This window comes from Squalius cephalus, assembly GCF_949319135.1.
Source record: "Squalius cephalus genome assembly, chromosome: 1".
Classification (NCBI taxonomy): Eukaryota; Metazoa; Chordata; class Actinopteri; order Cypriniformes; family Leuciscidae; genus Squalius; species Squalius cephalus.
The window spans coordinates 58,612,138-58,756,316 of NC_137122.1; the positions used below are offsets into that span (position 1 = coordinate 58,612,138).

Below are 144,179 nucleotides of genomic sequence, written 5' to 3' on the forward strand. Positions count from 1 at the left end.
CTTACAGTTTCGCACACTGGCAGCCACCAGCGGCTGGAACGAGACTGCACTACTCACCGCTTTCCGTCAGCGACTCAATGCCAACATCTGCCAGCTCAATGGTGTATGACGATGCTATGGGAATAGAAAACTTCATCCAAAAGACCATCCGGGTTTCTCAACGTCTCACCGCCTGTTCTCTCCTAAATCCCGCTGCATATACTCCGCCCTCGGCACCATTAGTCGCCCTTCCAGCACCTGAACCTATGCAGGTGGATTCATATCATCTCACACATGCGTCAGTGACGAATCCAAAATCAACTGTGTTTATATTGTGGGAGAGAAGGTCATGTCATCACCGCCTGTCCTGTTCGACCACCACGCCCCACGGTGAGTACTATTCAACTTCCACCTCAAATAACCTCCTTGTCTCGTACCACTGTGCATATTCTAACCCCCCATATCTGTGTCTCCGCGCAAGCCCTCATCGACTCTGGCTCCGCGGGGAACTTAATCTCAGTCCAACTCCTCCAGAAATTGAATGTCCACAATAAATGCTGCTCTCAGGATCTAAGAGTCCACACCATCCAAGGAAAACCGCTGGGGTGTGTTAGAATCCGGCACCTCTCTCCCACACTGACGCTCTGCATCAGATGCCTGCATTCCGAAGAGACAATGTTCTTGGTGCTGGAAGGATCCACCGCTGACCTCATCCTGGGACGTCCTTGGATGACACAACACCAACCGCAGGTCAACTGGGATACCGGGGAGGTATTACAATGGAGTGATGCTTGTTTCCAATCCTGTCTTTCTTCTGTCCAAAAATAATCCAAGTCTCGCCATGTTCCATCCATCACTCCCACACTCTCCATTAACTCCACCACCGTTGAGAGTCCTGAGGTGGACCATAACTTCCACCACACTCGCCATTGGACTGTGCTATCGACCTGCTACCTGGGGCCACTCTACCCAAGGGTAGAGTGTATCCAATGTCCAATGGTTGGAGCGGTCCTCTCACAGCGGCAGGGTCATCCTCCCAAACTCCATCCATGTGCCTTCTATTCAAAGAAGCTTAGCAGAATTACGACATCGGAAACCAAGAGCTTCTCGCCATTAAACTAGCTCTCGAAGACACTGGCTGGAGGGAGCACATCACAAGTTCGAGGTCATCACTGACCTCGAGTACCTGAGAGAAGCTAAGAGACTCAATCCTCGCCAAGCCCGATGGGCTTTATTCTTCACCAGGTTCAATTTCACCATCTCATATCGACCTGGGGATAAGAACTGTAAGGCAGATGCCTTATCGCGTCTTTACTAACCTGCTCCTGATGACTCTGCTCCTGAAACCATCCTCCCTCCAGCTATGATCGTCAGTCCAGTAAAATGGGCCATCGATGAGCAAATCTCCCAAGTTAATTGCTCCAACCCTGCTCCACCGGGAGGTCCAGAAGAGCTCCTCTATGTTCCACCCATCTTTCGCCTGCCCCTTCTGGACTCAGCTCACACCTCTCCGGGCTCTGGACACCCAGGTAGCCAACGTACCCTCTCGCTCCTCCGTCAACGCTACTGGTGGCCAACTATGCCTCAGGATATCTCCCGGTTGCTCATTCTGTGCCATTACCAACACTCCTAGGAAACTCCCTGAAGGAAAGCTGGTACCTCTTCCCATTCCACATCGTCCATGGTCACATCTGGGTATTGACTTCATGACCGACCTACCACCTTCAAACAACCACACCTGTGTATTCATAATAGTAGACCGCTTCTCTTCTCCTGCAAGTTGATTCCCCTCAGAGGATTGCCCACTGCTTTCGAAACGGCCGATAATGGTGAATTAAAATTTGTGATTTTCTCCTCCAGTGATTCTGCTTGTTAACATCAGGTGTCTTCAATAATACTCAGTCATCACCCAATTAATCACTTAATTATCTAATTAATTTTAATACTGCTTCAGTGTTAATTTAACACTCTTGAGTGTGGGGTCAAACAAACTCCCAGGAGAGTTAATTTAACACTTGAGTTTTTGCTGTGTGTGTATATATATATATATGTATTGCTTCTGGACCCAACTTGGCCGTGGCATCCCAGTCCCTTTCCTCTGCAGTTGGAGTTAGCTCTGGGCGAGTGTGGGTCCTGGGGCCTTGGGATTGTGCATTCCCGCCGTCTGCCCATATTCTTTCGCCCTGGATTTCTTGCCTCTTGCTTCTTTAATGCATCACATATTAGATAAGATACATACACATTTATTGGGAGCTTAGGCCATGTCCACACTAATACGTTTTCGTTTAAAAACGTATGTTTTTCTCTCCGTTTTGGCCTTCCGTCCACACTGAGACGGCGTTTTTATTAATGAAAACGAAGCTTTTTTGGAAACACACTCCAAAGTATGAAGGACTAAAAATGACAGAACGAAAAATAAATAAATAAATAAATAAATAAAAGTAGAAATAAATAAATAAATGCAGAAATAATAGTAAAAATAAATACATTTTGGTAATATAAATGGCTATTTCTGTATTTTTACATGTATTTATTTATTTATTTATGCATTTCTATATGTATTTATATATTTATATATGTATTTATTTCTACATTTATTTATTTCTACATTTATTTATTTCTGTATTTCCACATTTCTACATCTATTTATTTCTGTATTTCCACATTTCTACATTTATTTATTTCTGTATTTCCACATTTATTTTTCCCTGCGCATGTATGCTGATTGACCAATGGCTAACCACGTCCCCTCCACTCACTCAGTCAACATTCGGTAACAGGCGCTTTGGCAGCTGTCACAGTAGGAAACATTTCACAGGAGGCAATTGATGATTTTTTGGAGACAGAAAGATTATATATCATCTCGATGTCACCAAAAGGGCCTTAAATATGCATTGGAGGGTTATATTAATAATTTTATTGTTGAGAAGGTCGATAAGCTTCAGCTCCAGAACAAAGATTTACAGTTCACAGTGTAAACGTTATAGTTTGGTCGGTGCTATTTCGCTTCAAACGCTCGCTTTATACGCGCGTCCTATTCGCTTTGGATTCAAAATGTTCAAGCGTCGAACTAGACGCGGATACGCGTGAATTTGACGCTCTATTCGCGTTTGGTGGGAGCGCAGAATAATGAACAGGCTGCGATGTCAAGATTGCATTGCTGGAATGTGTGTGTGTGTGTGTGTGTGTGTGTCAGAGAGCGGGCGCCGGGGCGCGATCGAAGAGTGGAAACATAAAAACATACTCCATTTTGTTCATACAGGACATAATTAAAACTGCAAAGTGTTTAGCCTACTTATATTTGTGTAAAACACAACATTGTGCTTTTGTCAAACTGTAAACTCTTGTCAAACTGTAACCTACAACTGTCACCCAACCAAAATCACACACACACGCTGTTTAAAAGCCAAAATGACAAGAAAAAACATAAAAACGAATGAAAACTGATAACCGCAATGCATTGCAATGGACGAGGAAACAGAGAATGTCCAAGTGTATTGGGTTAGCTATGCGTACTGTGATTGGCTCATCGCGTTTGGGGGCGTGGCTTAGCCATTGGTCAATTAGCATACATGCACAGGGAAAAATAAATGTAGAAATGTGGAAATACAGAAATAAATAAATGTAGAAATGTGGAAATACAGAAATAAATAAATGTAGAAATGTGGAAATACAGAAATGTATAAATGTAGGAATAAATAAATGTATAAATACATAAATAAATACATATAGAAATGCATAAATAAATAAATAAATAAATAAATACATGTAAAAATACAGAAATAGCCATTTATATTACCAAAATGTATTTATTTTTACTATTATTTCTGCATTTATTTATTTATTTCTACTTTTATTTATTTATTTATTTATTTTTCGTTCTGTCATTTTTAGTCCTTCATACCAAAGTGGATACATTTGAAAACGCCGTTTTCGCGTTGTAGTGTGGACTGTGAAACCTGTGGTATTTAAAAATGATGACGTAAATTTAGTCATGTGACGCATATTTTACCAATAGATATTCATGTTTATTACCAGTATTGTGCCTGTTATGTGCTATTCACTTTCACACTGCTGCTTAAAATATCCTACATTCCACACTCTTTATATCACAGTCCTGCAAAGATGACAGAATTTACTCACATTTGCTGTCCTGCGGCAATACATGAGAGCAGTCGCGTTTTAGACCAAACATGACTCCGTGCGACCTGGGGTGCGTTTCCCGAAAGCATCGTTGGCCAACTATGGTCGCAAGTTCATCGCAATGTCCATTGAACTCTATTGGTAACGACGGAACTTGCGACCATAGTTGGCCAACGATGCTTTCGGGAAACGCACCCCTGGACCGGTGAGATATTTTACTAAATAAAATTATCCTGTCAGAAGTATTGCGCGATAACTTCATTATTTATTTTTCCATCTGAATCATATCAGTGATCTTTTGTGGGGTTTTACGCATGCGCAGTAAAGGTGAATTTAGTGTTTTCATGCGTTTTTCAAAAGTTTCTCATCCACACGACTGAAAACACCCGAAAACGCTAGTGTGGTGGACAGAGAGCGTTTATAAACGAAAACAGCCCGGTCTCACCCCAAGACTGTGTTAACGAAAACGCCATTTTCAAATGTATCCGGATTAATGTAGGATTAATGCCTTAAACAGGAGGTAAAAAAATAGAATAAATAAATATATATATATATATATATACAGGGTGCGATTTGCCGGGGGGGATGCGTGGGATTTCCCCCTTTCTGGTCAATGTATCCCTGCCTCTGCTTACTTATTTTTATCCCCGGTGGGGATAAATTTATCCCCCCCTCAAAGTGATCAGTGCTACTACATAGTGGCGAGGCGGATCACAAAACTTATCACGGGTGACGGATCCGTGGTTTGATTAAAGTCCATTTTATTTAAAAATGCGCTACTTTGGCTGGCTCCGCAGCCTCTCTGTAATCACCACTCTGCAGACTTGCTCAATCTCAATGTCCCGCCCACGGCGCTGGTTACACCTCACGAGTAATAGCCTATCAACACTTGCGAGACGGTTGCAGGTCTTTTTTACGCCGCATATCAACATATTACTTAAGCGGGAATAAACATCACAATCTGATTATCTGTTTCTATGATGACGAGCAGAGTTAGTGTCCCAGTCACACCACTGAGAATGGCCGAAGTTACACACGGTGTTTTACTCAATTGAGGCTAAAGCAAAGTTTTTTTTTATTACTCACTCACTTCTGAGTGTCTGGCGCGAGTGATTTCAATCAATGTAAAGACGCGTTTACGCGAGTCTAGAGGTCCTGCGGCGCGAAGGCGTTTCGCGCGGCGCGGTATCGCGAAGCCCGAGTGAGGCGAATTGACTTTGTCGGTCCGGCCCGACACATTAACTGTAATCATGAGCCCGAGCCCGATTTAAACACGACCATTTTTTAAATACGTGGGCCGTTATAACCAGGGGTACGTGGCGCCAGGGAAGGAGAGATGAAGCAAAGATGAAGTTGACGATCGCCATCTCCGTGAATGCGCATATATGGAGAAATGCATGGATTACATCAGAGTGTTGCATATTTCTTTTCGTTTAGAATTGTTTCGTTTAAAGACATTTCAAGCTTTCTTTAGATATAGCCTATTTCTTAATATTCTCTGTTAATTTATGATGAGATGCACTCCAGTTAACGTGCAGTGCAAGTGACCGCGGCGCGCCTCCATGATTATAGCCTATTGTCTGCTATATTTGCTTCTTATTTATTAAATACATGCAATTCGTTGATGAAACATGTATTAAAATTAAGATACAATTTATACAAAACGAAATTCACTTTAAAGAAAGGCTTTCTGCAAAACAAAACTTAATGAAGTGGTCAAAATCATGTCTGACTAGTCTGACAAGTCTCCTGATATACTGCACATCTTATCTTACTCGTGCTGTTCACTTTTCATAAATCAACATAGATGGAAAAAAAAAACAACATTATAATATTTTAACAAATATTAAACTAAATTAGCTTATTTAATGGCTACAACACATAGGCCTACAGAATCTGAAAGGCAGAAGTTGAAAGGCAATTGTGCATAGTAAAACATATACATTTATCAAGTTCACGGGTAATTGAGCGTGCATTTATTAATTATTATCTTAATGAATAATGCAACCAGGACAAATCATGTAAACTGCCTTGTTTGTTTATTCAGAATGAAATGGATCGCAAATGGGTCCGAATGAAGAAACGTAAAAAAAAAAAAAAAAAAAAAAAAAAAAAAAAAAGTGAACAATGATGAACACAGAAAATGAACAAGAATGAACTTTGGATGGCCAAGTAGGCTACAACTCTAATTTAATTCAACAAGGTTTTAGAATATAGAATAATTTTTAAACAAAATAAATATTTTTAAAGTTTATAATCCCGGGCCGGTGTGATGCGTGCGAGTGGAGGAGACGCTCGCTGAGCATGACACGTGACGTGTTGCATTTTGTAACACAAGTGCTCGATCAAGGGCCAGGCCCGGGTGAAGTTCGGGCTCGGCCAGAGAATCTAAGCTCTGATTTATCTGATCCTGTCCATTAGCTTTGATCCATGTACGGCTTTTCAGAATGCCACCAAGTACAAATATTTATGTATTTTTTCAGCGCGAAAACTAGCTAGCTAGCTGGGAACAATGAAAAGGGTCCAGGGGTGCGTTTCCCGAAAGCATCATTAGCCAACTATGGTCGCAAGTTCCGTCGTTATCAGCATAGTTCAACGATTTGGTCTTTCCCGAAACCATCGTTCCAACGAACGTTCGCAAACAGCATCGCAAACTTGTGTGGTTGGAACGACAGCTCGTTAGAAGCATAGTTTCTAGTTTACATGAGATGTAGACTGAATAAATCCTTATCTTTAGCAAAATAAGCAAGCTGACATTCAGTAGGACCCGTGTTATTTATTTAGAATACATAAATGTAATTTACGTCTTTTAGTTTGTCAAGAGATTTAAAGCACCGTTTTTGAAGACTGCGCATGTGCGAACGTGCTCTACTATGTAAGAACGAGCCAAATATTGAGTCTGGTAATAAAGCAAAATAACAGAGAAAAATTAGAAATGGTCTTTAGATGCCATGTCTGTAACTTATATGACAAAATCTAGCGTTAATTCGATCTCAAACAGATGAATTAAAATAAGTTATTAGTCCACCACGTGCGAGACGTCATAAACCAACGTGGTTGAACGATACTTTGCGACAGACGGTTTCGGGAAACAGTCGTGACTGGCTAGTTGATTTCTCCAACGATGCATCGTACTATGGTAGTTAAGCAGCGAACTAGTTGTACGGGAAACGCACCCCAGAGAAGCAAATGCAGTGAATGAAGTTCATGTTCTCATGATTTATTTTTATAAATAATTTTTTTTTTTCGAAACATCCCCCCCTCTGTTTTTTTCACAAATCGCACCCTGTATATATATATATATATATATATATATATATATATATATATATATATATATATATATATATATATACAGTAGGCCTACTTTGCAAAAGTCTTAGGTCAAAAAGTCCAAAAAAAAAAAAAGGTTTTAAGTCAGTTATTTATATCTTTTGCTGTAGTGTGTCAGTAGGAAATATCAGTTTACATTTCCAAACATTCTTTTTGCCATTAATTGTAATAATCCAGTGAGATGTGTGTATGCACAAGGAGTCTGACAACAGCCGGTATGATCTGATCTCACCATCATCGAGTCCGTCTGTGATTACATGAAGAAACAGAAGAAACTGAGACAGACTAAATCCAGAAGAACTGCGGGAAGGTCTCCGAGACGCTTGAAGAAACCTTCCTGCAAAGATACCTGAAAAACTATGCGCAAGTGTACCTGGACAAAAGGCGTTTTAAACACAAAGGGTCGTTACACCATATATTGATTTGAATTAGTTAATAGAAGTTAAATCATAAATACTTTCAATTTGTGATTTTATTTTTGAAAGCATTCTCACTTTACAGCATTTTAACACAAGTGCCAGTACTTTTCACAGTACTGTAGCTTTGCAGGAAGGTTCAGATCATACCGGCTGTTGTCAGAGTCCTTGTGCATACAGAAATCTCACTGGATTATTACAATTAATGGCAAAAATAATGTTTGGAAATGTAAACTGATATTTCCTATTGACACACTACAGCAAAACATATAAATAACTGACTTAAAATCGTTTTTTTTTTTTTTTTGGTTTGGATTTTAACATGCCTAAGACTTTTGCACAGTACTGTATATATATATATATATATATAATAAAATATTAAATTACAGTGTATTATTAAGGAGGAAAGTCAACAAGAGACCAAACCCTGGAGAAAATACCTGTCAATATTCTGATAACTGAGTATTTACAATATGTGCATTAAATCCAAATGGATAAAAAGAGTTCCTATTTTAGAGCATCTATAAGTCTTTATAAAGTAGGAGTGATAAAAAAGGGAGAAAGTGTCTGGGAGCTTATTGGCAAAACTTATTGGAGTCCATTCTGCCTGAATATTCGCCTCCACAAATTCAGTGGTTCAATTTCATAAGAAAATTCAACATTGCACGTCTGGCAACTGCAGGAATAACAGTAGATTACCGATGCATGAACTCCATCTGCTGTTAGTCGGCTCACCAGCAGGAGATGCAAGCGGCTGTTGACGAAGACCAAAGCAACGGGTGAGAGAGTCATTCATTCATCATAACTGATTTACAGAAACGGAGCTAGTGGGAAGTAAATATGCTGATTATCAGGGCCAGTATATACACTGAACAAAATTATAAACGCAACACTTTTATTTTTGCCCCCATTTTTCATGAGCTGAACATTCCACAGTTCAGCTCATGAAATATCAGGTTGAAATAACCTATAAAGTCATTAGGGCAAAATTTGGCGTAAAAGTGTTTTAAATATGTTATAGCATGTTATATATGTCATATATGTTATATACATTTTCTGTTTGTTGCTACCCTCTTACGCTATAAACTAGAGTATAACCAAAACCTTTGAACAGCCAACCAGCCTGACAACTTGCTTAACACAACTCGCATTCATCCATTAATGGACATAATGTAAATATATTATTCATATTTTAAAGTTCTTTTAAAAGTAGCCTAATATTTTAGAGCTCATTATGTTCACATCAGCTCAGTGTGACCAAGACAGTTTCCTCACAGCAAGAATATTCCCAGTCTGAGAGCTGAAGCTTTGGTTTGCACCTAATTGTTTTGTCTAAATATTTATTCCAGCACCACTGGAGGTATTCAACATGTATGACAGTCTGATAGCCATGCTCTCGCGCACATGCTGTGAGTGACGTCATCTCATCTGTTGAGGAGGAGTCGGTCTGAGGCTGAACAGCAGCAGAGCTGCAGCAGAGAGAGAGAGAGAGAGAGAGAGAGAGAGAGAGAGAGACTGCATGGGCTAGACAGAGGAGAGTAGCTGGATCCCTCCACATTATTGTTGACGCTCCTTCACTGTTCCTGCGTCAGTGTCTGTCAGCTGAAGATGGATGAGGAGAGCTACGGTAGGACACACGCTTGAATATCTGCTTCATCATGCCTAAAGTGATAAAAATGGCATTGCACGTGCAAGGCTGTGATTTACATCATGGAGGAAATACTGTAGCCTACATGTTGCGTGTTTCTTGAAACATTTATTGAATCGCAGTCCTGTGATGTTGAGTCCACATGCATTGTTTGCGTGGTAAACACTGACATCTTGGGAGGATTCGAATGTTATGAGTTTTGGGCATGTCTCAAACAGGTCCTTTAGACTTACAGCGCGCAGCCGTCAGATCATTCTGCATCAGCTCGCGTTCCTTACCTTAATAATGTGAAGCGTAATTTTCAATGTGAACAGCAGGGTATAGAGTGATGTGCCTCAGTTTTATATTTAAAAGAGGTTCGTTCACCCAAAAATGAAGAATATCCCATAATGTACTCAACCCTCAAGCCATCCTAGGTGTATATGACTTTCTTCTTTCAGCCAAACACGTTCGGAGTTATATTAAAAAACAGCCTGGCTCTTCCCAGCTTTATAATGGGAGTGAAAAGTAACTGAGATTTTAAAGCCCAAAAAAAGCGCATCCATCCATCATAAAAGTAATCCATACAGCTTCAGATGGATTAATAAAGATTAATTAATAAAACATATCCATATTTATAACTTTTTAAACTAAAATCACTGGCTTCCGAAGTTCCAGCCAAAGAGCAAGAGAAGCCCTGACTCAACGCATGATGTATTGAGGAACGAGGAGGCACAGAAGATAGAGAAAAATAAAACACTGTTCACGAATTAGAAATGCAAATTTTTAAAGAGAAATGTGGGAGGAGCTTGAGTTTGTTGCCCAGCCCTATATGTTTGGTGAGGTGTCTACTCTCACCTAAGCTTATACGCTACTCCTACATCCTACGTCATGCGTCGGAACTCAACTTTCTCGTAATGCGCGGACGGACGTTACCGGAAGCTAGTGATTGCAGTTTCAAAAGTTATAAATATGGATATTTGTCTTACATAAACACATGGCTTCGCTTCAGAAAGCCTTTATTAAAACGAATTATGTGTGAGAGTTTAGCGTTCCATAAAGCTCATATTGCCCTATTTTGGATACAAATACAACAAAAATATTCCTCTCTAAATATACAGTATGAAATAAACAACAAGTTTTTATCCGAATGAGCACACTTTTTGACTAAAAGCCTCAAGGGATGAGAGGCGTCAGCAGTTGTCAGGTTAATGTGCCATTTCCCATTTCAGGACTTGCAAAATAATTGCAACTTACTCTCTATATAGTGGCGAAATCTGCAGGAAGATGGACGCGGAGGTGGGTGAACCAGTTGGTGGTTTTGACCCCTTTTCCGTGTACTTTTGATCGACGAGTCTAACGAGTCATATTCTCGCGCTGTGTCGTCTTCTGTTTTATGACAAATGGCAGCGTTATAATGCAATACCGCCACCTATTGTACTTTGAGATGTCAACCAGGTGCTGGCGCTGGATTATTTACGTGTCATATTATTGTCCTTTGTTTGGCATCTTGGCTTTACTACCTTTATAACATTAATTTAGAGCCTACGTGCAGACTTGTATCTGGAAATGTAACTAACAACTTTGCTGAGTAGGTTACTTGCCCTCTTGAACCATTTAAAAAATCTGCCAATGGTGAGCATACAAAACAAAAGCCAGAAGCAATAGCACGATAAAAACGTGTACTTAACTGTACAAAACAGTAACGAATCACACAAGTTTCCGTGTTTACATGCTATTTTTACACAGTATGCTACGCCAATATCAACGCTAATGCTTTATGGCAATGTTACATGAGACGTCACGTCGTTATAGGGGGATTATTCTATTTTCGTTTCCAGGTATTAATATTCATTGCTGTTTTGTACACATTGACATATTCATTATAATTCAAATGCATTTTTTGACCACAATATTGTTGTTGATAAATATTGAAAGGGGGGCAACTTTTAATTACTTCTGAAACTTTTTGGGGGGCACCCATTAGTAGAAATATGAAATAGGGGCAATTTCTAACACAGCTTTGGTTTCACTTATAAAAGTACAGTATACAATGTCAATCCTTAGTCTTGTACATCTTAGATTGCATCATCTCAGCATGTGTGTTTGGATCAGTTTAGATCTTCACTTCCATTCTTTCATCTTTCATCTGAAAACTCACAGTGAAACTTTGAGTAAACATAAAATACAATTTACTTTATAGTAGTTTTATAGAATTGTGGAATATTTTGGTAATGACGAAATTGACCAGCTTCAAAATGCTCTTCTTCAGGATAGTGTGTGCTGTTTTATGATGCTCAGTGAGATGGAAAGACTTTCTCTTCTCAATTATTCATTGTTCAGTTTGCTGAGAGCAGAATTCATCCCAGAATAGAAAAGTGTGGCAAGTGCCTGTTACAGGATATGATTTGCCTCTTAAAGGAAATCACATGGTTTATTGCAGTTAGCTTGATTGATAGTGAACTGAGAGAATCTTGCTAGTGTGATGAAACAATAGAAAAACTCCTATAGACTTATGTTGAAGGAGACAAATAAGAGAACCTCAAGCAACCGCCCTGAATAATTGGCAACCACATATCAACACCCACACACACACTGCTATGACAACTTATGCCTGCCTGTTCAGTCCTCTTCAGAAAATGTATAAATGTCTGTAAATTAAATCTGATTTATTCCGTTAATAACCCCTTTGTCCAGTCCCTTCAATAGGATCATGCTTTCTATAAGCTGAACTCACTAGAGCCAAATAGTGCACTTCATGCCAAATGTTGCGTGTTGAGTTTTCAATTTATGTTTATTTACATTTATTAATTTGCTTCTTTTGACTTACAAAACTTATTCAGAGTATGTGTGTGTCATTTCATAAATACTCAGAACATCAAAACCTGATGTGAACCACAAAATTAATGTGAGTCTATTAGTTGAAATGAATCAGTGTAAGGTTACTGATGAAAAGTGATTAAAAATCTGAAGCACGAGTGTGTTTCTGTCTGATCTGGTTTCTCATTGCACAACTGTTTACTCACTGACGTTGAGCAGTATACATATAGCTGTATATATGCCGTCGGGTCAGTGTTGTAACTCAATACTAGAGCTCAATACTACAATCTCAGATCACACTGACTCAGGATCAGCTCTTCTCTTGATCGCACAGGCTCTGGAAGATGTTTGAGCTTTAAATCCAGATGTTACATCTAAACCAGCATCAGTGAGAGTTTATGAGCTGCTTTTGTAGGTATTTGAACAGTTGTGGGCCGAAAGCGTGAAGCTCTGGCCACCCGAGAGCTCTCTTCCACCCACACGAACAGTTCAACATGACACCTGATAAACTCACAAACACATGCAGAACGAGTCAACATTTCACAGCCTTTATTTATAGTTTAATCCTGTCAGACTCTTCAGATGTGTGAAATACCAACTGAAACCAACATTTCCATAAAACAAATGAACATTCTCACACTTTCCATATATGAACAATTACTCACCATCAAGTTGCTCTAAACCTGTGTTAATTTTGTGCCTCTGCAGTGACGTTTCTGAACTCACATGATGCGCCAGGTCAGAGATCAGACACACATATACTTACTGCTTATTTATGAAAATATGAAAGTTCAATACAAAACATACAATTCTATAAGGCTATAATTGTCTTAAGGCATGTCAGAATGTGAGCTTGTGTGCAGTTTTCCGCTGCTCTCTCTGTGTTCACAGATCTGCGGAGAGGAGGACAGGAGGCGTAGGAGGTGCTTTAGCGCTGCATATCACATCTCTGCCTTTGACAGAAAGACTCGAGCTGATTCTTTTCCTGCCAGTTTTATGTGCCATAAATTCAGCCTGCCTTCGACAATACAATACAGATCCTGAATTTGAACTGAGGTAGAAAAAAACAGAATCAGAATTATAATTTCAATGTAAAGTAGAAAACTGAGACTGCAGTATAGATTTAATGGTTTATTTAATTTCTTTTGATATGAATTAATCACAAACATGTTGTCATATGACATATTGGCCATTTACAGCACCACTGCATTATATTAATAATCAAGATTAGAGATTAACTTTAATTTTATTGACCATTATGGAAGAATACAATTTACCAGAATGCTATAATTATTTTCATACTTTATCAATATTTATTTTATTTATTTATATTTTAATAAAGTCAACCCCAATTACAAATTAGCAACAACAACCACTACAGTGTTTTTGTAGACAGCTGCTTGTATGATTGATCTAACATTTAATCATTTAAAATTGTTTTTTGATTTATGTACAGTGCTGTGAAAAAATAAGTGCACCCCATGATATTTGTTGGCATTCTTAACACTGGAGCTTTATTTCAGTAGTATTGATGGGTGTTGAAATATTTTTAAAAAGTTTAAATTTCACTTATTTTATTCATCAAAAATATCAAGGAATTGGAAAGAGAAAGATACATTATGTCAAATGAGAGACACTAGGGGGCATACTTGGGAACCCCAAACACCTCTGATGTTTTCAGAAAATGCCATTGGAATTGGCGTGTGGAATTTGCATGCCTGGCCACGCCCTCAGACACATGGGTATATAAGGCGGCCAGTGTGCATCACACACTTCAGGTTTGTTCTGAGTAGCCAAGACGGCATCACAACCCCTCTGCGACATTTCAAGTTGTGGCAGGAGAGACACAACGTCTCATTCCCCTCCATCAGGGAATGGAAGTTACACCAGTAACCGAGATAACTTTCATAACATAACAGTAACTTTCTGTCGCTCACTTCAACGTTGTGTCGAATGAAAGACACCAGGAGTCCATATCCTAAATGTCAGTAGTACTGAACTGTGTCACGGTGCAGATGCGGGCAAGCCTCCTCGTGCTAACAGCAAGTGCAGCTATGCTAACTCGCAATCTTCCGACACTCAGGGTTAATGACCTCAGGTCTCCCTAAGAAGGGGTCCTCCTCCTCTACAGGGAGAGGTCACTCAGGCCACACTCTTCTGAGTTTTTTTTTTTATTATTATTTTTACGACATGAGTACACCTGGTTGTTAACGTTGAGAAGCGTTCTCCTTCTCATTGATAAAGAAACACTATGGAGACCTCATCCTACCCCAAGGGGGAAGTTATTATGTGGAAAATACATCCTATGGACTCACCAGTATGGAGTACTACATAGGGAGAGTCTCTGTGGTGGGCTCCACCTGACGAGCTTGAAGGCAATGCTGAAACAGTCTCATATGCATCAACCCCAAGGGTTCACAGCGGCTTGACAGCAACTGGTGACAGAGATAGGCGACGTGGCTGCGATACTCCTAGTGTAGTGAGCTCTCACTCCCAATGGGCACGATACACCTTGGTTGGTGTGATAAGCCCAGGGAATGACATCCACGATCGAGTGGGACAGTCTCTGTTTGGAGTCAGCCTTCCCCTTCTGCTGATCCTCGAAGCAGTCAGAGAGCTACTCAGAATTCCTGAAGCTCTGCATATGGTCCAGGTATATGCGTACAACAGACACAACAGGGACATCCCTCATCAGGAGGGATTGTTTGCAAGTTCACCACTTGGTCCCTGTAGGGAGTAGTGAGAACTTTGGACACATATCCAGGCCGGGGTCTCAGGACAACTTGACAGTATGCCGGCTAAATTACAGGCATGATTCACTAATGGAGAAGGCTTGTGCCCTCTCGCTTAATAGTCAACAATATTATTGATCTGACTGTACTGACGCTGTTGTATGAGAACTGAACTGAGCTGGATAATGACAATTTTTTGCAGAAATGCTTAATAGATTAAATAAACTAATTTATTTATTGATCTTTACAGTGGAACTGAATCAACAAAGCCAAAATACATAATTTTCCTGTTATCACTGTAAAGCTGCTCTGAAACTAACTGTATTCTATAAAGTGCTATATAAATAAAGGTGACTTGACTTGGCTTGTAGGTCGGCCCACCCTCTTGACAGAGGTGAGTGCAATCAGGAGGACCGTCTTTAAAGAGAGGCCACGAAGCTCAACTGATTGTAAGGGCTTACAGGTATATTTCTGTAAAGCCTGTGAGACCAGAGAAAGATCCCAAGAGGGTATGCATGCAGCGCTCCACCCTGTCCTGGAGGCATCTGTTGTGACAACAACACGACTGGACACTTGTTCTTGGGGTACTTGGCACTTGGGTCCGACAAAGGGCTGAATAAATGGTGACAAACCGGTGTGATGGCCACATGATGAGTGCTTTCAATGCTGAAGAGGTCTCATATGCATCAACCCCAGCTTTGTAACTGTGGTATTTCAGTGGTACGTTCTTAAACAGTCTCAAGCAATTCAGCACTGACTATGCACAGTCTTATGAAAGACATGCTTTCATGGTGATTGAGTCCAAATCTCAATCAACTCTCAACTCTCCCAACTCTCCAGGTCCCTGTGTGCACATAACAAATCTTGTGAGTGGGTTAGCATTAGCCAGTCTCCAAGGTAGTTGAGTATGCGAATGCCCTCTGCGACCTTTGTGAAGATGTGAGGAGAAAGGGACAAACCAAAAGGAGGGACCTAGAAGCGGTCTGTGCTAAGGAAGGATTAAAACATGAAATTATGCATACTATTGCCGCAAATCTTGGTGTTGAACACATGAGAGGATGTGTCTCTGTATGAGCAACTTGAACGGGAGCCTGTACAGGGCCAGACCCTTTCTTCATCTCAGCCGGAGGGACAGGCTCTATCACGTCCTTCACTAGGAGGGACAGCGATCTCCGCCCAGAGGACTGATGTGTTCTCGGCTCGTAATGAGGTAGAAAGCATTCTGTTGGACCTGGGCAGGCGCCTGAAAAACTGAATCGCACAGCCAAACTGGATCGTTCTGATGAGCCAGCATGAAGGACTGGGAAGCGCTTGTCCAGACTCTGTACTAGCGGCACCAATGGAATGATCCCCGGTGTACCCGAAGTGGGCAGTTTTTTCTGGCAGGGGAAGCCATGTTGGGAGGCTTTGCATCCCTTGTTACTCATGGCGAATTATTGGAAACCCCAGATCAACCTCATTGCTCGCCACTGAGGCCTCGTACCCGGAGGTAGAAGGACCAGGACGGGAAGCAGCTGAGGAGACTTTTGTAAAAGTACGAAAGTTGCGACTGCAATGTTCCCAATGTTCCCTCTCGCAGCGAGAGCAGGATACATCCACAAACGCTGTTTCATCATGAGAGCGGCCCATACAGTGAAGACAGAGCTATTGCCCATCTGAGGGAGAAAGAAGGGCATCTAGAAGGACACGGCCTTTAAAAAGACGTATCCGTCGTGAAGCTCTTTTAGAGGAATTCACTCCTCTAAGGAAATTTGCCTCTTTCAGAAAGCCACTGATGCACACAGGGGAACTCCCTTCACTTATCTGTGCCAACGCTGAGAGAGACCGCTGATGTGTGCTCTGGTTCCAGCAGCAGTTTCAAGGTGAATGGAAATAGCTTCTCATGAAGGCTCCGAAGAACAAAGCTGAAGTGTGTGATGCAGGGTGGCCGCCTTATATACCTGTATGTCCAGGGGCGTGGCCTGGCATGCAAACTCCACACGTCAATTCCAATGGCCTTTTACGAAAATGTCAGAGGTGTTTAAGGCTCCCAAGTAAGTGACACAAAGGGAACAATATTGTGTTCAGTATCTGGTATTGCTTCATTTGACAGAAATAACTTTTTTTTTTAACTTTTTTAATAATTATCCCATTTTTTCAGCACTGTGGCTAAAGAGAACACCTGAAATTATCTTTTTTTTTGGTGAGATAAAAGACTGGAAGGATAGTATTTGGGATAAAAATCATTGAAGGGGCCCATGAATGTCATCAGAAACAGTTTGACAAAGGAGGAAGATGAGAGATCAGGTCTGAATGTTTTGTATGATTGTGTTTATTAAAACAAATGGGACCTGGAAAGGCTCCAAGGAAAGGCTTCAGTATGAAATTGATCTGAGGAGATTACCAAAGAAAATTCCCTAACAATTGAATGACTCTCAGCAGTAGTTTTGACACTTCATGGCCTCTGAGGGGCAGCATTGTAGCATAATTTAAGTGTCTTCTGCTGCATTTCATCAGCATTTACAGAATACTGAAAGGAATATAGGAAAAATAAAGGAAAAATAAAGGAAAAATAGGGAGGGAGGGAGGGAGGGGGGGTAAATAAATAGAAACATTAATGCATAGATGATGTTGTGATTTAGCAACGAATTTGAGATGACCTGGGATAGAAAAAATTGAATGGGGTAGTGTATATCCAAAGTTCCCGCACTCTTGACTAACTTGGAAACATCAATTGTGGTTTGCAGTCTAATCATGGATCGGAATAAAAGCTTTAATAAAAGGGGGTTCTAGTTATGCCCAGTTGTGATTGTGAAATGATTTTGCAAATGCAAGTTTTTTCATAACTGTATTGGTAACTTCATCATAGTTTGAACTGAATCATAAAGAAAACATCTGTTGATAACTACTTTTACGACATAGAAAATCCAACATTTGTGTAAGATTTTGTGAAAGACCAAAATGGGAGAAAGGAAAATAGCAATGGATCATCATATATGTGTGACAGACATAGAGAGTGAGAGATTAACCTGCACTGTCTGCCAATAATAAGGAAAAACAGCTAAATATATTAGTCACTTTGGAATTATAACGTTCTATCTGACATTTTTTGTCTAAATTGAGTCAGCTCAGAGGGAGGTGAAGGTCGGATGTGAGCAGAGCTGCTGAGTTGACAGACAGTCTGTTGTGTTTGACGTGCAGCAGCAGCATTTCAGTTCCCTGACTTTGCAGCTCACGCAAGAGACTTTTGTCCCTCAGCGTCTTTCTTTTTCTCGCTGTACTCGTGATTTTTCACTCTCTTGACTGTGATTGACAGAAAGACAGTCTGAACGGTAATTGGCCGAGGCATGTAACGTGTTAGTTATGCGACATTGCGACTGCTGGGTGATTCGCAGTAATGCAGGCACAGTTGATTGAAGAGAAAGACATTAAAGGACAACAGTGTCTCTATCAGTGATCCAGCTGTTACATACAGAGTTGCACACTGCATTTCAGTGCATGTTCATATGCAGGCTATTGCTTTAATGAAAGGGGAAGAATAGTTGTGGTAGACAAGTTGTGAAAATAAGACATTTTATTTCACAACTTGTCTGTTCAGAACTATTCTTCCCCTTTCATTTCATAAAGCAATCTTTGGTTACACTTTATTTTAAGGTGTCATTGATACAGTGTAATTATATATTTAAGTACTGAGTAACAGTAATTAACTACATGTACTTACTATAGTGTTAGGGTAGGATTTGGTTTGGTTTAGTTGCATGTAATTATACATAATTTACTGAAAAAAAAATATTCGTTGAATTTAATAAAAAAAATTATCGTAAGTGGTTGCATTCAATTGATTTTACCTACATTTAAACAAATGCATTAAGTTGAACTAAAATTGATTAAGTTAAACTTAATGCATTTGTTTAAATGTAGGTAAAATCAGTTGAATGCAACCACTTACGATAAAAAAATTGATTAAATTTGATGAATCATTTTTTTCAGTGTATATGTAACATATGTAACAAGGACTCTGCAAAATATAATGTTACCCAATCTTTATATAGCGTACTTATTATAACATAATATTAGATCACAATGCCAACCTCAGACATGATATTAGTGGAACTGACAACATGTGCACAATTTAATAAGTTTTTACAGAAAGGAATTGAACATATCTGTAAAATAAAGGTGCTATTTCTACATGATCTGACCTTTTATTACTCTCTGACATTCTTTGGGATAGGTTGATTTTATGTCATCAAAATTAAATAATTAAATGTAAATTATGTAATAAAAAAAAAGATGAATTCTACTATATTAAAATTAAAGTCAACACAATGCATCTCATCTCATTTTACTTTCATAATATGATGTATTTCTAGGATATTCAGAATGAATAAGAATGTGACTGAGAAACGATTGGATGGGAAAAGTGGGCGGAGCCAGAACGGTTCCTAACTTCATCGGGAACTTCATCATAGATTTAATTTCATTGTAAAGAAAGCATCTGTTGAGTCTTATACCAGCTTTTACAACATGGAAAATCAAATGTTTGTCAAAGATTTTTACACATATGTGAAATATTCCTTGCTTTAAGCCAATGCAATGGAAGAAAGAAAAATAACAATAGATCATCAGATCATGTGACAGAGATAAAGTGAGAGATTTATGCCAATAATAAGGAAAAACAGTGAAATACTATTGAATGTCAAAAAGTGGGCGGTGCCAACCAGAATGCTGAAGCAAATGGCTAATTTGCTGTTGGGTTATGTTTTTATAATGGCCCACATGACCCGAGAACGTCATTTCATAGGAGAAACAAGTTATTACATTTTGATAAAACATTATGAAGTACAATCTTGCCTTTGTTTATTCGGGATAATGTGCATTAATATGTTGTTCACTTAGAAAGACTGGAACATGGGTCGAATTCATGTTAATTTTTGTTTGATTAATTTCATGTCTTTTAGAATAACAGACAAAATTTTCAGTGGTGTTTAATCTGTTTGCTGTTGTGTATTATATGTGTGTAGACTTCAGAATATCTCATAGTAAGTGTGTGTGTGTGAGAAAGAAGCAGATTAGGAGAGTAGAAGTGGAGCAAGACATTATTAGCAGCGAGAGGGGAAGCATTGCAGTTCTTGTGGCAGGTTAAGAAAGAGGAAACAAACACACAAATGAAATTGTGAGGTACTGAGTGTGCATGTCACAGAGACGCTGGGATTATCAAGCAAGGCAAAACACACTCACAAGCATGAGGACGAGTCCCATGCAAACGCTGTGAGATACTGAGACATGACAGGCACGCTGGTTTTGGCATGCGTTGCTTGACCCGGGCACTGAAGGGAGAAAAGCAGCAAAGAAAGACCAGACAAACATTCAATCTGAAGTCATGGGGAGTGTTAGTGAATTGTGTGTGTCCAGTTTTCAAGCTCTCTTGTGTCCAACGATACCAAGGACCCCTCCAGGTAAGAGCCGTCTAATCTTTCATCGTTATCATAACCAATTGTTCCTCAGGTTAATGCAACCATCATCATTATTATACTGTTCAACATTGTGCTGTAAGCAACCAGACTTACCATTTAATGACTGACAGATGATAAAGAGGACATAATACCATAAAGAGGACATAATAACAGAATATAATACAGACTTGGTGGGATCTTGAGCCAATATGGAGTATGTCATGGTATGTTTTGCATGTTCAATCACCAGTCCACTAGTTTATATCTCTTTGAGAGGGTAACAGCAATCTGCCTGTGGAGCGCAATAGTAGGGTACGCACTATAATCAACATGTGATGGAAAAGCAAACTGAAGGAATGAAGTAGTGGGAGTTTGTTTCCGTCTAATGAACCTGTAGATTGTTTGGTCAGCTTAAAGGATCTTTAGTCTCTCAGGCAGGAGCCGGGGGAAGAGATCAGTTAATGCCATTAAGGGCTATATAGGCAGACGTAATCCCTCAAACCCAATGGTCAAGAGATTTTGTGAGCATCTTTTCCAAAGTTGGTCTTAAAACCTCACAAGAACTCCTAAAAGTGGCCTTTGTTTAGGTCTCCTTACTTGGTATCCTTGTCTGGATCTCACAATTTACAGGAATAGTTAACCCAAAAACCGAACACAAAAGGAAATATTTCGAAGAATAATTGCTTTAATTCCAGTATGTTCCTCACACAAAGCTACTGACTGACTTTAGAAGACGTAGACGTCATATGGACTACTGCTATGGTGCCTTTGTGATGTGTATGGTGCTTTTGCTTTTCTTTTTAAAGGGGTCATAAACTGTGTAATGTCCGCAATATGATGCATGATAGAAAAACAAGATGAGGTGGAAATGCAAACACGTCATATTTTACTCAACAGTAGCTGGCCAAGCATACAGACATAACCAAACAAACCCAGAGCATACATTTGAAAACAGACCTTAACAATAGAACAAAGATGTCTGCTATGCTGATATACAACAAACTGCATTTTTTTTTAAATCATTTTATGTTTCCTGAGTTGCACTTATAATGTTTAGTTTAGAAATGAAAGGCATTTTTCCAACCCTGATTTTAGCCGTCTGATTTGAATGCACTGTTTGAAGGGGCGTGAGTCTTCAGTGTAAACGCCCACTGGTGTGATTGGCTTACATATTTGCATATTAAATAAGTATTACATGTTTTTATTATTACAGCTGTCAAGATTAACCAGCGATGAGCATTGTAGTTGATGACAGACATGTCTCGAGTGCATGAATGCAGTGATCTAGTAATTGAGTCGTGATGATGAGATCAGTGACATCGTCAACTTGATTTATGTACACTCACGAACGCTTTCATCATAAATAAGTGCAAACACAAAGTAAATAAGAGATTCATTGTGCAGTGTAGACAGCGTCATTGATTATAATTGGAGTTTTGGCGAGAGTCCAGAACTCAGTCACTGATAAACTCGTGCTGTTTGATTGACAGCTCCAGTGATTATAAAGGGAGCATTTTTGATAATTTTCTGTATATAATTTAATCTCAATTAAAATACGAGATTATTTTTATGCTACTAAGAGAAACAATGTGAAGTCAGTAAATCAAGCCTGTGGCTAAACAATCAATGTTTAGCCCCAGGCTTGATTTACTGACGTATAAACAGCAATAAATAATTTTGAGGTCAAAGAATGCTTACTGTACATGAATCATATCAGAAATCACTGATCACAGATTAGTCATTTGTACGGTTACTTACATGTTGTGGGATTACTGTCAGGTTCATATCTTCCATTAAAAGTCTACAAAGCCTGCGCCGAAATCGTGACTGATTTACCAAAGAACCTGCAGTGAAATATAGGCTACCGAACCAAACTAATACTGCTCTACTGAAATATTCACATAGTTGAAATAAGCACTTTCTAGCATTAGGACCATTTGGAAGGTAATGTTATTTTTAGTCCAGTTTTATTTTCTTTTTTTATTTCTCTTCTCATCTCACTAACGCGCCAGTGGGCAGGGCCAAAGATGCAATGATGTAGAAGCAGGCGTTGATAAGACTTAAAGACCGTCGCACTATTAAGCCATAATGTGACAAAATTCGAAACGAGTCGTTTTTGGAGCTTATATTCAATAAGCTGATTTCTGCACGGAGGTATGGAAATACATACACTGACAGGCAGAGCATCCTATCATTTGGTCCGAATTCTGCATTACATTTGCACCGGTTCTGGTCTTCAGCGGTCTCAAGCTCATCAATACCAATGCTAATGCTAGTCAACAAGATAGACACACCACTAGTTTCAGAAATAATATTCTCCTGTAGAATCCACAAGTCAGTGTGCTTGTAACTTTTTTTTTAATAGCCCACTTTATAGGTTGTCTTGATTCTGGAAATATGTTTTTCTACTAATTTTCTTCAAATAGGCAATATTCAGAAAACAGCTGCAAGCCATGAATCAAAACAATCAATCAGCTCCAAGATCACAGCATTAAAAAGCATATAATGACAAAGATGTAAGTGTGTACTTGTGAAGACTTAAAGACTGATTTCACTGAACCAGACTGGATTTTTAAGTTGCTTTAATTCATTTTATTATCGGAAAACACCAGTATTGGCTTTTCTGCTATAACATTAGGCAGGTATCTAAATAAGATTTACTAACGTGACCTAGCACACCTTGTGGTTCCCACGTCTCAGATTGGTTCTATGGTTGGTCACTTCAGGATTGTGCTGCATTTCACTATAAATGTGGTGATTTTTCACATATGGACTAAGTGAAAAAAGTGGTAAAGAAAACGGTGTTCTTCAAAACGTGCAAATGTACTGCATGCAAGATGTATTTGGTCGGGCAGACATTGCCCTATCACTTTCAATTAGCACATTCACCAGACTGCCAGATTGAGGAAATGCAGGAATTTGTCACCGTGTAGAGTCAGCATGTTGAGAGAGCGTGCTTATGGGGACAGAACCTGAATATTCCGGTTTGTAGATTAAGTTGGTGTGTGATGCACAGTATGTACGGAGGACAATAGGGAATTTGCTCCTGTTGTGCTGGGCAATGGAGCTTTGTTCAGAAATGCCGTCATACAATGTTGTTAGAGTTCATTTGAGTTCATGTTGCTGAACTCAGCGCCTCCCTCAGCTTCATCACACTCCCAACTTAAACAAAAAGCCTGCATGAGTTTGAACTAATGCATGAATGCCGTCGGAGAGTCTTGCATGACTCATCTAAAGGCTCACGATTTCATACACTCAGTCATAGCTAAATTGTCGATTTAACTGTTTGATATAAAGTGCTTCTTCCTTATCATGGCCAAACCGAACATACTAATCAATTTATAAGTTTTATCTTCAACTTGTATGGCATGGCCATTCGCAGAGTCTTAATTTCACCTCTCGTCCAGTCCAATGGTATTCTGTGAATGTTTCCCCCTAAAAACATGACAATCTTCAGCTAATTAGCACAATGGAAATGTGTAACAAATCCCAAGATAATGTTGCTTTAAATGCTCTCGATGATAATTAGGAGTCTGAACTAAATCCCTGTGTATGTCAGTTCAGAGCAGGTGCTTTGAAATTATAGCTGCCGTCCACTGTGTGACATGGAAATTGTTCCCTAGGTTTTGACTTTCGTTAGGCTACAGCTGGAGGCGGCGACGGGGAACAGATCAAGACAAGGGTTCATTACTCTGACCGCTGGAAAATCACAAGAGGCCGACATTTAAGACACAAGATTCAATACTTCATTGCTGTATTTACTTCACGTTTTGTCTGCTCTCACTAAATTTGGGTATTACCAGTTAACACATAAGTTAACACGTGAGAGACTCAGCATGTTTGTGAACTCTCTGATGAACTCTGATGAACTCAGACTCAAGGTTGAGTTAGAATCTATTTTGCAGAAGAGTTTAATTAATAAATGTAAACAATGGGCACAAACGGGGTCAGGCAGTGGTCAAATACCAGGCAAACAGTCCAACGGGTAATCAAGGCAGAAATGATAATCCAGAAATGTAAATCCAATAAACAGGCAGAAGATCATAACATGAGGCAAGACAATGATAGGGAAACACTCAGTGAGGCAGGTGAATGGGCAATACTTTGCATTGATACCCTTATGAAAATAAGTAAGCATACTTTTAAAAAAGAGCATTTATTACAGAAATAATATACTTTAAAATAATATATTTAAGTCCATAGTAAATGTAATGTTTTCAGACACTTTATTGCATGTTATTTATATAAATTTTTTTTATTATAGTTTAAACTCAATTAAATGAAATATTAAACTAATATTTAACTATATTAAATTAGTGTTGGATCTAAGTACATCTTTATCTGTATTTTCATATAATTACTTTTAATTTCTTTGAAATATGGTTAAAGTTACTGCTGAATGTTCTGACAAGCATTATGCTAAACTAAAATATAGTTTTATGTCATTTCTATTGAAACTTGCATGTTATGTATTTAAATATATTTGTAATTACACATTTGTAAAGGTGAAGTTGCAATTCAGTGCATTTAAAATATATTATCTAACGAATGATACACTACAGTTAAAAACTATAATCACGGACTTTGCATGTGCTTTAGTGAGTTAGTCAACACATCAAAATAAGTGTACTTTTTTAAATGACAAAGTATTATTAAATCACAATTATTTAAAATGTACTTTAAGGTAAAACTTTGGTAACACTTTATTTTAAGGTGTCTTTGTTACACTGTAATTATACATTTAAGTACGGAGTAATATTAAGTAACTACATGGATTTGGTCTGGTTTAGGGTTAGTTATGCACGTTACTATAGTTACTACTATAGTAACAACATGTATCGTGTAACAAGGACACTAAAATAAAGTGTTACCAAAACCTTTTGGTTTGACATCATTACAAGGTTAACTTTATAAAACTGTACTTAAGTGTGAAACATAGTCATGAAAGTGACTCTCTTTAAGTACACTTAAGTGGCATTTTATTTGATTCAAATTATATTATCTGCAAATACGGATAGTTCCGGTCCTTGAGTCATGTTCAAAGCTGTTGTTAGTTACTCTTCAATACATTTTATTGTGCCACTGCAATAAATATTAAAATAAATATTTTTTATGGACTAACCATTTTATAAAAGTAATAAGCCCCATGAAGCCATGGTTTACAGAGAATTTAGAACAACTCCTCTCCACGTCATGCCTAACATCAGTAGCCTGGAAATCCAGAGCTAAATCTGAAAGATTAATGGTCTGGCATCGACTAATGAAAATCAGCCAGCTCGAGGGGCGGCACCAAGCATGCATTTGAAAATTTCACTGCACGCAATTGGATAACACTACGACCAATCACAACAAGCTCCATACGCTTAGCTAACTGGTAGATTAGACTCTTGCCGTATCCGGTCGGCAAAACTGCAAAAACGTCCTTCTTGCAAAGGAACGATTCGAGCGCCGTCTACTGTTCCTCTTTTAGATAAAAAGCCAAGTCTAACTCGTTCATTGTAGCGGCCAAAGCCGTTTCAAACAACTGGTGTTCATCCATAGCCATCTTGCAATGTTTACTAATGACTTCGACGTCACAGCGCTGTCGTCATCTGTTTAGCTCGCCTCTGGCCCGCCTATATCAGATAACCCGATGTGATTGGTGCAGCTCAGATACAAGGGCATAGTTAATGAGCATCATTACTCGACACCAGAGTAAACTCGCTGAGCAAATTCAACTTGTATTCTCGCGAGAACTCTGGATTTCCAGGGTATAACATCGGCCCTTAGCTGTAATAAATTCACTGTAAACCACGGCTTCACAGTGCGTATTGCTTTAGTACACTACAAGTGCACATTCAATACAAGCACACTTCTTTTTCACTTGATAAATTGCAAATAGGCACTCTTCTAGTAATTTGGCTTGAAGTCATGAGCCTGTTCCCTTTAGATTCCTCATGTTACCGAGTCCAGTGATACACAGCGCTTGAAGATCAGCCATGTTGGCTCTCTGCCCCACTGAACACCTTTGGGATGAACTGGAGCAGTGAGCCAGACCCCATCAATAACAATTAACATCAGAGCCTCTTCTGTCTCACTGAGTGTTAGATTTCAAACGTTTGTGGGAGAGATCGCATTAACCTCTCCCTTTGCTGCAATAATAGCTTCCACTCTTCTGGGAAGGTTTTTCACAAGATGCTACATCCGTTTGCATGTGTGCAAACAAAGATCAACAATTAAAAAAAAAAATAGTGCAAGAATGTGTCCTGAATTATTTATCCGATCAGGTCAGACATGCAGGAAACTCTTTTGACATAGACGTGTGTGTGGAGCTCTTTGTCCTAATAGTGGGATATTGTGTCTCTCTGCTCTGAGGCGTTTGCCAGGAAATGCCCACTGCTTTAATCTTTCCAGCAAGGTCAGAAACGGAGCAGAAGCAGCTGGAGAGCCAAATCCAGGACTTAGTGGATTACTCAGGCTCTTATGGCCACAGAGTAACCTCCATTCCAATTGATTCCCTATGGGCCTCGAACATGAGATAAGAAATTGACTTTATGCTAACTGTTATTGTCTTTGTTACTTGTTCTCTTGTAATTTGGTTTTGTCTTGAGTCTTGAGTGCATATTCAAGTTTCTTTCTTTGGACACAGAGAGGTAGTGACGAAAATAACAATGCAGGTCTCTTTCGAGGCCCTGTAATTAAGGCCCTGTTTACAGACCTGGTATTAAGATGCGTTTTGGTCGATCGGATCACAAGTAGATAAAGGAGACACATTCCCATTTACACCTAGTGTTTAATTTTATTTTATAGTAGTCTCTTTTGTCCACTTTCAACCACTTCTGTCCTGATTTCTTCGAGGAGAGGGTCTGTGGGCGGGTAAAATTATGTTGTTGTTTTTTCCCAGATCTTTCGATCTAATGGACAAAATGAGTGTGTTAGAAATCAGGAATGGTGAGAGAACATTGTGCTTGATACGTTTTTCATCTTCAAACCAAACTTGGGTCTCCATCCGACAAAGTTTAAACCCCGTCTGGCTAGAGCTCTTCCCATAATGTTCATGCATTAGGTCAGTAGACGGAGAGTAGACAGTATTTTGCGGTGGATTGAACACATGAGCATTTACACCATGAAAGAAATCCAGTCAAATGTGTTTTCAACTACCTCTGGAAGTGGTGGAAAGTGGACAAGCACAAAAAAAGCTTTTAGCCCCCGTTTACACCTGTATTTAGCGTCGTCCACTTGTGATCCGATCCACCAAAACACTTCATTATACCAGCTGTAAACTGGGCATATGATAAAACTTAGTTTATGTTGGCTGTGGATCAAATGGGATCTGAAACACACACACACAAAAACAGACTACCAACACACATTCCTCCGTAACATTGGCCCAGATAATTGAATTATGTTCTATATACAAATGCACAATATAAAATTAACTACCACAAAGCAAAGCAATGGTAACATAGAGGATTTTTCTATGATACTCATACACAATTCTTTTTTCTTTTCTTTTTTTATCAAAAGGACATCTTGTAGCTCTTTTCCCAGTAAACAAGTTCATAATGAGCACTTCTGTGTAAGCTTCTGTAAAGGCATCTGTTATCCTGTGATGTGTGTTTCTCAGTCGGAGCCAGCAGGGGTCACTCACTGCATTTCTCTTCAAGTAGACTTTCAACTGTGATCATAGTGCCTTTGCAAGCTTTAATCTTAAATGGTGTCCAATGAAGTACTGAAAAGCAGCATGAAATCAAATTTAGCTCCAATTACTTTTTTCTTCTTCCAATTTTAAGATTTTTTGGCTATTTTGACATCATAAAATTCACAACATCTTTTTTTTCCTGACAGTTGTAAAGAAAATATCCCAAATACACACTTAAGTGTTTATCTTAATATACTTTATCTGAATCTGTAGAGTTCAATTACAATGCATAGGCTAGAGAAGATTATGTTCTCAAAATTAGTTTTTCATTTTTTAAATCTCCAGCACTGACTCAGTCCTCTCCACCACAGCAGCTTTACATGCACCAAACATTACAATTTTATTCCTATCAATACTCTGAAGGTTTTTACCAAGGGGTTTGTTCATATATCATCCACACTGATATAACATTTTATCCTAAAAACAGTCCTGTTGGCAGTATTTTCTGATTTATAAGAACCTTTAAATGCAATATGTCAACAACATAAAACCCTTTAGAACCTGGCTTTAACCAATGTTCAGATTTCTGTTCGAGAAATGCAAACTAGTGTGTATTTTAAAATATTTTTTTTCCGAAAACTTGTAATACACAACAAACTTATTAGTGTACTGTGATGAATCAAAGTATAGGTGATATTTTGTTAGATCAGCTGTGGTGGACGCTCAATATGTGTTCCTAGTTTCAGTGTGCAAGATTCATCAGTGCACGTTATTCCAAAAAATAAAATAAAAAAATGTTTTCTTAAACGTTCTTTATTCACCTAATAAATGACTTACCTCTTCTGCTTTTTGTTACTTTTCAACCACTCCAATCACATGACTCCATTCTGGTATGTTATTTAATGTTTTTTTCTTTAAAACATTACTGAGCAGTCCTAGATAACATTATTAGTACCAAGTATCTGCTCCTGGAAAACCTTCCCGCAGACTTCAGTTCCAGCACACCTGCCTGTGATCTTCAAGTAACCCTGAACACCTTGATTAGTTGGTTCAGGTGTGTTTGATTGAGGTTGGAGCTGAACTCTGCAGGACACAGAGTTAGGGGCCGTTTACTCAACACCATTTTCAACTAAAAACATAAACTTTTAATGCATTTTGGCCGTTAATTTACACGACAATTCAGGGGCCAACCCAACTCACGTCAACTTGGGGGCCTCAAAAATTTTTGAAAATTGGTTTCAAAGTGCAAGTTTTGGAAAACAATCCCATTATTGTCTACGTGTAAACTACAAAAACATGAATTCGTGAAAACGGTGACGTAATGTGCATTTAATGTGCGATTACTTGACAACCAAAACAACAATAGCGGACTACAGGACTGTGCTTTTGCTACTCAAGATACTGAGTTTATTAACGCTTCTCCTGCAAAGTATAGATTTACTGCAACCAGCGGAGACGCACAATTTGCATACGCCAAATTCTAACATCGCCAACTACTGGCCTGGCATAATGCAGCATTTTTAGTTGTTTTGCCAATCCATGTGAACGGGGATCATTTTGACAACGTTGTCGTCTGTACGTTAAACTGTTCAAAGACACAAATGAAAAACTTTTCTGATTTTAAGTACATTGTTGTCAGGTAAACGTGCCCTAACTCTCTTATAATATGATACTATAATACTATAAAATTGAATATCTTAAGAGAAGTGAATGGTGTGAACAACATTATAGTAGTACAGCCAAAAACAGATCTATTTGTTGTGGCACAAACTTTAAACCCTTTCGTAAGCCATTCCTGACACACCAGGTTCAACCTCGTCTGTTTATCTGTGTGGTTTGTAATGTTGATCTGAGTGGCAGATGCGGTAGGTAGATGCTGGATTTGGCCTGTGTGAGGGCGTTCATGACTGAGCTGGTCCTCGTTCCCACAGCCACATTCCAGTGTTCCCGGCACTGCCTTGAGAAACAATACAAGGAAAAACAACATTCCACAAATAGCCGCTATGATAACAAGGCAACAATCACATTCACAAGGCAGTTTGAGAGCATGCATTTGGTCGAGTACTGGAGGAATCCTGCAGCCTTCATAAGATGCAGACCTATTTTGTTCTTTTTATTTGTGTTTGCTAATGCAGGATTTGAACAAACCTTTAACCACAAGTATTAAACTGATGCGTAACACATCCTGTGCACAGTTTGAATGATATATTCCCGATTGTGACGTAGATCAGAGTGAAGCGGCTTCTGGAACAAGAACATATGTGGGGCGGGGCTTGATTTTGTTCGTGGGGATTTGATTTGGTTGGATGGTTGTAGTTTGCTATTGGTGGATCTCATGTGAGTGACAGATTGCCCCTAGATGAGCTGTAATCGAGGCACATGAAAAAAAAAAAAAAAAAAATTATATATATATATATATATATATATATATATATATATATATATATATATGTTCATGGTGCTTTCAAATGCACTATATTCACTTTGTGAGAGATAAAACCAATGAAAACATCTCACTGACTTTGAAGGAGGAACCCGAGACTAGAATATCATAGAGACTTGAGGAGCTTTGTCACCTAGCACTGACATAAGTGTACGTTGATTGACTGAAGTCATGCTATACGAAACACCAACACCTGGCATTTTTAAAAAGCTGCGTAAACACACATTTTACATATACTTACTCTATGAACTAACAGACAGAAAGAAAATGTTAACAGCACATAAACAAACAGAAAGCTAATGTTAACGGCAGAAACTTTTTTTTAACTTTTGTACTTTTGGAGCTACTTTTTTGTACTTTACTTTGTTTTTCCATGACTTCTTCAGTCTCCATGTTGAGAGAAACCGTGAGTAAGTGCAGAGGCGTTGTGTGTGAACATGACGACGGTTACTGTACATCTAGATGAGCATGCATTTACTCATCTCACTTGTACAAAAACATATTCACTATTCCTCAAAACTAATAAAAACAGTGAAATGCTAATATTATGCAAACCTGCAATACGTAAAAATGTAATAAGCATTGCTTGGTAATTGGTTGATCTAAATTGGTATTATCTAATTGTGTAGTTAAATTTAACAGCTGACAGCTAATCAAGAAACATCATTTACAATAAATTGGTATAGGACAGTATAATGTAAAAAGTATATTAGAATGTGGAAATGGTGAACAAGGGAGGAAATATCTGTTTTGTTATTACGGAAGACTGGACTGGAAAGATGAATATAAGTATGAAGTGACAAGCTAATAGGCAGCAGGTGGCAGTAATGCAACTTTTTAATGCAACACCAAGAATAAAGAAGAAGAAGAAGACGACAGCTATTCAACCTAATTCATTTGTGAGACAGTCTCATAGAAAGATGGGCAAAACCAGTGAAATATCAACTGAGTTGAGAGGAAAGCTAGTCAGATTCTACAACGAGGGCATTTCAATCAGGAATATAGCAAAAAGATTAGACATGCCTAGAGGGACAGTCTTTTCCATTGTGAAGAAATTTAGAGAGACTGGTGATGTGAAGAATTTGCCCGGTCGTGGGAGAAAGAAAAAGACAACACCCAGAACAGACAGACTTATAAGGCAGTTAGCAATGAAAAACAGAAAATGTTCTGCTAAACAAATTGCCGCTGAAGTCAAAAAGGCCACTGACACAGAGCTGTGTGCTCAAACCATTCGCAACAGGCTGAAGAATGACAACGGGCTGCATTCCCCGGAAGAAACCCTTGATCAGCAGGAGAAATTAAATAAAACGCCTCCAGTTTGCTAAAGAGCATATCAACAAGTCTGCAGAGTTTTGGAAATCGATCCTTTGGAGCGGTGAGAGCAAATTTAACATGTTTGGCAGTGATGGCAAAACTAAAGTGCGGAGAACCTCCTGCTGTAAAGCAAGGTTATGGTGTGGGGGTGTATGGCAGCTAGTGGACTAGGTAAACTACATTATATTGATGGAACTATGAACTCGGAAATGTATGTGGAAATCCTCCAGAGTCAGATGCTGCCATCAGCCAGGAAGCTCATGGGCCGTCGGGGATTAAAGTACTAAACTGGCCACCGCAAAGTCCAGATCTAAACCCGATTGAGCTTCTCTGGGAGGTGATGGACGTCTCCGCCTGGATGAAGTGCCAAAAAACCAACAGGAACTGAAGAACCTGGGGAATATTGAAGTTCAGGTTTGCATGAACCTGGTTGACCGCATGCCCTGGAGACTACAGGCTGTCACTGAGGCTAAGGGTGGCTCAACAAAGTATTGATATTTGTGTTAATATTGTCATACTAACAGTTGTCTGAATCATTTTTGATTGATTGTAATCCATTACATACCTTTCTATCAAAGTTTTCTGACATTAGCAGGATGAATTTGTTCTGACACAGTTATTACCATTTTCTAAACTATAAACTGTGATAATGTGAGAAATGTTGAAGGTGTCTGAATAAAGTTTGGTTTGACGTGCATTTGACAAAAATTGAATAACTTTTTTGTTATTCAAAAAGCCAGATGAGAAAAAGTAACGCAAAAATAATGTAATGCACTGCTTTCCATAAAAAGTAACTAAGTAACGCAAATAGTTACTTTTTAGGGGTTAACGTAATATTGTATTGTAATGGCTAACTTTAAAAAGTAACTTTCCTCAACACTGTATAACAGACTTTACTCAGCCTCAGTGTAATGTAGCACTGCAAGATGTTGTAGGAGATTTTGTCTCTTGGCTCTCCTTTTTGCTCTTCTACGTCTACATTCCATCTCCGTTATCACAAATCCCACAACACAACAAAAACACAGCTCCATTTACAGCGCCCTCCATCCTCCAGTTGTTGACACTGTTGAATGTCACGCTTATAGGGATAGTTCACCCAAAAATGAAAATTAGCCCATGATTTACTCACCCTCAAGTCATCCTAGGTGTATATGACTGACATTCTTCTTTCAGTCGAACAAAATCAGAGTTATATTAAAAAATGTCCTGGCTCTTCCAAGCTTTATGATGACAGTGAATGGCTGTTTCTGTTTTGAAGACCATAAAAGTGCATCTATCCGTGATAAAAGTGCATCTATCCATCATAAAAGTGCATCTATCCATGATAAAAGTGCATCTATCCATGATAAAAGTGCATCTATCCATCATAAAAGTGCATCTATCCATGATAAAAGTGCATCTATCCATCATGAAAGTGCATCTATCCATGATAAAAGTGCATCTATCCATGATAAAAGTGCTCCACATGACTCCGGGGGATTAAAAGTTAAGCGATGCGTTATGAAAAGTTATGAAAAATATTCATATTTAGCATGTAACAAAGTAAAATTCTAACTTCTGGCCAAACGCTGTCTACTTATGCCTAAAGCGCAATTTACGCAACTTATGATGTCAGAAGTAATGTAATACGTCAACGTGTAGTGTAAATATCAGCAGTACGTTGCATTACTCGTTGCACTTTAGACTTAAGTCAAATCCGTATGTTTGTTTGGAAGCTAGTTATTTTACTTTATAAAGTTTTAAATATGAATATTGTTCTGACACAAACGCATCGATTCACTTCAGAAGACCTTTATTAACCCCCCGGAGCAGTGTGGAGCACTTTTATCATGGATGGATGCACTTTTATGGACTTCAGAACAGAAACAGCCATTCACTGCCATTAGGTTGACTTGACCGTGAGTAAATAATGGGCTAATTTTCATTTTTGGGTGAACTTTCCCTTTAAATTACGTCACTGTTGGCCAGCTTACGCCACTTCAGAGCTCCTATACTGACAGCACGAATGCAACCAGGAAAATTACCCTGAGGGAAAATGTTGCTCTTGGGGGACCGTCTACTAGTTGGTGTTGGCTAATAGTTTAATATAACTGAGTTTCTATAACTACCCTTTAAATGTGGATTTATGGGATGGGCCACTTAGTATTACACAGAACACCCTACAAACCACCTAGTATTGTGGCAGCAAGATTTGCAAAATCAAGCACCACTCACACATTCTTGTAAAATATAGGTAGCATAATCAAGAATTGTACACATTAAGTAATATTTACTGTACAGTACATGCCTTTTACACAAAGGGCAATAGGCACTTTACAACAAATCATGTCACATTGACATTTACATAATATTTACATAAACATCAGATTTCCATCCCACACATCTAGGCATATAATTTGCATGTCGCATGGATTGCATAATTCTTTACTGCATTATAGTCTGAAAGTTCCCTGATTGTAAGATTGACCTGCTGTCCAAAAACAAGGGTTTCTTGTCTCAATATAATTGACGTATGTAGGTCAGCTGGCGCAGTCACGAGGCATTCTTCATATGCGGCTCAACAGAGGACACATTGTTAGACTAGGACACAGTGGTGAAATCTGTTAAACTAGGCAGGAATGCGCTCTAGCCCCTGTGAAAAAGAAGTGTGCTTAAATGTGCGCTTGTACTGTACTTCACATTCAATAAAAGATGTGAACACGTCACCATTTTCAGCAATACGGAAACCGTTTTGGCTGTTCATTTACACAACAACAGCATTTTGGGAGCCTGAAAACGCGAACTTTTGAAAACAGGGTGAAACTAGTTTTTGAAAATGATACGATTCAGTAAACTATGGGAACGCACATGCGTATTACGGGTTCACTCTATATTGTTTCTTTACGAAGTGACATCGCCACCTACTGGCCTGGCATGAATAATACAGCGTTTTTAATCATTTTCGTGGAAATGCGAATGGGGATCATTTTGATGACACTGCTGTCCGAAAAACATAAAGGAAAATGTTGCTGTATTTTAGTACATTGTTGTTGTGTAAACGTACCCTTAAGCACACACACTTGATTATAATTTACTGATTTAGATTATGCAGTGTGTTATTCAATATTACGTTTGAAGTTAAAATATTTAAGATGTTCTAAAATGCAACTTCATCAGGACAAGTTTAAAGTATTTTAGTGCTTGTTTAATGCTTGTCAAAATGGCAGTTTAACTATATTTCAAAGAATTATGAAATTACATATAAAGATGTGCTTGAGTCCCACTTAAGTGGGTCAAAGAAGCAGTTAAAAGTTCAGCTAATTGCATTTAATATAAATTTAAACCAGAATACATTTTAGTGTCTGAAATTAAGTTAAGTGAAGTGTCATTCAGTTCGCACTTAAGTATATTTGTCACGGCTGATCAGGCACGATCAAGAAGGAGATCTAATCGCAACACTTTTATTTTCGAAGAGGATCACAGGAAAACCATGTGGCAGCTTAAACAACAAGGACAAATAAGTGAACAAACTGGGGTGTATTCCAGCAGCCTGATCTCATGAAATGCATCTCTAAAGCACACATTTTATTTATGGTGCAATTTATATGCGAAAATTCGTTTTTAAGTGCATACAGTATGATACTCAGTTTCTGCGTGCATATGATATGCACTTTATGCCGAGTAATTTGCATGTACCCCACACCACTAATCCTACCCAAGGGGTTTACGGTCGGTGTGTATCATATGCACATAAAAACGAATTTTTGCGTATAAATTGCATGATAATTACAATGCGTGTGCTATAGAGACGCATTTCATGAGATCGGGTTGATTCCAGAAAGCAAGGATATCTTACCATCAATCATACCCTGAACTCTAGGTTGATTAACCCAAAGATTGCTTACTCGAGGTATGCTGGTTCCAATAACGCGTCCGGAGTAAGTTCATCCAACTCAGAGTATGTTCATGGTCAACACACCATACATTCTCAACAGAGCGACGAATCCACGAGTCACCATGGAAACTAAGAAAAAGCGCGCCATACTACTTCCTCTTTTAATGCCGATTTACATGGTGAACATCGCTACCTATTTGATGGTTGTGCAATCATTTTTCAATCTTTTCCTTTAATAATCTTTAAAGCTACAATATGTTGTTTTTTTTCACCGCTAGGAGTCGCTAACCTCTAATAATAACAAAGGCGTAGGTTGATGACGCATAAGCGGAATTATGGAACTTGACGTCATGCCAATGGATCTAATAATGTTTATGGATGAGTGAATACATTGATGTTTTTGCAAATGATTGCTAATGAGAGACAGATATCAGCGCCACACGCGAGTATAATATAAGGACATTTAAAGGAATAAGGACATTACATTCTATCAAACTAACTTACCTGCAAGTGCTGAATTACTACTCACACAGGTCAGTTTATTAGACGAATTAAACTTGTGAGGTTACGCAGCGCTGTTTCACTTGGTCTACACTTTCATACTAAACTGCATTTGAGTGTGTTGAAAGTTATAATGTTATTATATGTGTTCGTTTGTTGGCTATATGAGACGAGCAGTGAGCTAGATCAACATTGGAATAACATACTGATCATATTTTAACATTTCATCATGTTGAGCTATACAACATTGATTTGTTTTATGTACATTTGCTCACCTGTCTAATAAAGTAACAGCATCGTCTCTGTCAAGTTGAAGTTTGTCGCGGACATGGAGCTCAAAACGCCACGCTGATATTGATCCTCGTTTTAGTTCTCCTTTTGTCCCAAAGTCTGCTTGCCACGGTCCATAATGTTTGAATGAAACAACAACAGCGTGAGCGTGCCGCTAGACGTAGCGCAGTTGTCCATGTCTGTCGCATGGACATGGACGAGCCATTATTTAAAATTGGAATTTCTCTGAAATTAAAAATCTTTGGGATTTTTTGGGATATTGTGAGTACACAACTGCAGTAAATATATCACACTGTGCAAGTAATTTTTGGATATTTTATTACAAAAATCTTACATATTGTAACTTTAATCACTATGAATAACTACTAGGCTATGTTGTTTGTTTGATGCTAATTATATAATAAAAAGAAAGACTGATTGAACTAAATTACAGTCTATGCTTGCAAAGATGACATGGCTGTAAAAGTTTTGTCATTTTGCTTCCATATTGCTTGAAAGGTAAGATATATATCATATGTTTTTATTTTTATTATTGTTATGGAAATACATCATATAGCATAGAAAAGTTACTTACCTGAAAAACTTACCCTGAAAGTTACCTCAATTTGTGGAAATGAAAGTTGAGGTTATCTGCTTACAGAACCTTACTGATCTGGAAACAGTGCAACTACTTAACTAGCAGGATAACAACTCAAACAATGAACAATGACAGAGGCAAACCAACTCAAAGTCATACAGAAACACAGACCAAACTAAATGACCCTGACAATATTCTTTCCAAGTTTTTTTTTTTTTTACTCTTTTTAAAAGTATGCTTCCGAAGGCCATTTCTTTTTCACAACTAAGGGAGTACTTACCAAAACAAAGGCTTTTCCTTTTTTCCAGAGTTTCTGTTCCTGAAAGCACTTAGGGATAAAGAGTTCCCCTTCATCACTCCGCTTAGTCTTTGTTTATTTTGAAACGCAATACTTCTCTCATCTCATCATGCATGAGTGTCTGTCGACAAAGAAGACTTTAGATTTGATCTCAAATGGCTCATACCGACATGATTATTTAGTATGTTGGGTGCTCATCAAAATTGGCTAGAAGTATCTAGCTAAATCGCAATAAACATGAAATAAAAATTCACAAGTTTCCAATTACATGTTATATAATATGTGGTAACCAAAACTTAAACAGGTTCCACAACAGGTGTGGTGCGTTGCCTCACAACATTGTTTGGTGTTTGTGACAGAAATCTCTGATAATTCATCTATTGAACCTTCTAGTTTCAACACCCTTCTTTAATTAGCATGACTCATATTAATGATATATTTATTGTATTTAGCTTATATAAGTAAGTATGTGCAGTTGTATGGCCAAAGTACAAGTCTGTTACACTACATGAGAGAGATATAAAAATGTATCTTTCTGCACATTACACTTGTTTTATTGGCTGTTATCTCTCTTATGTCTCTCTTATATCGGCTCAGGGCCACACACACACACACACACACACACACAGACGCACACATACTCACACACACGTTCAGGGCCGTAGTCTGTCTGTGTTCGTCATTCGCTCTCCCTGCCCCCATCGACACACACACAAACACACTCACACACTCACAGCACAGGGTGTGGATGGTGAAACTCAATACTGAGGCTTTGTCCCAAACCCTACTGAGCTTCCTACCCAGACAGCATATAAGGGCACTGCATACATGATCCCAATGTGATCATTTACTGGCCATTTTAAAAGATGTTTGTGCTCATTAAGACATAGTTAGTTGCTGAAGTCAGAATCATAAGCCATAAGCTAATATACATTAGTGAAAAGTTGTCCTTCAGGAAGAGTTTATGAGTGTGATGTATGATGCAAATGAGTGGCTGTTAAAGTCAGCATGAAAGTAAGTTACGATAGTCTTTTCTTCCCTATTATGACATTAGTGAAATGGCTTTGGAGAGCTATAAGGCGGGGCTTGATTTTGTCCGTGGGGATTTGATTGGTTGGTTGGATGGTTGAGGTTTGCTATTGGTCGATCTCATGTGAGTGACAGGTTGCTCCGCCCTCGCGCCAGCAATCACATCATCAGATAAGAGAAGAGATGTAAAAGGGACGGATTATGTGATATATGATAAATCCTCCTGTAATGAGACCAAGTGTTTTTTAATAAAAATATAATATAAAAATTTAAATGTATGATGTTACAAAAAGTTGTCAGAGTAGGCTATATGAACTTATTCAGTTCATATTAAGTTTATTATTTTTCACCAGAATATGAGGTCAGTGTTAGGCTATGTGATTTAATGTTTTAATTAGGCTATTATGTTTTATATAACTTAATTATAGTTAATAATAACTTAATAAGTTATTTTGCTGCCCTGAAGTTTCTCGATGGCTATAGTTGTGGAAAGGTGGAAAACTTGTGAATTATTCAAGAATTACAATTATTCAAGCGTTACACTTTTGTGTCTGGGACATTTATAGGATCACACAGGCTGTTGGTGTACAAATAAGCCCTATTATGCCAAATTTATCTGTTTAAAAGATCCCACAAATGTGTCAGACTATTTACAAATAAAAAGCTTCAGATGTGTCCATAAAACGGGTTGCTCAGATTTTGGTTATCTAATAGTATTGCGCGCTTTATTATTCACTCGGCCGTCAACAGTAGGCAGTGATCAAGTGATCAAGTGATCGAGTGAGTGTGTGAGCTGAGTTTTGAGACACGGCCCGTGTGTTCCCGCATTCAGAATCACTGTACGTGCTCGCGGTCTCGGGTGCGCGCTCGGGATTGGCTCGTTACGGTTAGAGACACTCCCCCGATCACGGACGAACACCCTTCCTCAACCGCAAGCCTTCCGGTCTCGAGTGTTATGTAAAATACCCGACTCTGTTCTCGAAAGTTGACTCTCTAAAGTTGAGTTGTAGTTGTAAATCGAGCCATTTTGAACTTTTTGTTGATTTATTTTACGGTATCGAGCGACTAAAGAGCGCGCGATGGTGTTGAAATCTGAAGATGGAGTTGGTGAGTGACGATCATCGACAGATGTTACTTTTACCAAACTTATTTTTCATAAACAACACGCGCTTGTTTATCTAGATTGAGTGTGTGTGATATCTGAAATACATTAAAAATTCTATTGACATTCACCATTCAGCGCTTGACTCCTATAGAAGTTGATATCAATGTGTTTTTCCCGTAGTATAACGTCTAATTTTTTAACGGTGTATTTATTTAGATTTAGTGACACAAACTAGCTTAATATCAATAAATAAACTAATATTATGTTCGTGTTTCTACATGTACCTTACTTTGAGGATAATCATAATATTTGTAGGTTGTTATGGGGAATGAGTGTGATATAGTAATGCTGCATGACAACAATCCTCCCTCATGTGAGCTGTCCATCATCTCTTCTTTGTAGTGTAAGTTATGCAGTTTTGAATTATTCATCATGGCGAATGAAAGGCCTCTGGTTTTGACGAGAGATGAATGTGTTTTATTCTTCCATGATCCTCTTATGTGCAAACATCTCAGTTAATATGCTCTCTGTTATTTGAGCTGTGAAGAAATCCCTGTGTGTGTTTGCAGTTCAGTGTCTGACAACTGGTTTTGTCCTCACTTTAAGTCCTGCATGTTTGCCTGTTTAATTCGTTCACTTCCTAGTGTGACTCAAACAGGCTGCGACTTGTCTGAACCAACTCTTGATTTCAGAGCAAGAATACACAAAGTATTGCACATACCGTGAACAGAGTTTCTGAGGTTTCCTGGACGTTTTGCTGTAGTAACATGCTGTAGTCGTGTGTGTGTGTGTGTTTGAAACACTTGTTGTCTGTCGCTGAGGAATGTGGTTCAGCTGTCTGGGTTCGGTGAGGGGGTTGGGATGTTTTCTGTGGGAATGCTGAGATCTCAAGGTGACAGACTTTTGACCATATACAGGATCAACAACTTATTTTGGCCAAGAGCCACCTACAAAAGAAACCAATGTGAACAATTTTGGACACTTTTGGACACAGAACACGAAACAAAGCACAATATAGGCCTACATTTGTGCTGCTGGGGTGCTTCAATACATATTTGGGTCAAGTACGGACAAACCCAACTGTTGGGTTTAAAAATTAGCCTAAATTTACACTAGCAACCACATAGCAACACACTTTTCCATCCATCCATCCATCCATCCATCCATCCATCCATCCATCCATCCATCCATCCATCCATCCATCCATCCATCCATCCATCCATCCATCCATCCATCCATCCATCCATCCATCCATCCATCCATCCATCCATCCATCCATCCATCCATCCATCCGCACTTATTATGCCTACTTTCTAAATAAATACCCAAATGTAGCCTACATGAAATATCGATTGGTGTTTATATTAAACTGTTTGAAATACAATGCTTATGTTAACAGATCATCCGATTTTTCAAATTCCAAAATTTGCTTAACACGAATATTTCATGTTTGATTACTCCTAATTACATATTTTAACAGATGAAAAGTATGCCTGGGTTGCTCTTTCCCGTAGTAAGGGTGTGGGCCATCTAACAGCCTTCTGAGAAAGAGACTTGACAGGAAATGTCACCTTACATTGAACCCTGACAGGAAGAAGCATTCGTCTCAGCTGAGGATCTTGGGAAACGCAGTGCAGTTTAATATCATTAACGTGCCTGTGACCTGACTGTTGAGTTGAGCTGCTATGTAAATTAGGATGTGATTGATTTATTTTTTCTCTCTCAGCTCTGCTCGGTTTCCTGTCTGTGTGCTGTTGGTTATCTGTGTGTGACCGCCGTGGTCACGTGACTTCCTGTCTTGCGTTCTTCAGGCGCTGTGTTTATCAGGTGAAGGGCATGTGGGATGTTGACCGTGTGCCTGTTCACACCATCAGCCTAGATGAAGAGATAGAGGACAGAGTTTTTTTCTAGATGTAAGATACATCTGTGACATGCTGTTTACTATCACAGAAAATAATTTCATCCCTCAGTTTATATAATCAAGTAAAAGTGGTTTACAATTACAGTAGAAGTCTGTGGGCAAGACATTGCATCAGAAATTAAACATCTTGAACATTGTGCATTGAGCAATGTCCACCTGCAGGACTTACTCCTGTAATGCATGACTAGAAGTTCATCCACTTTTAGGCCTCATAGACTTCCATTGTAAGTGCATTACTACACAATTTGCTTGTTTTTATAAGCTGAAGTCACATCATGTTTTGGAAACAAATGTTGGTTTGGTTACATCAAATGTGTTGGGGTCAAATAGACGCCCATTGGTTTTCATGCAGTTTGCCAAAAACCAACACTTTGAAAAACCACAAAGAGTCAAGTAAAAAAAAAGAAAGAAAAAAAAAAAGGAAACCTTTACTGTAGCTTGTTTCAGACTAAAATATGAAATACATAAGAACACATGAGAAATACATGGAATTTAAGACTCAACGTTTACATTTAATGAACACTTTTTCTTCTCAATAATTCATGGAGAATTCACCTGTTCACTCCATGGTTTATTCATCTATTTAAGTTTCAAAGTGAAAAGATATATATTTTCTCGGATCTCAATAAGACTGAACATTGCAGAATTGAAAAGTGTGAGAAAGGGTTTGAAAACCAGACATAACAACATTACTTAATGCAATAAATACTACTTACAATAAGTACAAATAATTTGCACCATAGTGTGCATGCATATAGCCTAGTCACTGCATGTAACCATGACACACAAAAAATTTAAAATAACCTTTAATATATATAGCTGTAATAAATAGCCTATTCCGCACTCAAGATAAAGCTTGCACAAAGCACCGGCTTTATGAATATGTCAGAAAAATAGCAAGGAGACATTTTAATTATTTATTAATAAACTAGTGTTTTCTGAGTCAGTGTCGGCTGCAAAGATGACTGCTAATAAGCATTAAAGAGAAATGCACCTTTCATACGGATGACATAATCAGAGTATTTGTATTCTATTTGAGTTGGTTCATTTAAAAGTGGACATTTCAAGCTTTCTATAGATATATTTTTCATGTTTTTGAGTCAGGTTAATTTTTTGTGACGCACTCCAATTCCGGAGACTGAGGCGGCAGAGAGCGCATCCAGTTTGTTGTCTCTATTTTACTAAAGCACAATGGTTTATTGTTATTGTAAGTGTACACAAATAAAAGTAGACCCTTTCGAATGATGTCTCACTCTTATCTGTATGACCAAAAAGGACAGAGTAAGTTCTCTCCGCTCTTCGCATGAGCACTTGGATATGAGACGGATAATAGTGCACATTTATCTAGGTTAACTTTAGAGTAAACGGCCATGTAAAGTGGCTAACCACGGCTCGACATTAATGCTTGTCCGGGACAAGTGAATTTTTTGAAGCGACATGTGAAAGAATATTTTACATGCCCAACCAGACAAGTATCCCGATTAAAACGTCAATAACAAAAAATAACTAGGGAATCACAAAAACGCGAGATTGATTCTGCATTCATTTGGCGACTGATAGTGAATAATAATAATAATATAATAGGCCTATATGTACTGGCGGTAACAGGGTTGTGTTGTAGGAGAAATGGAAACAAATGAGCGGAAACAAATAGCCTAAACTCAGTTAACATACAAATAAGTTAAAACAAATTAATATTTATAACCTATGATACAGTTAAGCAACATCACACAACCAAGAGTGCTGAAGAATACCATCACGATTGGAAATGTGACACTGATTTCATATGACAGTTCAATAAACAAGTAATTAAAATGAAGTCACTTATATTTTAGATGTAATATTGACTCATTTTAATTATATTTCAGCAGCGAAAATAGTTCCAAACAAAGATCACAGCAGAGCCATAATGCATCTCAGGAACACTTAACCGTGTTTTGATTACTGAATGTTTCAGCATTATGAATGAATCGTTTGAGTCAAAGATTCAATGACCCATTCATAAACAACTTCCTCATTCCTGAACGAATCAGTCATTTGAGCGAATCGCTTAAACAAATGACTCAATGACTCACTCATTAAGACGGTCACCTGCCACCTCCTGCTTGTGGTTTAGTTTCGTGTTTAAAAGTATCATTCTTTCCAGAATTTCTTATTTGTATATTCCAAAAATATATAAAACAAACAAATCGCTTAAACAAATGACTCAATGACTCACTCATTAAGACGGTCACCTGCCGCCTCCTACTTGTGGTTTAGTTTCATGTTTAAAACTATCATTCTTTCAATTTCTATCAATTTCTATTTTGTATATTCCAAAAATATATAGGCCTAACAATCTCATGACATTGTTTAATGCACTTGTAATTTTTCAGTGTAAATTATTTAATTTGATCGGTAACAGCCCTATAGTGTCTTATTATTCTAATTTAATTTATTGATCAAATTTAAGTATTTAAAATGAAAAATGATGCATTAAAACGATTTGGGGAAAAATGCCCTTTATAAAGGTTAAAATATCATAAAGATGCAGATTTAAACATGTCAAAGCTGACTGATGAGAATATTGCTTCAGAATAAATTATTTTTACAACAGTATTTTTTTCTGGACAAGCTTATTTTTTACTTAGACAAGTGAAAGACCGATTTACTTGTCCAAAGGACAAGCACATGAAAAGGCTTAATGTCGAGCCCTGCTAACGTTACGTTGCATGTTTCAAATAAGCCAAATTTAAGGTCGGTGAATGATTTCCTGCCCGTTATACTGTAATAACCACAAGGACCCGATCTGTCCCTCACAGACTGTGTGGCTTCACATCTTCCTGTGGAGTTTATTTCTGCAATGACGCACCAAATATAATTTGGTAGACTAAGCCTCTTCTCATCGACTAACTTTTAGTTGATTGTTCGGGAGCAGCACTAAACCAAATGCCTCTTCATGAATGAAAGTTTTTAATATTAAATGTTTATGAATAACTCTAACATTTCCCACAGTAATTGTCATCAGAGGTAGGCCTAACTGTACATGGCGTGAACCTCTGCCTCAATCAGGATTTGTAGTCATATGTGGTGTTTACTCATCAGATTTCTCCCGTGCGCTTTGGTTTGCTCACATAAACGGCAGGATGTTTACTCTGCAGAGCTTCAGGATGTTTGCTCAGCACATCGGCCGTCAGCTCGGGCCTTCCCCTCACAGCTCGCACATCAGATCTGCAGAAAAATCCTCCGGTGCCTCATGATCCTTTAGCTGGGCTGATGATAAAAATAAACCGGTCTGCATTCCTCACGCAGGCCTTGAAACAATCTCTTATTGTTGCGCATGTTATTTTTGGCTGATGCCTTCTGCCTTGATTCCCTGGCTTTCGCTCAGACCCGTGAGTCGTGTGATATTGAAAGCGTGTGCGTGACACAGAACTGTGTCACCACCTCAGAGATCTGATTTAAGAGCCTCTCAGGACACACCGAGGCCGGCCGATTCCAGGAAAAGCATTTCAACGATGATCTCAGGCCTTGATCACTATGCTATTACAAGTTTATCGGATTAGATGAGCTTTATACGATGGGCTCAAAAATGTGGATAAATACATAGTAATACAGTAATACATTTGTGGGGACTTCAAAACCATGGCCTTGACATTGCTGTGCTTTGCTGTTTGAGCTTCGCCAATGTTATATTTCCGTTATACTCTGTGTTAGTGAAGTAATGATGAAACTGTGACTCATTGGCCAGAGTGAAACTGGTGACATTTCTGCTCTCCTTCGTCATATGAACACAACACTTCACACACCAGTATAATGTGGCTCTCAGATAATGTGGATTTACGAGTTTTACGATTGAGACTGAAAGGGAGAGTTCACCCAAAAATGAAAATTATGTCATCATTTACTCACCCTCATGTCATCCCAAACCGGTTTGCATTTCTTTCTTATATGGGGAATACAAAGGAATATATTTTGAAGAATGTTGGTAACTTGACCGTTTTGGTGACCATTGACTTCCATTGTCTCAAAATACCTTCTTTTATGTTCCACAGAAGAAAGAAAGTCAAACAGCTGAGTAAACAATGACAGACTTTTCATTTGTGGGTAAACTGTCCCTTTAATAGAAAGTGCATGCCTGAAATAAGCAAACCGGTTTAGTTTCAGTGGGATGATCTCTTCCTGAGATTTTTTTTTTTTTTTTTTTTACAGAATAATATGAAATGTGCATTGTGGACCAGATTGTAGAGGGAAAAAAACCTCATTGTTCTCATTGTCCTTTTGGTTGGTACTAATGCAACTTGGGCCAAGTCACGAGATCCCTCTTGGTGCCAGTGTATCCACTTGATCCATAAAAAAAGTGAAGAAATTAGAAGTAAATGTCTGCAAGAAAGAGCAGAGAATGACCACTAGATGGGGCAATCCTTGTTTATGATGGCATTAAGTCTGAGAGAAGGGAGGAGAGAGAGACGAGTGTGGGATGGAAAGGACCGTCTGCACATGGACTTCAGCAGTACGTGAAATGTGTCTTCCTCTTTCTCGGTCTGCCGTAACAAACGTCTGTATGTGTCATGCTTGACGTCTAATTCTTACCTGGATGAGTTTGGGTTTGAGTTTGATCTTTGGTTTTGCTGCTGCTTTGGATAATGAAGGAGAGAGTTTTGATGAGTGAACAGAAGTGGACTGATATCAGGACGACATATACATTTCACTAAAGATTGCAGAATCAGGTCAGTTCGCTGTGATATTGAAATGGCTACTTGGCAGGGTGTTGTTGAGACTTTCCATGTTAGTGTGCCTTTGTACAGTTTCTTTGCTTTAGAAGGAATGCAAGTGCCTGTAATGTGAACTGTCTCACATATTGAGTGGTTTGATTGCAAACAGAAAGAGATTTTGTGGACTGGATAAAACTCTCTGCAGTGTTGAGCTTTCATGGGACATGTGAGGATAGTGGTACATGGCTTCTGCCGTCCTTCACGCAGTCATTTGTGCCTTTTCTGCTGCATCTAACAGTCACTGGCTGACCATCAGCTTAAGAGATATTGCGTATCTAGGAGGAGCTTTAATTTTACTGGTTCTTGTTCAGAAGGACAGACAATATGTGGTTGGTTTGAGCCTAGAATGATTCTGTGATGCACTGTATTTGATTCCAGCCACTATAGGAATGTTTATTATTGTAGGTAAGTTCAAGTTTTTCATAGGATTTCTGAAACAATATTCAGTTTTAGCCAAACTCAGGCAGAAAAGCCCCATGAAGAAAGGCATTGTCTCATTTATCGAGAGCATAGTTGGATTGATTTATGGAGTTCAGTCATCAATTATCTGCCCACTGTCATATCAGTGTTCATTCGCCAAGAAGTCCCACGCTGCCCTTGGAAATGCGGCCTTTTTCAGCAGGTCAGACCTGGTGCCCAGTACATTAAAGTGAGTCTAGTACTTTGAACAATGGCGTAATACATCCAAGTGAATGCAGTTTCTCAGTATTTCTGTCGTGGGGTCAACCTTCCAGAGGTAAGGAATGTGTAATGTGTTACATTTGAGAAGTAAAGCCAAAGAGCTGAAAACAAGATACAAAGTATTTGCCACAATCTAAATCCTGAGGTGTTTCATTCTTACCATAGTAAACAGCTGCCGCCAGTGCTCACAGTGGTACTCGCATTGATGATGCAAATGTTTCACAGTGTAAAGCTACTGACAATAAGCGCATTAGTTCAGAACGGCGTAAAAAAAGGAAGAAATAACCAACATGGGAAACTTACGCCGGTTCTGAATTTCGGTTTTGATTACTTTTCGATTAATCGTCCTGCTCTAGATTGAGGTGGAACTCTGATTCGGATAAAGCACACACATGGCGAGACAGCCTAAGAGAAGTGTCTTTGACTGATGACCAGAGTTTTTTCATTGAGTAAATGTTTAATGTTTACAAGCTGGCAGGACAGATGTGGCTCCTTTACAGAGGCTTTGTGTTTTGCAAATCCTATTGAATGAGGAGAATCGGCTGTATTTGAAAGATAAGACTGTCTCGAGAGAAGGACATAAAGGTGGATAAAAGCAGAGACATTGGAAATGTTTTCTTAACAACAAAGAAGCAAGTTGAGGTGTAGTGGTTAAGGTTCAGCACTGGTTTCTGGTCCCCATAAAGAGCGAGCCTAGCCATCAAGTAGCCATTTACCACATTGCATCCATTCAAACTCTTGTAGGATTGCGGGGATCCGAGTGCCTGAAAGAAACTCCCGACAACCCAGCGAAAACCTGCAAACTCCATGTTCAGCCCGGGATCGAACCAGGGTTATTTACCTGTTGGGGCAGTCTACCTCCTAGAGTAGGGATCATGTCACGGTACCAAAATTCCAGTAGTCGGTACCAATACCATTAAAATTTTACGGTTCTCGGTACCAGTTTCAGTACCACAGCAAAATCTGTTGGAACTTTTTTTCTATTTTATTTAACTATTTGAAAAAAGTATTAAATTCAATTCAATTACTTTATGACGGTAATCATAAGTAAATAATACATATAAGCATTAAAGGCTACATGCTGTTTAAACGTAAATATTGCTTATAAAAAAAAATCCCATGGAGACATAGCTAAATGTACTGTACAGTAGCCTAATTATTTCTGTCAATTTCTTCAAGTTAAACCGAACTTTTATTTTGACAGGTTGCCGTGAAGACCTTTGAGTTTCTGTGTGTGTATGATATGACGATAGTTTTTTCTCAAAGTAAATGGTAAAATGCTCATGAAGTGACTCTCAGAGCGGCTCTGGAGATGAATTTCATCTTGTCATCATGTGAGGCAGCAGAGACTGAAAACAGCGCGAGCGTCACTCATGCTTCAGTGTGTGTGTGTGTGTGTGAGGTAAATGAAACCGCGCGTCTGCGCCATTCATTCACACAGTGACAAGCAGAACATGCAGGGTTAATATATAAATAGTCTTTTTGCAGTTTAATATACACAGACACTATATATCGTGGTATATATCGGCTACAGGCAGTGCTCCAAGTAAAAAAGTTAGTCTGGAGCCGCGCTTAGATAAAAACACGGAGGCGACTTAAAGCAGCTCCTATTAGCGGGTACCGAATGTACCCGGTACTACAGAAATGCTGGTATCGACACATTTTCAGCACCGACTTGGTACCGAAGTACCGGTACTTTGACCACACTATCCTAGAGTTAAGTGTTGAGGGTCTGACAGCTTGTGTCCTGTACTTTGGAGTCTTCTGGAACCTTCTACTTGTTTGGCCCTGAGCTGTAGTCACCATGGCACACCCAGGTTGGATCCAGTGGGATTGTCTGTAGCGTGCCCAAAGTGGCGTCTTTTTATGGTGGCATTGCAGGACTCTCTCCTTGCTCCTGTCCCTGAGATAAATGTCTGTCAGCATCTACTTTCAATATGCAGCAGCACTGTCTCCAGTTGTCTGTTGCCTTAGCAATGTAATTGTGTTACCGTTACTGATGGTCATATATTCCTACAATGATCCGGAATGAAATCAGAGCTCAGGTTCTGTTGGAGCTGATGCATTTCTTTGCAGCTCAGTCGTTGCATATTAAAGCTCTTGAGCTTTTGATAGAAGTGATGGTGTGGGCATATTATTTGCTCCCTGGCTCCCGTAGGCACATGTTAAACTGGGTTAAATCTGAAGGAGGAGATCCTCAAGTATTAATGTCCTGACTTTGCGAGGAGAGTTCTCCAAAGGTTCTGGACGGAAAATAAGAATGTGCCAATCCTGACAGCATTGGAGCTTGGGCTCAGTCCTCAAGGGTTCATGTCAAGAGGCTCTCTGTAATTGTGGTTTTTCTTTGCTGGGTTGCGGTGCCTGTGCCATTAGGAAGGCCTTCACCCTACCATTCAATCAGAGCGATTATAGAGCAGCTTTTGTGACTGATCAGAGCAAAACACTCTTCACTCTTTACGGCTTAAATAAGGACCACAGAAACAGGTCAGTAAAAACTCCTGCTGCTGTCAGAGGAGAGATGTGAGCATGCACACTAAATATGTCAGCGAAAAAGCACATGATAAACGAGGTCAATGAATAAGCTTGTTCTGGATAATACCCTGATCAAACCAGCTGAGCTGTGTTTTACAGATCCAGATCCATGGGCATTGCAAGACGCAAGTGGAGAGATGCTGGTTTCGGCTCTTTGAATCTTATCAGTCAGAGACATGTTGGTTTTCTTGGAATATGAACCTTTCATGTTTCATCCCAATACCAAAAATTATTCATCCCAATACCCAAAGACACACTTTTTTTTTTTTTACCTCAGAATAGTTTATATCTCACAATTCTGACTTTATAACACGCAATTGCGACTTTATTTCTCAGAATTGCGACTTTATATCTCGCAATTGCGACTTTATTTCTCAGAATTGCGACTTTATTTCTCTCAATTCTAACTTCATATCTCGCAATTGTGAGAAAAAAAAGAGTCAGAATTGTGAGATAAAAAGTCGCAATTATTATTATTTATTTATTATTCAGTGGTGGAAACAAGCTTCCATAGATAATGACTCTTTTTATGTGTTAAAAACAATCTAGGCTACTAAATAAAGACTACTTCATTATAAAGAAAAATTACCCAATGCCACTTGAAAAAATGTAGGCAAGACATCATGGCCCTTTGTCGGTTAATCTTCAACACTCGAAAATACTCAGTCAAGAATACATGACTGTAATGCTTCCAGTGTCTTGGAACTGGTGCATAACTGATTCTTTTAATTTATCACAATCATAGACATACTAGTTCACCTTAAGCGGATACTCAATCAGAAGTCTTGCACGTTCACAGAGACCCGCTTACTTCCAGGTTGCAAAATAAGGTGGACAGGGACAGAAAGAAGGGTTTTGTTTGTGACTTGTCTCTCTAGCTGTATGTGTGGGTTCATGCGTGGGATGTTGTAGCATTAGCATGTGTGGGTGATTCTGATTAGCAGCCCACTGACTATCTGTTGCACTGAAATTACTCAATTTCAGACCTGATCTGATCCTGCAGCCCTAACATTTTGAGATTGACCCATTTATCAGTATCGAGCTGCATCAGATAGCTTTTGATAGGTTGTGCTACTTCCGTCTTAATTCATATCAAGTGATTTGTATACATAGCGCTTTTTATAATTCATATTGTTTAAAGGCATGCGTTAATGATTCGTTATCGACAATGGGCATTGGGATGCCGGAATCAATAGTTTTATCTTGTATAGTGTGTCATAGTGGACGACAAGCGACATGACAGATACAGTACAGGCCAAAAGTTTGGAAACATTACTATTTTTAATGTTTTTGAAAGAAGTTTCTTCTGCTCATCAAGCCTGCATTTATTTGATCAAAAATACAGAAAAAAAGTAATAATATTGTGATATATTATTACAATTTAAAATAATTGGTTTTCAATTTATTATACTTTAAATGATCATTTATTTCTGTGATGCAAAGCTGAATTTTCAGGATCATTACTCCAGTCTTCAGTGTCACATGTGACATCCAGTCTATCACATGATCCTTTAGAAATCATTCTAATATTCTGATTTATTATGAGTGTTGGAAACAGTTCTGCTGCCTAATGTATTTGATGAATAAAAGGTTAAAAAGAACTGCATTTATTCAAAATAAAAAAATATTTTCTAATAATATAAATCTTCTTTTCTATCACTTTTTATCAATTTAACACATCCTTGCTGAATAAAAGTATTGATTTATTTCAAAAAAAGAAAGAAAAAAAATTACTGACCCCAAATTACTGACCAGTAGTGTATATTGTTGTTACAAAAGATTCATATTTTTAAAACATTTGCTGCTTCTTTTTTTTTTTTTTACTTTTTATTCATCAAAGTATCCTAAAAAAGTATCACAGGTTATGAAAAAATATTAAGCAGCAGAACTGTTTCCAACTTTGATAATGAATCCTCATATTAGAATGATTTCTAAAGGATCATGTGATAGACTGGAGTAATGATCCTGAAAATTCAGCTTTGCATCACCGAAATAAATGATAATTTAAAGTATAATAAATTGAAAACCAATTATTTTAAATTGTAATAATATATCACAATATTACATTTTTTTCTGTATTTTTGATCAAATAAATGCAGGCTTGATGAGCAGAAGAAACTTCTTTCAAAAACATTAAAAATAGTAATGTGTCCAAACTTTTGGCCTGTACTGTATCTGTCATGATTTATTTCGGTCCTCCATGACCGGGTCCCATCACATCTGTGATGCTGACCAATAGGAGCACAGAACCTCCTCCATACACCGCTTTCAAACATGGCAAAACGAAAGGGAGGCGATGGTATTGGTGCGGCTAGGTGGAATAATGCAATTGAAACAATACTCCTGCATTTATTATGTTCCCTCGAGGGACGACCACGGGATGAATTCAGGAGAATGATAGCAGAGGCGCTAAAGCAACCCAGAAAGTACTGGAATTAGTATTAGGTAGGCAAGATGCCAGTGGCATATTGGGACATTGGGCGGCTTCACTTTTCTAAAATGGAAGAGTGTGAAGGTGTTTCGTATAAATCTTTTTTTCCAGTCTACCCGCAACTCACAATAATTTCAGGAGTCATGATCTGACACAGTGACTTTCGAAACAAAAATATTGTGTTGTCTGAACCAGACATCACAGCCCCCAGTGAGCAAGTCTGAGGCAACTGTGGCAAGGAAAAACTCCATAAGATGTTTGGGCAGCGCCGGGAAAGAACCTGTGTGGGGAGCCCATCCTACTCTGGCATTGCAGTGAATTCATTTTCTTCATGTGGGTTTCTCGAGAAAAGCGAACACTGAGCTCTCTCTTCACCTCGTTTCATTGTTCATTGCTGGAGGAAGCAGAAAGTGTGTTTGCCACTTGCATGACTTCGAGGGGTTTTCCATCATCCAACTGCATGTGAAGTGGTTCACCATATCTTTCCCTCAGACTCTCAGAACTTACAAGGGTTTTTTACATTGTTCAATAAAGAGTTTCTTTTCAAATGAGCTTTTAGAGGTCTAAATTTCATTTTGCGCAGTATTACGTTTTTCTAAATAATTGGTGACTAAATTGCTTTAGCGTCATAAACTTTCCCTCTGATGTTGAGAAAATAGGCGTAATTCCAAGGTGGTTTTTTTAGAGTACAACTTTTTCTCATGGAAATATTTGGTTCCCATAAATCTGGATGTCTTGTCTCTGTTTCAGTAATTTTAAATTAATGCAAAAAATCTTGTTTAATTAATGCATAAAGGACTATATTCAACACATTTGTAGCATTTAGTTTTTCCCTGAAATCCACTTGTGTTATATAATGTAAAGTGTTATGTGGTCTCAAACAGGACCAGGGTTGAGAACCACTGTTTAGAGAAATATATGTAAATACCTGTAATGAATCCCTGACCTCCACGTATTGGCATAGTTCACACACTGTAATTTATCCAGGAGGGTCGCTGCTGAATACTAAATAGATGGCGATAATGTGGGCGGCCATATGTTAATAAGCTCACGGTTGTGACTTAAAACTATACAGTTTAGTTATATTCAATGATTTTGGTGGACTGGGGACTGTAAATGAGTTTTGAATGTTACAGTAGGAAAATAAAATTTCACTGTATTGAACCATTTAATTTCAAGTGTATATTTCAGAGGGATGCTGTGAGGTGATGAGTGTTTGTTCTCGGCACCCTCACAGATGGGGTTTGAAGCACTGATGGGTTGCCATGGCTACAGGAGGATGCTGTGGGTGAGATCTCACAGTCACATGGTGAATAAAAGTTTGTGCCTGTGATTGAGGCGTCTGGCTAGAGAGCACTAATGCTGAAGGCGTCGTTCAGGCTAGTGTGTCGGTCTACTGCGACTCAAAAAGGGTTTTCATTGATTTGTGCTTTATCTTTTGGATCAGTTTGAGGACATTTGCAAGTATTTACGGATATCTTTATTTCCTTGGTGTCTCTTGCACATTTGGAGTAGTTTTACTCATGATCCAATTACGATATCATAGTGCATTACAAGATTTGTGACAAGGAAATCAGGCCTGGTTATCGTTTCTTTTCAGTCATTTGTTGGTTATTGATGCGTGTATGCTTGTAAAGATGCTGCTGGGTAATATTGTGTCCTATCGTTTCTGTTCACAGTACTTTTGTTCACTAATCTGTCTTCATTTCACCATATCATCACTAAAATATGATCAGATCAATGTGTAATATTTCTTTAGTTCAAATTAAGCCTAGAACATGAACAAAACATATATATTTTTTTATCTCGTTCTCAGTGCCTGACGACCTCACGCCTGAGGAGCAAAAGGAACTGGAAAACATCCGCCGCCGAAAGCAGGAGCTGCTGGACGACATTCAGGTAATAATGAACTGCTGTGAATCATTTATTCAACTCGAACTCACTATTCAAAAGTCAGCCACGCTTTATATTATATTACAGTTCATGCAGGGATTTGACTGGCTTATTCATTTAATAATCTACAGTTCAAGGCTCCAGACTACAACCAAATGGTAGCATTTTGCTAACGACTGCATTTTTGTCAGAGGTCGTATTGGTGCCACCAGCACGTTGGCCAAATGATAATAGCTGCCTTTTATGTTGCATATGAGAAACATCAAATGGCAACCTAAACAAAAGTGAAACGAAACCGTTTACTTGCAGGCCGTTCTTGATCATTCTACACCGTAACTACACGTCGTTTTAATTCACCGAAGAATTAATAACATCGCAGCGAGATCTAGTGGGAAGCATTTAAATTCGGTGCAGAATTCTGTTATAAACCCTAGATATCAGATCAAACATTGTTAAAGGCTTTTCAATCCACAAATCATCAACATTCACCATCCAGCAATGTAGCGATGCTAACTGTAACCATGGTATTGTGGCAGAATGTTTGTTTTACATCATCTCAGGGTTCGTACAACCTTTTAAGAGTGAAATGTAAGCACTTTAAGGGATTTCAAGTGCTTTACACTTGTTCCAGCACTTCAAAGCTCAAAATATGATCCAATTTTAATAGTGTGATGATTTATAAAACTGAAAGTTTAAAGATGTTGGAAACTAAAACTTCATGACAATGAAACGCTTTTATTTAAAAAAAGAAAAACATGAAATTACCACTATAACCGGTAGATGGCGGCAGAGGAGCACCATTTCCACTCCCTATTAGAAGAAAAAAAATAGTAATTAACAAAGTCTCAAGAAAAACAAAAACTTTTCTTCAATTTTTGACTTATTTACTCATTTTATCTAATTTTACATTCATTTTATAATCACTGAAGCTGTCGGTCAGTTCAGTGTGATACTATACAAGAACAATAGTACATTTAATAAGAGTGGAATATTCACTGATGTTAATAATGATAGTTCATTTTAAGTGCTTTACTGTCAAATTTACAATAAACAAACAAGTATTATTAGTAACTGCAAAATACTCATTTTTTTTTGTAAATATAAAATTTATAGTAAAAATAAATATATAGTAACAGAGAAATATAAAAAAATAAACAGAAATAAACAAAATAATCAATACAAATAATAAAAATAAAATAAATAATTAGTTATATTATTATTGAATCTTATCCCACAGCTGCTATATAAGATGTGAAAATGTTTTATTCTGAAATAATTATAACAATTATAATTATAATAATTTCAGGAATCTACAAATATTTGTGGTATAAGAATTTGACTTGTCATTCACCAAGTATGAACACCGTTAGTCCAAAAAGGAAATGACTCAAGCTGACAGGAACAGGGTGGACTTGTTTAGAAAAGGACTCTCATACATGAGCCAAACACTGATCACTTTCAGCTCTACTACTATAACACAGTCAAATGGGTTTGATCTGTCAGGGCGCTGACCTCCAGTATACTATACACTTACTTAAAATTCCTTTAGTTTTCCACGGGAATGTATAAATTCCTAGCACACTCCGTTTACATTGTAAACAAATTTAAGAAAACTTCCCTCCCCTTTGCAAACCGAATTTCTACATCTTGAGGTCTTCTGACAAAAGTGGTTCTGTTCTTGAGGCAGCTTTCCTTTGGGAGGACAGACGTCTGAGGAATGTGTGTTTTCTCTGGTTTTGGGAAAACAAAAACAGGTTTTTCTTTGCTAGTGAATTACAAACAGGAAGAAATTACTTGAGCTTGACAAACACTTGAGAGCGAATTTCACCACCATACAGCTGAAAATGAATACGAGGAGGGAAAACTCTTCATTGTGTGACCTCAGGACCGGCCCGGCTCCAGGCCGTCACTAAACTCTTGGCAGAAGAGACAGGCCTGTTGCCCTAAAACCATTAATCTCCCCAAAGACATGGTAAAATAATCCAATTTTGATGTCTGTAGTCTTTACTTTGGGGCCATTCTCCAGTTGTCCTCCTTTAATGTCATGTATATGCCGTCTAGAGCAAACGATTCATCCGCTGGAATTAGATTTGAGCCGTTAATGTCAGGCCTCGTGAGCTGGGACAGGACACATGCAGAGAGTGCCACCATACTCTCTCTTGTAGTAGACCTTGGTTCTTTCTCATACCTAAAAAAAAAAGTGAAGATTATCCTACTGTTCATAAAACATTCACTACTAGGCTTAAAAGATATAACCAGTTTAGATGGAAAGGATCTCAAACTGACTAGCTGAAGATTTTACTGTAGCTAAACCCATTAATAGTAGGGCTGTCACTTTTGTGAAAAAAATCCTGTTCGATTTTTGAGACATAAGTGTTCATTGAATCGATTGCAAAATCAATTTTCCATGTCTAAAGACGTTTCCATTTTAAAACGCCAAATATAGGCAAATCCAATCCAAATCCTTGTGTTAGTTGGTCCGATCGATTGAGCAATCGATTTTCGAATGTAAAGTGACAGCCCTAATTAATAGACATAGTACTTCCTTAGGTTCACGGTACTCTCGCCATCTCTGAAAAGCCAAGCTTATGTTGATTCTTGTTTTATTACGAGATCTGTCGCGATCTCTTTTTACCAGCTGACTCTCCTCTGTTCAGCGTTTTTATTTAGTTTTTTTTTTTTTTTTAAGCGTGATTCCCGGAGGTTTGAGATTAAGCCATTCTCACTTATTGCCACTTCCACACTTGTAAAAGTAGCCGGATCAACTTTCCTCTATTTATGGATATGACGAGACTCGCGTATGCATACAGTTGTATGACGATTACTTGCTGCTGAAAAATTCAAATTTTAGGACACAGTGTTTCTTGTTTGGGTTAGTGTTTCACTCACAACACAACTCTAGACACGTGTGTGTTGTTGTTTCATTTCTCATCTGTATTGACCACTATGGTGTGGCGTAATTATCTCTGGAGTCTCGTTTGATTTGAACCCTCTCATTTCCTCATTTCTCCACAGCGTCTGAAGGATGAGATAGCCGAAGTGACCAGTGAGATTGAGAACCTGGGTTCCACCGAGGAGAGGTGAGTGGACGTCCCCTCACAGATTACTCATACACACTTCATCTCCATGTGTCACTTTATGAGTCATGCGTGAGGTCAAATCTGCCTAGCATCTTAGCATCTAGCTACACCATCTTCTTGAATGTCAACCCATCCTGTTTTATTCGAATCTGTTAAACTATTCAAGAAAATTTAAGTCACAGTATTTCCAGAGAACTGTCTTGTGTTGTTCAAAATGAGAACCAAATTGCAATTCCCAATCCCATTTGGATTCCACAAGACCTCTTTGTTCAAGGCAGTAGTTGTTTAAATGTTGGGTCCATCAGCCAGAGATTATGAAGCATATGACATAAACCTTATGACATCTTTTGTAAAAGGGTATAAAACAATAAACATCAGGAGTTATGTTTTATAATCTACTGATCATTGTCCCCGCAGGAAAAACATGCAAAGGAACAAACAAGTGGCAATGGGCCGTAAGAAATTCAACATGGACCCCAAAAAGGTGATTAAGCAGTCTATTAAAGCGTATTCACTGAATGAATTCTGTGTATCATATGTCTTAGAGGCTAAACACCTTGAATGTGTGTGTTTGCAGGGGATCCAGTTCCTCATTGAAAATGACCTTCTGAAGAACACCAGTGAAGACATCGCACGGTTCCTCTACAAGGGTGAAGGTCTTAACAAGACTGCAATAGGAGACTACCTAGGAGAGAGGTGTGTGTGATTATTAGTACAAATAGTGCAACCAGCACATGATTTGTTGGAGGCGATTGGGGTCACAGGCCTTTAAAATAGAAAATGACCTTACATAAAGTAGTCATAATAGTAATATTATTATTGTATTGCAGCAATTATGAATATATTTCATAATTTGTTAAATTCATGCCAATTTTTTCAGGATTTAGGGATATTTAAGTGCTTTGTAACTTTTGGTTCTTTAAGGCATGGTCACATTAGTGAAATTTCAGAGAATATCGCAGGTAAAAAGGTCTATCATCCACTGTCAATAGAGTAATGATGCACAAAGCACTACTTAAACAAGTCACTTTCAAACCAAGCACCTTTCTGTTGGTCAACGCGACGAGTTTGCATGAAAAACGGAAACAGGATGTGAAAAATGTGTGGAGAAATGCCATTACGGGAAATTCCAAATCGCAAAGACTTCTATTGAAATGACTGGATTTTCATAAGTTTTGCCGAGCATTGGTTTTAGATCCCAGAAGTGTCTCAAAAGTTTATGTCAAGTCCATTGCTTTGGTGTTGTATATTTGCATTGCTATCTAAATACTATCCAATTAAAATCCGAATCAATAAAATATTATAAATGTTGAATTCACCAAAATGCATATCGTGTAAAAATTCGGCTTCTGAGGATGGAAATGGTATTAGATCTCTTCTACACCTTTAAATGCACCTAATATCTGTCAACTGGCCCTTCTGGTTAATTCCTGGAAACCAGTGTCCTCTTCCCATTGTAATTTGCTGAGAGACAGGATAATGTGGATTGTTCTGTAAATCCCATCCGCATCTGTCTTTGATTACCCTTTTATCCGGACTCTAAGCTCATTAGACTCTTCATATTTAAGGAATGCTGACTCAAACAGGACTGAAATGCAGACATGTTATTCTAGTTCACTGGGCAACACCTAGTGACTTGGTTGCGTCCGCACAAGAATTCCTTCTTTTTTTTTTTCTTCTCTCTCTCGATCTCATCCTGAGTTCCGTTTCCTCCGCCTCCTTTTTTTCTGTTCTTCCTCGGTCTGGGTGTGGCTGCTGAAACGCTCAGGAAACGGAGAGCAGAGCTTTCTGTGACAGCAGATCAGATTGTCTCTGAGCACTTCAGCTCCTCTGTTAGGGAGGGGGTCTGCAGTGCTGTGTCCCGTGAGTGGACTGTCACCAGATCACCGGGAAAGGGTGTAGAGAGGACGAGATCGCCCTCATTCCCCATGTGGGATATCACATCCTCCGCTTGCAGAGGATAAATGTCATGGTTTCGAAAAATGATGCAGTGCTGAATGATCTCACATCCACTTTGTCTTGAGTAAATCTTAAGCTGCGTCCCAAATGACGCACTCATGCACTATGTACTCATCTATGTAGTCACACTATTTATACTTAAAAACATCATTGAATCGTCATTGGGACACAGCTATAGACAAGAGACCACATAAGTGACACATTTTATTATCCTTATTGCATGTAAAAGTGCAGTAATTATTCAAAATGTGTCATTTTGTGTTCCATGGAAGAGAGAAAGCCATACAATGACATGAGTGTGGCTAAAAAATTACAGAATATGTATTTGTTGGTGAATTATTCCTTAAAGTGACAGTGCACTAGTAAATTAAAATGGTCATCAATTACTCACCCTCATGTCGTTCCAAACCTTTCAGACTTTTGTTCATCTTCAAAACCCAAATGAAGATATTTTTAATGAAATATGAGAGCTTTCCGTTAATTGTACCAAAACTTTCAAGTTTTGAAATGTTCATTAAGACATTGAAAAAGTAATCAATATGAATCGAGTGTTTTAATGCAAAATTGTTGAAGAGGCATGATCTATATTTATGACGAACAGATTCAATTTAGGCTTTTATTCACATAAACATTCGTCAACACACATATACACAACCACACTATATATATATATATAAATGATGAACTAAGGTCTTAAGGGTTTGGAACGACTTGAGTAATTGATGGCAGCATTTTTTGAGTGAACTATCCCTTTAAACTTCTGTTACTCCAATAAAGGCCCATTCATAGCATTAGCGATAATGATAAAGAAAGTTCTAAAGATGTCAGATTTTTCCCCCCAGCTGATGAACAATAAAACATTGACAGCCAATCAGAATCCATCCTGCTTTAAAGAGCTCGAACATTTAAAGCGACAGTCGACAAAACTACAGCTTGCGCTTATGATAAACAGAACGTTATCGTCCGTTGGTGTGAATGCTATTATAGTTATTGTTGTAGTTATCTTTATAGTTATCATTCTTGGTGTGAACTGGCATTACGATGCTTTGGATGAAAGCGTCTGATACTTACCTCTTGCTCTCATTTCCACATTGTTCAACAGGGATGAATTGAATCTCCAGGTCCTTCATGCGTTTGTGGAGCTGCATGAGTTCACTGATTTGAACCTGGTCCAGGCTCTCAGGTAACACTTGTAGTTGTGAATAACTGTAAATAATATGTATACTGTGCATGTTTGAAATTTACAAAAGGTTTAAAACATTTGCCCCAGTGTTCAGTATTCAACCAACACAAACCGCATTGGGTACAATATCCTTCAACCCAGTGTTCTCCACTTGACCTTTCATTTCCAGCGTGATATCAGTTGAAATATCCTTCTTATGTTTGGTCAGACCTAATATCATTGATGTTCGTCTCCACACAGGCAGTTCCTCTGGAGTTTCAGGCTTCCTGGCGAGGCACAGAAGATTGACCGAATGATGGAGGCGTTTGCCCAGCGCTACTGCCAATGCAACCCGGGAGTCTTTCAGTCCACAGGTGGGTCTACTGTACATTGTAGTCTGTGTTCGGTGTTTAAAGGTGCTTGATGCAACCTTTTCACTCTACTAAAGCATAAAAATACCATAACATGTTTGCATATATTGAGGAAACATGCTAAGTTCATACTCGTTTCTCTGAAAAACACTTCTACTGTACATCCAGTTATTTTACTTTGAAATGTGCGTTTCCAGGCTGGAATGTTTGTTTTTGGTTCGGTTTGTGATACTCGTTGCCAATTTTCATTGTCCATTGCGCTCGTTCCTGTTGCTTGTGCTCAAACTTGCAACCCGTGTGAGCGCCGTCCAGTCTGAGGAGCAGGAGGCGGGAGAAACGACAATCTCCGATATTTTTTATTTGACTGCAGTACCTATTTCGACCACTAGCTGTTATTCTTACAGACTGCACCTTTATACCTGCGTTAATAACATTTCCAAGAAACATGAGCAGTGTTTCACCAATACTGCTTTCCATAGTAATACTCACAAATTGAGAGCTGGAAATATCGAATTATACACACTCAAACAATGCATTTATCTTTAAATAAATGCCATTGATATTTACAACACATGTAAATATAGTTAAATGAAAGTTTCCTGGCAAATGGCATCAACTTTTATTGTGTAATGCTAGCAGAATGTAAACATCCCGCACACATGCACACCCTTTAAGTTCTCTCTCTTCCTTCCAGGACGTTGTTCTTGTCATGATCACCCTCTGTAACTCCACAGTTCTCCTCATTAGCATTCATTCGAGTTATGAGAGTGAAATATTTAATAAATGGCCAGTGTGCCTCTGCTTCTGATTCAGCATTTTCAAACACTATCATTTTCAATGTCAGTGTGGATGTTTGTAACAAACTGCTTGTTTGTTTGTTTTGCAGACACATGCTATATCTTGTCCTTCGCCATCATCATGTTGAACACCAGCCTTCACAACCCAAACGTGAAGGACAAGCCCCCAGTGGAGCGCTTCATCTCCATGAACAGAGGCATTAATGAGGGAGGAGACCTGCCAGAGGACCTGCTCAGGGTTGGTCTCCTCTCACTTCTACTTGCGTCTGTAGATGTGTTTATATTCTTGTTTGTATTAGTGTTGTAGTGCTGTATGTTATCTTTGTCCCTTATCCCGATTCACTTTCAACAGCGCTTCGTAGAAATCACTTACTGCATGGTCCGTGTGACGCTTCACAATTCAGTTTTCAGACCGTACAATGCAAAATGCAAAAAAAACTTTTTTTTTTCCTTTGTAATTCATCAATAAATACTTTTTCTGAATTGTGAGTTCAGAAACAGACATTTGAATAAATGAAATCTTACCGCTTTTCTATTTTTCCATTTTTTGTCTTGCAAAATGAACAAGGTTATAAAGTATATTAATAAAATAAAGTAAGAAGGAAGGGGAACACCAGGCCACCGGGATTTCACTTTTCCCGGCTACTCCCGTTGGCCAGTCTTATAATTTAGCAGAGTTAGACTATTATTAATAAAATGATGGCACTTCAGGTGAAAAAGGTCGTCCTCTGTGTTCAGTCTTTTAAACTTCTCCTCAACGTGCATGCAGTGTAAATGCAGTTGCATCAATGAAATGATAGTAAAGTGAGTCCACGGCCACACCCCCGTGCTAATGGTATCGTCCACAGCGCAAATTACACGAAAAATAGAAAATCGTTTAGATTTCATTTATTCTAATGTTTGTTTCTGAACTCACAATTTAGCAAAAGTAAAATTGAAAAAAAGGGAGAAAAAGGCAAATATCCATTGATAATGTAACCAAAAAACAAGAAACGTCTGGTTTAAATTGTTCATTTTTTTATCTGCATTGTTTGGTCTGAAAGCTGAACTGTGAAGCTGTGCACGGACACTGCACCTTTAAGAAAACGATTCTCAGATTTACACTGTAACAGTCTGATATTCAAAGGGGTTATTGGTCTACATTTTCTGATTCGTCTCTCTTTGTTCACCCATCAGATATAATTGAGGACGTAAATGAAAATAAATGTACATGATTAAATTACTTAAATGCAGAGTAACAAATGGCAAGAATGAGCAGAACAGAATAGCAGGAAATGAAAGAAAACATGTTCAGAATTGAGCTTTAATTACTTTGTTTACAGGAAAAGTCCAATAGCGATGTGTAGATTGTGTGATTAATGAATGTTTCTAACTTGACATTTGAAATTATAAAATATATATATATATATATGGGCAGAAATTGGGAAATAGTAAGTTGCTCATGGCTGGACCCACTTTATAGACTAGATGATATTGTCCAACAATGAATAACTTTTTTGCATGCACTATATAGTGTTCTGTCTCTCCTTATGAGGATATTTGAGGCCGTCCTGTAGGTTCGTGTGTTCGTTCATCTTTTGAGCTTCATAGTCTTTTGCTTTGACTCCTACAGAACCTATATGACAGCATCAAGAACGAGCCCTTCAAAATCCCAGAGGATGACGGCAATGACTTGACACACACTTTCTTCAACCCGGACAGAGAGGGCTGGCTGCTCAAACTGGGTGAGTGGGACTACATGAGTAAATCTCACTTATGTGCATATTCTCTACACCTACATTTGAGTAAGAAGTGTCCTGAGAGTCACACACACACACTCACTTCTATAAGCTCATCTGATGATCCTCACACACTATACAGTAGCACATCTTTCCCTCTGCACTCTTGATGGATCAGTATCTCTTCTCACATCATATGAAGCTAATAACACTTCATGATCACAATGAATCAGCTGCACGACTTTAAGCACATCCTTTTAATTTGATTTGGACGTTGGGAATCAAATATCCCAAGCTGTCGCTGTCATGAGGCGTAAGAGAAAGTGCACTTTGAGATGGACACTCTCTATAGATAAAGAATTATAAGCCTGTTCATAAACTTGTTCGTAATACTCTAGTTTCCCTTAACAGGTTTCAGGAATTTCTGTATAATACTTAATATTCATGGTTACACCGCTAATGAGAATAATACATAATAACGTCTTGAATTATGACGAATTATACTCATTACAAGTAAATCCATGAATACTGTAAAATGCGATGAACACACAAAGTAGATTCTGTATTGATGTACTACATGCTTAATATTATAGCCCAGGCCTAAAAGGTTCTGAAAAGAGACATTGTCCTTTTCCGCATAAACGGACAGGAATTTTAATTGTGAATTGAATGTCTGCTGATTCCAGTGTACACTTGTACTTTGATTCCCTGTTTTGTTTTTGGAGCGTTCCTCTGTAACTCACAGTACTTTCTTTGATCAGAGAGGCAGCGTGTGGGGAGTATGATTTCCTATTTAATTTAATTATTTTGTTTCCTTTTCTTCCTCATTTGTTTGTTTGTTCCCATGATTTTGGCTGTTGTCTTTCCCTCAGGAGGTATGTACACCTGTTCTTCCCAAACAATCGCTCATCTCTCCGCTCTCGGGTGCTTTTTGGTGATCAAGCCTTGCTTCCTGTCCCCTGTTTCTGTTATTAGCCACTGTAGGGTCATTATTTCCCATGGGGTTCGTCCTTCCATGAGTTCACTCTAGTTTTTTTTTTACATGTTCCTTCATTTGTTTGTCTGATGGCTCGTTTTATCCATCGAATCAGCGATTCGTCCACGTGCCGCCCTGTCTCTGTATGGTGGCGGGTGCTTGGGTTTTGATTTTGTGGCCAGTGTATTGAAGAGCACCTCTCTCTGTTTGCTGTGGTGTTCGATCTCTCTCTCTCTCTCTCTCTCTCTCTCTCTCTCTCTCTCTCTCTCTCTCTCTCTAAAGTGTCGTTTGCACTTTGGGAGCTGCAGGATTTTCTGCTTCCTCTCAGTCTGAACGGAGCCCAACAAACACCAATGAAAACGGCAACAGAAGAAAATTAAACGCATAAGAGTAAAGGATAGTTCACCCAAAAATGAAAAAAAAAAATCCTTATTCAGATTCATTGGAAGTAGGGGCGGGCCATATTTTAGTAGACGGTAAAAATTTAATGTGAGCTTGCAGTGCTGTGCTGTCATGAAAGTTTTATTTTTATCAGCATGCATTTTTAAGCCTTGCCAGTTTTAAACATTCAAGCGATTTTACACCATTCAGCTCGTGTGCGTCTTATCGTTCTTAAACGGGCAGATACACAAAAAATCAAGTCAAAATGCCCGTATAGGTGAGTGTCCTTATAAACGCAGTCAGTTATTGATTGAATAAACATAAACTTATACTGTGTCAATTCTTTATATCTGTGCATTCGGTCTTAAAGTGACAGCAGCCTAATAAACCTGATTTAATCAAATATAATGTTAATTAAACAAAAAATACAAAGAGAAAATCACCCACTGTTCTCGACTGAATGACTTTTGTAGCTTTAATTCATACAGAAAATACTATGCAGGTTTATTTGATTTATTCATTATCGGTAATATTTCATATTTTTGATAGTCCTAAAAAACTTTAAGCACTATTTATTCCATTTGTATGTTTTTTTATTTATTTATATTTATATTAGTTTAACTTGTCTTCAATTAGCTTCTACTCACATTAGTTAGACTAGTATTATTTTGTGCGGTGAATTGGTGTCGAAAATTATGAAATTTCAATTATATCTAAAATTTTGATGTCGCAATCTTATTTCAGGCAAATATTATATTATATTATATTATATTATATTATATTATATTATATTATATTATATTATATTATAGTGAAATAAAATTACTAATATCGTGACACAGGTTTTTGCTTATATCGCCCACCCCCATTTCTATGGAAAAGAGCAGCTTGGACTTTCTTCAAAACGTCCTCTTTTGTGTTTTATGGAAGAAGGAACTCTTCTGTTTGGGGAAAATGACTTCATTTCTCTGTGAACTCTTCCTTTAAAAACAATGTTCAGTCATTTCACTGCTAATGGTTGTAATGGCTGGACTGGTGAACACCCGTCAAGTGGTGTTTGATCCGTTTAGACTGAGTCAGAAAACTGCACCTGGACCAAAGACTGCTATTCTTCATGCTCTACGTAATGTATGTGTGTGTGTATGTGTGTGTGCATATGTGTGATGCTGGACTCCAGCGCTGAGGAAAATGTGTGTGTGTCTATGTGGTCAGATCGGACTCACCACTATGATGCTGGGTGAGGGTGGGTTTCAATTGATGGATCAGACTGACTTCACTAAGGCTGATACCAAAATAAAACCAAAATCTAAAGTGTTTCATTTACATCAGCATTCATGTTATAGATTCAGTAGCACTTCAGTTTAGGGTCCAATTCTCACCATTAACAAGTTGCTTATTATCATGCATATTACTAGGATATTGGCTGTGTATTAGTACTTCTAAAGCACATATTAATGCCTTACTCTGCATGATCATATTCTACATCCCTTAATCTGAACCAATACCTAAACTTAACAACTACCTTACTAACTATTAATAAGAAGTAATTAGGAGTTTGTTGAGGCAAAAGTCGTAGTTAATAGTTGGTTAATAGTGAGAATTGCACCCTAAACTAAAGTGTGATTTTAATATAAGACGTGTGATTGCTGTAGCTTCCGGTTGTGTCGTGAGAGATGTGACTAGGAAGGCCCATCCATCGCCCAGCGCTGTATCCGTGTCAGTCCTCCTCACTCCCTCTGAGAGGTGTTTCTGGACCGACTTCTGCTCTACGGCCGTAATAACAGCCCATAACTCAGCCAATCAGCTTGCTCAGAAACTCTGATCCGTGTTCGTGTGTGTGCCGCTCATGCCAGGACTCGGATCAGGATCAGGATCAGGATCAGGAAAGCTTTAGGGTGGTCGACCTGCTTGTGTGCCGTGCCGGATCACATCTGAAACTACTTTAAATAACATTAGGCCTGTCACGATCATTAATTTTTCGCTGATGGTTGTTAAAATATTTTACTTGGAAACATTTATTTAAATAGGCCCATAAAAATGTATTTACTGCTGTGGAAACAATATTTTGAAAGTTAAAATATTTCTCAAAATATAATACGACTATATAATATAATATAATATAATATAATATAATATAATATAATATAATATAATATAATATAATAATGGTCAAACTTTTAAAATAATTGTTTTTTTTTTTTTTATGTTTTTGAAAGAAGTCTCTAATGTTCACCAAGGCTGTATTTATTTGATCAGAAATACAGTAAAATAATAAAATGTTAATATAATATAATATAATATAATATAATATAATATAATATAATATAATATAATATAATTATTGTAATTGATTCCTGTAACGGCAACGCTGAATTATCAGCAGCCGGTCACCTGATCCTTCAGAATAATATTTTGAATATTTTTTGCTAAAATGTAAATGATTTGAATTGCAAAATAGGACTGAAGTTTAAGCTGCACAATTATCTAAAACATTTGCAATAAGATCAAATAACCGCAATCAGACGATTAATCAATAATCGCGACAGGCCATTTTATAGTCATTATGAATGCAGATTTTATGAGCTCATGTTCATTGAGAACTTCATATGATATTTGTACAGTACTTTTACTGCAAAATCAGCTACATTATAAAGTGAAAATGAAATGCTGAATGGATGGGAATACACCTTCCCCTGTACATTCTTCTTTCCCCCCCCTTTTTTTATTTGAGTTATGATTGATAAATTATTTTAAAAATGCATATGGACATGTTATGCATCAACTACCCTGACACACAGTTAGTTAAACGTGTATTTGGTTGCACTACACTGTGTATTAATTGTGAAGGCATCTCCTTTGCCACTGATCAGGTTTCCCTGCAGAGGTCAGAGGTCATCCTCGGGTCACTGAGACCAGTGTTTACCTGGCAGTCCCTATAGAGAGGAACGTGGGAAAATGAGCTCAACCTGATAGCAGATTACTAACATCACCATATGTGACCCTGGACCACAAAACCAGTCTCGAGTCGCATGGGTATATCTGTGGCAATAGCCAACAATACATTGTATGGGTCAAAATTATAGATTTTTCTTTTATGCCAAAAATCATGAGGATATTAAGTAAAGATCATGTTCCATGAAGATATTTAGTAAATTTCCTACCGTAAATATATAAAACATGTATTTTTGTGAGTGAATGCAGCACAATCGCCAACAGAAATGGACAACTTTAAAGGAGATTTTCTCAATGTTTCGATTTTTTTGCTCCCTCAGATTCCAGATCTTCATAATAGTTGTATCTCGGTCAATGGAAAGCTTATTTATTCAGCTTTCAGGTGATGTATAAATCTCATTTTAAAAAAAGTTGGCCCATGTGACTGGTTTTGTGGTCCAGGGTCACACATAGAGCCCTGAAGTGATGTATTCTTGTAGTCCCACCCATACGTGTGCATCACACGGGTTCCCCTGGTCCCTCATCGGGGGTGTTTAGGAAGTGAAGGGATGTTTCAGAGGAAGAGCAGCTGTCAGGTGGTGTGTGATGGTGGTGGAGGGTCACTGATGGACTGGTTTGAGCATGGTGTGCTGCTGGTAAGGAATGCTGTGCTTGGGTCTCAGTGGACATGGAGTGGCTGTAGAAGAGCTCATTGTCTGTTCATCCGTCTGTCTGTCCGTCTGTCTGTCTGTCTGCTCCTCTGCCGCTCAACTCTTCAGCTGCTCGTCTGACGGCCCGGTGCGCTAAAGCTAACGCTCATCTCTTGTTCCTCAGGGGGACGCGTCAAAACCTGGAAAAGACGGTGGTTCATCCTCACTGATAACTGCCTTTACTACTTTGAGTACACTACTGTAAGTACTGAGAAACATGCCATGCTGCAGTAGGAGATTTATGTTCATTTGTCTTACATATTTGTCTTATTAGACATTATAGTCTCCCTATAAAAATATTATATATATATATATATATTTGGGCTGTCAAACGATTAATCGCATCCAAAATAAAAGTTTGTTTTTACATAATTTATGTCTGTGTATGGAGTATAATTATTTTCTATATATATAAATACACACACATGCATATATATATATATATATATATATATATATATATATATTTAAGAAAATTTGTTATTTATATATAAAATATTTATATATAATATAAATTATATATAATATAAATATATATACACAGTATATACATGCAAATATTTCTTAAATATATACATGCATGTGTGTGTATTTATATATAGAAAATAATTATACACCATACACACACATGTATTATGTAAAAACAAACTTTAATCGTTCATCGTTTGACAGCCCTAATATATATATTAGGGTATATATATATATATAATATATATATTATGTAAAATAACATTTATTTAGTCTCTTATGCTCACCAAGGCTGCATTTATTTGATTAAAAATACAAAGAAAACTGTAATATTGTTAAATATTATTACAATTTAAAATAACTGTTTTCTATGTGAATATATAGTAAAGTGTAATTTATTCCTGTGATCAAAGCTGAATGTTCAGCATCATTACTCCAGTCTTCAGTGTCACATGATCCTTCAGAAATCACTCTAATATGAGGATTTTCTGCTCAAGAAACATTTATTAATACAACATATATCAATGTTGAAAACAGTTATGTAAAAAAAAAAAAAATATTGATTCTTTGATGAATAGGAAGTTCAAAAGAACAGCATTTATTTGCAAAACTACGATTCATCCAGTCACTAAACAAGTGAAGTTTCTATGAGCGAGTCATTGAATAATCTTCAAATCAGTTAATCATTTTTAAATTGATTGCAGCAATTAACATTTTATCAGAACCTCCAGGAAATAACATGCAGAGAATCGTGATTTCTGTTTGAAACACACACACACACACACACACACACACACACACACACACACACACACACACACACACACACACACACACACACACACACACACACACACACACACAAAAAAAAAAAATCATGATTCTCAATTTATCCAGAATCGTGCAGGTCTAATATGAACACACACACACTATCGGTCAATTATTATTTATTTTTTTAAAGAAATTATGATAAACACAAACTAATGTGTCTCTTTTCATGTAGGATAAAGAACCAAGAGGCATCATCCCTCTGGAAAACCTCAGCATTCGTGAAGTGGAGGACAAGAAACCGGTAAAACGTCTTTTTCCACAGTTTAAACTCCATTTATCTGGAGACAATCAGATGAATTTACTCTGTTTGCATGATGATCTTTTACCTTGAGAGAATTCAACACTTGTCCTGCATCCCAATAACACATGCATACTATAGTGTGCTAGGAGTAGTGTGTCCTAAATCAGATTATATTGGGAATAGAGGGGCCAAAGGTGTCCGGATACAGAGACGCATTATTAAAAGTGATGGATTTAGCTTGACAGTGTCTCCCTCTAGTGGTCAGACGTGTGACGGTCTGCTTGTGTTCGCTTCTCAGAACTGCTTTGAGCTCTTCATCCCGGATAATAAGGACCAGGTGATCAAGGCGTGCAAGACCGAGGCTGACGGACGCGTGGTCGAGGGGAATCACACGTTCTACCGCATCTCTGCTCCCACCGTTGAGGAGAAGGACGAGTGGATGAACAGCATCAAGTGAGTGTTGCTCGTCTGAGTAAAGGCATATTCTGCTTTAAATACAGACACACAAACTGAGGGGCGAGTATTGAGTATAATCCAGAATATTTATTTTGGGTCAGGTCCAGATAATTGTTAAATATCCCTGTTTTATTACACAATTCACTGGAGACTCTCTTGTTTCTGATTGGTCAGTTACAACATTGTGGAGGCAAATATTTCTCTAGTCACAAAACATTCAAGTGATTTCCTACATAGCTGTGCTAGTTTCATGTTTATCATTTCACTCCACCATCTTTTCTGATATGATATGTCAATATTTAATGTCCATTTAAGTCGTAAAATGTAAGTTTATTTTGTAACTATGGTCATCTGGCGGTTCATTATTCCTGACTTGAACTATTCATTATGCCTTATTTCAAGACGCATTTATTTCTATAGTGCTTTATGCAATACAGATCAGTTCAGTTTAGTTTTGTTTGAATCTGTTAGTGAAGTCAAATCAATAGCATTATTGGATATTAACTGTCTTTTAAACTCCAACCTATTATTATGCTATTTTCAAGGTTCCTATTTTTGTTTTGGAGGTCTCCTACAAGAGGTTTACATGTTCTGATTGGTCAGATGACCCAGTCTGTTGTGATTGGTCTACTCTGCTCTGATTGGTCAGAAGGCCCAGTCTGTTGTGATTGGTCTACTCTGCTCTGATTGGTCAGATGGCCCAGTCTGTTGTGATTGGTCTACTCTGCTCTGATTGGTCAGATGGCCCAGTCTGTTGTGATTGGTCTACTCTGCTCTGATTGGTCAGATGGCCCAGTCTGTTGTGATTGGTCTACTCTGCTCTGATTGGTCAGATAGTCCAGTCTGTTTTGATTGGTCTACTCTGCCCTGATTGGTCAGATGGCCCAGTCTGTTGTGATTGGTCTACTCTGCTCTGATTGGTCAGATGGCCCAGTCTGTTGTGATTGGTCTACTCTGCTCTGATTGGTCAGATGGCCCAGTCTGTTGTGATTGGTCTACTCTGCTCTGATTGGTCAGATGGCCCAGTCTGTTGTTATTGGTCTACTCTGCTCTGATTGGTCAGATGGCCCAGTCTGTTGTGATTGGTCTACTCTGCTCTGATTGGTCAGATGGCCCAGTCTGTTGTGATTGGTCTACTCTACTCTGATTGGTCAGATGGCCCAGTCTGTTGTGATTGGTCTACTCTGCTCTGATTGGTCAGATGGCCCAGTCTGTTGTGATTGGCCTGGTGTGAACCAAAGTCCTTCAGGCCTCAGCTACATACAGTCTTTGAGGGTTAAAGTAGATGTTGTTCACCAGCAGCCAATGACGAACATCTATGGCTTTATGCTAATTTCTTACAAACCTGCGCAGGAAGTAAGACTGGAGTTACCGATGACTCTTTTCAGCAGTTCAGAATCGAATCTCTCTTTCAGGACACAATTTAATTTGTCATACAATTTGATCTTTAAAACTTTGCGGACCTTTTACATTCACTATATTACACACTGTATGAAAGGTGACATCTGGAAGAAAAAAAGCATAATGGAGCAGTTTTTCCTAATATTGTTCCTCTTCATCTCCAGAGCGGCCATCAGCAGAGATCCTTTCTACGAGATGCTGGCGGCGAGGAAGAAGAAGGTGTCGTCTGTGAAGAGACACTAGAGCTGCTCAGGTGTTACAGATTCAGGACTACTGGAGACAGTTGAGCTGTGAAGAGGCGAACACAACCCCCAACTTCACCGAGACCAGCGAGGTCAAACCTGGCTCCACTCTTTTTAAACGTCTTCTTGCTCAGCTCAAGCGCGTGTGTGTGTGTGTGTGTGTGTGTGTGTGTGTGCGTGTGTGTGTTGGAAGGAAGTCAGTGGGATTTTTAACTGGCTAATGCTTCCTTGAAACCCCCAAAGAGAACATTTTTCCTCACGCTTAACCAAAATACGCTCTTTCTGTTTCTCTCTCTCTCTCTTTCTCTCTATCCTCTCTCTATCCCTCTCGTCTCTCTTGCTCACGCGCGCACTTGCATTATCTGAAATCAGCAGGTCTGACAGAATGTGGAAAACCAAACGAAAGTTCCTACGTGCGTCAGAAAAAAAGGAAGATTTCCTTTGTGCTATGAAATGTACAGGCAATAAGTGTATTTTTACATTTTGTATCGTGTGCACAAAAAGCGGCTTAGTCCTCAGAGGTTTATTTGTGTATTTAAATGTAAAAACATGTTCAAAAGAAACGTCTATTATTTGCGACAGAAAAGGAAAGGGTGGTAAAAATCACCCTAGATGCGTTTCGGCCCCTGACGGGAAACGGCTCCGTGGGAATTAGTTTGTTTTCTTGGCGGAGGCCAGCGTTTCTTGAGATGCCACATGCGGATATAGTGTGTTGTGTGAAGCTGCTGCAGTGCTTTTGTATATCGGCAGCATTCACAGAATGAATGGTGGCCAGCTAAGGATTCTGGGATATCGTCATTACAAGGATATCAAGCATTGGTACTACCTCTCAGACAGACGGGACGGTAATGTTTTTATTTTCCACAAGGTCTTTTAACCCAGACCTCCCAATAAAACGCTTATCATAAAATGAGTAAATGTGCCTAACAACAGTTGAAAGTCCTCGGGATGCTCCAGTGCCTGCTCTCGCGTTTCTTTATCCGTCTAGCAGTTATTCTACACGCTAAATATTCAATCTAAGCAGTATTGGTTTAATTTATCAAAGATGTACATACTTTAGTGTATAGAGAATATTGGTTTCCATTTTATAAATGTGTGTACTGTGTGTAGCAGTATTGTACTAGTTGAGTGCCATTTTCTTTCTTTTGATTTTTTTATTATTATGATTTTTTTGGATTTTCTGGAGGTCGATACCATCGTTCTGGTAGCCAGATCATGCTGAAATAAAGATGTTATAGCAGATGTGCTTTTTGTCCTCGTCTGATTCAGTCACACACCCTCTGAGATCAGCTGTTTTGCAGATTGCACTCGCTCAATTAAAATATGAGCACAATTCATATGCAGTATATGAGAAACACCAGCAGGTGGCGTCATCATGACATCTATGCTACTTTTCCTGCCCTGAAGGATAGATGTGGGGTATTCAGTGAGTTTCGGTTACACTTTATTTGGTAACTCGGTGTCCTTGTTACATATGTTACATGTACTTACCGTAGTAATAACAGTAAATTATGCATAATTATATGCAACTAACCCTCAACCAAATCCTAATCCAAAGTACATGTAGTTGATTGTTAAAACTCAGTACTTAAATAATTACCCTGTAACAATGACACCTTAAAATAAAGTGTAACCCTTCGTCCTTTGTTACAATGTAATTATATATTTATTACAATTATACAAGTTCTGAGTAATGTTAAAAGGATTAGTTCACCTCAAAATGAAAATTTCCTGATAATTTACTCACCCCAACGCCGTCCAAGATGTTCATGTCTTTCTTTCTTCAGTGGAAAATAAATTAAGTTTTCTGAGGAAAACATTTCAGGATTTTTCTCCACACTTCAACGGAAACCAAATTGTTCAAGTCCAAATCAATGCTTAGATGTGCTTCAAAGGGCTCTGCATGATCCCAGCTGAGGAATGGGGTCTTTATTTAGCGAAACCATCAGTCATTTTCTAAAATGAGTCAATTATCTAGAAATTTTCATTTTGACTAAACTAATCCTTTAATTAACCCTAAACCAAACCCAGTACATGTTGTTAGTTGCATAACATCATGAATTATTTACTGTTATGGGGGGGAAATGTTGTTTTTGGGAAGAGCTATACATTTCCTTATCTTCTCTTACTTCCTGGTCACATCAGTCTCAAAACAGTTGCTACACAATTTACAGAAAACTGTGTCATATATATTTAAAGACTTTTATGGACTACTACTTATCAATACTCCCAACGGTCAGTCAGCCAGCTGAGATATTTCCTCATGACACACTCTTATTGTAAACACACACACACTCTGTTAGCTCTCCTGATAACACTCTCTCGGGGAACAGAGGGGCGTTTGACATTTTCCAGAAACAAAAGAGAGAGATAGAGAGAACACAGCATAGCAATGAAATGAAACCAGAAGGAATGCTTTTTGTTTTGGTAATTTTACGCCTAGTTTTGGGAAGCGTGAACACATGAGAACACAGTGTGTCTTCAGCCAAGGGCCTTTTAACAAACCGGACAAGCGAACAATAGATGTGCTGGAACACTCAGTCATTTTTCTGTTGTGTAACTGGATCTGCCATTCAGTATTGGACATCTCATATTATTTTAAGGCAAAAGAGTGCATTCTTAAAAAAGACTAGTCGTACGAAATGTTCTGATAATGATAATGTGTACAATAATTAGTTTTTATAAGTTTCAGAGGAAGGCAATTGCTGAATTCAGAATCACATACTACTCTTATGCCACATCTTTCTATGGCAGAAATAGTTAAGAGTAGTATGCTGTTTTTTTGCATCCCATGAGATCATTTGCTGAATTTGAAACCACATACTAGTATCTTACACTCTGAGGGAAAAAAATCACGGAGTACAAGTAGTCTGCGGTTCCTAATTCAGCAAGTGTCTCTTGCTTCCCTTCAGAGCATTAATAAATTGTGGTGTGAAACTGAGCCTCAGGTAACGAGTCACATGACAGGTTACTGTGCTGTGATTGGATGATCACTCTCAGTGGTTTATGTATATGGTCAAACTAGTAAATTAAACAACTGACCCACTGACAATCACTTATGGTCACTTCCAAATTGAAATGACTTGAAACATTGATCACCTGAATTTCATGGATTAAAAGCTTCAACTATAACTTCAAGCCACCATCACCAATATTCTTGCAGACAGTGATTTAATGACTAATCACATTCAGAAACATAATATATTCCTTTATATCTAGTGACACTGCTCTATGTCTTACCTATTCTCTGGAGATGTTATGAAGATGTGTTAATATTTATAACTAAAATACTCATGGGTTGCACTTTATTTTACAGTAGGCTACATGCACTTACAGTGTACTTACCTTAGAAAGTACAGGGTAACATAAGGTAACTAGGCTAAATGGGTTACGGTTAGTTTTAGGGGTAGGTTCAGGGTTAGTACCTGGTTATTACCCAATTAGTGTAATTACTGTAAGTACATCGTATGTACAGTACATCAGGAACAGGACTGTAAAATAAAGTGCAACCAAAATTTGCATACCAAACCAAGTTAATATGATTTTTTTATTTTTTTTTTGTAATATGAAATGTACCGACCATGCATGTTTACGCAAAACAACACACACAAAATGAAAAAGAAAAAAACTATGCATTTGTTCTCTTACTATTTTTAACATACATGCCAATTTTTGTTTATGTCTATAGTATCAACTAAAATTGACAGGTTTTAGAAATTAGAATGCATAAATACATTTTATATATAGCCTATAGACTACATACACACACACACACACACATTGATATAGCCTATATATATATATATATAATATATATATATATATATATATATATATATATATATATATATATATATATATATATATATATATATATATATATATATAAAATATATATATATATATATATAAGTAGCCTGCATTAATTAACAAATGAGACTTTACAGTCAGTAAAGTTACCATAATAGTGATGCTTGCTTGAACAAGCAGGACTAATGGAGGGTGTAAACAAGTACATGCGGTATATCCAGCTCACTTAAATATGCATCATCAGTGCCCGAACTCAGTGTGAGGGTTTCCTTGTCCTGGATGGGAAACTGGGCGGCAGCCAGCACACATTATTACTGTACGTGCCAGCATACTGGAAACACCGAGCAGTCGAGGCTCACTTACACTAGCGTGCGTTTGGTGTCTCATGCTGGAGTGAAGACAGATATCTCTGAGCTTGCGGGATTCCTCGTCCTCTCTCTTAAACGGATCCATGTGTAAACTCACAGACTGCCAGTTAAACAGCCCGTTTCCCAGAAGAGAGAGCTCCTCCCGGCCTCGCGCGCTCTCTCTCTCACACACACACACACTCGCACACACACTCCTGCCTGATTCAGCAACAACCAATCATACCACACGGAGAGAGAGAGAGAGAGAGAGACTGCTGTAGAGATATTATTGTAGGACTTGTAAGAAACACAGTGTTTCATTCTACACTGAATGTATTGTGGGAATAACAATAAAGATGCTGCCACAGCCATTTCTTGGAAACCCAGGACATAACAAGTTCACAGTGAGGAGGTCTATGATACCTGGCGAGAGCTAGCCGCTAGCCGTTAGCAATAGCATTAACATTAATCTCAATGGCAGTTGATATGCTCATATGGGCGCTCACCACTGGATTCATTTGATTTAAAGAAGTCACATCACTTGAAAAACATCTAATACAATGTAATAAAGTGTTTGAAATGTAGGCCAGGCTGTATTTTATTTGTGTGTGTATTTCATCAAAATATATAGGCTATTTATTTTTAATGGCATCAACAGAGATCGATGCTTTTTGGAGTTAAATGTAAAATTCATGAACGCTTCCTTATTGCAGCCTTAAGTTTACCAGAAATGCACCTGTACTTGTTTAAGATGAGAAATGACTTCTTGGCATATAAACCTATAAACCTATGATCGGAAGGTAATGTGGAGCCATTAAAACCCAATAAATCCATAATATAACGTATCATTATGTGACTTTGAACATCTAAGCCATATGTCTAATGACTTTAGAAATCCAATAAAAATCAATGCAATAGGTTGAAACAGTTGAGATCATTCAGCAGTAAAAATATCTGAATAAAACTTTTTTGTTAAACTATAGTGGATTAAATACAATTTATAGTAATGGTCCAGAAAGATTAAAAGCAGAAAGATACAGTTTGATTGATTTATTTTTTTTAAAGCATTTACTTTTGATTATTTGATTATTTTAAGTTAGGTTCTTTAAGTTGTAGATAAAATGGTTCTATTGCATCATGAAAAACTTACCAGGTTTACTGATATTTGATATTGATATAGGCTATCTGGAATCCTCAATGTCTGTCATCAACATTTAAATCCTGTAAACATGGTAAAAATATGTAAACAAATGTCAATGTTAGGCAGATCAATTTGTTGCATATCAAGTAACCAACTAAGCAAGCCAGAAGCCAGAGGTGAAAAAGGTGACAAAGGCAAAAAAAAACAAAAAAAACAAAACAAAGAAATGTAAACATGAGAATGAAATGCTTCTTTAAGACTGTAAAAGTAAACAAAAGCTTTTTCTCTCAACTCCAACAAAGGTGACCAAGAGTTGAAAAGGCCAAGCAGAGTTGGTTTCACTGGAACAGATTGTTCTGTGTTTCTCAACTGAGAGACTTGGCGTGCTTCCAGAGGAGTTTCCTCTTGGCCGATAGCTCTTTCATGTACAGGGAACAGGGAAGTGTCCCGAGATAGCAGGCCTCAGCCTGCTTCAGTTCTCTGGTATTTGAGCTCAAAAGATGTTCAGAGGAATAAAAGAGTTGCACATGCAGCCAGGCAGGGCAATATGAGTGAACTGGGTGTCAGATTCCTTCTTGTTGAACACTGCTGTACTGTTAATTCTCACTGGCTGAGAAGAGAAGCATTCTGGAGGACGTGCAAATAGAAACGATGAGAAGAAGTCCAACAGGGAACAGTCGCACCTCTGAGAGTTTCAGACCACCAGGGCATCTGTAGGGTCTGGCCGAAACCTGCTCTGTGCCATTCAAATACTGCGCCCTAAGGGGCTGTTTACACAACACCGTTTCCAACTAAAAACGGAAAACGTTTTATGCGTTTTGGCCGTTGGGCGCCTGAAAATGCAAACTTTTGAAAACCGGTTTCAAAGTGTACGTTTTTGAAAACGGTCTCCGTGTAAACGACAAAAACTTGAATCTCTGAAGACGATGACGTCATGCTCATGCGTATTACGTGTTCAGTCTATAGTGTTTCATCGCCATCTACTGGCCTGGCCACAGAATACAGCGTTTTTAGCCGTTTTCGCGGATCCGTGTGAATGGGGATCGTTTTGACAATGGCGTCTGTACGCAGAAAACTCAAAGGAAAAACTCAGTTTTAAGCTTATTGTTGTCATGTAAACGTACCCTAAGTCTCACAATGGATTGTTTAGTATTAGCATGTTGATAAGCTATATAGCAAATCTCATCTGCATGATTTGGTGTGTTCAAGTCCTCCTGGGAAGTTCGTACGTACGAGGTGGGAAGTCGTTTACGCCGGCAGGTTGCGTTCAAGTCACTTTCGTCGGAGTAAGATGGCGGTGTAAATTCTCTTAATTACAATTAATAAATGAAGCCACTGTAAACTTTATCGTAACATAGGAGAAAAATGTGTTTTCTTTTGAATCCCCATATGCAAGAATGTGAATAAGGGCAGAAGTCATAATGTAAAATTAGTTATTTTATGCATTTAAATATAACACATTTTTGTTTGTACTCCACAAATTAGCACTTATATTCCAGTACAAGTGCACAGTGCAATAAAAAAAATACATAACAGCTTGTCCCTTATATTGTGATCTCACACAGCATAATATTTTAGTCCATACAGGGAGACATTCTTACAATAATTAAATAACTATGATGTTGAATGCTCGCAGTTTCCTTTGCGCTTTATTTATATATCTGTCTCTCTGTCTGTCTCTATCACATTGTACTGTGCAAACATGTTTACAGCAAGGACTCTACAGTGTTTTCTTATGGAAGAGGAAATACGTCTCCGTTTTCAGATGTTTAAACACTACAGATTCTTTCCAGATGAAGTGCTCTGTCCTATATCACACATGAAGTGGACTTCCAAAATTATGGCCTTCACCTTCTCCTTCCGTCATCTTTACAACAGAAAGTCTGAATCAACACAGAACAGCTGAACAACACCTGAATGCGATGTTTTCCAGTCATCTCTGTAAAGCTGCTTTGAAACAATCTGTACTGTATAAAGCGCTGTATAAATAAATCCAGGTGACTTGACTTTCACACATCTGTGAAGTGCACTAGAGCCTATAGGGGCCTCATTAAGCACGTTTTAACATGCAAACACACACATGCAAACACACAGATTTGAACATAGAGTTCAAATCCTAGAGATTACAACACTAGAGTTTACAGCATAGAGTTTACAATGCTAAACTCCACACCAATGTTCATCTTTATAAAAACGTTCTTTGATGTGGAAAAGTGCTCAACGCCCCGTCAGGGTCTAGGCAAACGTACACACTTTTCCAGAGTCGGAGAACAGCAAGTATTTGGAAATCTAAGCAATTCTTGCCGCTCGTTGTAAAGCGTTGGCCGTTAACATTAATTATAGGGCGTTTGTGATTTATACATTTCACATCTTAAAGACAGGCGTACGCATGTTTCTTTGTGCGTACGTTCGTTCTCTGAATTACATACGCACATTGGGGAAATTATCGTATTGAGATTAAAAGTAGGACGGCTTCTACAGTTTTTGAATGAGGCTCCTGGTCTTCTGTCCTGCTCCTGAGACCCACAACCTGCTTCAAAAACACATTAAAAGTTTTCAGTTTTCAGTTAAAACGGTGTCGTGTTAGCGGCCCCTAAGTTAATAACTAATGATCTTTACAATGGAAGTGAATCAATCAAAACTAACTTTAGCTGGACAATAACTTTATTCTAGAGCTGCTGTAAAGCCAAACAATCTCTGTTGCTGTAATATCCTATTATCACTGTAAAGCTGCTTTGAAACGAGCTATATTGCTAAAAGCGCTGTATAAATGAAGGTGACTTGACTTGAGCTTGAGATCTGGCTGATCCTGAAGAGCTGGATCTGCTGGTTCAGGTGTGATGGATTAGGATTGGAGCTGAACTCTCCAGAGGGTTGAAGACACTCGACCACAGCGGGTCCCATCTGCCATTTCAGGACTCATAAAGGTGCTCAAGCTCACTATGTTCCCTCAATAAAGGCCATTACTGGAAAACTTTGGACTCCGGGAGAGCGAAGAGTGCCAGTTGGGATTGAGCCTGTTTTACAGGTTGGAAAATGTGGTTAATTTCCTTAATTATTTTGTTCACTCAGTTCATGTAAACAAACAGGATTTGTTTTCCCTTACAGAAAACTGTCCTCACGGGGACCAAAGCATGTCCCACAAAATTAAATAACTGGTATTATTATAGCGACATTTTGTTCCCACAATGTAGGGTTTAGCAGGACACAGCAGCAAACACACAAACACACAGACACACACACACACACACATACACACACACACACACACACACACACACACACACACACACACACACACACACACACACACACACACACACACACACACATTCTTCCTCCCTCTCTCTCTCTCTCTCTTTCTCTCTCTCTCTCTCTCCCCCCCCCCCCCTCTCTCTCTCTCTCTCTCTCTCACACACACACACACACACGCATTACATCAGGTTAATGCCATTATACCATGCACAAAAGTTTTAATGTCATCATTTATAATAGATAGAATATAAAATATAAAACCAAAAATAACATATTCTAAAATATAAAAGTAAAACTGAAAATAAATAATGATCATGTGTTAATATGACATGTCCTGCTCACTGTCAGTGGTTTTACGGCCCAGAAAGATCAACAAAAAGGGTGATTTCAACCTGATAGGAAAACAATGTTGACATTCCACCGATCGTAAATTATTAATGTTATATTGTTGATATTTCCTTTTCTGTTTTCTGTTTTTTTTTTTTTTATTATTATTATTATTTGCTAAACAAATATATATATATATTTCCTTCCTGGAACAACTTTAAACCGTTTTCTGTTTCCAAAAGGAGGAAACAAGGAAAACTGATAAGAGTTCCCAACATGCAGTCAGGATACTTCCTTACAGTCAAGACAAGCATTATCATGTACAAATAATTCACACTGTCCGACGAAGTGTGTGGACAACTACAGGAGCTCATCGTCCAGGTGTGTTTTCTTTTCCATCCCATTATGCCACTGAGCCTCTGCCACAAGGTTTTTTTTTTTTCTTTTTTTTTTAATACAACAATATGTCATCACATGGCTTCAGTGAATCCGACTGGTTTCTTTTAATAAGCAGCTCACGGTCTCACCGCCAGTCTCACGAGAAGGTTTTCCCCACACATGAATCATGATGAAACACAGATGGCTCGCAGGAAACCTCAATGAGATCTTATCTAAACACACAACCCTAAATGCTTATCAAGTTCGTGTGAAAAATATTTGACGTATCTGGATTATTAGACTCAATAAGTAATAATATGATCGATTGAACAGTGTTCCCAATGTGAACCATGCTTAAGGAAACAACGATTGCTGGGGATTTTTATTTGCATGCAGAGAGCATCTCTACACTAAAACAAGGATATAAGTGACTTTATTTTATTCAAAGTACATACTATTACAAACTGTTAATGCTGATAAAACAGGAATCCTACAATTTTCCCGGAAGTTTTTCTGCACACTGTGAATAAATAAAATGTTAGTTGCCTATGCATGATTTTCTTAAAGGTACAGTGTGGCTTAATATGAGGCCTTTAGGTAAACATGTTTTAATGAGAAACAAATTCAGTCATAAGTACACTTTGGACAATATGGTACAGTTCATATGTTTTGAATATGTTGGATAAAATAATCATTTCACACTTTTTAACGGTTAAAACGGCATTAGTTTGTTTTCTATTGTTATTTAGAAGTAAATTATTGTGGTAATCAAATGTACGTGTTTTACCATAACCAACTGAAACATATAAGCATTTAAATCAAAATAACAAATGCAACTGGAAATAATACTTAAAATACATAAAATACTTAAAATACATAAAACATAAAATGAATAAATCTTTATGAAAGTGTGACATAAGTGGAAAATACTTCCTTAAATTACTTTCTTCTTCCTGCATATATGCACTTATGTGTATCTTGGAATATGGCTATATTTGTGTGAATATGTGCTATATGTATTTGTGTAGAATGGATAGATTACAGATTGCCCAAATATGTGTAATATTAGATATCACCTCCCTTTACTAGTGAAATCTCAGAGAAGGAGAACTGGAAGCAGAACAGAAAATACTGAAGATTATGCATTCCCGCGAAACTCCTACAAATTACCACCTCATTTCTCACTAAAAACTGTGAAATATCTTACAGTAACATCATCTTATCAAAAAATCCATTCTGTTCCAACCTTTTACTCAACTCTTATCTTCCCTGACCCATATCCCTCCATTATTCTGCAATAGACTGAGTGCTTTTACGAGATGAACTTGATAAGCGGCAGCTCATTCTCGGCCTCTGGTAAACCAGCTTTGTTTAAATATAATAAAACCCTTCCTGGATCTCATTACAATTATCAACATTACATATTTGCTCTGAGCAAATGCTATCTGGAAAGTGCACTGACTTATTATTAACATACTGTCCCCGCATAAGTCGCTTGTTCTGTGTTGATGTACACAGACAGGTTGATGATGGCATCTGTGTGTGTATCTGGGTTAGCAGGAAAACTGAAACCAGAAACTCTTCTTGATGGCTGAAGATGATAACGATAATGATTCTGATACTGTTCCTCTGTTGTATTCTCTGTAAATAAGAACTATGACATCAGTTGTGTTTTAATTCCTTTCTATGCAAAACTCTCTACTTGAAAACACTCTGGAAAGTCCAGTGCAGTTTTTCCCTGTGAGGACGAGTGGAAAACCGACCAGCAGATAGGCCTACACACACTCTATATTTTGTCCAGTTTCTAACGAGACGCGTGTCTTTCTGTTCCTTTTTCTCGGCCAGACTACCCATATTTTCAATGTAATTTTAGCCTACGCTTCTGCCTGAGGAGATTCAGCATTTTCAGTAAATGAGCTTCACCGCTCGCATGCTGTTGACTGTATTGTTTATGTGAAACCGCATTAGTCAAGGTGACTTATTTAATAATTTGTTTGATAATGAGTACTTATATGATAATCTTTTAATATAGGTCAATGGCGTGTTTGGGAAGTGTTCAAATACATTTGGTAACACTTTACAAGAAGGTTCATTTTTACGATTATTAACTATAGTTAACATGAACTAAGATTGAACAATACATCTAAAGTATGTTTTAACCTTTAACATTTACTTATACATTAGTGAAATCAAAGGTTGTATTTGTTAACATTAGTTAATGCACTGTGAACTAACACGAACAGCTGTATTTTTATTAACTAACATAATAAATACTGTAACAAATGTATTGACCAATGTTAGTTCATGTTAGTTAAAACTAATATTAACTAATGAACCTCATAGTAAAGTGTTACCATAAATTTGAATGAAAAGTACAAAGGATTTTTTTCCACTCAGAAACTGGAATTTCCTGATTTTTTAATAGCATTTTGTGTCATTACCTATTAGGGTTATATTTATTGTATTTTTGAAATGTATAATATAGTCTTTCAGATATGATATAGATGCATATCATGTAAATATGTTTATTATTTAGCCTACATAAACATGATTATTAGGCTACGCCTGCATTGTTTAAAATACATGCTTTGGGCAATTTTCATTATAATTAATTAACGTTTCTAGCAAAATAAAACGTGTGATTTGTGCTATCTTGTTAACTTTACTTTTACGTATAGGCTTTATTTACTTAGTATCTTATAATAGTAAATTAAGCCGACAACATTAGCGTCCTCTTGTGGATAGGATATGCGTATTCAGTCAGACTATCGTGTCAACACACTCGTTGTTGGCCTCAAATGTGCTAAATACCATACACTTTGTATGCACTTTATCATCTAAACAGATCCTTTAACACGCATGAATTCACACATGGCGCGAATTTGTGCCCGAAGACTCGTGGAGAATTCGAAATTCGAAATATCACTGTTACTAGGAAACGGTATCTGTTCATCAACAAAGGGGAGGTGTGTTGTGTCAGGGAATACGTTTACAGTAAGACAGTATATCTGGAAGAGTAGAGACAGAGAGAGAGAGAGAGAGAGAGAGAGAGAGAGAGGGAGAGGGGGAGGGGAAGAGCATGTGAAGTACCAGGAATAGTATTACTGACAACCTACCCTTACTGGAAGAACCCCTGGGCGGAGCCAAACTAGAACATGACGAGGAGGCCACTACAAATAACACAGGAGTTCAGCACACCAGCGAAGAGAAACACTAACTTCTCTTAACGAGACACGAGTTGAGTTGAGGAGCGAGGGAGAGAGAGAGAGAGAGACTTAGTACTGTGGATATTACAAACAGTTTTCATCTATCTAAAGATACTCAAAGGTAAGAGAGGTTTTCAGAATATATTCTTGGTAAACTAATCAGAGTGCCAGCTCTGACTTTATTTTTATTGGCTTAATTTAATAATTCTTACTCCTTAATAGCTAATAGCTAACAATACTTAGGTTACACTTTATTGGTAACACTTTATTTGACCATGTCATTGTTACATGTTACATGTACCGTTAGTTGTAATAGCTATAAATTGTGCATTATTACATTCAGCTAACCATAAACTAAACCAAACCCTAATCCTAACCCTATAGTAAGTACATGTAGTTCGTTAATATTACTCAGTACTTAAATGTATACTTACAGTGTAACAAAGACACCTTAAAATAAAGTGTAACCCTTTATTTTAAGGTGCTCGTGTTACAGTGAGTAATAATAATTAACTATATGTACTTACTATAAGGTTTGGTTAAGGTTTAATTGCATGTAATTATACATAATTTATAGTTACTACTACAGTAAAATACAGTAAAAAATGTCAAATAAAGTGTTACCGACACTTATGTTCAGCCAATATAAGGAGTAAGAGCTATTAGCCAATTATTTTAAAAATTTTGTCAACCAATCATAATTATAGCAAAATCAAATAGTTTTTGTACTTGAATAAGTTGGGTATCTTTACTACATGTACTTCAATCTGCAATGATAGAACAGTATCAAATGTCTTGGTTTGATGACTGGCTTCAAACCCCTACCCCATTGACTCATTGAACGTGTGTGTTTCCTGTGGTACTCATCAAAGTCTTTCTCCACAGGCTCCTGCTACCCGCTTTGAGAGACTCACGCCATGGTATCCCACAGCAAGTTTGACAACGCAATGAGCAGCAGCCTTTTTGAAGCAAGCATGCGGCTGCCGTCTCACCGTTACAAAACCTTCAGCTCCAAGCTGCAATACCAGATGGTGCAACACGCCATCCGAATGCTCCAGGAGAGCGGCTTCTACTGGGGGTCCATCAGCGGAAAAGAGGCCAACCACCTGCTGAACTCGGAGACTAGCGGGACCTTTCTGGTCAGGGACAGTTCGGACAACCGGCACTTCTTCACGCTCAGCGTCAAGACCGAGTCGGGCACCAAGAACTTGCGGGTTCAGTGCGACAACAAGTCCTTTTTCCTGCAGACGGACTCCAAGAGCGCGCAGTCCGTGCCACGCTTCGACTGCGTGTTGAAGCTCGTCCATCACTACATGCCCTCACCCAAAAGCAACCTGTCAATTGGAAACTCAAGAAGCGCGTACTACATCTACACAGGGGGGGAGAAGATCCCTCTGGAGCTTTTAAGACCCCTACCTTGCATAATGTCCTCCCTGCAACACCTCTGCAGGAAGACTGTGAATGGACATATAGAAGTTTCTGACAAGAGAGAGGAGCTGCCACAACAGCTCAAAGACTTCCTTCAAGAGTACGATGCTCCCATTTAAACAACTGCTAGCTGATAGAGATGCACTGATCTGTGAGCTACGGTGAATGAAGAAATGAGGGGGCCGAAGCTAGTCGAGACCCAAAGGTCCTTGGATGCTTGATGGGCCAAAGAAGTATTGAACTGTTCATGAGTACATGGAGTTGGCGGGTACTGATGGATTGTCACGTGACTGAACTCCAAGCCTCGTTCTTGCCAGTGAATGGACATTTGTACTGTTCCTTCGCTTGTACCAGTGCCAGTATCTGTGGGCACCAATCACTGCCTCTGCACTGCCCCGAATCTGCAGGGAGAGACAGAAAGCCATTTAACCGAAACCAGCCGCCACCGCCTTCTTCCAAGTAAATATTTGTGCCTTTCAAGGGAAAAAGGAAGAAGTGAGTAACAGCATAGCACTGAGGCACAAGCTGTTGAGAAACGACTTCTGGCTGGGAACAAAAGAGTCAAAGCAGTTCGGATAAAACACACCAGGACTGAACATGTATGAAAATGGACTTGTACTTGAAAGAGCGACACTTTGAAACAAAATGTGTGTGTGTTTGTAGAGTCGACGTGTGAGTTTGTGTTTGTGTCGGGAGCAGTTTAAACGACACTGCTTGTCATTGAATGTATTAACATTACATGAGTGGTCTATGTCTAAAAGATCGCCCATGTTTCACCTTGTCATACAAAACACTGTTTACATATATGAAGATCGGTTATCTTTTGTAAGGACATCTCAACCATGTTGGTGATGTTACGTATTTATATTTATATATACAAAAAAGAACATTTCAATAATTTATTAAAGAGCACTATTTTTGTACAAACGAATTCCATGTCTTGGGTTTTTCATTTTTTCAAATGGTTGAAAATGTTTAAAATGGTTGTAGATGAATCAGAGCTGCCGGCGCCTATGATTCAGATTCCCGCAGCTCTTCTCCTGGAAGGGTTAAAGTTGATTCAGAGATATTCACTTTAGCGAGCGGGAATGATCCTCCCCCCCGCTCTCTCCGACAAGGCTGTTCCAGTAAAACTTTGACTGATATGGGGAAGCTCAGGATTACAGTCAATGTTTTACTCACTATTTAAAGGAACAACCTTGGACAACTGAGTAGATATAATATGCGAAGAGAGATAAGCGTTTATATTGCAATTAAAAGGTAATTACAAATGATAACATTTTATGATTACACGGTATCTTTGTTACTCTGTAACTATACATTTAAATACTGAGTAATATTAAGCAACTTCATTTACTTAGTATTGGGTTAGAATTTGGTTTGGTTTAGTGTTAGTTGCATTCAACTATGCATAATTTAAAGTTATTACTATAGTAAGTACATGTAACATGTAACAGATACTAAAATAAAGTGTTACCCATTTTATTTTTGGGTTACACTTAAGTTCGATGGTCTACTTTAGACATTTTACTGACTATAAGTAACTTTGCCAACTTATTCAATCTTATTTTCTTTTTATATAAAGTACGTAATCAGATTATATTCACAAAAAGGTTACAAAACATTAAACAGTCAATAGCTTGAACACACCTACTCGTTCCTTTATTGTTACTATTCTCTAGCAATAGTAAGTCATCAACTATGAAATAAAACAAATTGAATTATGTAGTGATTAAAACTTGTATTAAAATCTAGCTTACAGCCCATTTATACATGTCTAAAAAACTAATTTCAAGCATTTAAGCAGATCAAAACTTATAATAAGAATCATTAATTCAGTCAAGTGTCCACAGCTTTGACAAGTGTGTGTGTGTGTGTGTGTGTGTGTGTGTGTGTAGTAACAGCTGATCTCTTTATCTCTGAGTCTAGCTTTACTCGGTAGAGACTGTGACAAAAGGGAAGAGGTGTGACTGTTTCAAACTCTTTTGAACTTGAAGTCTGCTGGGAAACCAGTCATATTTGTAAAGTCACGCTATGTATATGTAATGTACTTAGACAGCTGGGGAGTGTGTGTGAGGGGTTCGTCTGAGAATGTGAGTGTGATAGAGACTGATTGTATTTGTGTGAGTAAGAGAATGCGCATGTGACAATCAATGCATTGGCAGAATAAATATGTCACAATGAGGAAAAAAATCCATTCGTATCAGAGTTCATAGGATGAAGCTTTTAACGCTGACATTCAGTACACACCTTTTTACTAAAAGCTTCACTTCGATGATTCATGTTCAAACTCAAACTTGTGTTTTGGTTTCATGCTGTGCTAAATTATCCCCTTCCAGAACTATTACAGAGTTTTGCAATAAAACGCAAACCAAAAGCTTTAAGGTCACGCCCATGGAATTATCACACAAAATTATAAATCTAGAGTATTGGTCGAGAGGGGAAAAAAAAAAATTCACCACTGAGAAGTAAGGTGCTTCTGACAAACAGACAGCTCTGTACATTTTGTACTCACAACCCTTTGCCTCTTTCTTCTTCCTGCTACACTGACGTTTACAGTAAAGCGAGAAAACTACACACCTGTCTCACAACACATGAGAACAATGAGAGCTGTACCGAGGAAACAGTTTCATACCAGCCACACAAAGGCGTGCAACCACGCATGTGCAGAACAAACCTTTACCAGAGTTCAATGATAGTCAGCTGTTGTCTGCAAATTCTCTCAGCTGTAAATATGCAGTGTTAGGGAAAGCTAGTTAAAAAGTAACTTATACTGCCTTAAAAGTAACTAATTCTGTTACTTTTTATAGAATGTAATGTGTTAGATTACGTTTGCGTTACTTTTTCTATTTTTAAACTTGCGTTACTCATTTGAAAAAGTAACTTAAAAGCAGAGTAGCATCTGATTACATGTAATCTGGATTACGTAATCAGATTCCTAAAATTAAGTACTTGTAATTAGATTGTATTACATTTTAAAATAATTGTAATCAGAATACAGTTACTTTTTTATTGATTGCATGATTACATGTTATTCTCACAACAGCAGTAAAATATTCATAATTCATTGATTCTCCCTGCTACTTATCTTTTATCTTTTAAATGTTCCTTTCTAAAAACACAACTGCTTGTATACGTTCAGAAGGTCTTCCGGGTTTGTGGAATCATAAACACTGACCAGAAAATATTCAGCCTATCGCTGAAAACTGAGAACTACGCAGCAATTGAACACTGAATTTAAAGAAATAAGTGTTTTCTTGTCAGTTGAAATTTCTTTGACTTAATATATCTACTTGAAATACCCCCTGAGATTTTCATTTGTAAGTTAGGTCAATCATAAAATTCAGTCAATAAAAATAACATAATAAATAATAAAATTAAGTTCACGGTTCTCTGATGTCCTTTAATGGTCACATGACATGCAGGCAAACAAATAAAGAAAAGTAATCTTTTTTTAGTATTGTTTTATTTGTATTGTTTTAATTTTTATTCGTTTTTTTTATTATTATTTATTTTAATAAAAAATATGATTTAATTACTTGATAGCTTTTCATTAAACTCACAAGCCCCCTGCAGTGCATCACAGTCCCCAGTCTGGGAAACCTTGACATAATGTAATATATTTACCTTCTCTTTGTATTTTTATATCAATATGGTAAAATATTTTTTACTCAAATCAAAGTAATAAACAAATTAGGCCAAAAGTAATCTAAAAGTAATCCAAAAGTAGTCTGATTGTATTACCTTAAATGTGTATTGTAAATGGATTACGTTACTAACTACAATTTTTGTCTTGTAATTAAGTAATCTACCCAGCTCTGTTTAAAAGTAATGTGTTACTTGAAAAAAGTAATCTAATTACATAACTCGCGTTACTTGTAATGCGCTACCCCAACACTGTCAATATGTGCTGTCATCAATGTGTTTGCTGCACCCTCATTGATAATAAAATAAAAAAGAAATACCATGAAAGATAAATAATGAACACAAACTACAAAATTCATGCTGAATTTGTACTTCTCAAGTCATAGTCAATCCTCCCAGTGACCTTTGATTTCAGATTTGAAACTGAAAGTTTTACATTATTTGAAGAAAGGGTTGTATGCAAGTATGCTGAACTCCTGTCAAGGGTTTATGGGTGTTTTCCAGGGAACAGCTATGCTGTTTCTAAGCAGTGTTGCCAATTATTTTCAATGGAAAGTAGGTAAAGCCTGCTCAGAAAGTTTACATTACATGGTTAAAGTGACCCAATTTTGATTGTTTTCCTCCCATGTGGCACAGATCGGATATGACCCATGAACTTGTAAGCAGAAAAAATATCCGATATTCTCCGATCGGTTTAAGGCCTCATTCATATGTGGAAATAAATCTGATATGAATCAGATACATGCATTTGCACCTGCCATGTAAGCAACTAGTTGCTTTTTTGTTAAAAAGTCGCTTACGGGGTGTGAAAAGTCGCTAAAATCACTCATTTGGCTTACATTTTGCTAACATGTTCTCATTGAGTTGCTAGGTCTCGCCCTCAGGTCTCTGTGATATGCTCGTCTCTAGATGTGGACCAGTTCCCTCTTTCAGTGGAAGTCTATAATATAATTTTGCTCATTTTATTGTCCACTTAGGAAAATTAGAGCACGCCTCTCTCTAAAAGAGCCAAATGAGTTTGGAACAGAAGTTTAACGCTGAGTGTGTTCAAATCTAACCCAATAGCCAGCACTACAAACAGTTGTTTTTATTTTCAGTTGCTGTGATAAAAAAACAAAACACAAAAGATCCTTTCATGAGATTGTTATTTTTCAGTTCTAAGCCAGCGGCCAGAGCTTTCCAGTGTACTCGTAATCAAATGTAAAATTCTCTAGTAGCCGGGAGTGATCATGTGATTCCACAGAACTTCTTTTGTAATTACACAACACAGTGAGCTGCTATAGAAGCTTGCTGTCGTAAACACTTCACGACGTCTCTTGCTTTTTCCCTTTTCTCTCTTTCACAAGACGTGTGCCACCCTGCTTTTGTCTTTCCTGAGCTCAACGTGTGTTGCCTTGACAGGGCTCTTTTCTTAAGAATTAAGGAAGTTGTGGATTTAAAGAGAACCCATTCAAGGAAGTACAAATGACACTAAATCAAATGTAAGTAGGACTAAAATATCAGAGTTGAATTTCTCCCCAGCTAAGTGGAAGTATGAGGCTAAAATGATTCATCGACGACACTGAGGTCAAATATTAAGGAATTTACCAAAAATTACAGAAAAGAAATAGAAGGTTGTTAAAGTAGTGCAGCACTTTCGGTAACACTTCATTCTAAGGTGACGTAGTTACACATGCACTTACTGTAATAATAACTATAATAAGTAACTAAACCAAACCCTAACTGTAACTCTATAGTAAGTACATGTAGTGCATTAATATTACTTGTTATCAACTTTACAACAGATGTCACAACTTCCCAGAACACTTATCTCAGATGTCTATGAAAATAAAGCGGTGCCTTTATGGACACTTGTGATAACCAGTGCTTACGACATGAAGGGCTGTAGTAAAATGAGAAGACGCCGATCGCGATCAGAGGGACGTCCCCTTACAAGCACCTCTTTGTCATTTTTCTCATTTGCAGCTGTGGAGCTGCGCTTTTCCCGTATGACGATAGGGAAATGATGTAATCTATGTGCAGAGAAGCGGCTGTGAGAGGGTTGGCGTCAATATTTCGAAAGCCTTGAGCTCTGTCTGTAAACGACTGGTTACTGCCCAAAAGTGTACAGGTTTAAACACACTGTCCCAAACAGACTCATAATCCAAGAAACATCACAAGTGCTTGTTTGGCATGTTTCTGTGATACAAGTGCAGCCAGTGGATACGTGGAGTGAGTCATGAGGGCACGTCTAACTCCTACTCAAACAAGTGTAATATGTAAACACACCTTCATCTACATAATCACACTCATTGTGCTTATAGCCTAGAACTATGACTACTTTAGCCATGTGAGGACATGTTACAGAATGATATAACACCCTGGACTCTCAGTGACGCAATGACATTTCGAGACTTTCTTTTTAATGCGTTTACAGGGCAACATACAATGTAATGTTTTAATTCAAACAAAGTTACAGAATAATAAAACTAGAGGTGCATCCAAATTCTCAAAGGCTCAGTGGAGTGCCTTGAAAAGCGCAGCATTATTCAGTGTATTGATGTAATTTCCACTGAAACAGGAAGGGGGGGGGGGGGGTGTCATATCTAAACATTTGCAAATCAACATATACCTTGCTTGATAAAGAAAATGACTCAAGGCAGCTGAGTTCACGAACTCTCACGTGACGTATAGATGCATAGATGTGACGTATATTCAAGCAGTCCAGACACAATGCCATCCGCCATCTTGGAACAGTCAACATTTCAGATGCTGTCATCACTCACAGTAAAATTCTATGCTTTTTCCAAGATGCCACAGCATTGCTGGTTTTAAAAACTGTAAAGATTTAAATTCCTGAAGAAGTGGGATAACCTTTCACTGGTGAGAATGTGTTGGTTGGTGTTTTTATATGTACTAACTCAATATTACAGGTTTTAAACTATGTTAATTTGATGGTAAAACTCCATCTTGTTTTGTGTTAATGATAAACTAAATCCTGTGAAAATCACTTGCTGAAGTCTATTGCAAATATAGATATTCATACATGTGCATAACTACGGTTGCAGATGCTCTTGAGTGTTGACGGACCAGCTTTGACTGTTCCAATATGGCGGACGGCTAACTTATAGCGGCCCATAGAAACAGCCGCTAATCTATATATATATCTATGGTATGTGTATATATCTATGGATGGGAAGGTCACGCACGACGTAGGCAGCAAGAATCATCCCATTGTTTACTAGAGGATTTTACATCCAAGATACACACACAAACGTACCATTTCTAACAATAAACTGAAACAAATACTTATATCCAGCAATGAATATTTGTTTTGGGCAGCACTGCTTCTCCTCATTTGTAAACAGTTCTTGGCGCATATGTCACGCGAGCGGTTGTGAACTCAGCAGTCTTGTAAACGCGATTCGCAGAGCTGGACAAAGGCGAGCATCTGTTGATTAAAAGTAAAAAAATATATATATATATTTATTTTATTTTTTTCTGAAAGTGTCTGATCGTTTGGCTAGAAAATATGTCAGCTGTGGTTGTGTGGAGCCCTTTAAAGCTACCAAAATATGGATTTTGGACTGAAAAAAAAAAAAAAAAAAAACTTTCCTCCAAAACCTTAATTTCCCTTCGGTTGAGGAAATAAATTCATATACATATAGGATGGCCTTGGGGTGGTTTAATTATCAGGAAATGTTCATTTTTGGGTGAACAATTCTTACACACTTCCCGGACAAAAAAAGTCCCCGTTTAGATTTAAATAGGCAAATTCTTAGAGTCTATGACTGGATCCTTTTTGTAGTGATTATTATGTTTCTAGCATGTTATATGTTTGGCAACAGTTCTTCTAAGCCTAATTGATGGAGTGTGTAGCTTTTCATTTCTTAAACAACCATGTAGGAAGACACATCATGGCCATATTCCAGGATGACAATGCCAAGATTCATCAGGCTCAGATTATGAAAGAATGGTTGGGAGGAGCATGAAGGATCATTTTCACACATGAATTGGCACCTCTGAGTCTAGACATTAAATTCATTGAAAGTCTTTGGGATGTGCTGGAGGAGACTTTACAAAGTGCTGGACTCTTGCATTGTCAATACAAGATCTTGACCAAAAATGTATGCACCTCTTGATGGAAATCAACATGTATTACTATCAAGAGGTGCATACATTTGTGACAATGGCCAAAACACATTCAGTTTTTAATTGATAATTGAATAATTGAAATTGTGTACATGACCCCTATAGTTGTGCTGAAGCAGGTTGAATATAAACTTTGCAGGACAGTTTGTCCCCAGGAGCAGGATTGAAGACCTCTGACTTATACTGTCACATTTCAAACAAGTCCATGATCTCTATGATATGGCTTGGGGCGCTCCTCCAGTCTGTGAGATTTTCCAAGCAATGTAAAGTCTGCGGGTAAAATCGTAAGAATCACAATCCTCAGCACTATTTGTTACATGCCAAAGATTTTCTTTCGCTAACCTTATAAGCATGAGCAGTTAAGCATGAGGACTGCATTCCTCAGTAAGTAAGCTAATCTTTCTCAAAGAGCACTTCTCTGAAATGGCTAAAATGCTCTCATACAGGATGTTACTAATCTTGATTACGAACTATCTTAAAAAGACATTACAGCCCTGTGCATATCTGTCAGCATTGCTCAATATAAAGCCAAAACGGGCACTGCAACATCCTGCTTACAACAGCACGCTAAAATAGCAGCGCAACAGAGTTCATGGAAACAGTGAAAAGCGGATGACATCATGCATATTCTTGTCCTAAATGAGGAACTATTTGCATAACTTGTAAAACAATGGAAAAACTATTTAAGTAGATAAGCATGTTACATTTCTATAGGTGGCATGTGTTTCAAGTTTCCATAGAACGTTGGATGCAGTTTTGGTTTGAGACTTTGTACACTTAAAAAACAGCAATTGTTCCCACTTTGTATCTAAAACATTTAAAAGGTGTTTTCCCTCTAAAGGCCCAGCAAAGTGTTCCCTGATTCAGGCGAAATTCAGGGGGAACGAGGGTAAAAATACCAGACAGACCAGTCAGAAGCCCTGAGGTGATTTAGTTCTTCTTCGGAGTTCTGTTGTTTTGATTTTGAACAGAGATAAAGAGCTCGCAGGAATCCCCGGCGCTCCAGTGGAACTGTGACAATAGATTCCTTACCCATCTGAGAGAATATTTCTATTTTTAATGGCAGAAACAGTAATGATAGCTTCGGGCAGACAACCGCATCAGCTGGTTTGGATCTGTGTTTCACAGAAATACATAATTAGCACTGAGGACATTCAGTACCTTATTAGAAGCAAGTCATGCGTTGCTATTACGTAATGACCACACCTCACGACTTCTGAGCTGAGCATTTACATGGCATTTGAGTTTTAACCATGAAAGCAAATGTATTATCTCATTACACAAAACATTTAGGTAATTAAATAGTAATTTCACATTGTTATGTCATTTAAGACAACACAGTGTTGAATTGAGCTATTTTAAAGATGACAAGCTGAATTGGCAACCGCATACTAGTATATTACTCGTACTATGTTTACCATATCTTTCTATGACAGAAATAGTAAGTATGCTAGTATGTGGTACCAAATTCAGCATGAGACCGTTAGAATGTTTACATGGACGACGATATGCCGATATTAAGCCAATTGAAACAATACTCTGATTAAGAAACTACTATGTAAACAGTGATTTCTGATTACCTTAATCCGGCTAAAGTCATACTCGAAGTAAACACAAATCGAATTAAGACATGTGTAAGACATGTACACACTTTAATCACACTAATGTCGTGTGGGAGTTTTCGCCGCGTTTTGTGACAGGACACAAATACACGGCTGTGGTCAACTGTTTCGTTTGATGGCAAACAAGAGAGCATGGCTTCAGAATTTCTATCCGCCCTCGTCTGTTTGCACGTATTGCATGACAAATAATTTACTGCACTTGAAGCTTTTGTAAAATTTAAAATGAAACACCCAAAACTCCATATGTGACCCTGGACCACAAAACCAGTCACGAGTCACACGGGTATATTTGTGGCAATAGCCAACAATACATTATATGGGTCAAAATTATCAATTTTTCTTTTATGCCAAAAATCTTTAGGATATTAAGTAAAGATCATGTTCCATGAAGATATTTAGTAAATTTCCTACCATAAATATATAAAACATGTATTTTTGTGAGTGAATGCAGCACAATCGCCAACATAAATGAATGAATTTAAAGGAGATTTTCTCAATGTTTAGATTTGTTTGCACCCTCAGATTCCAGATTTCCAAATAGTTGTATCTCGACCAAATATTGTCCTATCCTAACAAACCATACATCAATGGAAATCTTATTTTTTATTTTTTACATCTCAATTTTTTTTAAAAATGACCCTTGTGACTTGTTTTGTGGTCCAGGGTCTCATATGGTACCATAACGAAGAACTGTATGTTGATAAGGAAGGAACGTCGGACGGCGTGGCATGGTGACTAAATTGCGTGTGCCATTAATCGATCTATGTTCTATACATGTAAAACAGGAAAGGAATATAAAAGCAACTCATGTAAACACCTTAATCAGAATATTTTCTTATTCAGAATAAGGTCAATAAATTAGATTACTGCTGTCCATGTAAACGTAGTGACTGTGTTTTGGTCAGTTTTACATTCTGTCCTGTGGACTGTGTATTTGCTTTTCTGCTTCTGTTTGGCTCTTGTGCTTCCTCTCTGTTTCCTATAGGTTACCGATCATGCCCTAGTTTGTTGTCATGGTTACTGATTGCTTTTTACACCTGTTTCTTGTTCAGTTTATCTCCTGTGTATAATAAGCCCACGGTTTAGCTCTACTTGCTGTCCAGAATTGTCTTATTGTTTGTGAAGCTGTTATGGTGATTTTTGACTCGTGTTTTGATTACTTTTTCTGTTTACTAATAAAGTAAAATGGCTCTTATTATATCCTACTCACCTCTGCATTGCCTTCACCGTGACAGTTATCATCAGTGCTGTTTAATCAGCTGAAGTTTTAGTGAATTTAGTGGATGTTTGAAGTCTGCTCTCTTCAAGTTCACACAGGTGAATTACCACAGATGTAGAGAGTAAAAACTATCAACATGATTCACTTACTTACACAACCACAAATGTCTCAAGGCTACACCCTATTTCGATGTTTTAGACATTCTAGACATTCCACTTTAGATATTTTAGCTGTAAGTAACTTTGCAACTATATGTACACTTTCTCTTATTAGAGTCAAGTCAAGTCAAGTCATCTTCATTTATATAGCGCTTTTAACAATGTAGATTGTTTCAAAGCAGCTTCACAGAGATAAACGTATAATTTAAGGTAACAGAGATTGATTTGGCTTTATAGCGGTTCTTTAATAAAGTTATTTTCCAGCTAAAGTTAGTTTTGATTGATTCGCTTCCGTCGCAATGATCATTTGTTATTAAATTAGGGGCCGCTAAGACGACACCATTCTCTCTAAACAGACTTTAAACCTGTGAGAAACGCTGATGGCGTTCACATGCGCATTAAGAATTGGTTCTATAGTTATGTGCGTTTGAATATATGTGCGCAGGTTTGGAATTCCCTACAAACCAAGCCTAAACAAAGTACTGGTGTTTCCTTATAATTTTTGATACAGTATTTTATTTTATTTTATCAATTCGGGGTAGATACGCGAATTGAGTTTCCCGACGACGCCTTATCTGTAGAGTGGTAAAGGGATCCTCCATAGGGAGAGACTAGTTGGCACTTCAGCACTGCGATGTCATCGGGTCCAGGCGAAGGTCCTTCATCAGATCTGGATACGGCCTGGATCCGGCAGGCTGCGGGAAAACCTTGGGATGAACAAAGACACTAAAATTAGCGTAGATGCCATTCTTCTTATGATGTAACAAGTACATCAGGATTTATGGGAAGTGTTCCCGGTTCCAGCTGACCTAATCTATGCAGCCTAATATTGAATTATAGAAGTCTATAATGTATTATGTGAATGCTAGGTCAAAGAGATGTGTCTTTAATCTAGATTTGAACTGACAGAGTGTGTCTGCTTCCCGGTTTTGATGCTAAATGGGAAAAGGATCTACCGCCAGCAGTCGATTTTGATATTCTAGGTATTATCAACTGGCCGGAATTTTGAGATCGCAATAGACGTGAAGGACTATAATGCGTTAAGAGCTCGCTCAAGTACTGCGGAGCTAAACCATTTAGTGCTTTGTAAGTAATCAGCAATATTTTAAAATTGATGCGATGTTTAATAGGGAGCCAGCGCAGTTTTGACAGAACTGGGCTAATATGGTCATACTTCCTGGTTCTGGTAAGAACTCGAGCTGCTGTGTTTTGAACCAGCTGTAGTTTGTTTATTAAGCGTGCAGGGCAACCACCCAGTAGAGCATTACAATAATCTAGCCTTGAGGTCATGAACGCATGAACTAACTGTTCCGCATTTGTCAATGAGAGCATATGGCGTAATTTAGATATATTTTTAAGATGGAAAAATGCAGTTTTACAGATACTAGACACATGACTTTCATATGAGGCGCACACATGACATCACAATCTCGGTTTACACAGATCCGCAAAAACAACTAAAAACTCTGTATTCTGCTGCCAGGCCAGTAGGTGGCGATGTCACTTTGTAAAAAATCACTACGTGCCTATAGACTGATCACGTAACATGCATGCACATGACATCACCGTTTTCACAAATTCACGTTTTTGTAGTTTAGATGGAGATAATAAAGGTGTCGTTTTCAAAAACTTGCACTCTGAAACCCATTTTCAAAGGTTTGCATTTTTAGGCCACCAAAACTTTTTTATTTGAAAATGGTGGCGTGTAAACGGCCCCTTAGTAGACTGATAGTAGACTGTTAGTAGACTGTCAGGTTGGGGTTAGTAGGATAAGTTGACGCGTAGTTGCAAAGTTACTTATAGTTAGTAGAATGTCTAAAGTGACTATTGAGATAAAGTGCTGTCTCAATACTTTGTCTTCACTTTGATCCCTATATCTATTTATTTCTTTATTTATTTTTTTGTATTTCTAACCTAGTGATCTTTGAAATGTTTGCTTGAAGTGTGTGCTTGTACTATCTTTCTTTAAAATACCAGTTGCTTCATTATTTTGGCATTTACAGCGATGACATTTTTAATTTTTCCAAATGCCCTTTGGTCCTCCTACATGACCTAACATGTATTGTCATTTGATTAGTTATGAGTTCCATTTAGTAGAAAGGGAACCAATTTAAAATTTCACTATGAATAAATAGATGGTTTTGTTTGAAGGGATTGGAGTTTCCATGTACTGTAGTTACACAGAAAAAGGCTAAATGCTCACATGTGCGCATGTGACTCCACAATGAAAGCCAAGACCAAACGAAACAAAGAAAAGGTCAAAATATTGAATGTCCTTTGTTTCATTTTCAACACAGTCAGGCTGGACAGTTTCTGCTTACTGTAAAAGTGCTTAAAGCAAAGCAAAGAGGTTGAAGTAGAAAGTGAAAAAGGAAAGAAGAGAAAGAGTAAAAAGGTGATTTATACCGATTCTCAAAGACCAAAGCTTTATTGAATGTCCTTCCTTTGTATGATAGTTCAGCGGTGATGTTTCTCATGTAAAGAGCGTATAGTATGAGAACTATTACATAATGTCATTTCTGGTGATTCTATCAACACAGCTCAATAAAAACATGGAATAATTAAACAGCCTTTTAGCTTTTCCTCGAAATAAGCATTAATATTTGATTTTGCACCACGGAAGGTTGTGCTTCAAATCCGACCTTAATAAAGTTAAACAAACACAGCTGAACATGTCCAACTCAGACATATAATAGAGTATAGCACTGAGTCTTGTGGCTTTCACACATAATAACTTTGTGCAATTCCCCTCTAGAACTTTCCGAATATTAATGTTAATCTATCTTCGACCTTTATTCAAATATTATTAAAAAAAAAATTGTAATGATAAGGCAACATACAGAAGTTTTCAAAATAACCAACATTTTCCCAAAATGTAATAACTTTTTTTGCATAATTTCAGTGTGATCTCAGACCTTTTGATCCCACTATAATAAATCCAATCTCTCAGCACAGTCCAAACACTGAACAGCAAGAAATGACAACATTACAATGCCTCCTGCATTTTTGCAGTGTGAGATAAAGGTCTGTCTAAGATGAAGCTCGCAGACAGCGATGGAGAACGCCGTCTCTCCGTGATCTTCAGTGACACTATAACATGTCACAGCATGAATCGCGCTGGATCTCCGTCATTCACCATTCTGCTCTCTTCTTCCTACAGCACAGTTTGCTGGCACACAATAAAACAAGAGAGGAGATACATTCATCATTTCATTTAATGAAATTTAGATATTAAAAGTTGCCTAATTGTTTAGATTGTTTCCAGTGCCAAAGCCTATATCACAGGTAGCCTTGTTTTTAGTGTTGAAGTTTTTTCACTTTTCTTGTTCAAGTTTTCTCTAAACAAGTACCTACAGTAATTATATCCCTGATCCAAAAAAATCAGAGAGAAAGAGAGAGACAGCAATGCGCCTGCTCGTTTCAACTGGAAAAGACAAGCGGCCACTTGGAACTACTCCCAGAGAGAGAGAGAGAGAGAAATACACTGCAACCATGGTGACCGCTCCAGATTACAGCCAGAGACTCTGACGTCAATGGAAACCTCGCAGCACAAAGCCCAGCACAAACACAGCCCTCGCTGCATCCATGGAAACTAGCTGCCCACCTGAAATAAATATGATATTATTGTACCGTTGATGTTGCTATAGAGCCCACATAGAAAAGAGGAAACTTTAAAGAAATATGTTTCTAAAGAAATTATGTTTAAAAGCCATGCCAGTTGAAACTCAACCTGAAGTCCCTGACATGACACGGATAAAGCACAGGATTATTTACTCGCCCTCATGTCTTTACAAACCCTAATCTTTCCATATAACAATAGTTTATAGTCCCACATTTGACAAAATAACCCATATAACTTGTGTTACATATTCCAAGTCATTTCCAAGATTAATTTTGGTGGGAACTGACAGAACTATAGTTTATTTCCATTTTCCCCCTCCGTTTGGCCTAAAATACTGTGTCCATGATCATTTAAAATCAAATTTCAGATTTTCCGTGTTCTGTGATTTAGCCGCTTCCTACAACGCACTGGATCTTACACTGGAAACCCAAAGGAACTCACAACCGCTAAACGTTTACTCTTGGAATTCTTGAAACGGGAACAATACAAGTCGACACCATTATGACTAAAAGTTTGCTAAGAAGTATTTCCAACGCTATCTCACGACCAATTCGTACGAATTCGTACAAGTGATAAAAAGGTGGCTAATTCGAATTAATTCGTACGACCTCACTCGTACGAATTTGTACGATTTGTCTAAACCCACGTGATGGGTAGGTTTAGGGGCGGGGTCAGGGGTAGGTCATTCGTATGAATTCATACGAATTAGGCAATTCGTAAAATATGTACCATTTAGCAAAAATTTTACTAATTCGTACGAGTGAGGTCGTATGAATTCGTCGTATTAGCCACCTCGTAGAATTCGTACGATTTGCCGTGAGATCAAGCTGGTATTTTCTACTAAAGCAAGGCGATATTTGACTCTGTTATAAGCTGTGGCGTTTAGCAAGTCAGCCCTGGGCCCATATGCAAAACAAATGTAACGGTCTCCCCTCAGTTGAACTTGCGCACCAGGAAAATGATGTTTAAAAGGCCCATGGCTATTTGGCAAAAGGGACAACAGCCTTTTTTTTCTCTGATTCTCTAATCGGGTAGCCCGTTTTCTACTGTATAGGCAACCGAGTTTTATTTAAAGCCCATTTTGCGCGCATGAAGTACCTCATATTAATAGAAACATTTCGTCACAAAATAGTGGAGGATGCCAAAGCAGCGGATCATTTTGCTATAGTTGGTTTACACATAAACACTGTGTTCTTAAAAAAGATTTGTAAGACTGCCCATAAGACTCACACTGCACAGTTAAAGGCATTCTGCCAAGATGTTCTCTCGTAACAGTGGAATACTCTGAACGTTGGCCAATATTACAAAAATGGGAAAGACGCTGGCTTGCATGTGAAGATATTGTGTCACTGCAGAGTGTCGTTGATCAATCCCCAGTGCAATAGAACTGAAAGAGGTTAAAAGAGACTTACTGGAAAGACAGAAAGCTGTACTTTTCAACACTTGGCAGTGACTCTGAACTTTAAAAAATATTGTCCATGTTTTGCTACAGACTGTTGGGGACTGTGTGTGTGTGTGTGTGTGTGTGTGTGTGTGTGTGTGTGTGTGTGGGGGGGTGTGTGTTTGGGGGGTCAGCCTTTAGAATATAAATAAAAGAAAACAGCCATTGCAATGGCGTGGAAAGCGGTTGGCGCTCTGTCTTTATAAAGTCACACTGAAAGACAATTCCACTGAATCATTCTTCAGACCGTTCACTTGTCTGTCTGAACAAGCCCAGCATAGACCTTATTTGCCATTGAAAAGCACCATTGACTATTAAGAGCTCACTGCAGCAACTGATTATATATTGTTTAGCCAAAGCATCACTGAAATATTGACATTTTTTATTTCAATTAAAAGTTATGTTCATTGCATGTTATACAATTAAAAAAAAAAGTTCTGTCTTTATTATTTTTAGTGAAATTATTTGGTAGTCAGGGGTGTGTGTGTGTGTGTGTGTTTTCACATTGAGTATCAATAAAGTTTGAAACCCACTAGTGTAGATGAAGTTTATAGTGGACAACGTCCCTGATCACTTCAGTCTGACCTTAACAGTTTGAGAATAAGAAAAACTATGGAAATGGTTAGCCTATAAGCTGACCTCAGGGAAAATAAAAACATAATGAAAGTAATGAACTCATTCATACATAATAAAAGTAATAGACTCAACAGAGGTTCACTGCATTCCAAGACCAGAAGCAAGTACGCAAACACTTTATGAACTGCATTCTGACAACTCACAAAATCAAGGTTGTTTACAGCTTGAAGCATCAGGGTTTGCACATTTGCACAAATATAAGATAAATAATCAAAATTAAAGTCATTAATACATTTGTACTAAAATAACATAATCAACAAAACAAAAAACAAAAAAACTTTTGTTGCATGTAAATTACCAGTAAATCAGATGCTGGGTTTGACAATGTTTCACAATCAGCAGAAGATGGGCAGTTTGATGTCATTTCTTGTTGCTTTCTCAATTAAAGAATTAAGCAACCAGATTGTTGTGATGAAATGCAAGTTCCAGGTAACTCAGTTACAAACGAGTACTCTCGTTAGTACCTTGTAACACCAAATTTATCTCACAGTTTATTTTTTTTAAATAAACAATAAAAAGAAAGCAACTGACCGGCTCTTACTTGAAAGACCACAGGAAGTCACGGCCCTCATGTTTAATTTGGTTGAATTCAGTTCAAGTGTAGTTACAAGAACCAGCCATGGTTCTCACACATCAGCTGCTGTGTCAACAGCCAGGCACTTCCTCTTTCTCAGAAATTATGTACATCATGCATGCTAACTTTACGCCACAGAGGTGGGCAAGATCGCACGCTGCCTTTCACAGCTCTTGCAGTGTCTACAGAAACTCACACCTCATGTAGACCCCAAATGTCAGCTGTCTGTTCGGCCTGATCCAAAATCTACTCATTTTGTGTCAACTCAACCGGAGAATTTTTAAGAAATACATAAATTAAGAAAATAGCCAAAATATTAAATGTCATGAATGTATATTTACTGAGTAATTCACTGTTTTGTCGAGGAGGTCAAAATGACAATATTCACCAGAGATTTGGTCACATTTCAGAGCGGTAAAAATGACTATAGAAAGATGGCAGCATCATTATTTTATTTTTACACAGAGATTGGTAGGTCTATTAGTTAAAGCTGTTGACTTTAGTGATCTTTCTTCTATTATATGCCAACGGTGACAGTTCAAAAATGGCAAAAAGCACTTCTGGTTTACATGCTCGCTCAAGAAGTAGAAACTATGTAGAAACTAATCCTAACCTAACCCTAACCCAGATATCTTAATATCCTTTTAGATTCATGTTTTAAAGGCTCTATATGTTTCACTCCCATATATATGGAGATCTTAATGCGGTTTCACAAATAAACTGGTTAATTGTACACATTTTTAGTGGTTGAAAACCAAATGTGGGTCACTTTGCACACAGCTGATCATTTTTTTTTAATATCCGAGGAATATCTGAACAACAAATTATGTTGACACTAGCAATGTATCTCGTTTTTTTAACACAATTACTGTCTGAGTGCCATAAATATAATTTTTCCAAAGTTTGCATGCCTGTAACTCTAACAGTATTAAATATATCTTAACATCCTTCTAGATTCTAATTCTTAATAAACTTCTCTTTTGGAATCTTAATTTTTAAGGCCCTATATAAATCCCAGAGATATTGAGATGTCAATAATAATAGAAAAATGTGAGCCGGGGAAGCTTCTGAAATTTGGTTGATTTGACATGGAATGACCCTTTAATCCTTTAATCCTTGACATGGTCTATACTGGATACAGTTTACAGATAGCCTATATGTTCAATCTCTGATGTACTCCACAAACGCGTTTGCGTCTGTCAACAAAAACAGGACAAATGGAGTTCAGTTTAAACAGCTGGTTTGCGTGTCTGTACAGACTTCAGGAGGATCCCAGCGTTGGGAACAAGTGGATGGTTTATCTTAATGGTGTCCTGAATCGCTTTGGAGGATTATATGTTTGTTCGGAGCATTTGACTACAGATGGTTTTGTACAAGAGGCACGGGGAGTTCACAAAGAATCTTTTGTTGACAGATGAAGCAGCCATCTTGGTTCTGACAGCAGCTGCATCACAAACCGTAATTAAAAGCTGTCTGTAAATGACTGTTTTATATGGAGAATGAGTCACACTTTAGATTAGGGTCCAATTCTCACTATTAAAGGAGAACTCCGGTCAATTTTAACATTGAGCTCATTTTTTTGTAAATTTGGAGTGCTGTCAGTACAGAGAACAACGACAAAAATCGGTGTTGCCTACACTGTGTTATCCTCTTTTTAAAATTTGCACCCTGTTGACTTCAATGGGGCAAGTTTTAAACCTGCTTTTAGCCTCTTAACATCCTTGATGTGTCATTACAAGTGCCCAGCCAATGTTGAGTGATTCCTTCAGAGTGAACACGCGGTGAATCTGACTGCAGTAGATGTGCAAGATATGAATAAAAATGATGTTATTTCAGCCAGCTGTAACAGTCACTGTCTGTCACATGGTTGACTTGTCCTTATTATCAGTGCTATGTTCATCCCATCCACTAGGGGACACCAGTAGCACCTGCTCCTTATGTATAAAAGAGGAAGTAGAAGAGTAAGAGGTAGATTCAGTTTGAATAACCATATGGTATCTGCTGTTCTCTCTAATAATCCTGGCTTGAGAAACATTTAGTTTGCTGCTCAACCGTGAGTTTATTGTTCTTATATTTTGTCTTTTGTGTATGCTTTACCAGAAGAATTTGTAAGAATGTTAATGAGTTTGTTTTCTTTTGTAGAGGATTTTTGTATTACATGGAACTTACATTGCCTTGAGTGCTGGATTGGGAGTTTGCTTGGGTGCATGAGTGCAACTGCCTAAGGATTGTATTCAAAGACTCAACCAGATGGATAAATACTTCCTTTCATCAATACCTACCATTTGCAGAGAAGACTGTTCATTCTAAAGACTGCTCACTTTATCAACCCCATTATCCGTCACCATCTTTATGGGACACTTCACATTTATCCACTCGTACCATTACTTTTTGTGTGATTATTTAGCGTTTGAGTTTGTTTGGTGTTTATGGAGAACTGTTCATGTAAAAATTCAATATATGATATGAAAAGATTTTTCTTTCTTGTCTTTTGTTGGTTCATGTATACCCTGAACACAGTATCCGGTAGGGTAGAGTGCAAAATTGATTCCCCCCTCATTTTTCTGTAGCAGGCCTGGTTTGAAATATCTGGGACAGTTATAGAGTGGCGCCCGAACAGGGACAATTTGCTAAACAAGTGTTCAGGGTCTATGGTTTTATGTTTGTTTATCATTTGTTTTTTTGTTCTGTTTTAGTTATGTCAGTTACATCACAAGGTGTGGAAGATGAGTACGAACCCAATCCTGATTTCACTGCTGGTCCTTTTGTCACCAGAAGAGATCCACGACCTGTGCAAGAACTCATTCATACTTTCAGTGACTTGTATCTCAACTCTGATGAAGATAATGATTCCAACACTAATCTTGATGTTATACTTCCTCCACCTCCTCCTCCTGATGAAGTAGTTCCTGAATTTCACCCCTCAACACAATTTATGGATTCATTGACCAACCGTATAACAGCTTTGGAAGGTGAAGTTCAAGCCTGCACCCAAAAAGTGAGTCAATGTTGTTCACATTCTGAGTTTAAGGACCAGTGTCAAATGTTGGAGGAAAAGTTGAACTACAAGATTGAAAGGGAATGTGAGAGAGTCAAAAAAGTACTTGAGCTGAGTATAGCTGATTTGGGAAAGTCTATGGTGGATTGTTTGAAGAGGAGAGATGTGCAAATCGACACTAAGCTTAAGTCATATGCTCATGTCATGTCTACTCCAGTTTCTCTTCCTTTGCTCACCCCAGCCTTGCCAAAAGACTCTAATAGATCACGTACTGAGCAGCTTCATCACCGTACTCACAACCTACCAGATACCACATCAACTGCTCCGTATCTACCTCCGGTAAAGGTTGAATTCCCACAATTTGGGGCAGATGAAGACAATGATCCGATTTCCTTTGTTGAGCGTTGTGAAGAATATTTTGCACTCAGACCACTCACTGACTCGGAAATATTAGCTTCGCTCACTTCAGTGTTAAAGGGGACAGCTAAGGACTGGTGGCTAGCAGAGAGAAGACACATTTTCACTTGGGACCAGTTTAAACAAGATTTCCTGCATGCTTTCTTGACTGATGATTATGAAGCTGAATCCGCCAAACGTTTGCTGGAGAGGAAACAAGGTCCAAAAGAACCAATTAGAGACTTTGCATACCATTATCGTGCCTTATGTTTAAGATGGAAGAAGGAGATGTCTGAGAAGGAGATCGTACAGTCCATTTTGAGGAATTGCAATCCTCGACTTGCAAGTTTGTTAAGGGGCACTGTAAAAGAGGTGAGTGAATTAGTATGAGTGGGCACGCAAATTGAGAGAGATTTTGAAGAAGCCAAGAGGTATTGGAATCAGGCCAATACTGAAATGCAGAAGCGCAAGAACCAAACTGACAGAGATACCCATCACAAGTCCAATCCCTCGCATGCACGTATTCTGCAGTCCATTCCTAATGCCAACATGTTGAAGTTTCTCATCCTGCCAATGTTGATCCGAGGGAGATATTTTCAAGCTATGATGGATACGGGTAGTTCACTGACTCTAATACAAGAATCCGCAAAGAAAAGCTGAATTCTAGTCATGGTCAGACCTTCAAACAAGCTAACGGCCAAGTGTTATCAGCTTTGGGGATGTGGAACTGTGAATGTGAAGTGCAAGGAAGGAGGTATGATTTGACTTTGTATGTAATGAAGGACGAAGATCTCACTGTACCTATCATCTTGGGTATGGATTCTCTGATGTCTATGGGAATCAACTTGAATTTTCACAAAGCTCAATATACCTTACCTACCTCAAACCACTGCCAAGAAGAGACATTCCCATTCATGTCATCCAATTCTTCCAATGCATTGCTATCTTTCTACCTTGCCTTACCACTACCAGAAGAGTCACCTGAAACGCAAACATTTGTCCATCAACTGGTCACCAGTGCAGACACATCTCCAGAATACCGGTCACAGCTCAAGCATCTGATGAGAGAATGGCCCACTGTTTGTACCAACGAAATAGGACACACTGATGTAGTCAAACATCGCATTATTACCACCAGTGAAGTACCTATCCTTAAGAGACCTTACAGAGTATCACCTGAGAAACAGCAATTCATCGAACAAGAAGTCAAGGTAATGCTGGACAAAAACATCATTAGGCCTTCACTTTCTCCATGGGCTGCATGGTGGTCCTGGTACCGAAGAAGGGAGGTGGTCAGAGATTCTGTGTCGATTTTAGAGGTTTGAATTCAAAGACGTACTTGGATGGTTACCCCATGCCACAGATACATGAAATCCTCGAGTCTTTACATGGAGCAGCTATCTTTAGTACCCTCAACCTCAAAAGCGGATACTGGCAAGTTGAGATGGAGCCAGAGAGCATCCCTAAAACTGCTTTTACTACAGCATCGGGATTATATGAATTTCTTTGTTTACCTTTCGGCCTTAAAAATGCTGCTGCCACATTTCAGCGACTTAAGGAGTTTGTGTTGAAAGACGTGAGGGGTAAGAGTTGTTTCGTATATATTGACGATGTCGTGGTTTACTCCAAGTCAGAGGAAGAACATCTAGCCCATCTAAGAGAAGTCTTCCAGTGTCTGAGTCGGGCAGGTCTCACTCTAAACCTCCAAAAGTGCAATGTAATGCAGAAATCCTTGAAGTTTTTGGGACATGTCATTTCAGCAGAAGGAATTAAAACTGACCCTGCTAAAGTTAACCCTCTAGGCGCCACGGTCGAGTTTACTCGACAAGATGCGGCACTGAATGAAACGGCCGATTTTGTCAAATAGGGTGTCAAATTTCGTTCGACCTCCCCTCCACTAGTTGGCAGACATGTCATACTTCATCCCCGACTCAAAAAACGTCATGTTTCTATACAAAATCTTCGAGCTAGAGCGCATTGAATCAGTGCGAACAAAAGCGGAGCTAGCGTGCGAGTGAGCCATTTTATCAGAGCAATATTGTCAACGTCAGCGAGTATTTGCATTAGATTATTATTATTATTATTATTATTATTATTATTATTATCTAATGGCATCAATAAAGCTTAACCCGCAATGAAGTGTTGGGTCTTCTATTCGCGGACCCTAATTCTGAAGGGGAATAACGTTATCTGCCTTCAGAAAATGACGGTGATTCTGAAAGTGAAAGTATAGCCCTACACCAAGCACAAACGGTGAATCCTTTGCCCAATATATATGCTCCTTTGCCCAATGTCAGTGGTGGGAACAATGTTTCCCGGGGTCGGAGTGTTCATCGCGAAGATAGCAGGCGTGTTAGTGTTGTGGGGATCGAGGCGGCCGCGGGAGATTTTTACCGCGCTAGCCATGGTGACCGCGTGCGTCTCCGCAATCGCGGCAATAGTATTGTGGTGGAGGTTTTGTCTAATGCCACTGCGTATGTTAGACGAGGTCGAAGTATTCATAGGACAGTTAGGGGGCAACGTGGAGGCAGGGTGGGGAGTCGCAATGACAATGACAGTAGTCCGAGCTGTGCACACTCGACGCGCGCGCGAGGCAGATCTAGCCGCGCCCGCGCTGCTCGTAGGAGGAGCAGAGGCGGTGTGACACGGGGCAGAGGGGCTATATTATGCATAGTCTATCGCAAGACCACACCATGAAACACTACAAGAAATGTCACCTGGATGGATAGGGAGTCATTATCTCTACAGCAAAAGCCCTGCAACATAAATTATTTTCTTTTTTTTGTCTGCCATTTATTAGTAATCATTTACACTGTTGATTTACTATCTATTTCCCTGACCATTTAGTAGTGTACAATATGTGTTCTTTTTTGTGTGTTCATGTCCTTGTGATGTGTGCGTCTTTGTCAGCTAAAAAAACAACAACCAAAAAAAACAACAAAAACCACAAAAAGAAAAAGAAAATACTAACATTGTCTCTCGTCTTGTCTCGTCATCTCACTCATGATCTGTGGCTTGGCGTGGCGAGTGAGCTTTTGAACTAAACAGGTCTTGTCTACTTGTGTTTGTGTGTCATATGAATAATATGTGCCCCATATACATGGAATCAGAGTGCCAACTGTAAGTAGTAAATGGAAAAGCTCTACAGCAAAAGGCCAACCGCTACATGCATTCAGTTTGTTTCTACCATTTATTAGTAATGATTTACACAGTTTGTTCACTACTTACTATTTACCTGAGCTTTCAGTATTGTGCAATTAAGCATACAGAAGGTGAGGGACATTTTTGGGTGAAAGAAGTGCTGCATTTTATCATTTAAACGTGACTTTTCATGAAAATTCTATAATCCAAGATGGCCGCCATTATATGACGTCATAATATGCAAATTAGATGGGAAAATGTAATCCCTACATAAACTTTGGGTCATCCTTAATATTTCTCTAATTTACAGAAAGTCTCTATCTTTTATCACTTTTAAGATATAGCCTTTTGAAATTAAGATGTCAAAATCGAACGTTTTAGGAAAAAACCTCTGGCGCCTAAAGGGTTAAAGCTGTAGCCTCATTTCCTGTCCCCAAGTCACTGAAAGAGGTGCAACGTTTCTTAGGCCTAGCAGGATGGTACCACAGATTCATCCCTCAATTTTCTGAGAAAGCTGCCCCACTGCATTCCTTGAAAAGGAAAGGAGCTACTTGGACTTGGACAGAGGAGTGTGAACGCTCTTTTGAATTGATCAAGCATGAATTGACCAGTGCCCCAGTTTTAATTGCCCCAGATTTTTCAAAGCCTTTTAGAGTCCAGACTGACGCTAGTGACATTGGTTTGGGAGCCGTCCTGACCCAAGACATAGATGAGGTGGAACATGTCATTGCCTATGCCTCACGTCTCTTGCAAGGAGCTGAGAAGTCGTATTCGGTTTCGGAGAAAGAGTGCTGTGCAGTGATATGGGCAGTTGAAAAATGGAGGCCTTATTTGGAGGGATGACGTTTCGAGGTGATCACTGATCACGCTGCTCTCACCTGGGTGTTTAACCATCCAAAACCATCTTCACGTCTGACCCGTTGGTCCATTCGCCTGCAAGACTTTGATTTCACCGTCAAGTATCGAAAGGGTCAATGTAACATCGTGCCCGATACCTTATCACGCAGTTTCCTAGATAAATCACCACTTGCTATGCTGGCACAGGTAAAATCCCAGGACTCATCAACCACTTTTTCTTCATTTCCTGTTGAATGGACAGACATTGCAAAAGCCCAACAGGAAGATTCAGACATTCAAGAGATCATCGAAAAAACAAAAACATCTGCCGATCCTGATCCCACACGCATTCATTTCCTGTTGAAAAATGGATTTCTGTTCCGCAGCATGCCACAAGGACAGGGAGGGCCCAAACTTCAAATAGTCATACCCACCAGCTTAAGACAAGATTTTCTCAACTATGCACACAACAACGCTCTAAGTGGACATCTTGGCAGACTTAAAACTCTGCTAAGACTTGTGGACATTTGCTACTGGCCCACAATGCGCTCAGATGTGTGGAAACATTGTAAGGAGTGTCAAGTATGTCAACAACACAAACCATCCATTTCAAAACTCACCGGCTATATGCAGTCTACGCCAGTAGTGGAACCTGGACATATGCTGGGTGTTGACCTCATGGGACCATTTCCCAGAAGTTCCAAGCAGAATGAGCATCTTTTAGTAATTGTGGACTACTGCTCAAAATGGGTGGAGTTGTTCCCTTTGCGTGTCGCAAAAGCTCCACAGATCGCACGCATCCTGGTGGAGGAGATCTTCACTAGATGGGGTACCCCAGTGTATCTGGTGTCTGACAGAGGAACTCAGTTCACCTCACAATTAATCAGTCAAGTCTGCAAGCAATGGAGTGTCGTTCAAAAGCTAGCCACGACTGCACACCCTCAAACAAATCTCACAGAACGGGTCAACCGTACTCTAAAAACCATGATTGCCTTGTATGTTCAAGACTACCACCGCCATTGGGATAGATGGTTGGCAGAGTTCCGTTTTGCCATCAACTCGGCATGGCAAGAGAGTACAGGATTCACTCCGGCAGAAGTCATGCTGGGTTGAAAGTTGAAGGGTCCTTTAGAAAGAGCAGTTCTCAAATCACCTGACCCAGATAACCCAGCATACCCAATTCTGGAGAAGTACAAAGAGCTGATCCAGACCGTACAAAGGAATGTAGCACGAGCCCAGGGGAAACAACGTCATTACTACAACCTACGAAGACGACCAGCTCACTTCCAGGTTGGAGACTGGGTTTGGGTTCGTACTCATCCTCAATCATGGGCTAGTGATGGTTTTATGGCCAAGCTTGCGGCAAAATGGAAAGGTCCTGCTAGAGTGATCAAATGTCTTGGTCCTGTAAATTACTCTGTGTCCTTTGTTGATGATCCTGATCATGTAGATTCTTTTCATGTTCAAAACTTAAAGCCATTTCATGGTACTGTACAAACCCTTTCTAATTAAGGGGGGTAATATGTAACAGTCACTGTCTGTCACATGGTTGACTTGTCCTTATTATCAGTGCTATGTTCATCCCATCCACTAGGGGACACCAGTAGCACCTGCTCCTTATGTATAAAAGAGGAAGTAGAAGAGTAAGAGGTAGATTCAGTTTGAATAACCACATGGTATCTGCTGTTCTCTCTAATAATCCTGGCTTGAGAAACATTTAGTTTGCTGCTCAACCGTGAGTTTGTTGTTCTTATATTTTGTCTTTTGTGTATGCTTTACCAGAAGAATTTGTAAGAATGTTAATGAGTTTGTTTTCTTTTGTAGAGGATTTTTGTATTACATGGAACTTACATTGCCTTGAGTGCTGGATTGGGAGTTTGCTTGGGTGCATGAGTGCAACTGCCTAAGGATTGTATTCAAAGACTCAACCAGATGGATAAATACTTCCTTTCATCAATACCTACCATTTGCAGATAAGACTGTTCATTCTAAAGACTGCTCACTTTATCAACCCCATTATCCGTCACCATCTTTATGGGACACTTCACATTTATCCACTCGTACCATTACTTTTTGTGTGATTATTTAGCGTTTGAGTTTGTTTGGTGTTTATGGAGAACTGTTCATGTAAAAATTCAATATATGATATGAAAAGATTTCTTTCTTGTCTTTTGTTGGTTCATGTATACCCTGAACACAGTATCCGGTAGGGTAGAGTGCAAAATTGATTCCCCCCTCATTTTTCTGTAGCAGGCCTGGTTTGAAATATCTGGGACAGTTATACAGCGCACATACCTGTATTTACATCCTGTTTTCGGTCGAAGTCCATAGTAATCGATTGTCGAGTTCGGGCGCATGATCGTACAGCCCGGTCTCACCCCAAAACGTCACATACTGACGCGTCTTGACCAAACGGCAATATACGACGAAAAGGGTACCCCTAAAACGTCCATATGAGACGAAGACATAAGCGCACCAGCAGCGCCTCTTAGCGGTACCCTAACGCATACCTAAACCTACCCATAACCCGAATAGTCACATACGGACGTTTTAGGGGTACCCTTTTCGTCGTATATTGCCGTTTGGTCAAGACGCGTCAGTATGTGACGTTTGGGGGTGAGACTGTGTTGGATCGTACGTACTAAACCTATGCGCGTGAACTCGACAATTGATTACTGTGGGCTTCGACCCAAGCAACTAGCTAATAGTGAGAATTGGACCCTAAACTAAAGTGTTACCGGATAATGTCTTCAAAACACTTACTCATGCAATAGCAAGTGGGCGTTGAAACTGTTTCCTATGCAATGATGTTAGCCAATCAGAACAGAGGCTGTTTACTGACAAGCCTTAAAGGAGCCGGGCCTTAAAAACTAATAATGTTTATACAGAGAGGGTCAGAATGAAGGTTGAAAATAATAGTTTTTACCGAATGTACATTTGTTTGTTTTTTTAAAAACTTTATTGAATTATTATAAGTGAATCTCAAGGAAAGTTTTAAAATAATAAAAAAAAAATCCATGTCATGACAACTTTAAAAACGGCAGCAGGGTGAAGAGGCGCTGAGCATCTATTTCACGCAACGTGCTTGCCGATTATTTCTGGTTGCAGAGAGTTGAAAAATTTTCAGCTTTGGGTAAAAATACAATACACCTCTAAAGAGGAAGAGCGTCTGGCTGTTTTCAGCTGGCTAAAACGCTTTTTGTGGCCTAAGGGATAGGGTTTTTGTTTCTACACTGGTCTACACTGTGAAGTTGTACATAAAACAAAGATTATTGGAGTATGTTTAGAAAGTAATGTCTAACAATGTCAAAATGTCGGTAACACTTTATTTCGATAGTCCACTTTAGACATTCTACTAACTATAAGTAACTTTGCAGCTAAATGTCAACTAACTGTCATTAGAGTATTAGTAGACTGTCTACTTAATATCAGCTAACATTTTATTTTGTTGGTCCCCCAACAGATATTCTACTCACTATAAGTAACTTGGCAACTACAAGTCAACTCATTCTCCTAACCCGAACCCTAACACCTAACCATAACCAAACAGTCTACTGACAGTCTACTACAGTCTATTAATACTCTAATGAGAGTTAGTTGACATGTAGTTGCAAAGTTACCTATAGTTAGTAGGATGTCTAAAGTGGACTATCGAAATAAAGTGTAAGCAAAACGTCATGTTTCATAAATAGGTCACTTGCTGATTCATTGCAACCGTTTGTGACATTTACTAGCAATTTCTGCAGAGACCTTTTTTTTCAGTCTATAGTACATTCTCATTTAGGTGAGCTAGATAAACAATTACTGTCATCTGCATTAGCTAATCAGCAACACAAAATGTTTCCATCATTACTTGCATTATCGTAAAAGAGACATACAACCACACACAGAGCCGTGAACACGCATTCATCTGAGTAACATCTTTTTTATACTTCTCACACTTGTCAAAGCTTTACAGTAACTAAACGTTCAGATTTCCTCTCATGGAAACCCTGTTCAGAGACGTATCTCGAGTGGTCTTAACAGCCCCTCTTTTGTGGTATTGCATTCTTTTTGACTCAGTCTGTAGAACAAAAAAGACCCTCAACACACACTGTACTAAACACCGCACACTCTCTCAGTCTTTATCACTTCCACTACTGCGGTCTTGTTTCTCTCCATTATATGCGAATGTGTGTGTGTGTGTATTTCCACTACTGCAGATCTTTCAGTGCCATTATGAGACCTCATCTACTGTAACATCCTGTCAGTTTTCCAGGAATCAGAAGCAAGCCAGGCAACAGGTGTTCACACATTTTTGCGGTTCAGAAGTTTAGCAGAAGGAGAACAAGCTCAAATAGCACGAGGTCGGTCAGGTGAGGACAAAGACTCAACCGGCTGAGGAGCAAAGATAAGAGATATATATTTAAACGCCAGCCTTGGGCGAGAGCATGTGAGGACAAGGGCACTGAATCAAAGAGGAGGAAGACAGTCATAATGCTGTGTGAATCTACATCTGTTAGAGAAATCCAGAGGAAGACTGTATTACTCAGAGGTTGCGCTGTCGTTACTCAGGAGACTTATAGCTCGTGGAGTTCTTGTGTTTCATTTAAAGGTGAATGGTGTAATTTTAATGTTAGATTCACAGATTCATTTCTGAGACTATATGTCAGCAGTTTATAGACTGATTTCTCTGACTTTAAAAACACTTGTCTCTTCTAAAATTCCTTAGAAGAAATATAAGTATAAAAATCAATTGTTCACGTACTGTACGGTAAAGGTACACCATAAAAAAATCCACGTAATTCAACTTCAAGTTCAGTTGCTGCCATTAAATGTGAAGAATAATCAAACTGGCTGTACAACTTTGGTTAAATTATGTTGACGAGTTAAGGCCAATTCACACTGCACGACAGACGCTGACCAACGTGGACAATCACCAGATTACAGTATGTCACTGCTCAGACTTTCCACAACCCGACACCGATTAAATATGTGCCGAAAACAAGCACAGGCTAAAACCAACAAACACCGACGTAACACACTGATCCGACAAAACCCAACAAACTGTCTGTTGCCATCTGTCAGAGTCTGTCTGTTGCAATCTGTATTGTAAAAAGCACTTTATAAATAAAGGTGACTTGACTTGACATACTCTCTAAGGGACTTATTTTGAATAAGTAATTACTTCAGGACCACTGAAGAAAGTATGTATGAATTTGTGTAGTATGTATGCAATTCGTACTACGTACTACATCTGCCATTATCATGTGACTAGCGTCAGTTCACTGTCATGCACAAATCCTCTCCTGTGGCCTCATGGGATAGTAAAGTGATCATCGTCTGCACACTTCAGCATCTCACCGGGAGAAGTAGGTCATCTGGTTCTTTTTGCATACTCTTTTATGAGTACTGTGAATTCAGACATCTTTTTTTTTTTTTTTTGTGACATACTGTTTTTCGCCTGCTATATAATAGGGAAAGTATGCGATTTTAAAAAGCACTGTAGAAATAATTGATGCATCGCGGTTAAGAAGTGTTATTTTTTTTATTTATTTTTTACGAGAAATGCCTTCCAGCCCAATGCAATATTGAATCTAACAATATCATGATTGGGGGCGGGGCTATTTGTTCGTCCCGCCCCAATGGTTCATTTGGAGTTTTACGACTCAGCCACTGCATTGCTGAAATGTACACAAAGGGCCCTATTTTAAGGATCTAAGCACATGGTCTAAAGCGCATGGTCCACTTAAGGCATGTCCGAATCCACTTTTGCTAGTTTAACGTCGGGACAAATGGTCGGAGCATTCCGGCGCATGGTCTAAAAGGGTCGTCCCTATTCTCTTAATGAGTAATGTGCAATAAACCAACCAGAGCCTCATCTCCCATTCCCTTTAAATGCCAATTGCCCTCGCGCAATGGCAGTTTCGCTATTTACATGGTGGAATTTGCAAGTGAAAAAAAAAAAAAAAAAAAAAAAAAAAAAATTGTATGTAGAGAGTAAAAGTTGCCAATGTCTCAGTCAAAGTGCAAAGTAGCCAAAAAGATTCTTAAGTACAGTACAAGAATTTTGGCGAGGGGTTGCGTGTATTGCGCATCATTTTACTTATTCACCACAGATTTTGTGCTCACACTCAAAGCGTGCGGACATAAAGCCGCCTCTCAGTACTAAATTGAGTTCTTTTTCGCTACTTAATAACCTTAAACAGTCAAATATTCTCAAGTATTTTCGTAAACACAGTCAGTTCTGTTTTAAGTGAACGTAAACAGTTGAGAAAGAAAACGCACATGTAACAGAATAATGGATCTATGCGTCAGGTCTTAAAGGGACAGCGGCCTAATAAACCTGCTGCCAAATTATTAGATAATATTAAAAGAAAAGGGAAAGCATGGAGGAGATAATCTGGTCTTTGATGAAAGTGATGAGAAATGTCTGAGATCATACTGAAATATTACATGTTTCGTTGTAGGCCTATAATGGAAAATCTGAGGAGATCTCTGAGATCTCTTCTGAACCTCTAGAGGAGGCAATGTGAGATTTCTTTTCTTTTAGGAGAAACGTCTTAAAGGCTGGATATTCTCCACTTGCTCTCCATCTAATCCCATCGACTTTTAGGAGAAAGAATGAAGAAATAAATATATGTTATTTGTAGGTATAGGTGAGAGCTGTCCATGAGTGAGTGAGCATATGTGAAAGTAAGGTAGTCTTTTTCTTCAGTGATTCAAAGAAGTGTCTGAGAAATGTGACTCATATGTGGTATCAGGAATCCCGTCCGATGATCACAATGTATCATCAGCTTATGATTCAGAGAGTAGTGCCATGTTTCTTTTGTTCTCAGTTAATTTCTTCCTGGTTTAAGAAAAGAGCTAGCCTATAGCCATTTATAGTCTTCTTAAGCAATATTTCAAAAGCAAGAATCCTTTTGTACTCATAATCAGCCTTGTGTTGAGATTCACAACTGTTCTATTTTACTATTTTTATTAGCTTTTATATTACAGAAAATATGGGTGGTGCTTTAGTCATATCAATTCAATGCAACTGTATGACCCAGAGAGAAGACATCCTGGCTACTCACCACTCTGACAGGAAATGACATACACAGAGGCCTTGGAGCTAACCGAACACTCATAAACCCACAGGCACATCATCACTCCTGAAAAACCCTGCCGCTCCTTTTGAGTAAACGTGAGCTGGATCAAAGAGTTTGAATGAGTGTGCAGTGACACCTCCAATTTCTTTTTTTTTTTTTTCTTACAGGGAGTATTTATTTGAAGCTTATATGTATATGTATATGTATATGTATATGTATATGTATATGTATATGTATATACATTTAATCAATATACACAATTGACATTTAAGGCCCTATCATATACCTGGTGCAATGCAGCGCCAGGCATGGCACAAGTGTTTTTTTGCTAGTTTCAGCCTGACGCAGTTATCATTTTCATGTCCTGCACCAAGTTGTTTAAATAGCTAAATGTATTTGGGCTGCTGGTCTGAGAACAAGTGTGTGTTCAGGTACATTGTTGGCGCGTTGCTATTTTGAGGCAACTGAAGTAGACTGCGCCATTGACCAACTGAAACATGGTCTTAAGTCAAAGGCGCAGTATTTTTTTGTCATTTAAAGAGCTTGTTCGTAATATGACCCTATAGGCGGGTCCACAATGCGTGTACACTTTGTCCCGTAGATGGTCTCGCTTTAACCTTGCACACGAGCAGATCCGTTTTTCCACTTGCAAATTCCGCCATGTAAATAGCGAAACTGCCATTGCGCGAGGGCAATTGGCATTTAAAGGGAATGGGAGATGAGGCTCTGGTTGGTTTACTGCACATTACTCATTAAGAGAATAGGGACGACCCTTTTAGACCATGCACCGGATGCGCCGACTATTTGTCCCGTCGTTAAACTAGCAAAAGTGGATTCAGACACGCCTTAAGTGCACCGTGCGCTTTAGACCATGTGCTTAGATCCTTAAAATAGGGCCCTTTGTGTACATTTCAGCAATGCAGCGGCTGATTCATAATACTCCAAATGAACCATTGGGGCGGGACGAACAAATAGCCCCGCCCCCAATCATGATATTGTTAGATTCAATGATGCTTCGGGCTGGAAGGCATTTCCCGTAAAACAACATAACTCGGTGCTTAAGCACGATGCATCAATTATTTCTATAGTGCTTTTTATACATTGTTTTCAATGATTTTTCAATGAATGATTGTTTCAAAGCAGCTTTACAGTGATAACAGAAAAATCTTAATTTTAACTTTAATTCTGCTGAAAATTAGCTAAAAAAAAAAAAAAGTAATGTGAAAAGATTTAATTTTAAAAATGTAACCAATTTATGGGAGGAGAATATTTAAATGAATAATGCAAGGGGATTTACTAAGGTTTGCGCTAGTCAGTTTACTCTTATTTACTGCCCCAAAAAAGCATGTCTTAAACCAGAAGCTAGTTTGCGCTGCTCTTGGTGGATTGTGTTGGCCATTATGGAAATGATCTGGCTGCGTCTGTGTTCTTTCATTTGCGTGTCGTCAGTCGATCACGAGCAGAACTTTCCACCTACATCAGTACTTTTATGAGATTATGCTCTCTTGCTAATTTGCCCTGTTTAGTAAATCTGGCCCCAGGTGTTGTTGATGAAGTTGTAGAGTAATAAGATATACATTGTACTGGATGTTAGCTTGTTTATTTAGCTCAAAATAATGATTTATTTAAGTCCACACGTCAAACCTAACAAGAAACTATAAGGCAGTTTACACGATACCGTTTTCAACTAAAAACAGAATTTTTTTTTAATGTGTTTTGGCCATTCATTTACATGATAATAGTGTTTTGGGGGCCTGAAAATGCAATCTTTTGAAAAAGCATTTCAAAGTGCAAGTTTTTGAAAACGATACCATTGTCTATACGCTCGTAGTGTTTTTTTACAAAGTGACATCGCCACCTACTGGCCGGCATAAATAATACAGCCATTTTAGTCGTTTTCATGGATTTCATGGATTTAGTGCATCGTTGTTGTGTAAACGTACCATAAACTTCTAAACAGGTTAAGAGCTGTATTTCTGACCTCACAACTTTGCAATGCTGTCCTTGAATGTTTGTTAAATCTATTGTTTTAAGAAATACCAAATTGTTGAACTATGTTGGAAACGACAAAACATGAGACCAGAGTTAGCTATCGCCGCTTTTGGAAAACGCTGCCAAAACCTCTTTTCCACCATCAACATTTTTTGTTGTAAGACTGTGCCCTTCCTAGCTGATCCAGGCCAGTTGGCAGATTTACGGTTTCATTTTCCACTGTGGTGCTGTGAAATCAGGATTAGAAAACGCATTAGCTTGCTGACGCAGGACTGGCCGATGGCCTGATATTGTAGGTAAACATTGGAGTGAGCACACAATAGAGGATGATCACTTTACAATGTGTAGATAGGTAGGAAGTTTCCCAGATACTGACATACTGACAACATTTTATATGAGTAAAATGTTGATATATTATATGTGTTTTAATGAGTTAGCTTACATAATGGACCTCACTGACGATCGTCAAACCATAATCAACCATAAACGTCTCTACAAGTGCTCCACCAGCACGAACACGATTAGCTAGCATGCTAAGAAAGCCAGTCCATGAATGGTTTGTAATTGTACTGTGCCAAATCATGTTTAAGTAGAAATGCAACTGGAACCATTCTTCATTATGTTCAGCCCGATGGTAGAAATGCACTTTTTGCAGGTCAGTGGTGCTGACCTTTTTGGGTAACCAATCTAGAAATGGCTGTATAAGGTGTGATTCACACTTATTCACACTTTACCTTTAAAGAGCCACGGAATAAGTATCAACGGCTTTAAGTAAATCAAATAAACTTTTTGATTATTAGCAATGCACCTTTTGTCTATAAACATCTTTGGTGTATATTCAGTGTAGTTTATAAAAAAAATACTTATTTATTTTAGTGTTTTTATACTGTAACTATTTTATCAACATACAGGAAACATTGTAGCTCAAGAATATACAACCCACTAACTGCAACAGTTTCACCCACACGTTCAGATGTTCCCGTGGGCGTTGAGCACACCCTAATTCTCAAAACAGCTCTTTCTTAACATTCATATCTGACTCGGTTATAATTAGTCAAACCTCAGCTACCTGGAAATGCTTTGAACTCTTCTGCAATTGTGAGCTTCTATGAAGACTTGTTCAAATAATAGCAAAGGCTTTTCCACAAATCGTACGGTCTGCCTGAAACAGTACCAGCGACTTATTTAAATTCAGAGGAGCATTTGTCTGTAACAAAATCAGCTCTCAAACATACTATTCAAACATACTCTATGGAAACAGATGCACACAAGCTCCATTCAAAAGAATGTAGATAGTATATCCATTCATTCATGCATTCTTATATCTACCCTTTTCCTGGAATCTGCTACAGATAATTTTCCCTCCATTCAAATCCACTGCTCTGCCTATCTGGAGATAAAGCACTACGTCATGTGTATTTAAACCAGTTTGATTCATGTATTTTTATGAATAGGTCATTCATTGTATAGTGGAACTACACTGGTGAAAACGATTCTGTGGTGAAGTAAATGCTACAGAAAAAAACAAATGTAATTTCTACATGAAAAAGTTACTTCAGGCAAGAACTTAAAAAACAAAGTAAATCCTATATGTGTACTCAATCCACGCTTGTAGAAATTAAAGCGTAAATATCAACAATATAAAATTAGGTAAAACCTACTCAAATTTTCTAATACTGATGTTTCCATCATGCACTGGGGCATGAATAATTCACTGTTTTCCATCTGTATTTACTCTGTTTTATCATTGCTTTTATTGTTAAGTTTGGTATTTGCCATTTTGTGACATCTGGATTCATCGTCTACTCAATATGACACATTCATACTGAATGTTACCGTCATTGTGTATTGTGTACCAGGTATTCAGGTCTCTGTGTTCGGGCATCATTTTACTTCTATTATGTAGATACAGAATGGAATTTATACAATGTATTTTGTATTAATTATTTAGATGTTTCTAAGAAAAGCATACACTTAAAAAGTGTGGTTTAATTCAGTGTTATATTGTTTGAGTTCTATATGTGAAATTAAATAAATTAAGTATAATTAAGTAATAATTACTTAATTTCTTTGATTAAATGTTAAGTGTATATTAAATGTCAAATGAATGTTAAGTTCAATAGTAAGTAGATTTTACTTGATAATAACAGGTAAGTTGTAAAGTAGCAGTAAAACTTACTTAAAATGTGTTAGTGCAAATTGTAATGAGGAATTGTTATCAAGTAAATCCTACAAATATATATATATATATATATATATTTTAGCCTGCCAGGATAAAAGAGTATAACAATTGAACGAAATTGGCATTAAAACATGAAAATAAAGGCAACACTTCATCTACATTTGTAGTACACCCACAAGCAAACTGAACTGAACCAGAAGTTTAAGATATTATCTAAAAGCAGCAGCTGTAGACAAATTTCTTGCTAGAGGAAATAAGGACTCATTTGAAAATTTGTTTTAAAATATATTACAACCGAATCTGTTTGTAGATGTAGTTCCATTTTATTCTGTGATGATCAGAGAGGTGAAATATGGAGCAGGTGTCTGTGAAGTTTGTGGGAGGTGTAGGGCTCTGTGCTATTTTAACGGTTAACAGTGATGGCACACAGCTGATATAAACTAATAGGAAGTCAGTCAGTCGGATTCAAATTATGAACCACATGAATGCTAATGCTTAGTATGGCTGGAACACATGTGCAACCGCTAGATTACACCTTTAACTTTAAATAACCAAATTTTTACTGAAGCAGTCAAAGCTGCTGTAATCTACTGCATTCCAGTTTACTGTAGTTGTGGTAAAATGCATCATCCACTACATGTACTCTTTACTGCACTCATTGAGGTAATACTGCAGTTTTACTGCAGTTATTATTTAAATGGGAAACCTGGGCCTTTGTTACCAATTAGGTACGCTTTTATAACTTCCACTGAAATTCCCACTGGCGCTGGTGTGCAATGAACGATGACAGATGGAGAACCTTTCACGATTCACTGCACACCAGCGGAGTGGAGGGAGAAGCCTTTAAACAAACGTGTGTAAACACAGGGCACAATTGCACGTTGGGTAAAAAAAGACATGCCCTTCATTTACTGTAATGGTATGCCCCTGTTGACAGAGCTGTTTGCTCAGCTGTCATATACTGTTTGCACTGTGAAGAACAGTGTCTAAATAATACAGTTTTAAAGAGTGCTGTCATGCTTTTTGATTCAGGACCCAAATTTGACATCATCTGGAGACCCAACAGAGGTAAACAACATGCAAAATCACAGCACAGTGCAAATGTGCATGAAACATGTCCTTCTGCTCTCGCTTTTCTGCTCGGTACACATGCAGATGAAATAGTCTAAAAAATGTAAACTGACAGGAACATTTTTCAAAGTGGATTGTGTCAAGATTAATAACATGCTGTTGAAGAAGGCAAAAAATTGTTTCCTGAAGAACCTTGACAGGCGATGAACAGAGGATATAGATTTGCTATTCCAGGCTTTACGAGAAAGCCAAGCCCCCTTTGCTGTCATGACAACTAAATGTGGTGTGATGCGTAGGCTCAAATAGGTTGTTGGGAAAGGAATTCTAGCTAACTAACTGAATTCTGCACAGTATGCACGTTATAGTGTGAGTGAACCAGTAGGCATTAAGTAAAGAATAATTGATGACAGGGCATTGAATTATTAGAAAAATAATGCACACTTGAGGTAGTTATGCTGTTAAATCTCAGGTGTGCATTATTTTTCGAATAATTCAATGGCCAGTAGTCTTTTTTTTTCTTTGTTTCGTTTATTCAACAGTTACCATACCTCAAGACATTGTTCAGATGTTGTATTTTCAAGACATTTGTCAGGTTTTTGTGCTTAAAAAAATGCTCTTGTGTGTAGGACTAATTTCTTACGCCATCTAATCCCTAGCCTCCATTGCTAATTCCAAAACGTCATTTTTGGGCTTGTAACCAAGGCTTATGCCAGACTAATGCAGTTATTGATTGGTTGGTTGGATGATAAATTGGTTGATTGGCTGGCTGGTTGGTTGGCTGGCTGGTTGGTTGGTTGGTTGGTTGGTTGGTTGGTTGGTTGGTTGGTTGGTTGGTTGGTTGGTTGGTTGGTTGGTTGGCTGATTGGTTGGTTGGTTGGTTGGTTGGTTGGTTGGTTGGTTGGTTGGCTGGTTGGTTGGTTGGTTGGCTGGTTGGTTGGCTGGTTGGTTGGTTGGTTGATTGTTTCATACATGTGTGTGCGTTTGTATGGGAGAAAGAGCGTGAGAAAGAGAGCAGGATTTCCATTAATAACGAAATGTAATTTTGTGGGCAAAACATGAATATATTTTGTCATTTTTAACCTATTGTTAGTTATATCTCTGTGTTTGCTTGTTCTGTATTATTATTTTTTTTTTAGGTGGGTTATACTTTAGCTGCGCGTTTACTGGAAAATAACTGCACACTTTAGGATGTCCGTCAACCAGTCAGAATCAAGCATTCAGAATTTAATTCAGAATAATCCAAAATAAGCTTTCCAAACGTTATTAATTTCATTCTTGGTGTGAATAGGCCATTAGTTGGTGATTGGTTTTTGCTCTTTTATTTGATGTAAAAGGTTATTGGTTTTTGATTGTTGATTACAGCACTCCATAGATGCTAAATACACAAAACAGTAAAGTATTCAAGAAACAGCTAGCAGGCGCTGATGTACATCATTGAACAGCACCCTACAAACCAAACAAAGGGCTTAACAATCTGCATGTGTGAGATTCTTCAGGTCTAAATGTTTCTTTCGAGGCAGCCCCATCCCGTAAATGCCTTTCTGACGTGGACACACAGGAACTCTGAAGTTTTCCATTACATTGTAAATTAGTAAGCAACCATGTTAACATAACAATACTAAAACATTCCTTGCATTCCTGCTTACTAACAGTTTTTTTTTGTTCTGTGTATCAACCAACACACTCATTGTCATTGTATGAGCCAAGCATCTAAAACCATTCCCGTCATTTACCAAAGAAAAGATTTGCTGTACTTACTATGACACATTTACAAATATGTTTCATTTTATTTAAATGAAGCCTGAATTTAAAGAATGTTTCACTTTCAAAATGAACTGCATTATCTGCTGTAGTCTCAGACTCACCCTGCTGCCTGTGCCACAGTTTTCATTTATTTTGAATCGATTCTTAATTAATTTCTGTGCATTGCAGGTGAGGTGACGGCTGCTGTTCAACTGATTCACGGGACACGAGAACTCCTTCTCCCTTCAGCACCAAACAAGAGGAACTGATGTGAGCTGAAGAATGCTGAGAACACATGCTGAGAAATGCAGAGTTATTTTTCAGGGGCTTTTTGGGAAGCTCATTTCCCTCCAGTCTGTGGTAATGCCTTCTGCTCTGAAAGGAATAGTTAATTCAAAGAACAAAAAGAGCTGTGCAAAAATTCTTCAAAATGATATAATGTACTTCTGGGGTTCACAGAAAAAGAATACAGAATTAAAATCCATGAGGTTGAGAAAATTATGAAGTTTTATGAAAATTATGACAGCTAGAGTTCTTACCAGAACCAGGAGGCATGACCACATTAGCCCGGTTCCGTTTCTGCACACTGCACTGGCTCCCTATTAAACATTGTATACATTTTACTTACTTACTACTTACTTACAAAGCACTAAATGGTTTAGCTCCGCAGTACTTGAGTGAGCTCTTAACGCATTATAGTCCATCACGTCTATTGTGATCTCAAAATTCCGGCCAGTTGATAAAACCTAGAATATCAAAATCAACTGCTGGCGGTAGATCCTTTTCCTATTTAGCACCAAAACTGTGGAACAGTTCAAAGCTAGACTAAAGACACATCTCTTTGACCTAGCATACACATAACACATTATAAACTTCTATAATTCAATGTTAGGCTGCATAGATTAGGTCAGCCGGAACCGGGGACACTTCCCATAAATCCTGATGTACTCGTTACATCATAAGAAAAATGGTGTCTATGCTAATATTAATCTCTCTTTTTATCCCGAGGTTTACCGCAGTCTGCCGGATCCAGGCCGAATCCAGATCTGACGAAGGACCTTCACCTGGACATGACGACAACGCAGTCCTGAAGTGTCAACTAGTCTCTCCCCTGTGAAGGCCTCCTTCCCTTCCCTTTACCCCTGTACAGATAAACCGTTGTCAAAATAATTCCAGTTCACATGACTACGCGGAAGCGATAAATAATTCTGTATTATACATTTTTAAGGCCAGACAAGTAATTTGTTGAGGTCAATACACGCCAGGGCACGTATTAAACACATTCAAATGCGCATATAGACTAAATATGTAATACGCATGTGAGCGTTTTCACAGGTTGCGCAGAGATTACCTTTATTTAAAAAAATTCAAGGTTTGTACCTTGGAATCTATTTCATGGTTTGCGTTCTCGAGCCACCAGGCACTGTTTCGTGCAAACAAAACCGGAGCGTGTTAAGGGTTTTCTGTTAGAACGGTGTTGTGTTAGCAGCCCCTAAGTTAATAACTAATGATCTTTGCAATGGAACTTTATATTAGAGCTGCTGTAAAGCCTAAACAATCTGTTACAGTAATTCCCTATTATCACTGTAAAGCTGCTTTGAAACAATCTATATTTTTAAAAGCGCTATATAAATGAAGGTGACTTGACTTGACACACACACACACACACACACACACACACACACACACACACACACACACACACACACACACACACACAACAGTGCCAAGCTGCTGTAAAATATAGTTACATTTTGTCTAATTAACAGCCCTTTATTGTGATCATGTCATATTTGAATATAGCCAAATGAGTCATAGAGTGGATTGAGTTCCATTTAATCTACCTTACATAAAATGGAAGTCAAGGTTGACTGTGAGAATGGCACAGTTTTCCCTTGAATTTAGTGTTTATGGCATGTTTAAACTCTTCTAAGCTAGTGTAAATATAACAGTCAACATTCCGAAGAACAATTAATCACTTATAAACAATGACTCATTGCTTTGCCAGAACCGCAATTATACAAACACATACTGTGCAAACACACACACACACACACACACACACACACACACACACACACACACACACACACACACACACACACACACACACCTACACCTACACACACACACACCTAAGACAAGGGTATCTGTTCTTCTGTCATTTCTGAAACTGGCTTTACCAGAAATCTACCAGTATCCTCTTTTAATTTCCCACAGGACTTTATTACTCTACAAAAGTACATTGTAGAAAGTGCTGCACAAAAAGGCTCTCAGCTGTTCATCAAAAGGAGTTCTATACCTGAAGAAAGCTATCCATTTGCATTCCCATTCATCTCAATAGACCATTTGGGAGTAGAAGCCACAGTTACAGTTGTGCACTAACTATGATGGCAGAAAAACATGGAGGAAAATGGAATAAGATTTTTTTTTTTAAAAGGTCAATTCAATTTTATAGAATGCCGTCATCAAAGTCAAGTTACCTTTATTTATATATAGTGCTTTATACAATACAGAATGTTTCAAAGCAGCTTTACAGTGATAACAGGAAAATGATTATATTATGCAAACAGTTCATTTCGTAGAGCTGTGTCCAGCAGCTCGTGTCATTGTTCAGCTGAAGTCAGTTCAGTGTTGATTCAGTTCCGTTGTAAAGATCATCGATCATCGAACTAGTTAATTTCACCTATAAAGCAGTTCTGCAGAAAACAGTGATGTCATTGTCCAGCTCAGTTCAGTTGTCATACAGCAGCGTCAGTACAGCCAGATCAGTAATATTGTTGAATATTAAGTGTCCCCGAAGCAAGCCAGTTGATGTTAGCGTTGAAGGTATGATGACAGGCTGGACTGATGAAACCTCTGAGGATGAGTCTACTATTGAAGCATGGATTTAATGTAAACAATAGATCTACACTGTAAAAAATTGCTGCAAATTTTGACAGTTAGATGCTGTTTTCCATTAAAACAGCAATATACCGTAGAAAAAATGCATTCTGGGTGATATTTGTCGTTTTCGAGAAAATAGCCTATAGGAATATACTGTGAATTTACAGCGTTCGAAGTCGACACTTAGAGGCTGTGTTTCAAATCACACCCTATACCCACCTTTTATCACAAAAATGTATGAGTAAAATGAACGATTTCATGTTTTTTTTTTTGTGTGTTTTTTTTTTTTGTATTGACGTATTTTCTTTTGAAACAGGAAGCTGGGTGCCCAAAGTCAATGAGTTTTTTTAATAAGTTTTTGGTAAATGCCTGCAATAAGATATGTGGTGAATACAAGCTCAATACTCAATACTATTTTTTTTACAAGTTTTACTTATCTTAGTTATAAAAGAGTCTAAATGGGACTACAGAAGTTCATCAACAGGTAAACTCATCGGTTTCATTTTATTTTGATGGTCCCTTTAACACAGTTGACTCTAAGTCACATTGCACCTACATGCATACTAACTCTCATTTGAGTGTTAGTAGTATTAGTCTGGTTGGGTTAGGGTTAGAATAAGCTGACATGTAGTTGCAAAGTTACTTATAGTCAGTAGAAAGTCTTTTGGGGGACCATCAAAATAAAGAGTTAGCAGATATTAAGCAGACAGTCTACTAATACTCTAATGAAAGTTATTTGACATGTAGTTGCAAAGTTATAGTCAACACACAGCATTTTCAAAAGGGACCATAAAAATAAAGTACCAACTTATCTACTCATCACTTTTACATCCTCACTGTGTTTATAACTGCACTCTTGAAAACTTTTAAAACTAGATTTTAAAGAGTTGTCAGAAGCCTAATGGTGGTGATATGGTGACAAAAACACAGAAATATGGTGACAAAAACACATACAGTCTCAAACAAAGACAGCAGGTAGCAGGGAAAATTTCAATATCACGCTTTTCAGATCGAATACTGCTAAATCATTTGTTATCATATAGTTAAATATTTGAGATTTGTATGTTAAATGCATTATCAGAATAACATGGCCATTAAAGTAAGACACTTTACAATACAACCTTGATGCCATGAACTCAAATTATTTATTTTTTTCAATCATTTAAACACCAAAACTTTTGAGTACTAATATCAATTATGAGAACATACTGTAACAGACCATTATGTTATTTTGTTCATGTAGAAAGCACTGACATTCAACAATCATCACAATGTCCGTGTACTGTACACTCAGTTTTCGATATTTGATTGTGTGTTCATCCCACAATCTTTACATTTAGTTTGCTTTTAACTGTAAGCTGGGTTGGGCGAAGGGAAAAAAATGATTTGAGAACCTCTGAGAAAATCAGTCATGTACTGCAATAGTATGATGGAAACTGACATTTTCCCAAATAACAACCTAACAAGACTGCCCTACTCGGGCTCCCACTGCAAACGTTTAAAAATGACCTCAGAGACGAAAAGCGGCAGATGTGATGTGTTCAGTTTGATGGGACGGCCTGGCAGTGAATGGACCACACATGGATTTCTGAAATATTCCTTTCACCTTCCATGGTTAACAACAGTAGGACAAAAGATTTAATAGATATGTAATGCACATAATAACATGTGAATATTGCTTTAAAGTTTGGGGATGTCTTACTGTAAACTGAATCATCTGACGAGCATTTGCATGATTTTAGAGAGACATCTAGTGGCTACATTATTAATGCCAATTAAGTCAAACAGGTTAACCCTGACACAAAGATTTCATTTTACCTAGGATAGTTAAATAAATCCACATGTGATGTTGGTGTTATGTTACCAACATAAGGAGTTTAATAAATGCAATTTTTATATTATTTGATAATTAAGTATCAAAATATTATAGTATATAGCAAAATGTCTTCCCACAAAACAGGAGCAAGTACATAAAATATTTAAAATATTAGTTCCCTTATAAAGTCTCCCTGTTTTGTTCAGTCCACTGTTGGTGATTGTATGTGATACCCTGTGAGTACTCTTCATCTTCCTGGAATAAATATCACTAATTTGGATAATCTTCGTCTTCGTATGCTCTCCTGTCATCCGCCTTGTTGGCAGAGTGACAGAATCACAGACCGCAAAAACAAAACAAAAAAAAGTGAAAGTTTAGCGACGTTTTGCCAGCTCTTTTGTTTTTCATATTTGTAATTTTTTATTATGGATATCCCCGCTGTCCTCCTTCTGTGTTTGGAGCAGGGGGAACTAACCTTAGAGGACCACACAAGAATCTTTTTGGAAGTTGCCCATTTGACTCACTATCCGGACGACTGCCTCTGCACTTTCTACCATGTGAGCTTTAACACCACTTGCAGAGCGCAATCGTCTGGAGAAGGTCCCATATGGGGAATTTTGCTGCATTTGTGGAGTGGGTGCTGGTGAGCTGTAACTCTCCATTCACTGTCTGCCTCAGAGAAGAGGATATTGCCAGCCCCACTCCGGACCCAGAGCCCGGCCAACAACCACCCCGCTGCACGGATCACTCGCACTGAATCGCCGCGACTGACGAGCCATCGCCGAGAGGAGCAACAGAGCTGAAGATCGCCACTGAGCCAGAGTGCATCTGACGAGGTGCTTGAGCCGGCTACAGCGTTCGCGAGGGAGTCTACAGTGGAGAGCGAGGGCGTGGAAGGAAACCCAGCCCACTGTACCACCACTGAGAGTGAACAGAGGCTCTGTTCAGAGGAATTGGACTTAAAGGTGAACTAAGTAACTTTTTTACCTTAACTGAACAGCTTCGGAGTCATTGGAATGGTTACATTACTTATTTCGGGTTGAATGGTGGTCGTTTCGCACCCCCCTGGTGCCCGTGAGCGGAAAATTCGCACTTGCAACTTTGAGCCGGCGGGCCGGCGGCCGCCACGTCAGGAAGTCTCGCGTGATATCAGGTCTCGCGATGTAAACAATTGCTTTACGGCCAAAAGAAATCTGCTAAAATGCTGTCATTATTGCGCTCCCTCTCGCTGTTTGAACCCGAATGAAGAAGACGTTTTAAAGAATGTCCCATCTGCTTTGATGTCGTTGATCTACTAGCCTTTGGTGTCTGAGAATCGCCTACGAGTTTTTACAACAGTGTTGTCAAATATCTATTCCGAAGCTGTGGGGGGAGCTCTAGAGAGAAACCTGTGAGCAAAAAGCGAGAATACAGCGAAGAAATCCCGAAGTTACTGAGCCCCGCTTTAATAGACTTCTGTACTGAGATACCCTGTCTTCTGCCATCACATGTTTTATCTGTCTGTCCTGAACTGTCTGTCAGTCCCAAATTCCCACCCAGCCTCCCTCTCCCACCTCTTCCCATCATCTATTCCTCATCTCCACCTCCGCTGCTTCCTATCAGCCCCTCAGCTCACCCTCATTTCACCACCAGTGATTTGGGCTCGCCGCGGGTCTGTCAGTCTCCAGTCTCATTGTGGTCAGTGGATCCCCGATCTCCGCCTCCGGCCTCTGCGACCAGGACTCCACGACCAGGACTCCACCTCGGCCCGTCAGTCCAGTAGCTCCACCTTGGCTCCTACCTCCCTCATTTTCACTGTGGCCTATCAGGTCACCAGTTCCGCCGCCTTGGTCATTCGTCAACCTGCCCTCGCCTCAGGACTACACTTCTCTGGCTTCGCCTCGTCCCTTCGTCCCTCTGGCTCCGTTGGGCTCCTCACTCCCTCCAGCTTCACCGCGGCCCTCTGGATCACCGCCTGCGCCTCAGTCGCCAGAGCCGTTGGCATCGCCATGTCCCTCCAGATCCTCTGCATCGCCTTGGCTCGTCGGCACTCCGTCTGCACCCTGGTCTCCTCTTCCACCTGCTCCGCCTCCGTCAGTCGGCCCCCTGGAGTCATCTACCCTTTCTTCACCATGGTTCCTCCTTCCATCAGCTCCACCATGGGATGGCCTTCTCCAAGTCCCTCCTGTCTCCTCCTTGGCCCCTCCCACCATCTGCTCCGCCCTGGTCCCTACTTCCTGGTCATCTGTTGGCCCACCTACGGTACAAGTTCGTGCCTTCCGGGAGGAGGAAGTACTGTAATAGTTATGTCTTCATTTAGTTTGTTTTGTCTTATTCAGTTCATTTGCCCTCATTGGGTATCCTGATTAGATAACCATTCACACCTGTTTCTGTTCTCCCTGATTACGTTCTCCTTCATTAGTTCCCTTATAAAGTCTCCCTGTTCTGTTCAGTCTGCTGTCGGTGATTTGTATGTGTTACCCTGTGAGTACTCTTTGTCTTCCTGGAATAAATATCACTTATTTGTATTCGTATGATCTCTTGTCATCCGCCTTGTTAGCAGTGTGACACATGTATTACAGGGCAATCCTTTCGTTTTTTAAATAAATAAACATTAACAGTGATTGACAGGGGGAAAACACAGTAATAACACAAGGATCATTCAGAGTATCTAGTCATCTCTGAACAAAAACACACTTAACATTGGGCAGCACTGAGGGCAAGTATCTTGCATTGCACACGCTGCTTCTCAATATATTACAGCACAGTCAGCATGTAGAGAGCCAGAATGAAACCGCTGATGACTTCAGTGGGTTTGCACTGAGATCTCAGAGGACTCATCAACCACAATACTACATCATGCTCTTTGACGTGCCGGTCCAGTATCTCTGTCTGTTCCTCCACTCCGAAAGACATGTATCTGTTCAGTGCCGTCACAAAAGGTCGATGTAGAAAAAAACAAGAAAAAAAAAAACATATTATAAACACTGTTGGAGCTTAAGGGGGTAGATGGAAATAAAACTGAAATATTTTCACTGATACAGCTTTTGAGGCATCCTTTTCCAGTGCAGGTTCCTGGCCTGTGTCTGTTCTGTTCTGTTCTGTTCTGATCATTTCCACTGCAGAAAACGGGGTTCCAAGCCAGAAAGATCGGTTCAGCCCCAGCTCTAAAAACTTGGTGGTGTCGAACAGAGCCAGAGAGTGGATAAATGCTGCCGCTGTCTATTGCAGTCTTTTTGAGCATTTAATAACATTGCAACTACATTTCTCTTTATAAATATATAAAACTGTGTGCAGTAGAGAGAGAACTGTTTACCTGGTTATAGTCAGGTAAACAACATGCAGCTGTGTTACGTCACAGTTCGTTCCTCAAGTCTCAAGAAAAAACATAGCCGGTTCACGACAGGCTCCAGTTTGCCAGGCCGAGAACAGGCTCTGGCTCCAGAACGCGAACCATTCTGGTTTAATGCTTAACTCTCGCCAAAATGCAACCTAGGGTCTTTTTGTGAATCTACCCGAGGCAAACTTTCATTTAAAAGCATAATTAGGATGGAAACGCCACTTTTAAGACTGACCGTATTTTCGTTTTCGGTCAAATTGCCTTTTGAATGGGAGTGCTTGGGGCACGACTATGATAGCATCAAAATAGCTATTTTTAAAACAATAAGAAGGCTCGACACATGAAACTTTGCTCGAAGTATCACCAGGGGCTCTACACATGAACTCGAGCATTGAGAACATTGTTTGTGTACACAGAGTTTACTAAAAAGAAAGGTTTTGAACAACTCACTGTAGCTGTTGTTGTTTCCGGCCGCCGGCATTTTGACAGTCAAAAATAGTTTATCTCCAGGCGAGAGTTACGCTTTAAAGGGGGTATGGGAGTCCTTGAGCTGATTGAGATTTCATTCTTGAAGTGTTTCTTCTTGAAAATAGCAGAGTTGTCTTTACTTTTCAAATCACTGGCTGCAAATACACACGGTAAAACCTTGCTTAAAAAAACTGCCAAATTCTGACAGTAACATACCATTTTCCATTAAAACAGTGATATATCATAGAAAACAATGCATTCTGGCTAACTGTAGTTTTCCTGAAAATAGCCTACAGGAATATACTGTGAATTAGCAGCGCTCAAAGTCGACACTCAGAGGCTGTGTTCAAAATCACACCCTATACCCTCATTCACTATTCTTGTAACGTGGCAGGCTGGAACATAGAAGGAAGCAGGATCCAAATGCAGCAGAAGTACTTTTATTAAATAAACTAAAGACTAGACAGACTCAAAAACTCAGACATAAGGAACGGCACAACCAACATCTAACAACATCATGAACCCACAAACACTGTAACAAGACACAGGGTTTAAATACAGAGACTAACAAGCTAAACAAGATAACAAGGGGGAGTGGTTAATCAGAAACACCTGGGGATACTAATAAACTAGAAAAACTACAAAGGACTACAAAACATGACACAGAACAGGAAATAACTAAAGTCCACACAAAACAAGTGGAACACAAGACAAGAATCATGACAATTCTCTACATTAGTTCACTAATATAGTCCACTTGACAGAGTGAATGAAAAGAAGTGATTGAATTCAGACACTGATGAACACCTGATAAGCAGAATCACTGAAGGACAACAACAGAAAAAAAGAGAAGAGATGAGCAGAAACACAATAAATATAACTTCCTGTGTGTGTGAGTGTGAAACCCGTTTATAAATCGGTTTAACATTATTTATTTCATACATGTACAGAAGTTCTTGTTGAGAATTATCAGAGATTTAGATGTTGATGTTTTACTGAAAATAATTAAGTTTGTAGTCGCCATTATGGTGATCAGTGTATTCGTTGGCCTCTTGACTCTCGACTTTATAGCATTAGTTTCTCTCTGGCTGCTGTAACTGTGAGTTTATAAAGCACATTTGTTAAGGCAAGAAAAGTGTATCTCTGTGATAAATTATGAACAAACATTCTTCATGTTTTGAAGCCTGTCCCATGGTTATTGTTCCTAACTTTTCTCTTAAATGTATGTAAAGGTTATGCAAGTGTTTTTAAAACAATGAACAATCACATATTGTCATTAGTATTGGATGAATGTTCTCATAATGTTGTTGACAGAAAACATTGTTTGAACAACATTTTTCAAACGCCTTTTAAATATCAAGGATCACTAACTTTTTGGCTTTTTGTTGGTTTTTGTCTGGCTGCTTTAACAATATTGCCAGAAAACACTTTTACTGTGTTAGAGGAAGTCAAGACAGTATAACATCAGGTGATGTTGGCTGTTAATTAATGTCATCATGAAGTGGTCTTATTCACTGTTCGTATTTGAAGTCTAATCACTGATAAGAAGTGTGTTTTGTCATTAGTACATTTCAATATTGTGTTACTGACCATACTATGGAGTCCTAAGGATTTATAAGGCTACAGGCTGGTGAGGTTTTTTTTCAGGGTTGGAGTTAAACTCTAAACATTAATGCTTCAACTTCTTAATTTAAATAAATCATGATAACAGAAAAGCAGTCATTTGACTATCAATTAAGAAGATATGTTGATCAGCCTTTTCATTTCAGAAATGTTCTCAACAAACAAAAATCCGGGGTAAAGAGCCCAGCTAAAGAAAACACTTATCACCATAATGGTGACTTCAAAAGAAATATTCAATAAAACATCAACATCTAAGCCTCTGGTAATATCAATAAGAACTTCTGTAGATGTATAACATAAATGGAAGTCAACATTTAATCAATTATCTCATTAACTGCAGTTTTCAGTGTTACTTTAACACTGTAGATTGGACCCATATACAAAAATGAAAAGAATGTTTCAGGAACATCATAATAACCCTAAAAAAAGAAAAAAGAAAATCCACTAACATTAAAGAAAACTGGGATATTTTAAGGTTCCCATAATAAAAACAGAATGTTTGGAAACCGTTCTTAGAACAAAACTTTAGCTGCATTTCCACTGAAATGTTTTGGCAAAACATGTCAAAATGTTGGACATGTGCATTAGGCCCTGCAGTGTAAATGTGGCTGCTGATTTGTATCAGTTGTTGAGAAGTAGGTGAGTGCAAATTTTACTTCAATTTCAAGTCTATATATCAAGCCTTGACATGCCCATTGAAAGCCCCAGGAGACTCTCTACAGGTTAAATTATATGGTTCTTTCTGAGAAAACCAATTTCACTGCTTGTCAATGCATTACTTCACTCTATTACTATTTTATTACAGTATTTACAGTATAGTATTTTATTACACACTACCAGACAACACAGACATTCAACAGAGAAAACTGTATTTCAGGGCATTTTGGTCTCTGGCAGCACAGATTTTTTTTTTTGGGGGGGGGGGGGGGGGGTTGTTTGAAGTAAACATGACACAATAATCACAACATATATTCAAAAAACAGCATATTTAACTAGGAGAAAATGTAGAGTGGGGATTTAATTCATCCATCTGGGTTACTGGTTTAGTGAAAAGCATTGAAAAATAAGAGAGATTGGTAATGTCATCAGTCATTTCAGATCAAAACCAAGTTAGAATTTTATTGAGGAAGATCTTTGGGATCGGGCTTTTTCAATTTTGCTCACTAGCCACTGTGTCTAGTGGTTTTCCAAAGTTACTTGCCACTCAGCATTTTTACTGGCCACAATTTTGACATCGACACCATAGGGAAAAACTGCCATATAGATATTTTTAATATTATCTCATAATTTGGCAGCAGGATTATTTTGCGGTCACGTTAAGACCTGACGAACGGATCCATTATACTGTTACGCATGCATTTCCTTTCTCGACTGTTTCCATTCACTTAAAACAGAACTGACCGTGTTTACAATACTCGTCAAGACTGGCATTTTCACATTATTTTGTGTGTATTTGACGGTTTAAGCGCAGTTAGAGAAAAGAACTCAATTAAATACTGAGAGGTGGCTTTATCTGTGCACACTTTGGGTGTGAGCACAAAATCTGCAGGAATGAGTAAAATAATGCGCAATTCGCGCAATCCTATGGCGAAAATCAAGCCCTGTAACATCAACAATATTCATCCGGAGATAATGAAACGAGTGACTGAAGGGAGGCGGGTTTGTGAGTAACTCACTGTCAGAGAGATGAGAGAGAAAGAGAGAAAGAGCTGGTATCGTCTGTCTATTCTGCGAAAAATTAGTATTGCCAGCGTTTCAGATATTTCAGTATCAATATGTATTTTGAAGACACAACATTGCACTTTTATTACTTCAGATACCTTTTTAAAAGACTACAATTGAAAAAAAAATATATATATAAAATTCAACCCGCCAAAGTGGCTAGAAGGAGTGTGTAACTGTGTTACACAGATCCACCCGTATTTGGCGGGATGGTGGTGTTAAAGGTGCAGTATGTGAAATTGACAGCTAGCAGTTGAAAAGTCCAAAAGTCCAGTTACTGCAGTCCAAATTCAAAATATTGAAGTGAGTTGTTTCCCTTCACCCCCTCCTGCAAGTATAGGTATCTGCAGGAGAGTAATAGGATTTGCCAGATCGGGTGAGGCCATAAACAGAGAGGCGTTTTCGACCGCGTTCTGATCTGATTGTCCCAAGCATAGATATCATATAAAGGCTAGATGGCTCAAGGCGGAGTCACTTCCGGCATCACCGGCGGCCATCTTAGGACAGGGCTCTGTGAATTAAGGTAAGTGAGCAGCACACACACAAATCCTCTTATCTCGCTGAAATCTGGACGGATTTACAAACGGTTTGGTTTCTTACAAACGTTATTAACGTGGCTATAATTCTGAATGCTTAAACATTTTTAACATAATTATTCATATGTATGCAGTATAATAGCTACATCTCTGACGTTTATAACAAACCAAACCGTTTGAAAATCGGTAGAAAATTGAGCAAGTTATGGTTATTTAAAAGTACATGCACCATGTTATGAGTGAGCGAGCACCCTGTCATAAGATGGCCGCCGTGTGCGGATGTCGAGCTCCATTGGCCAGCAGCGCGGACGAGCCATCTAGCCTTTATATGATATCTATGGTCCCAAGTCACAGTTAGGGTAGGGAAGGGTGGGGTCAGGTGAAGGGAATCATTTTCATTGCATGATTTTTAAACACCCACCAGTTTGAAAACACCCACAAATTTAGAAAAGCCCACTTTTGTTCTGCAGACACCCCATACTCCCCTCATGCTCAGACTCAATGCTCACGCGGTTTGCCAGATTGAGGACACGGAACAGGAACGAGCGCAATTGAAAATGGAATGCGAGGAGACTTACACACTTTAACCTGATGAGCTAATTTAAGTTGATATCGCATTTTAATATACAGGTGCTGGTCATAAAATTAGAATATCGTCAAAAAGTTGATTTATTTCAAGAATTCAACTTAACATGTGAAACTAATATATTATATAGACTCATTACATGCAGGGACCGTTCGGTATTTATGGAAAGGACCACCGGAGGAAAATAGGGGAGGGTCATGTCTTTTTATTCTTTGTTGAGGGGAGGGTCATCCAACTTTTTTTAGTCTAGGGGGAGGGTCACCCAACTTTTATATTTATGAAAACAGCAACATTTCAAAGTGGCTTGTTTGGTGCTATTTTTTTTCCATTTAGCTCCATGTTGATCTCGCGTTATCAGCCCCCCTTCGATATCAGATGGGTCTGACCCAACAAAAATCCAGTTTGGCGCTGTTTGACAGTGCGCGCGCACTTCAGTTCGCGCTTAGAAAAAGTGCATCATGTCAGAACAGAATGCCAATGAAATGTTTACCCGGCAAAGCTTTAAAGCACGAGCAAATAATGAACTTTTGTGATTGCGAATAAGTGCACAGTGTCCTGTGAGTGTAACTCTACCGCTGCATTAACATGTGATGTGAATGTAGGCCTCAGAACTGCAGCTGATGTGCGCTGTAGCGCGATACTACCATATTTTAGTTTCCATTCTTATTTTGTTTCCACTATGTGTAAGATGTAGGGCTACCACATCTTTAAATTACTATTAGTATTATTTAAGTTAACATAATAAAATACGTAGACCTACACCACAAAAACTAGTTGAGGATAAATTCGTTAAAATTGGGCGATTCCAGTGTTATGGACGTGACATTTGCAGTCAAAACTTGAAATATAAATTCTCAGAAAATGCATTTAACACCAATATTTTGAAACGTCTGAAAGGAGTCAAGACATTAGAAAAATATCAGTCTACACATGCGTTTTATTTTTAATATGAGGGAAATACACATGTGACGTGACAAAAAATCTTTAACTTTTAGGTGGCAAAATATTTTTTAGTAATTCTATGAATTGCACTGTGCAAACCAAAAGATATATACCCACCGGATGAATAAAGATCGGCCTCCACAGAACATAAAATATTATTTTTATTTTATTTTTCGTGTTTGCATTTATGAAAAAAAAAAAAAAAAAAAAAAAAAAAAAAACAATGTTATGGGCGTGACAGTTCTCCATTACGGACATGACTGCTCTGAAAGCGACTTTAAAAATTTCACAGAGACCTCAAACAGAAAGCACAAAGCCTTTCTTTAAAGTGAATTTCGTTTTTTTATTAATTGTATCTTAATTTTAATCAATGTTTCATCTGGATTTAATAAATAAGAAGTACATATAAAATAGATAATCATGACACGGAGGCGCGGGCGAGTGAACTGGACTCTTGTCTCATAAATGAACCGAAACTCAGCGTAAGGTAGGCTACTTGCCTCACAGACCTGAGAAATATATAGAAAGCTTGAAATGTCTACTTTTAAACAGAACAATTCAAAACGAAAGAAAACAGACTGCTTTCTGCTTATGAAATGTGCATTTCTCTCTGGCGCGTTCTGCGAAGATCGCGACGCATCGTCAACTTCATCTTTGCAGTCGACACAGAAAACACTTGTTTATTAATAAACAATTCAAATGTCTCCTTGCTATATTTGACATATTAATAATCATTACTTTTGCCGGTTCTTTGTGACAGCTTTTAGATGCTTTGTTGGCAGCGCCACCCACATGTTGAACGAGTCACACCGCATCAGCACCGAAAACATGATTTTTTTTCAAATCTAAAATCAAAAATCGTGATACGAACCGAATCGTAGGTTTGGTCTATCGTTACAGCCCTAGTAAGATGAGAAAGCAAGAGTTTTTGGTTTAAAAAAAAAACAAAAAAAAACAACAACCAATGGCTATCTGAACATCTTTGCCAAGCGCAAACCAGTACAGAAGTAGGCTAATCAATAAATTATCGGGGAGGGTCATGCCTTTTTTCACAATCATTTTGGAGGGTCATAGAAAAATGTATTGCTGGCGAAGGGAGGGTCATGTGTTTTTTGACAACAGATCTCAAAACTCCTCCGGTGGCCCCTTAAATAAATAACGAACAGTCCCTAAGTGAGATATTTCAAGCCTTTATTTGTTATAATTTTGATGATTATTGCTTACAGCTTATGAAACCCACGAAATCAAAATCTCAGAAAATTAGAATATTACATGAAATCACACAGTAATTACACAGTGATACCATGTTCATTGAACCAGGTTTTGGTTCTTTTGGCAGTGTGGGCAGGTGCAAATCCTGCTGGAGAATGAAGTCAGCATCTCCATAAAGCTTGCCTGCTGAAGGAAGCATGAAGTGCTCTGGAAATGTCCTGGTAGACGGCTGCGTTGAGTGGACAGCACAGTGGACCAACACCAGCCGATGACATGGCTCCCCAAACCAACACAGACTGTGGAAACTTCACACTGGACTTCAAGCATCTTGGATTGTGTGCCTCTCCATTCTTCCTCCAGACTCTGGGACCTTGGTTTCCAAATGAGATGCAAAATTTGCTCTCATCAGAAAAGAGGACTTTGGTCCACTGTGCTTTATTAAATCCAGAGTCAACGCAGCCCTCTACCAGGACACTTTCAGAGCACTTCATGCTTCCTTCATTCTCCAGCAGGATTTGCACCGGCCCACACTGCCAAAAGAACCAAAACCTGGTTCAATGACCATGGTATCACTGTGTAATTACTGTGTGATTTCATGTAATATTCTAATTTTCTGGGATTTTGATTTCGTGGGTTTCATAAGCTGTAAGCCATAATCATCAAAATTATAACAAATAAAGGCTTGAAATATCTCACTTTGCATGTAATGAGTCTATATAATATATTAGTTTCACCTGTTAAGTTGAATTCTTGAAATAAATCAACTTTTTGATGATATTCTAATTTTATGACCAGCACCTGTACTCCCTTTCATAGAGATTTTTAGATAGGTGCGGATGCTTTTTAGGTCACGTAGAATCTGCGATCTCTGACCCAGTTTGTTCACTGGCTTCTGGCTTTAGACCATGCGCTTGGATACTTAAAATAGGGCCCTTCATGTCAATCCCTGTTTGGGATAATGTGTACTGATGAAACATCAATAAGACCATGAACGTTCATTAAGAAAGTAAAGTTTGATTCATGCTTACATCATAGTCTGTCAACATTAAGCGATGCCATCTGGATTTTTTCCTCCCAATGGGCAATTTAGCTAAATTATGAACTCCAGATGAGAGCAGCATTTGAATGAACAACATATGTGTATGGACTGGAGATATGACAATCAGCTTCTCTGAATATGTTAAACTCTATATTTGACTGGATTTATGTGTGTAACAGTCACCCGTTATTCCTGTGCAGTGATTCTCAATGATTTTACTCTAGGACCCAGATTTTGATTTGGATGCCCAACCTTTCACATCAACAGCAAAATGAACGGGAAGGATTTATTTTGCTCTCCCAAATATATATAATAATGGTACATGATTAATTCTGTTGTATTATTTGTATTTAACATGTTTTTTTTCCTGCAGTTCGACCAATCAGAAGAGACCTGCAACCCATTTTTGGGTCACAACCCACTAATTGAGAAACACTGTTCTTGAGTATTTATGTACCTGACAGAGTAGAGATTAACTGATATGCTGTCATCGTCTCTATCCCTGAATGTTTTTTACAGTGAAGTAAGGCTTGTTTCTCACAACAGTAACAGTAGCTTGTTAAGCAGAATTTGTGAATCCTAATGGGATATGTCAGATCCAAAGGTAAATTTCTGTCATGTGGTGTGCACAGAAAGTGAACTGAAACACTGAAACAAAATGATAACCTAAAAATATATAATCTAAATCTAACTGTTTTTACTGAAGTCCAAATATTATTTTAATATCACTGAATCAACCTAAATAAGTAAATGAAGTATAAAACAAGTATGCTTCTACTTGTTGTGCTTTATTTAAAGAGTATTTAATATGTACTTTTTAAAAGTATACTTCAAAAAAGATGTAATTAAGTTCAACTTAAGAGTCCAAAAAGTAAGTATACTAATTTACCAGTAATCAAATTATTTTTAAAATGTACTTTTTGAAAGTGTACTTTGTTGTTAAAGTATTTTAAATTGTATAGAAGTTTATTTTTTTAAGTGTATTAAATTTGACATACTTAGAGTGGCAATTCAATGTACTTATGGGAAGTATATGTTTTGGAAATTAATTGTTAGTATACTTTTTTAAAGTGTACTATGATCTCACTTCATTAGAAGTGTGACTTCTGTACACTTTATACAGTACACTCTAAAATAAGTGTATTTTTAGTGGCATATCAGAGTACTTTCACAAAATATGTTAAAATACAAAAATGTATAGTGGTAATTTAGTGTACTTATAGTAAGCACGCTTATTTGTAATACAGAGTTGTAATAAGTTGTTTGCCATTGTTCTCTTCCCGGCATTTCAGAGAAAGTCGACTGTTCAAGGTTCCTCCTTTTGCCAATATCTGCTTTTGTGTGTTACTTTAGTGCCAATAATAAAGATCCTTTTCTGAATTGCAATTTGTAATCTGTTGATGTAATGCACTTGAACTGAATTGTAATATAATACACTTGTAGTGTAATAGCAACATTCATGCTTAAGTATAACAAAATGGGGATAAAAGTACAGATGAAATATACTTCAAACAATTTGTTTCTACCTTACACTATAATAACATTGCACTGAAAGTAGTGTCTATGATGTTTAGGTTGTAATTGAACTTTACTTCAAAAACATTATTATTGTCATAGTGGGACACTTTAAAGGAGAACTCCGGTCAATTTTAACATTGAGCTCATTTTTTTATAAATTTGGAGTGCTGTCAGTACAGAGAACAACGACAAAAATCGGTGTTGCCTACACCGTGTTATCCTCTTTTTAAAATTTGCACCCTGTTGACTTCAATGGGGCAATATTTAAACCTGCTTTTAGCCTCTTAACATCCTTGATGTGTCATTACAAGTGCCCAGCCAATGTGAGTGATTCCTTCAGAGTGAACACGGTGAATCTGACTGCAGTAGATGTGAAAGATATGAATAAAAATGATGTTATTTCAGCCAGCGCACATACCTGTATTTTCTTCCTGTTTTCGGTCGAAGTCCATATAATCGATTGTCGAGTTCACGCGCGTGATCATAGGTAACTAAACCTATGCGTGTGAACTCGACAATCGATTACTATGGACTTCGAACGAAAACAGGAAGAACATACAGGTATGTGCGCTGGCTGAAATAACATCATTTTTATTCATATCTTTCACATCTACTGCAGTCAGATTCACCGTGTTCACTCTGAAGGAATCACTCACATTGGCTGGGCACTTGTAATGACACATCAAGGATGTTAAGAGGCTAAAAGCAGGTTTAAAACTTGCCCCATTGAAGTCAACAGGGTGCAAATTTTAAAAGAGGATAACACAGTGTAGGCAACACCGATTTTTGTCGTTGTTCTCTGTACTGACAGCACTCCAAATTTACAAAAAATGAGCTCGATGTTAAAATTGACCAGAGTTCTCCTTTAAAAGCATTAAATATAGTTACACTGTAAAAAAAAAAAAAAAGTGTAATTTTACAGGTAATGGTCTGTATTTTTTACAAACTTTTACCGTTTTGTCATACAGTGAAATGCCTGTTATTTTACAGATATTTGCTGTAATTTAAGGTCCACTATTAAATTTACAGGTAATTGATTGTATTTTGGTTTTACATCAATTTGACCTTTTTTAAAAGGAACTTGTCTGTATTTTTACAGAGTTATGTGTAATTTTACATAAATTATTAAGTAATATTTTACAGTTTTTTTCTGTGAAATTAGAAAACAAAGAAAATAAGGTATAACTGCAGAAATCTGCATCTATTCAATATGTTTTCTTTAAAGATTATTAAGCATGTTTTTTTTTTTTGTTTTTTTTTAAGGTTAAATAATAGTATTTGTACATACAGTAGCCTACCCTACATACAGTACACAGCAAAATCCCCAGTGTTAAATTAACACTCCTCAGTGTTTATATGTGTCCACACTACAGGGTGTTAAAAATTAACACTGAAGCAGTGTTGAAGTTAATGAGTTAATTAAGTTAACACTGAAGCAGTGGTGAAGTTAATGAGATAATTAAGTTAACACTGAAGCAGTGTTGAAGTTAATGAGATAATTAAGTGATTAATTAAGTGATGATTGACCATTAGTGGTGACACCTGATGTTAATAAGCAGAATCATTGAAGGAAACAATAACAGAAAAAAGAGAAACACAAGAACTACTGACTTTGAGTCATTACACATTGTTGCACTTATTATTACCAGTTTGACTTTATTTCTGTCATACATCGACAAAAGTTCTTGAGATTCAACAGAAGTTTAGACGGTAATATTTTATGGAATTTTTCTTTTCAAGTTACCATTTTGGTGGTCAGTGTTTTCTTTAGTTGGGCTCTTGACACTTTTCATTTATTAATATTAGTTTTTCTCTAGTTGCTACAACTCTGTGTTTATAAAGCACATTTGTTACTGCAAGAGAAAACATGACCTGCTCACAATATGTTTTGATGATAAAACATTATCATGTAGTGTCCTGATTCACTGATGTCATTCAGAGTCTAAATTTTTTACTATGCTTGATGTCTCGTTTTAGTATTGGTGATTGTAGCTCTGAGATTCTACAGTTTGAGATCCAACAGCAATATCAAAAATTTTGAAAATACTTTGAGCAAAGAAGTTATTGTGTTTAAACGCACAGACATCAATAATCAGCATATGAGTCTCAACAATGGTGACAATAAACAAACTAGTGACAAACAGATCATCTCTGAACATCACACAACAAGCTACTAAAGTCAGAACAAAACAATAGCAAAATAAAAGCAAACAGAAAAAAACAATGAAAATTACAGGACAATTCAGCTGCATAATTTATTCATGCTGCAATGCATGATGGGAGCCATTGATGCGTTCTGATTGGTGGCTCCCATCATGCATTGCAACATTAAGCATTTGTTTGATTGTCACCATTGTTGAGATTCATATGTAGATTATTGATGTCAGTGTGTGATTTTAAATCCTTCAGATCTTTAAAACATTGCTGGAAGTAACTATTTTAGTGAAAAATTAATAAAACAATTAGATAATCAGTTCATAATGCTGGGTGACATTATTGAATCAGGTCACTAGTAATTTCATCATTGAAACATAACCAGGGCTGAATTTCCAAAAGCATCTTAAACTTAACTTGATCACAGACCAACTGCAACATATGGTCTGTACGATCAAATTAGGCTTGTGATGATTTCGGGAAACACTGCCCAAATCATAGTTTCTCTTGCCAC

At 38.2% G+C, this 144,179-nt stretch overlaps 2 protein-coding genes across 5 annotated transcripts; both read left to right on the top strand.

Annotated features, from left to right (window-relative positions):
* Positions 1 to 9,352: 9,352 nt before the first annotated feature.
* cyth1a (cytohesin 1a) lies at positions 9,353 to 72,716 on the top strand. 4 transcript variants are annotated; one of them, XM_079888641.1, is made up of 13 exons: positions 9,353 to 9,498; positions 53,674 to 53,756; positions 56,766 to 56,830; positions 57,248 to 57,314; positions 57,408 to 57,526; positions 59,892 to 59,972; positions 60,213 to 60,325; positions 61,209 to 61,357; positions 62,732 to 62,843; positions 67,960 to 68,036; positions 69,307 to 69,375; positions 69,674 to 69,828; positions 71,397 to 72,716. In XM_079888641.1, the coding sequence occupies exons 1-13, from the start codon at positions 9,480 to 9,482 to the stop codon at positions 71,473 to 71,475; spliced, it is 1,188 nt and encodes a 395-aa protein (XP_079744767.1). In that variant the 5' UTR covers positions 9,353 to 9,479; the 3' UTR covers positions 71,476 to 72,716. The 4 variants fall into 4 exon arrangements, with proteins under 4 accessions (XP_079744767.1, XP_079744765.1, XP_079744766.1 ...); XM_079888639.1 differs by lacking the exon at positions 9,353 to 9,498 and adding an exon at positions 20,100 to 20,488; XM_079888640.1 differs by lacking the exon at positions 9,353 to 9,498 and adding an exon at positions 39,302 to 39,540 and having other exon boundaries at positions 71,397 to 72,715.
* Positions 72,717 to 83,757: 11,041 nt separating this feature from the next.
* Positions 83,758 to 85,924, top strand: socs3a (suppressor of cytokine signaling 3a). Its single transcript, XM_079854950.1, has 2 exons — positions 83,758 to 84,059; positions 84,824 to 85,924. The coding sequence occupies exon 2, from the start codon at positions 84,856 to 84,858 to the stop codon at positions 85,483 to 85,485; it is 630 nt and encodes a 209-aa protein (XP_079711076.1). The 5' UTR covers positions 83,758 to 84,059; positions 84,824 to 84,855; the 3' UTR covers positions 85,486 to 85,924.
* The last annotated feature ends 58,255 nt before the right edge of the window (positions 85,925 to 144,179 follow it).

Excerpts from the sequence above, each read along its gene's own strand:
- cyth1a (XM_079888639.1), top strand. The coding sequence starts at position 20,413 with ATGGGGAGTGTTAGTGAATTGTGTGTGTCCAGTTTTCAAGCTCTCTTG. Across the intron at positions 59,973-60,212 it reads AACCTGGTCCAGGCTCTCAG|GCAGTTCCTCTGGAGTTTCA; the intron begins GTAACACTTGTA and ends GTCTCCACACAG. Across the intron at positions 62,844-67,959 it reads GGGCTGGCTGCTCAAACTGG|GGGGACGCGTCAAAACCTGG; the intron begins GTGAGTGGGACT and ends CTTGTTCCTCAG.
- socs3a (XM_079854950.1), top strand. The coding sequence starts at position 84,856 with ATGGTATCCCACAGCAAGTTTGACAACGCAATGAGCAGCAGCCTTTTT.